This window comes from Platalea leucorodia (assembly GCF_965183815.1).
Source record: "Platalea leucorodia genome assembly, chromosome: 1".
In the NCBI taxonomy this organism is placed as follows: domain Eukaryota; kingdom Metazoa; phylum Chordata; class Aves; order Pelecaniformes; family Threskiornithidae; genus Platalea; species Platalea leucorodia.
This window is the reverse complement of record NC_138823.1, coordinates 119,592,969-119,727,536: the sequence shown is the minus strand read 5'-3', so window position 1 is coordinate 119,727,536 and position 134,568 is coordinate 119,592,969. Positions and strand designations below refer to the sequence as shown.

The 134,568-nt window shown below is 43.3% G+C and overlaps 4 protein-coding genes across 5 annotated transcripts; 1 reads left to right on the top strand and 3 right to left on the bottom strand.

Annotated features, from left to right (window-relative positions):
• Positions 1-756: 756 nt before the first annotated feature.
• TGM4 (transglutaminase 4) lies at positions 757-16,014 on the bottom strand (the record flags this gene model as incomplete). Its single annotated transcript, XM_082304250.1, is given in 15 exon segments — positions 757-898; positions 1,430-1,566; positions 2,070-2,239; positions 3,588-3,675; positions 3,679-3,923; positions 5,003-5,254; positions 6,094-6,197; positions 6,453-6,591; positions 7,112-7,286; positions 7,834-7,941; positions 9,383-9,501; positions 10,152-10,281; positions 10,580-10,686; positions 10,830-11,009; positions 15,947-16,014. Coding segments are annotated over 15 exon segments (2,112 nt in total). The 5' UTR covers positions 15,963-16,014.
• A 6,932-nt stretch (positions 16,015-22,946) lies between these two features.
• Positions 22,947-34,377, bottom strand: TMEM42 (transmembrane protein 42; the record flags this gene model as incomplete). Its single annotated transcript, XM_082313469.1, has 3 exons — positions 22,947-28,526; positions 29,378-29,524; positions 34,267-34,377. 3 exons carry the CDS (start codon positions 34,375-34,377, stop codon positions 28,383-28,385), a joined length of 402 nt encoding a protein of 133 aa, XP_082169595.1. The 3' UTR covers positions 22,947-28,382.
• Positions 34,378-36,024: 1,647 nt separating this feature from the next.
• Positions 36,025-72,259, bottom strand: KIF15 (kinesin family member 15; the record flags this gene model as incomplete). Its single annotated transcript, XM_082326643.1, has 35 exons — positions 36,025-36,108; positions 36,410-36,541; positions 36,957-37,122; positions 38,776-38,813; positions 39,404-39,476; positions 42,094-42,200; positions 42,637-42,801; positions 43,091-43,195; positions 44,168-44,314; positions 45,838-45,960; positions 46,804-46,908; positions 47,858-47,944; positions 48,210-48,285; positions 48,721-48,806; positions 49,822-49,972; positions 51,356-51,521; positions 52,089-52,194; positions 52,976-53,083; positions 53,989-54,186; positions 54,525-54,666; positions 57,062-57,203; positions 57,633-57,810; positions 58,907-59,116; positions 59,851-59,942; positions 61,681-61,804; positions 62,532-62,654; positions 64,062-64,187; positions 64,289-64,498; positions 65,192-65,371; positions 65,762-65,859; positions 66,806-66,843; positions 67,977-68,053; positions 69,125-69,308; positions 70,547-70,589; positions 72,241-72,259. The coding sequence occupies 35 exons, from the start codon at positions 72,257-72,259 to the stop codon at positions 36,025-36,027; spliced, it is 4,209 nt and encodes a 1,402-aa protein (XP_082182769.1).
• Positions 72,260-72,485: 226 nt separating this feature from the next.
• On the top strand, positions 72,486-132,153 carry KIAA1143. 2 transcript variants are annotated; one of them, XR_014229169.1, is made up of 5 exons: positions 72,486-72,710; positions 74,102-74,261; positions 105,060-105,174; positions 118,253-118,398; positions 132,106-132,153. XR_014229169.1 is itself a non-coding variant. In XM_082321464.1 (3 exons), exons 1-3 carry the CDS (start codon positions 72,603-72,605, stop codon positions 81,506-81,508), a joined length of 480 nt encoding a protein of 159 aa, XP_082177590.1. In that variant the 5' UTR covers positions 72,486-72,602; the 3' UTR covers positions 81,509-83,263. The 2 variants fall into 2 exon arrangements, 1 of the variants encoding a protein (XP_082177590.1); XM_082321464.1 differs by lacking the exons at positions 105,060-105,174; positions 118,253-118,398; positions 132,106-132,153 and adding an exon at positions 81,297-83,263.
• Positions 132,154-134,568: the final 2,415 nt, after the last annotated feature.

The window sequence follows — 134,568 nt, the reverse complement described above, 5'->3', positions numbered from 1 at the left end:
TGAAGTGCATCACATCAAGGTCCAACGTGTAATCCAGCAGCATTCAGGGTGGAAGGGGAAGGATAGAGGTTATACATTTCCAGGGAAGCACTGGTAATGTGCTGGAGATGGTCCTTCCTTCAAAAATGCCTGAAAAAACCCAAAAGAAGTTGGGTGGGAGGAAAGGAAGATGTATGAAAAATGGTGTTGGGGGAGACTGTGCCAGGTTTGCTCTTTTTGTTGTCTACAGACAAAAAAAGGTGTATGCCAGTACGTTCCCCAGCTGGCTAGCTCGCAGGGAGAGGGAATCACCCAGCAGGGATTTGTTTAAAATGTTTCTTGAGCTGTGCAGCAGCCTGTGGTGCAATGAAGTCCCTGGGTGGCCTCCCATGTAGGACCACAGCCTGGGCAGCCAAGCAACTGCAAAACACCCCCTGGGCTCACACCCACCGCCGGCCGAAGGCAGCACCTTCGTGAGCTCCAGTCCCTGGCCTGAGGTGGGAACGTCCCCCCCACGGCCTCAGAGCCATCCCAACCCGGCATTACCATACAACCCAATCACACAGTTGATTTTAACAACCTTTATTGAATCACAATTAGCTGCAATCAACACAACTGAGCCCTTTAAGTTAGTTTAATTCCCTTAGCTTAATGGGATTTTTGCTCTTTACTTTGAGATTACTATCCAGCAATCAAGGAGGCAAGAAGTGCCCGAGACACACAGCGGTGCTACGTGTTTAGCAAGGCCACCATTTACACCCTGCTGAGGCACCGATCCTACTCGATGATGGTGATGGCCTTCTCCGCAGAGATTGCTTTGATCAGGGTCGAGGTCAGCTTGGCTACCATTTTCTTCTCTCCTACTCTCGTCGGAGTGCATATTACTTGAGACTTAATGATCCTACCAGGCTCTACATCCCTAAGGAGAAAGAAAAAAACAAATAGTCCCAGCATGAGTTATGGTTCTTATTTGTTGCTTTTAAATTGTTTAGCTTAAAGAAATAGCCGCTGTGTGTTTTTAGGGTGGGTGTTTCCCTTCTTCCCTTCTCCTGTGACCAACGTGCAGCAAGTGGGGCTCGGCACAGTGGTGCTGGCTGGTGGTCCTGGCAATCCTGGGGACCTTTCCCAGACTTCCCCATCCTGCTGAAACACTAAATTCAGCTCTGAAGGAAGCCAGCTGTGTTCACACTGGCTGGGCAGCACCTGGCATCACAGCAGGAGCGTGGGGAGAGCCCCTGTTGTGCCTGAATGCCCTGAACACGCCAACCTCTGCGTGGGTCTTTCTGCTGCGCGGACTGTGCCCAAATGTGGCGCGGTTTCGAACATAGCTTGCAAAGGGCCCTGTTACTCCAAATCCCCTAACCGCTTCTTCAAGAGAAATTAAAAAAAAAAAAAAAGAAAAAAAGCAGAGTCCTGCCACGCTCATTTCATACTGGGCTCATCTCCTTACCCCTCATCAAACTCCGTCATCTTAAATATGCCCAAGCCCTCCACCAGCAGCTTGCAGTTGTTGAGGGGCACGTTCAGCTTGTTCTGGAAGATGAAGGCACAGGAGAACTCCTTGTTCAGTTTGGCGGTTTCTGGCATCTGGTAGAGGAGGAAAGAGAGAAACAAACCCAAATACCGGGGATCAGAGGGGTAATAAAGATGCCGGACCCGCTGCAGGTTTGCTCCTCACCACCAGCATGGTGGGGGATAACTCCCTCATATCCTTTCCACCCTCCCATGGCACCGTGCGCTCTGCCCTGCCAGCTGTTTTCCAGCTCTTCTCTCTGGTTTCTCAACAGGTTTTTCCTTCAGGAGGCAGAGCTGCAGGGTCAGAGATGGGCCCCGTACAAACTGTCCTCTTCCATCCCCTTCCCTCCAGCAGCCCCTGCCTGCCCATTTTAGATAGGGCAATAAAATCTTCATTTCATGGCTGCTTTCAACCTTCAAATAAAGGCTGAAAAGCCAAATAAAATGCCGAGGACTGAGCATCCCAGGAGGCAGCTGTTTGGGAGACCCCCTGGCAATGCGAACACCACCTTGGTGTTAGAGTGAGCAGGGCTTTAACCCTCGTCCCCGAGGAGCTGGGCTGGCGGCTGCCTCACCTGGAGGGTGATGGGGGGGTACTCAAAGTTCATCGTCATCTCGTTGGTGAGTCTGTCATCTGTCCCCTGGACCTCAGCAATGGCGGTGACATGGATGAGCACTTCGTCTTCCACTGAAGCCAGCGTCTTCATGTACTCATCTGCTGCAATTTTCAGAGGGACCTGTGTCTCTGCAGGAGAGAAAGCACAACTCAGTGCTTCATCAGATGCCCCGGAATCGGGTGACAAAGTCGGCTCTGGTGGCCAGTGCCCCAGTGCGTGGGATGAGGCATATTTGCTGAGACCATCCAGCTTTGGGCCCGACCCAGGGGCCCCTCAGGGGAAAGCGCCGGCTGGAAGAGTGGTACCCAGCACACACAGCCCATGGGATGGGTGGCTGAGCCCACACCATCTCCCTGCCAAGCCGAGCGCTGACTCGGGCTCACATCCAGCGTCTTGGCAGCCCTTGTCCCCGGCTGCCCCGGCACTCAGGAGGAAGCAGAGGAGCGTGAGGTTGGGTACGTTTAAGCCCATGTGCCCTGGGGTTTCTCCGAGGCACTGCTTGCTATAAAATTAGCGGCTTTTGTTTCACTTCAGATTTTATCTTTAATTGCCTGGACAAACCTCCAGTGGTTCAGAAAGGCCCTGGAGTCAGCAGCACTGGAGCCTGAACATTGCTTTAGCCGTGAGGCTTCCTGGCTTCTGGGAATAAAAAAAAAGAAATGCCTATCCTTATCTCTAAATGTATGTAGCTACATTTGTGTCCTACCCTGCTGCATTTTGACAGCCACAGTATATGCGTGAAAATGCTCAGTAATCACCAGCAGCAAAGATTTTTTTTTTTTTGTGAGAGTGACTCATGCTTGGAATGAGCAAGTGCTGTTAATTATTCATCACTCGTTAGTCTCTTGTTTAGCAAATTTCAGTCACATTTGCTGGGGATCAGAAATACAAGCCAGGTTGCTCAAAGATATGCAATGAACAGCAAACAGCTCTTGGGATCAGCCAGGCAGGCAGCCATGAGGTCGAAATTTGCTTGGGCAAAGAATTCAGAAAATAACACTCACCAGCATCACCACCAGCTGGTCAACATTAGAGTGGCAAGCACAAGAACAAAAAAAGGCTGAGATTTTCAGCCATCTAAATCCTGTGAGGGATCTCACCCATATGGATGCACCCCAAGCCTGTGGTGGCATCTTTGATGATGCTTACACAGTGAGGACAGGAGGGAGATGCTCCAGCACACCTCGCTCGCACCGTAAAAATGTCTGTCTGCCCACACTGATGTATTTCTAACCATCTTGGTGAAGCTGCAGCAGGGACAGGGCCTTCACATTTTGGTCCCTGCTACGGTGGGATCCCAGTCTGTAACTGAGACTCCCAAATGCAGTAACAAGAGAGGTAGGTAGCAGGCAGGCAATTTCTGCTCTTTGTGCTGTACAGAGGCATGCACTAACCTATAGTGGAGCTATTATGAACCAGCTCGAGTGAAACCCCAAACTGCCACTGTAAATAGCCCATAGAACAGAGTGAGCCTACCAGATTTGCCTTCAAGCTTGACAGTCTCCTTGACATATCCAATGGTGGCCTTGACTTTCCCAGTATAGAGCTGTAGCTGGCAGGAGCCTCAAAGATTGATGGTCCAGCTTCCAGGAGTAGAGGTCTTCACTGTGATGGCCATTTCAAGGGGATTTCCAGGATACAAAGCTCCTTTATTGGTTATCTCAAGCTGCAGCCCAGTCTTGGAGACCGTCTCAGGCTTGGAGTGCTTGTCATCCATGGGCACAATCGATGCGAAGCGTGCACGAGGTATTATTCCTGAAGGCTGTAAGAAGGAGCAAGCTCTCTGCATGGACTCCCTTTCCTCTCTGGAGCCTGGATGAAGAAAAAAGATGGGTGATAGCTGTATCTCAGTCTCCTCACCGAGAGCCACCTTCCCTTTATTTATGCTTCTGCTGCTGAGCAGAGAGGATGTCAGGGCACCTCCAGCCTCTGCTCAGGAGACCCTCTTGGCTTACACTACCACCAGATCTAACTGACAGCAAGTCTTATGAGGAGCGGCTGAAGAAACTAGGGTTGTTTAGCCTGCAGAAAAGGATACTCAGGGGAGACCTTATTGCTCTCTACAACTACCTGAAAGGAGGCTGTAGTGAGGTGGGGGTCGGTCTCTTCTCCCAAGAAACAAGCAATAGAGCAAGAGGAAATGGCCTCAGGTTGCACCTGGGGAGGTTTAGGTTGGATATTAGGAAAAATTTCTTCACCAAAAGGGTAGTCAGGCCCTGGAACAGGCTGCCCAGGCAAGTGGTTGAGCCTCCATCCCTGGAGGTATTTAAAAGATGGGTAGATGTGGTGCTTAGGGACATGGTTTAGTGGTGGGCTTGGCAGTGTTAGGTTAATGGTTAGACTCAATGATCTTAAAGGTCTTTACCAACCTGAACGCTTCTAAGATTCTAACTGTAGCATTTTGGACTGGAAGAATTTCCTGAAGGAGACACTTTTAGAGGATGGATGCTCTTAAATTTTTCAGCCTAAGATTTTCCTGCTCCTCACTGGGAAGGGTTTAACAGTCTAGCACAACATGGATGGATCTGAGAACTGTGGGGAGTGAATATCGGGTTTTTTTTCTTTCCAATATGGTCTGGGGAATGGAAAGACAAAAAGAAGAATGAAGAAATGAAGCAACAGTGAGTCCGACCACTAGGTTGGTCACTCAGCCCATTTCCTTCACTGCCTGCAAGCTTGCTCACACCCACCCTAAAGAGCCGCCTATAGGTGTCACTGCGGGCATGAAGATGCCCAGGAGCAGGCTGCCTCCCCAAGGTCTTCAGGCCTTACACAGGGTTTGCCACTGCAGCTGCCCCTGCGGTTTTCTCCTGGAGAAAACACGTTGTGGGGCGACCTACGCGGCCAGGGGTCTCCTCTTTGGCACTACTTTAGAGCACGGGAGCAGTCACCTTCAGGGAACTTGTACTCCGCGGTGATGTCTTCCCGCTTGTCCTGCCCCACGGCTTTTGTGCTTATGTTCACACCGATGCCTTTGGTGTCCGTGCTAATCCTGGTGTACTTATCCACGCCGTTCACCTTCTTGACGACCCAGTAGACTTCATCAGCATTCACTTCCGTGTACACAAACTTGCCATCGAAGGGCAAATACACATCCCCTTCTCGGATAGCCTTCAGCAGGCATGGACCACACTGGAAAATACCTAGAAAGCACATTCAACACCATTTGCTTTTCCAAATATGAGCAGAGCCTCCAATTTTTGTTCCACCCCCAGACCCACCCAAGCAGGAATATGTGGCCATGGTAGTTGACTCTTTCACCAACTTAGTGATGAATTCAAAAAACCCCCATTTATCCCATAGCTCTTTGGGCTTTTTTACAGATGACCAAGGTCTGGTAAGAGCTTTTATGTGTTTCCCCTCACTTCTTAAATAATTTTAAGGTTTGAAAGTCGTGACTTGGTGATGGAGTCAACCGAGCCCAGCCACCTGTGTTTGATCTCCTGGCAATACTCCATATTCTGCACAGCCTTGAGGGCTAATGTTTTCTTTCCCGCCTCCAAACTCCCTGCATCTGTGCAGGGAGGGTAGTCACCGATTTTGGCAGTCACTTCTCTCAGTTACCAATGAACGGACTCATGACTTCCTCAGGAAAGCTCTACAGAAAGCATCTTTCCTGGGGAAAGCTGTGGCACCTATTACTACAGAGTGCTTTGAGTCCTCAACTCCATGAAAGAAATCAGAGGACACTGGAAAAGGAAATTAACTCTGATTTCCAGCTATGCGCTCTAACCTCTGAAATGACATTCAAGTCCCCACAGCATCCTGCAAGGTTGGTTTTCTGCCTGCCGAGAAACACTGTTCCTCCTGTCCCAGGCTGAGATGGCAGGCGTGAGACCTCCGGCTTTAGGATGTCACTGCCCAAGTGTGTGAAGGTATGCATGGGGAATAGATGCTTTGTTGACCAGGTACCATGGTTTTCATATGAAATGTCCCTGCCTCCCTTGGGAGTTGCAGAAGAGCCTTTCTAGGCAAACCCTACCTTGACTTTGCTCTTGAGGGGTTGAATCGATTGCCTGCCAGCCATCAAACCCTGCTGGCAGGTCCCTCCGCTTCATCCAGACGTCATTCCACACGTGGAAGTTCCTGCGTGCATTTGGATTGGAAAGAAAAAGAGTGAGCTGTTACAGCCAGAAGAGTCACGATCTCCTCTCTTAAATAAGGGCAGGTTTAATGGGGTTTTGCATGTAATCCTGTGAGCCCCCAGGCTTTCTCCCTCTCCCAGGCAGCAAACATGAAGCAGTAGGGAGATTCTCAAAGGAAAGGCTGTTGGGCTTGGGAAAGGTGATGCTGTGGGGCAGTGCGGGGAGGTAGGAGGCATTAGCCCCTCCTTGGCAGTACCAGATGGAGTCAAGGGACATCCCGTTCAGCTTTTCTCCAGATGTATTCAGGTAAACGTTAACTCTCAGGTTCTCCTCCGTATCGTGTGCTGAGTTGAAGTTACTCACACAGCGGCATGGGATCCCCAAGCAGCGCATGACTGCAGCACAGACAGATAAAACACAGGGTCACAAAATCACTCAGGTCGGCGGGTGCCTGTGGGGATTGTCTTGTCTGACCCCTCTGCCCACCCAGGGCCCTCTAGAGCAGGTGCCCAAGACTGTGTCCAGACAGCTTTTGACTATCTCCAAGCATGGAGACTCCACAACCTCTCTGGGCAACCTGTGCCAGTGCTCCATCACCCTCACAGTGAAAAAAGCTTTTTTCCCATGTTCAGACAGAACCTCCCATGTTTCAGATTGTGCCCATCAGCTCTGGTCCTGTCACTGGGCACCACCAAGAAGATCCTCGCTCTGTTTGTCCCACTCCCTCCAGTCAGGTATTTATACACATGGATAAGACCCCCTTGAGCCTTCTCTTCTCCAGGCTGAGCAGTGCTGGCTCCCTCAGCCTCTCCTTACATGACAGGCTCTGCCACCTCTGGCACTCAGAGGCACAGTAGTTTGGCTTAGTAGCACAGTAATTAGGATATCAGAGAAGGGAGACGGTTCACTGTTTACCTGTAGTGAGGACTCCTGAGAAGACCCAACATTGACCATAACAGACTGGCTTCTTCGTGTTGTAATACTTCTGCAAAATTGAGACGCTCCCAACCCAATCCATAGGGGAGGTCCCGCTGCTGTAATTCCCTGACCAGTTCCACATCAGGACACCGCTGTCATCGTTGGCATTAACCTGTGGCCACAGACACATGCAAAGGAGAAAAATACAGGGATGAGGCTGAATGAGGCTTAAACACTGGGGGCTCTGCCCACCCTGTGGCTCCCCAGGTGCTCCACAGCCCTGTGGAACCCAGCAAGGCTGCTGGTGCTGGCTGGGGGCTCCTCTGGTTGGAAACTCTCCACCTGGCTATCTAGAGGGAGGTGGCATGGGGCAGCCAAAATGCACTCTGCATCTTGTATCTTAAACCCCAGGGCTCCAAGAAGGGTCCCACCACAGAGAACAGTTGCCCCCTGAAACACAACCCTTGTGTTGACCCTGCCAATGCAGCTGCTGAGGAAGGACAACCACTGGGGCAGCTGCAAGCTTTGGAGATGGGGAGATGCTGTGTTTCACTCGCCTCTTGCCTCCACCCAAAATGCCTCTGTCTCTTTCCTTGTGGTTTCTCAAAGGAACCCATTTCAGATGCATCCTGAAATGGTGTTCAAGGCCCTGGGGAAAGAAGAGCAAGAAGGAGGAGGGAAAGCTGGAGAGGCAAAGGACTTCTCTGAGAGAGGCGTACCAAAGCAGACATGGCTCTCGACACCAACACAGGATCCCCTGTACTGATTATCTTGAGATTACTTTTGTCCAGCAGATACATGCAGGCATCCAAGATGAATTCCTCAAACTGTTTTGGAGAGAAAGTGGAGACATTTTTATATGCCGCTGTAAAACAGAACTTGCTCAGTCACTATGAAGTCTATCTAAGTACTTGGAGGAAACTATCATCTGACTGGTCCTAACTTCTAAACTTCCTTATGATATTGAATTCTCAAGCCTATGGGGCTTCCCAAAGCTGTTCTCTCCAACGAAGGGCTTAAATGAAAACCCACCTTGGAAGACATAAGCCTGTCTCACGTGTCTTGCAAACACAGTTGAAACCTGACCCAGCAATCTTTACTCTTGTGAGTAGTCCTAAGACAGCCACGTCATCTCCCTGCAGCCCTGCAAATTGCTCACAAGAGTAATGAAAATTTAAGAGTGCTACAGATACTCAGTCTATTGACACAGGTACAAAATGAACTCTGGGGATAAAAAAAAAAGTACGTAAATGCAGATTATTACAGCCAAAGTTTCCTAATTAGCAATTGCTGATAAAGCTCCTTGAGGTCCAATTCACAGAGATGCCAAACATCCAATCCAAAAAAGCTTGGCAGGATATCAATATCAATTCTCATTGCTTAATGGGAGAGTAAATATTAGGATAGGAACAACCCTGTGGACAGTGCCCTTTGGCCCCTTCATGGAAAAGGCTTCAGCAAGAGCACTTTTGCTGGGCTATCTACATCTTGCATCTTGAAACTGCAGACTTATAAAACAAACTAAAACCAAAAAAGAAAACAACAACAACAACAAAAAACCCCAGATTCAAACATATTTTCGTGGGGAAGTCTATCTGGACAGGGTGGAGGATGCTCCGTTTGGGTGCCTGTGTGCTTTCTACAGGGTGCAAATAAACCTGCTCTGGCATCCACCTTTTATCTCTAGCCTGAGCAAGTTTGTCTTTCCACTCCACTGGAGTCATCTCAGAGGCAGCGTGGAGCAACACCCTTCCTGAGAGGGCAGGCTGATTGCGTCCTGCACCCAGCAGTTCTCTTTGCAGTCGATGAAGGCATCGCTTGAACAACGACAACCTCTGCCAGTGCTTTTCCCCTGTTTTTCCCCGATCATGATTCAATAGGTACATAACCAGATGTTTTTTTCCCCCCATCAGCCCTCTCTGAGGCTCACGAGCTTGTTACCAACCAGAGAGCAGGGAGGACTCCGTATGGGAATCTTTCCAATCAGAAACGCTCCATCCCCAATTCCCAAGTCCTTTGCCAGGGGTCTCGTGATCTGATTATAAACGTGCCGTTAAGCCCTGTTCTAAAGCTGTGGCTGGAGAAAACACTTAAGTACACAGATTGCTCTAAGCACGTGAGCCGTCCCAGTGAAGCTGGCAGGATTAGTCAAGCGCTTTGAGCTACTCACAGGCTTAAACTGTTTTTAGGTCTGATTCACTGAAACGACTGCCTAAGGGAGTAAGAGGAAATAAGGGTAATAACACCAAGAAGACAGCTGTGTTTTACCTGCCCGAAATTCCAGGGTCTACCGTATATGTTGTATGCAGACCCAACATAGATGTAGCCTGTATCGTTGAGCACGTACTCCTTTCTCTTAGCCTCATCATCCAGGAAGACGGCATCAGCTGGAACAAAAAAAACCGTCAGATGTTAGGTGGTTTGCACGCACACTATACAAAGTTTTCCTTGGAAAGCTAAACTAGGGGAGCTGGTGGTCTGTAACATTCACACCAAATGATGACCATGCAGCGCTCATGCTTCTTTTTCCTATTGTGGAAGAATTTCCTATAAGACTAAGCTTTATTTTACTCCTGTAGGTCTATTGCTATATGACCACTGTTCTATTTTAGTGAAATGCTTCTTTCTGAACAAACACTGTAGTAGACTAGGTAGACAGCAGAGAGAACTGGGGGACTGATGCCAAACAACACCACATGTTTTTTTGTCTGGTTATTTTTTTTTATCTGGATTTTAAGCTAACCCAGTCATCTCAGTTAACCTTCGCCGTGGCCCAGGGAAACAGCAAGGGGTGACACAGAGGTGCAAACAGAGACGACAGAGAGATACACCTTAAGCTGGCACTGGGGCCTCCCCAGCCAGGAGCTGGCTCATTGCAATTGCCCGGCACTGGCTCCATGAGGATGCTGCTTGTGATGTTTTAGGGACAAAAAAGCAATGTATGTGGGAAAGAGAGGAGGAAAAAAGTGAGGAGAAGCTCCCCCAGGAACAATCCCTTGGAGCAGTAATTATCACCCCCGGTTGCACGACCGCTCACCTTCACACCAAGGATTGAACAAAAGGTAGACAGCATCGTTTTCAGACTTGTAAATGTTAGTCCCCGTCTTGATGTTCAGGGTGTATTTTCCCACCATGGCCCTGGGTGAGCTGGTGACAGACAGCAGGCACTGGGGAGGCGACAAGGAGAGAGGGCATGATGGACCCTCCACCGTGGCCAGAGGCACAGCACAAGCACCAAATATGGTGGCCACAGGGATGTGGGGGGCAGAAGAGGGATGGGGCGCATCCTGCACGCGCAGTGTGGGAGCAAGGAATTAAACAGGGCAAGGCTGCTGCCTGCCTAAAATTTCAGGGCTAAGAGAAAGCAGGGCGGGGGTAGGAGAATTTGCTCTATCGCTCCCAATGGGCTCGGTGTTGCTGCCCTCCACCATTGCACCGTGTGGGAGCACGGCCCGTGGGTTCTACCTGGTTGCCGCTGTTCTTGACAATGGATATTTGCCACCCGCTGAGGTCCTGCTCCTGCCTCGTGCTCAGTGACATCAGGGTCCCCCTGGTTTTCATTGGCCTTTTGCCTGGAAACAAACCCAACAGGAGATGCGGGAGGGTTGCACGGGTCTACAACGACCGCGCAGTGCCAGGCGGCAGCAACAGGCAGCCGGAGGCTGCTGGGGCTCTCCCGCTTTGCCTGATGGCCGCGAAGGGGGGATCCGCTTACCGATGCCGAAACGCAGCGCCAGCTTGTCGCTAGCCTTCAGCTCCCTGCTGAAGCTGAGCTGGAGCTGAAAGGCCTGCCCGCGCCGCACCACCAGGTTCTTGATGTTGTACGCATCTGTGTGGTGCAGGCGAGTGTTCTGGCTCTTGAGATAGTCAATCCCAGTGACCTTCAGATCAGTCCCTGGAAAGCCATTAGCAGAGAGGGAGAAAGAAAAAAGAAAAGGGGGTCGACGGTAAATTGCTCAGTAAAGACAGTTTTCTTCTTCTTAATGGAGCCCAGTAGGTCATCAAAACATGTAAGCGTCCAGTGGTCTAGCACAAGGAATCACACCAAGGATCGCCAAAGCTAATAGATGATATAACAGTTTTTATATATATATATATATATGTAAAAAATATAGTATAGCATAATATAATATAATGAAATATAATATAATGTAATATAATATAATGTAATGTAATGTAATGTAATATAAAAATATATTATTAATATAACATAACACATCATAACATAACATAATAATATAAGTACTTAGTATATGTATATAGAGGTATATAGACAGTCTTGTTGCTGGGATGGGTTATGGAGGCTGGTGGTGGTGAGCGTGCTGCAGCAATCCACCCGGAGCAAGGATGAGTGCCGGCCTCGCCCTCCAACTCTTCGGCCCCCAGTTGCTGCGGCATGCCTCTGCCTCCCTCCCTCGCCACCCAGGAAGTCTGAGGGATGTTTGACCTCTGAGGTGGCCGCGGGCGAGTGAGGAATGAGTAGCTTGAGGGAGGTAGCAGCAGTAGGAGACATAGCGTGAGGATTTCTGCCCCTGCCGGCAACCAGCACCTCTGCGCCTGGGCAGCTGCCCACCGTGTGCCCTTGGGGCTGCCTCCTCAGCAGCCAAAAGGCTGTGAATGGGATCTCACTGGTTTGGAAATCCACGTCTGCTGGCCCACTTGCCTGCCCTTGCATGCTGCCAGCTGGCTGGGGTCCAGCAGCCACAAGCCAGCTCTGCAGCCCGCTGTGGGCCAGGAAGATGGCATGACTGCAAGTTTTGTTGCAGTACTGAAAGACTTGGTTCTGCAAAAGTCTTGCTTCCCCCTCGAAAGTGGAATGGGGACAGCACATCTGCATCCCATCACCACAGCTGCTGCAGGGCAGCTCCGCTCCCCCGAGCACCTCTCATGGGAGCTCACCAAAGGTCGAGACCACCGCAGCATCCCTGTGGGCAGTGCCCATGGTCCTGCCACATCTCTGAGCCCTCTCCTCCTTGCCCCCATCTGCTCAGCTGCTTTTCTGGTGGCACCTTGTCAAAGCCAAGGCTGTGACAGCAACTCCTGTTTGCTGCATGCCTGTGCCTTGCCGAGTGCATGGTGCATCAGCTCCTTGAGTATTACAAATGTTTCTTTGTTATTGCAGCTATTGTAGTAGTAGTAATACGGACAGGTGAAGAAAGTGCTGCTTGGCAAGGCACATTCAGAGGTGGTGCTCCCAGGCGGTCCCCAGCTAGCACAGGGCAGCTTAAAAATTCAACCTCACTGTCGGGATTTTATCTCAGGATATTTCTCTCTGGTCAAAGACCAGACTTCTATTAGCATTGAACACATCCTTCATGTTATCAAATAATAATTAACAGCAGCTTTAATTGCTCCTTACAAAACGTAGCATACACAGTCAAGCTGGAAGTGAACCGAATGTGCTGAAATTCGGCTCCCCTGAATTGCTGAGATCCCCAGTGTCTCTGGGATGCCATGAGCCTGGGAAATGGGACTCTTCAGGACTCTGAAGCTGATTCTTTATACTTTTCCCCTCAAAAATTAGTCCCAACTAATATCACAAGTGCCATTAATCAACCTCTTATGGAAATCTGAATATGTGAATCTTTGCAAGTGGTTTTTTTTTCCCCAAGGACTTGGTTTCTCCTACAACCCAAGTACCAAAGGAAGGTCTGGGGCCAGGAGCCAGCTGTGCTGCAGAGGTGTTGCCCATCTGGGGGGATGCTAAATGTGGGGGGCAGCGCTCTGCTGCCAACTTCATGCCAACTGGTGCTTTTGCCGTTGGACTCCAGCACAGCTTTGGACTCCAGGGAGAGTCCCTGCCCCGCTCCCATTCATTCCCAACACAGCAGTTCATTTCATAGGACACAGCATTTAAAATCACCATCTCCCGGGCTGCTCAGCCCTCCTGCCACTCCGGATGGGAGCAGGGCTGGGAAAAGGTCTCGGGGCTGCAGTGCAGGAGCAGGGCTCCAACAGGCACAACCCAGTGCTATGCTTGAGTAAAGAGTGAAGCCTTTGAGCAAAGCCTGAGCAAAGCCTGAGCAAAGAGAAAGCCCTCAGCTTTCAATAAAACTGGGGATTTGGGGATCACTGCATCAGGCTTTGGCAGGCTGCCCAGATGTGATCGGGAAAGCCAGAGCATGCCAGAACATGGCCCAGCTATATTTCTTTGCAAGTGTCTAACCTGTCTTGTACCTGCCCATTAAATATTCTTAAAGGATAAACCCTGTGTAAACAGTAGGGAGTAACAATACCTCAAAAGCGCTTGGCTCATGAGTGATTCAGATGAAGATATGGGAGAGTCAGGAACTTTAAAACCACTTATAGTAACTTCGAAATTAGCTAATCAAAGGCCGAAGGGTTGAAGGGATTATTTCACAAAATGTTTTGACAGATTCGCATGGTACCAGGCAACTGTGCTAACTTATGTATCGACAAGAGCCATTCCTAACATCGAAGAGGCTGAAATCTGCTGGTAGCTGCTGTGGCCTGAGAGATGCCACAGGCAGGGCTGGATCCAGGGCAGGCTGAAATCAGTGGCACGCTTCCCACTGCGACCTGTGCTGGGCAGTGGCTGCAGCCTTGAGTAAACTGAAAGGAGTGCCCATGGCTCCCCACAAGATTACTACCTCCATGTATTTCTTCTTAGCAACTATATAAACCATATTTATCTTAATTACATAACAGTTATTGGCAAATAGAATTAAAATTGACCATCACCTTTTATTAACTGATTTCATTTTTGAGTGCTTTTTGTTTGCTTGCTGCCTGCCAGATGCCAACCTCGGGCTGATGTTTTGCGCAACGGGTGTTCCGTGTGCGTATGTCAAAAAATTTCAGCTGGAATTGCTTAACCCTCTCAAAAAGGACAAAGGGGAAGTGAGTCTTCCTCAGCATTAACAAATCTCCAGCCATCAAAGCTGCTTGACCTTGTTCCTTACAGAAACACTGGTGCTGAGCTGAGAAGCTACCAGAAAACAGCCCTGGTGATGGCAGAAGGCTTTGGAGGGATGTGGGAGCTGAATGCATAGGATGGCTGTGGGAAAAGGCCTTGGGGAATCCATCCTTCCAGCATTTCCTAACTTAGGGACGGCATTTTCATCCCCTGTTTCTGGACATCACCGATGTTGAGGATGCACAGAGAAAAACCGCAGAGAACAGCTGCCTTGGAATATGCCCTGACAGTGCAGAGCACAGTGCCAAAGACCTCTCCCTGCAAGCGCTGCCCGTCACTCGCGCTGCGCTTACTCCTCTGCAAATACACTCGCGATACCTTATGATGCAGCTGGTGCGGTGTCCACCAAGAAATGCCGCGGAGCGAGCCAGCGGCGCACCCATTGCCGTGTCTGAGGGGGCTTGGCCGCAACCCGCCCTCCTTGGGCAACCCCCAGGGGCCACTTTCAGCTTCCCGCTTTGCCTCCTGCCCGGGGCAGGGCGCCCGCAGGCCCTGTGCCCCACTGCCTGCAGGCGCCGTGCTTTGCCAACACAGGAACTAGTGATTTGTAGCAGAGCTGGGCCTGCCAAGAACGCGCCTGCTCATGGGACAGAGGCTTGAGCTGCAAGAAGCAGCCCTGGCTGTGCTTGCTCCTGGGGCAGGCCAGAAGCAAACCCAAATCCTACTTAGAAGAAATTTCAATACAGTATTTTTATTTTTATCTCCTAGTTCCATGATTTATCCCTTCTAGAGCTCCTTCCTACACTTACCTGCTGGCCCCATCATATGCTACCTTCTTGGGAACATGTTCAGAGCCTTGAGAGCACAGTGGTCACCCAGAACAAAAGTGGGGACATGAGGGCTTTGCACTGGTAAGGATCTGGGGCCTTTTTTCCATGGGGATGAGGTGATGGGGTTTAAAAAATATATTAATAGGGAGCAGAGCATTTATAGCATGCTGGGCTTCAGTGAGAATAAGGGCTGCTCGGACGGACAGGCGGGAAGTGGGATGGGAACAGTAGTTTTTCAAGAGAAAGCAAAGTTTGGACGCCTGCATTTACTCCTCATCCTTGCCCAACCTCCAGCAAACACTCTCTCATGTCCCAGAGACATGAGATCACATCCCAAAGATGCTGCTGTCCGAGACTTCCTGGAAAATTTCAGCTCATCCACACCCAGAGCATGGAGGTGTGAAATGGAAGGGCTTGGAGCGGTGTCAGGACACCCTTCCCCTCGTGATGGCTGTGGACCCCGGCTCTGCTGCAGGCACCACCCAGCCCACACCCACAGCTGCTCGGCTATGCCCCAAACCCTAGGGGTTTTGGGCATCCTGGGGTTGGGCTGGCCCCAGGAGTGCAGCCAGCGGTGGTGATTCGGCAGCTGCTACAGGAGTGACTCAGGCACCTTTCTAGGTAGGTGCAGGGTCTTCTGACAAGAGGGCAGGCAGGATGGCCACGGGACGGAGCTCAAATCCAAATAAATCCCCTTTTCAGTTACTTTGAAACTTCTGTCAGATGGTATCAGTGATCACTAAAGAGCAATAATCTACACAACTGAGTAGCCTGAAGGAAAGAAATTCCTTTCACCTTGACACAGAACAAGTTTAGAAAAGCTGTGTTTCTTTCTTATTACCACCAATAGAGCTAGATGTCTGCAGGTTGATGAAAAGTGATGAAAACTGGGTTGCATTTTTCAGCTGGCTTACCGATCCATCAAAACCAGAATTTGCACAGCCAGAGCAAACCTATCCCCCGTGAGCAGCGGCGTCACCGAAACACCTTTCCCCAAGCTGTCACCCACAGCAGCTGGAGGGGTGAGAAACCCTCCACCTCCACCGGAGCTGGCATCCTCCCCACAGGAGACCTGCCAAACTGCGCATCTAACATAGGCTATGGTATTGAGCGTTAAAAACTCACCAGCGTTATTGCTCATGGTTCTTGTCGGCGTTTCGACCCGAGGTGCCTGTAATGCCAGTAGCTTCCAAGCTCCTGAGTAGCCTCTGCCACCTGCTTCTGAGCATGGAGAAGGAAGACGGGCTGCCCTTTTTATCAGCGTCTCGCTCTGAGGTGTCAGCAGGTCCACTGCCAAGGGGTGGTGTTTGGAGAAAGGAAGTTCCCATGAAAAAAAATGACTACAACTCCCTCTGCACATAGTCAGACCCTGAAAACCAGCGAAACTTAAATCTTGATTTACATGGAAGGTGGATTTGCGTAATCAGATGACAAGTGGACAGACCCTTCACTGACAAACACTGACAAACATGGGCTAGATGAGTAACAAGAATGCACGTATGTCCTAACATCCAGGTTATAGGGACTGCAACTCGAGGGCTAGCTTTACCAAGGCAGCCCACAAACTTTTAATCCTTAGGAAAATAGAGTTCCCTATTAGGACCAGCGTGACTTTATTTGAAGTTAATGAGATTTTTATTATCATGTTAGGGAGAGAAACACTTGAAGCTGTAGGCTAAAATCCAGTCTTTACATGCATGGGTTGGAAAGTCCAAGGTACCTGGTGCTGGCCCCTCCTTGTGAGGTCAGGCAGATGCTAGGTGAGATAGCCCAGCAGGAGCACTGAGTGGGAAAGAGGAGAAACAGGCCATGTCCAGGAGGAGCAAGAAATGTGGAGGATCAGGAGCTGTTTGCTGGCTGCTCTTTGCTGACAGCTGTACCAAAGATCTCTGCCCAGGAGGTGGCTGGACCCCACGTGCCCCACTGCCACCCTGGTCCTCAGGGTGATCAAAGATGGAGAGATGAGTCTACCCCACTGACGGGAGAGCTGGTGGCACAGGCCAACAGTGACATGGGCACAGTGGCCAGAAAGAGATACAAACGTCCCCAAATACCCAAAAGTGAAGAGGCGGCTCAGCCACAGGAGCAGCCTCAGCGCCCCGATGCCTCCCTTCATGGCAGCAGCCCAGGGTCCAGCAATGTAGGATTCAGTCTGCAAGGCTGGTGCATCTAGATGTAGGATCTCCCTAAACAAGATCTCCCTGTGGAAGCCTTCAAAAACACCAACTTTTCTACATCAATTCAGGTAGCTAGGTATTTTCTTTAGGAGAACTGTTTCATTTGGTGCTGAAATGTCGGTGCAAGCGAGGTGCTGAGTTAGCAGATCCCACCCTTTGGGCATGTCACTGCTTGCTGGCAGATGTATGTTGGGTGTCCTTACTTGAGAGCATGACTAGTGCATTCCAGGGTACCGAGGGTTCGGTACCCATCTATAATCTTGCAGGACATCTGTATGAACATCTGAACCGCCAACGTTCTTAGTAGACAGAGCATCACTCACCATTCAGCACCAGACAATGTGCTGGCAAGTACATATTTCACTATTGAAAAAAACACTACAACCCCAACTTACCTTTCAGCGTTGCTTTTACTCTGCATTTCTTTCCTCCTGGGAGGTGAAAGACATTTTTGTTTAGAACCAGCATGGGAGGAAGTAAAGTATATGTGGAATGTTGGTACAATAACATCATAACCAATAATACAAGTAATCTGAACATTTATGATGTATATTACTGGTTTCCACTTAATTGCAGCAACAAAGTAATCCACTTCATCTGAAGGCACTGAGAGTAGCTTTCTAATCCAGTCTCAACCTGTTATATATATATATCATTCCATGCCTGGTTGGAGGCAGCTTAAATTTTTTTGGCACAGTAGTCCTACAGCAAAAACTACAGATTTTTGCAAACAGGAACAAGTTGGTGTTGGTAACACTTTGCTCCTGAGAAAAATGTACGTAGGCGCATGCTGGAGGGTCAGTGGTGGAGGCAGGGCATGTATTCACCAGGAACAGTCACATTTCCAGTCCTATAGGGTTTTGCAAAAGGCTGATTTCAACAGCATGCATGTTCTGACCCTCACTTTGAACCTCAGAGTTCAAGGAAAGAGTGATGAAGTTAGATGGGTGTGGGTTCTGCCCTGCCATGAAGCTACTTCATCTTGGAAGGTGGTTGACCTTTTCACAGGAATTTTTTGTTTATGCCAGTAGACAGCAACTAGCCTTCAGTTCTGCTTTCACTGTGTGCAGCTGCTGGTCTTGCCTGCTTCCACGATCTTTTTCTATGCACTGGTAGTGTCTCAATTCGAAGGCACTAAACTTGGCATGTGGTTCAGCACTCCTACATGAGCTTCCTCCCCTGGCTCGCACAAGCTTGCCGTGCCAGGAAAGGCCATTGAACTGTAATGCCCACTGAGACAGTTGTTGGCAAGGTCTGAGAAAAGGGATTTCAACTTAAACTGCGGGAAGGTTTTTCAAAGACATGGTTTCCGCTTGCTTCGTGTTGTCAGCAGGTGATCTTTGTCCTTCCTACAGGTAAATCGCCTTTTGTCTTTGCTCGCCAGAGTGGCCAGAGTGGCTGGCTGTGGTTCAGCAGCATGGCTTTTTTTCCTCCTCCTTGGTGAAGCTGTGAAAAACACCTGCCCTTTTGATTTTTTTTTTCCCCCAAACAACAGTTAATTGCTTCAATTCGTCTCATAAAAGTATAATCTTCTAATTAAAAAAAGCAGGAGATGGCTATCTTTTTCACTGGAAATCTCCAGCCTATTACCAATGACTTCAGCCACTAACTTCCCAGCTTACAAAATCAGACACCAGAGGCTATCGGCCTTATCTGCATTTATCTGCTACAAGGTAAGTCACCTTATTAGCTGGCATAAGAAGGTAATAAAATGCAAATAAACACAATCAGAATTCCCCAGTGGCTGCTTCCCTATTTACAAGCTTGCCCTCTGTCTCAGGTTTTGTTTACTTTGTGTATCAAAAATGACAACAATAAATAAAACTTTCAGAGCATGACCACAGATATCAACGCCAAGTAGGAAGGGCATGAAGTGCTACCCAGTCCTTAGCTTTGCAGTTTTATTCACTTGTGATCCTGTGTCTAGTTATGGACAAGTTGCCTTTTATAATAGTAATGTACCGAGCTACATTTTTTATGACCACCTAAGGCTTCACGTTGCTTCTGTTTTGTCTTTTTTTTTTAATATGTCCAGTCAGAGTAACACTGAAAATAAAACACAGATCAAAAGCACCGCAGGTTTCCTTTTTGACACTATGGAAAGGTGAAGTAATCCTTCCAGTTGCACTGCAAAGTTGCTCCAAGATGCCAAGGGGTGAGCGGTGCACCCGCCAAGGTACACACACATACAGCCCATGTCTGGGTCCTGAGGGGCACCACGGCGAGAAGGTGCCTTCCACTGACCACAGCAGGACTGCTCCCATGTGTACCATCTAGTACGTGTTGAGTCCTTCCTGAGTTACAGCCTAGGGAATGATAAGTAATGAGAAGTCTTGGGTGGATAAAAAGAAAAAAACCCACACTGACGAAGAACAGCCGAGGGTCTTGTCCATCTCTGTTGAGCTGGACCTCATTCGAGGTCCTACGTTGGTCCTCCCCTCACCATTTCATTACGCTCGTATCTTGGTCATTAAGAATTTCCTAGTAGTGAGACGCATCTCAGCCACGTAATGACCCTGACATGTTGTGCTGCTGTTGCTCTGAAAGGAGCGTTGATCTGATCACTTCTCACTCACCTACGCCAACCATGGGTCATGACAGTGGCCTGTCAGCTACACCCCGAGGGCATCTCCTGTTCCCAGCAGACAGATTCTCTTCTAATCTTACATGAGCCAACTCGTGGCAGGCAATTGGATGTCAGGGGTTGTTGCAAGATGGCCAAGCCCAGGTCTTAACTGATTCCAAGTCGCCTGGCCCCAGCTACCTGGTAATGAGTTTGTCACAGGCAAATACCAGAGAAGTGATTGATGCCAATAAAATTATTACAGAAATTCCATTGTTTCCTTCTCACTAACCTTGAAAGAGGGGGTTTGGACCTAAAGTTAAGGATGTAGGTGACTAGCTTTGGGCATTTACCTCCAGAAGGAATGAAAACCATGTTGCTTGGTGCCCAACCCAGCACCACCCAGGGAGTCTGCTCCTGAAGAAGGCAAAACCAAAGATAAAACAGAGACTACAACTACACACATACCAAATGTAGGCTTATGGCCTTGTGATCCCTACTCAGGCAAAATGCTCTTGTGTAGCACTTTCCCTGCCCTGAAAGAAAAGTCCTGTGGCTATCACAGGAAATTCAGGTCTGAGGCCAGGCCACCTTGAAAAATACAGAGCTGCTTTAACAGCAAGCCGAAATGCTATAATGTTAAAATATCTTTTCTGGTTATTTTTTCAAGATCTCTTTCTCCTTCCAGGGCTGAGATGCAAAAGGCAAAATTGCAAAAACCAGTCTAGACATAGGAAGCAACTATGTGTGAAGGTTGAACTTGGGATTTCAGTACTATGACTGTTCAACCTTCAACTCTGGTACAACTGTTGCACCAGAAACACCGAAAAAAGCATGCCCCAGTGCTGAGAAGATTACGTTATGTATTGGACTAAAATGACTCAGGATAAGGTACTTCTGCTTCTCAGCAAAATACTTCTTTAGAATTTTGTGCAAGAAATAACAAAAAAAATCCCCATCGTTTCACTGCTTCCAGACAGCAGCTTTTTTTTAAATAAAATTGCTTCCTTTTTGAACCTGAGGAACCTGCCAGCATCTGCTGCGTCCCACGGGCAGGAGTTCCTCCGCTGAATGACACGCTGTAGGAGAAGGATGCTCCTCTGTCTTTGAAGCTGCTGCTTGCTAGCTTCCCTTGCAGCCCCCATCCTCGTGGTAGAGGAGACGGTCAACAGCTATGCCGGCTTACTTTCTCCATGCAACTCACTGTCTTCTCAACCCCCATTACAAACCACCACCGTCTCTTTTCCACGCCGAACGGTCCTAGCCTGCTAACTCCTTCCTCACACCTTCGTCCCACCCCATCAAGAGACCCACGGTGGGGAGAAGGACACCCCCCCCCCCCCCGCCCCCCGCCGTGCAGTCCTGCAGCCTGCAGTGTGTGCTTGGAAAGGGTCCAACGGGGTGGGTGCAGTTACTCCAGGGCCGTATCCACCCTGCTGCCACTGACCCATGAACTAACTTCGAGTGTGCATGTATGACCACACTGACTGATTGCTGTGTGGACACATAGCCACAGACTACACCTAAAGAAAACAATATGAAGAGGTATGAGGAAAAATAAGCAAAAGAGGGCTGCTAAAAACAAACAGTAAGGGCAAGGAAATCAATAGTGCAAATATTGAATCAGGGATAAAATAATTTATCCATATATTAAAAACAGCTTCAGAGAACATGGAAAATACTGACAGAATACCTTCCCACCTACAGGGTATGTGTTTGGTTGCACAGGTCTAAGTGAGAAAACAGAAACTTGCAGGCCAGTGTCTTCAAGTAACATTTCTTTCTGCAGGAGTGGTGCGACAGCTTCTCCCATCTGTCTGTGTGGGGGTGTGTGTCTGTATACATACAGATGCACACAGTCTCCGGACTACAGGTCAGATTATGCCATGCCGCGTTCCCACCAGCCAGCAGCGCGACTGAAATCGCTACGTGGTGGGAAGGGGGGACCTTCCTAGACCCGTCGGATTTGCAGGAAGGAGATGGTCCTGCCCAGTGCTGGAGACCCAGCTCATGCACCACTCAGAAGCAGACCCAAAGCATGGTGGCTGCAAAGGTTTTGGCACACCCCTGGACATGTGCATGTGCGGTAGCCTCCTCAGTATGGTGAGATTGACTGAGGGCAGGGATCTGTGGTTATTTGTCCTGAAAAGCAACCAAGCCAGCGTTCTCCTGCTCACCCCTCTTCGCAGCACCCAGGACACTGCCCTTCACAGTAGCACGAGATGCTCTCACCTTGGCGGGCAACTGGAGTAGCTCCATGCCCACCAGTGTGAGAAGCCGCTGCCTGAGCATTCACACACCATTCAGGGAGTTGTACAGACGCCACTCGAGACTTTAACCGCTAGGACCGGAGTCCCTTCACAGCAGGCAGCTCCACTGAGCTGACGGGTGCCCCTTTCGGACTCCTTGCTCACACACGCACTCACCCTCGAGTGCTTTCTCCCCCCTTCAGGCTCGACCCTAGGTTTCCCTGAAGCAGAGTCTCTGATACGATGTACGCCAGACAAATTTATTGAGAGGTACAGCAGTATAAAACAGCTTGAGCTGGGTGCCTCTGGAGAGGGACCCCAAACAAAGAAACCCCTGGGCAGTTATACCCTTACAATTTAAGTTTCCCTCCCCTTATGTGACAGTTTGGTCCAACAGCAATATTTGGGTCTGGGGTCTTCTTGTTCCTCGTTGGATCCTTTCTCTGTCTCCAGGTGGGCTGTTACTTTTCTTATCTCCACCAACAGATGCAGCCTCTGCTGACGGTCGTAGCTACCTTATTTTTCTGGTTTGCACTGATTTCGGGGCTTTCTTTCATGTATGTAAGTAAAAGTTCAGTATAGGGTCAGCAGGAAAGTTCACAGCTTGCAGCCTCAGGCTTTAGCAAGCCTTGCTACTAACACTATGTATTGGATTCCATTTGAGCTAGAACATGATTTCTACAACACGAGGGTTTCTTAGGAAGCATTTTTGTGCAAGGCTGGTTCCTGGCAGAGCCACGTCTGTGAGCTGCCTAACTCAAGAGTGTCCTGAAGGGAACGCATCATTCAAAACATCTCCTCTCTGGATGAGGCAACAGTGGTTGGCAGCAGGAAACGTGGTATTTGTAATGCCTCATCCTTCCCTGGGGCACCGCTCCTTTCTCCCTAAGTGTTGCCTTAACTTACTGAAAGCAATTAGGTTCGAAGCCCTGCCTGATGTTCAGACCGTGCACGTGCACCGAGAGCAGGTCACGGTGCCAAGCAGAGTTGTTTGACTCTTATCTCTTGCTGCAAAAACAAAGAGGCTCCACTTTTGTCAGGGGAGGAGGCGAGCTGCTCGCGTGGCCGAGCCCCAGCCCCAACTCCTACAGGCAGGATGAAACCCCAGCCCGTAGCGGCCTCTGAGCCAAGCGATATTGAGCAACGGGTTCAAAATGTACGTGCCTCCAAAAAGCAGTGGTACCATCTGCCACACCCTGCTTACTATCACTCTTTCCAGTCCTCCCCTCCCACCTATTTCCATTGTCGCAGTGGAGCCTCTGCCGTGCAAGACCCGTGCAGGGGTGAGTGAGGTGTGCCTCATCTCCCCCCAGCAAAACGTGAGTGGGAGGCCCAACCCAGGAGCTCCCCGGGCATTAACTCAGCACCAGCAATCCCTCGGGACTCCAAGGGCGTGCAGTAGCCCCGGGAGCTGCTTAAGAAGTCTTGGCAATGAGTACAGCCATTCACAGCCACTTTTCCTTAAACCCCGAAGAAAAATTGAAACAACTAAAAGAGGGTTATTAAACAGTCAGAAACCAAAAAGTTTCCTTGGAGCATGAACAGAGTGGGTGGCTGGTTGCTCAGCAGGGCAAAAAGTGTTCTGTGTACGTCCAGTGCTGCTACTGGACACGGGTTACTGCAGTGCTGCACGCAGCTACGGGATGGAGCACTGCACGGTCCGGGCTTCCCGGTGCTTTGGTCACCCCACGCTGGGCTGCTGCAGCTGGTCAGCGTTGCCCTGCCCTGGGAGCCACCGCTAGCTTTGCACACCGCAGGCTGTCTCCTCAACCAGCAAAGGTTCAAGTGCACAAAGCACTTCGTTATCAGCAGCTGAGTATGGTGGGGTCCTTCTCCTTTGATAACAGTGCATTTGTTTTCAGGCTATGAATGCATACGCAAGTGTCTGTTATGGTTTCCGTGGTTAGCCAACAAGCCTCTGGTGGCCTAGGTCTGTACGGCGTCTCAAGGAGGAACCTCCTTTCTGTGGCACAGTAGCATTTAATGGGAGCTGCCAAACTTGGAGGCAAAAGGGCGAATCAGGTTTAGTTATAGATGGTGTTGCCCATGAAATCCATCCATAGGTCACAGAAAGTCCAACCTCCTGCCCAGATGTGATGGTCACCAACACCAGATCGGGTCAGTTGAGGTCTTGTCTAGCTGAGCCTCAAAAACCTCCACAGGTGGACACTCTGCCACCTCTCTGGGCAGCTAACCTCCTGGTGACATTTTTTTCACTGATGGCCAGCTTGAAACTCTGAAGACACAACCTGTGCCTGTTGCCTCTTCTTGTTCTGGCCATTTCCATGGAGCGGAGCTTGGCTCCGTTGCCTCTCTAACTCCTCTCCAAGCATGTGCCAGCTGCTATCAGGTCGGCCTGAGCTTCCCTATCATCTCCAACAAGCCCACATCCCTCAGCCTCTCCTCGTAGGCCTCTGCTGTTTTGGTATCCTTCTGCCAGACCCGTTTCCCAACACACCTCTTGAACTGGGGGGGTCCAGCGCTGGAAATAACACCCCAGGTGCAGCCATTGACTACGTCAGGGTGCTGAGGGCACCACCGGGAATGACTGCCCCTGCCTGACTCCCGGGTCCTCCCATCCCACCCTGCCCGTGGCCCAGGACCCCATTTCAGATTTTACAGGCGAGTTGCTGACCTTTTTTTGGGTGTTAAAGTATCTAGAAACAGACTTGCCTTAGAAAGGGCACTGCAACACCTAGCCCAACAACCATGTTCCACCTGAAGCTAGAAGGTGTTGCTTTACAGTCTAAAATACTTTGTTTCTTCCTCAGGGCCACATTTTCAGAAATCTTGTCTCCTTGCAATCCTTTCCTTTAAGAAGTGATGTGGCGCAACACCCCCCACACTTGATTTTTAGAGGCAAACTCCTGTCTCTCCTGGGAAGGCTTTTACCACTGACTTGAGCTCACCCCAGATTTTTCTCGGAGACCAAGCCACCTGCAGGCGCTGCGCGGTTTGCTGCGGACAAGTGCCCACCCTGCGCGACTCCCCTCCGCAGCTCTCGAACCCCCAAAATGAAGGCTTGCTGCTGCTCTTCTGCAGAAGGCGAGCAGAGCGCCTGGCACCACGAACATGTCAGGATTAGTACACGTTTATTCATAACTTCATGGTTTTTCTGTGACAGCCGAGGACAGAGCCATAGCACCGCTCTTCTGGCACACTGAGTCACCATGACTTCTTTCTTCGAAAACACCCCACTGCTTGCAGTATGTTGGTGGAATTAAGTGTGTGCGTGACACCCTTGCAATGTGATCAATATTTAAGGTCTCTGGAGGGTCAACACAGGGCACTGAATCAAATTCCTTGGAAATTTTAAGTATACCAAACTCAACAGAACAATCTACTGATCTTATTTATCGCATCTACCTCTACTACTTACCACCCGGGCAAACATACTGTCCTTCAAGTTATTTTAACATATGCTGTGACCGAGATGTTGTACAAACCTTCCCAATTTCAGTGGCTCCTTGGGAGCCACAGGGACATTTCTCAGGTTTTATGTATAGTTCCTCATCTAATCAATCAAACTACGCTTTCAGGTTCAACTGCAGCTATAACTTTATTTGACTTTGTTCCCTGTAAAGGTATACAAGGTATTGTTTACCTTAGAATAAAATACCCTTGGACCTTGTTTATACAACAGATTTTTCAAAACGCTTCCCACCATTAATTCAAGAATACTTACTTCAATCTTCATGAGTAACATTGTGAGTCTTGCTATTAATCATGCACCCGCTTCTTCTACTGTTTAAAGCATTTCCTGCTTGAGGAAAATCTGATGAACAAGATGCTGAAAAATTAGGGCTGTGTTTGAGAATGAGGGGAAGGTGCCGGAAAGGCTCGTTACAGCCAGCGCCTGGGAGACGTGCAAACAAAAGTGTATTTCACTGCAATTTGAGCAGAAATGTGTATCCAAGACTCTTCTCTAGAAACACCTTGGCTCATGTGTGCAAAAACTCCACGCAAGCGCACTACTGTAGTTCCCTGATGTGGTTTAACCCCAGCTGGCAACAGCACATTCCCGCATAAGGATAACCCACCTTCTGTCCTGGTAAACCAAGGTCTTACGGTTGGCCATGATCTTCAGCCACCTTACAAAGTCTACCGCATTTGAACCGCTCACTCTTCAAACACAGCTCGTTCGTTAGTCTCACATCACTTTTTTTTGTGTGTGTGGTCTAAAATATCCGTAAATATTAAATTTCAGACACTGAGCTTTGGACAGTGTTTTAATTTGGAAATGCCGGCACCCCTTTTTGAGATCACTTCCAGCCGCATTTTGGGTGACCACGAATGAACCGTTTACCAGAAGAGCACTGCTTTGCCGTACGGCGATTGCAGCCTTCCTTGCAGCCCTGGCCCCACGCTGACAAGCAACACCGGCAGACGTGGGCCAAACCCTGTGTACACAGAGGAGAGGGATTCTGCTGAAAAATGCACCCTGCTCAGTAATCTTTTCCTCCTGCAGGAACTGGAGGAAAACTTGTTTCTGTTCCCACCTTCAAATATTTACAATAGCGAATTTACAGCCGTAGTTTATGTTCTTGCACCTTAAAAGTGAGCATCATCAAGTAAAATGCGGCCCACACTTTCTGCAGCTGTACAAACATCTCTTAGACCTTGACCTCCAACAATAACTGTAATAAAGAAATGCCAGTTTTGAGACAGTCCATGTTAAAAAACTTTCCAAAAGGTTTCTTGGGGGGGGCAACAGCCAAATTAACCAGAGAGGAGAGAGTCTGGTCCTTCTGCTGTTTGCGCCAAGGCGGCGATGGCTTGCAGCTGGCTGAGACTTAATAACAAGGGCAAACAAATCAGGCTTGCAGCCTTCATTGTTTCTCCATCACGTACGAAGGTCTAAGGAGACTTATGTATTTAGAAATACATAGTTCCTGGTTGTCATCTCCACAGGCCTATGAGGGATGCTGGGTCGCCGCGTCAAGCCCCAGCTTCCCAGGTGGCCGGACGTGTCTCACTCTTTCTATCCGTGCTGCTACCCAAAGCGCTCCCCAGGTGCAAAGACCCATGTCAGTAAGGAGCAAAGGCACTCGGAGCGCTCTGCCCTCTTCCCCACCTCTCTCTGGAGGGGAAGACTTATGAACCCGCTGAGGGTAAAGGCCTTGTCCCTCTTGGGACACAGCTGCCTGATGTGATGAGTTAAGACTCTTTTGAAGCAGGGGACTTGAAGCAAACAGCTCCTGGCCTCTTCTGGGGGACACTGACTTTTCGTCTTTCCGATATGAAGAAGGAAAAGGCACAAACCCCACTCCAGCGGCATTTCCACCCGCAAGTCTATTTTTACGCTCCTGCCAGACATGGCACAGATCTGCCAGTCATGACAAACCTGACAGGTTCTGATATGGAGGTTTGCAGAAATGTGTTATTAGGTTTGCTGCACATGCCACAACTGTGACTCACTTTCTGTGGTAACAAGGAGACGGAGACAACCTGGCAAGCCCAGAGCAAACAAGTGATATCACCAGCATGACGCATACACTTATAGGCATCATTACGTTTCTTGATTAGGACTGCAACTAAAACATTTCCAAGTAAAACAAGATGTGTGGGCACGGGAAAGAAGTCAATACCTTAGAAATTATGTTTTCTGACACAGGCACCGTGTCAACAGGCATCTCATCCTGAGCACTAAGTAATCACTGACCCAAAATTTAGCTCATGTGTGGGTACCAGCGATCTGGTTGATTACATCACACGAATGGAAATCAGCATCATCCTGAGGTGTTGCAACAAAAAATGCTGCTTGAGAAACTCCATTTTACCAAATGTTAAAGCAATTGCCAACTTAAGCGGAAGGATGGGGATGTGTTGAATATGGACACTCTCAGTGAAAGCGGCTGCCTGTTCACGCACAGCCTGTTGTATTCTCCCCAAATTACAGTTTGACCCACACACAGCAGAAATGGTGATCAAAAACCCATCCTGCTTAAGAGTTTAAAGGAAAGAGTAGCAATCTTACAGCGAGTAACATGTCAGGAATGGGTAAGTGGGAATTATAGGCGTCAGATACAAATGGCAAGTTAAAAGGTGTATGTGACTGATAGGGGAAGCTGAAGGAATTAATTAAATTAATTAAAGGCTCCACAGACTTACAGCTTAGGGCAGGCATGGGGCCATTTCAAGAGGCAGAGAGGAAAGTCAAGAACAGCAGAGCAGAAATATCAGCTGCCTTCAGCGTCTACTTATGATTGCTTTTCTATTTTGGGACAGGTCCTCTCATGGAAAAGTACTGATGCACAGGCACCTTCCACAGCCACCATGTTTACTTTCAGCTTTCCCCGAACTGGGAAAGCTCCGCAGCCACAGGGTGTGAAGAGGAGGAGAGGCTGATAAGCCTCTGGCCCTGATTCCCAAAATACTGACTCAAAGCAGACTAGCTCCCTCCGAGGCTGTCACTGCCACCACACCGCCGCCAACCTGCCAAGAAAGATGTGACCAGCATGACTTTGCAAGTTGGCAGATCAGCAGGCGAGCAGGGGTTAGCAGGTCTGTGGCCGGAGGCAGGCCAGCAAGGGGTGAGGGGTGGCAAGGTGCCACACCCCCTTCGGCAGCCATCATGCCTCTTTCTTCTCCGCTGGGAGCCACACCGTCCGGGGAGCAGCTGTGTGCAGCAGCATGAGGCCGCAGAGCGTCACGGCGAGGCCGACCCACCACAGAGGCGTCCATGTCTCCCCAAAGAGAAGCTTGCCCAGGATGGCCTGAAGAAAAAGACAGAGACAAAGCTTTGCTGGGCCAAGCTGCTCCAAAGCCTCCCGTGCTGCCAGGGCTGCGGGGACTTCTGCTGGGAGAGCCGGTCCTGCAAAAAAACTGCTTGAGGAAACTCCTATTGAGACCAACAAGAGAAATGGCTGCTGCGGGTGATGCTGGTGACGACCTACGCTACCATCCAGCCTGGAAGCACAGCCAGATTGCGGTCCCAAAACAGGATTTTGGCAGATGCACGTGTACTTTGCTGCCTTCCCAGCACCTCTTGGGAGCCAAATGTCCAGTTGACTGGGCGACTCCAGTCGACAAAAGAAGGGGCCCCACTGACTTGGGTTTTGGACACCACCATGAGCTGGCTGCGAGCTGTTGGAGCAGAGAAACAAGGTGGGCAGCTGCTGAGAAAAGCGAGCAGAAAAAAACACGCCCGTCAAAAATGCTCTTTTGGTCACTAGAGGCAGTGCGTCTTCACACCCAGCTAGGGCGGCTTTGGCTTGTCACAGGTGAGGGGTTGCAAAGGAAAAGCAAAACAAAGCAAAGCTCCCAGCTCCAGCTCTCACTGGCAATTAGAAAAGTTCAGTAAACTGTACAGCTGCTGCAAGGCACTGCACTGGGCACTGGGCAGCAGCGCCCTTCCTCCTCTGCCACCCAGAGAAACCCTACAGCCCAACACGCAGAACAGCTGAGGCCCGATACAATCATTTCATGTCTGCCTGTAACTCTCCCTTTGCAGCCAGCGATGCCAGTTGTGCTGGGAGGTGAGCTATGACCAGTCACATCCAGTGTGACCGTTTGCACATCGCTATGCTCTTCCACGCTTCAGCGCCTGGGGAAGGCATCTACTCACCGAAGAGATGAAGTTGGAGGCTGTCGTCGTCACAGAGGCAGAGGCCGAGGAGGAGGAGAGTCGCAGGGCTTTTGCAAAGACCGTCCACATCACCGCATTGCACGCCAACACCAAGCCAACACAGCCGATGCGAAGCAGCACAGTCAGCTGTAGGACAAAAGGGAAACCCCCATGTTTTCTCACTGACCGCTCATTCACCCTCACTATTGGTATTACATGAAGATGAACATATTAAATTGCAGAAGGAAACAGAAATGAGGAAACAGCCCTGGATGGAACGTGACCCTGGCACATCCTGCTGTGAGTCCAGGCTCAGGTCACAAGCTGGTAAGTACCAGGACAGCGTACAGCAGCTGCCATGCCAGAAGCCAAACTCCAGAAAGCTCTCAAGCTCTTGATGTGGTGCACATGCAATCCAGTGAAATGCCCTTCACGCATCGCTAGACGTATGGAAAAAAGGTAGAATTCAGCCCTGCCAGAGAGGAACACTGAAACTGTACGTGCTGGCGCTGTGTGTGGCCCAGGACCTGTTGGTTGTGAATTCGGGCTGAGACCAGTGTGGTCCCAAACCACTGGTCCTCAGCACCTCCCATGACCTGGCCTGCCTTACTGCTGCCGTGAGGGCAGAGCAGGGTCCTCTGGGAAGAAAGCGAGAGGTGAGGGGCTTCGTGCCTTATTTCGCATGCTCGCTGGAGAGCATGTTTACTGAGAGCTCTCTGCTCCAGCGTTTAGTGGCAACAAAACCACCTCTGAATTCAAGGGCCTTCAAGGACAATTAGGTTCTCAAGAAAGATCTCCCTCCTTAGACAACCTGACAAGATATGTAACAGCCTCAGTCTGAAAAAAGGGCAGAGTTTTGCCTAAAAAGCCTTCACCGTTCAGTCTGCCCCCACACCCATAGTTTTAGCTGCTGCAGCCATCTCCCTAGCCCCTGGGTGTCGTGTACTTGACATGATGACACCAAGGGAGGAAATCACAGGCAGAACGACTCTCACAAACACTCAGGGAATGCACAAGGGCAAGGGAAAGCAAGGCTTTTTCTAAGCTGATAGTGATCATGCCTTCATGGCCCATCACCTCTCTCAGTCCACGGTGGGCTCCATCTTGAAGGAGACAGAAACGTAGGTACGAAGCCGCCAACAAACACAGCCAAGAGGTGGCACCTGCCCCGCGGGAACAGCTGCGCTGCAGCCCCCTGCCAGTCGCCCAGATCAATGGGGATCACCGACCGTGCTCTGCTCCCACTCGGAAGAAGAAATTATTAACTGCAAGCTAGGGGAGGCCACAGGGATTTCTGAGGCAAGTGATGTAGCAAGTACAAAGCTAAAAGGGAAGGGCCGTAAACCAAATCCCTGGTTGGCGGCTGGCGCAAGCTCTCCACGGCTAACCCCATCCCAAAGAGGGACGGTTCAGGTGTTCAGCCTCGTTTTGCCCCGCTTGTGGCAAAGGTCTCCAACTTTATCAGGGCTACGGTAAATGATCCAAAACAATTCCCACCAGTGAAGCACTTTGCTTTCCCACCACTGCCACAGCAAACTCTGCAGAGAGGGATAAGAGGGACAACCATACCCAGCTGCTACTGGCCTTCTAAAGAAGAAACCTCCTGCCGTGTTACAGCTCACTGTGGGATGAGGTTTACCTCCCGGCTTCACCCTCTGCCTGTGTGACCCGGCAATTTTACCTTGCTCAGGGCAGTTATGTTACATCCACATCCACATCTAGTGGGCTGGCAGACTTGGGAGTAAAGACACGAGAGGGGAAAACAATTCTCTACGTTTCATCTAAATTCAGTATATTACTTCTGGACCAGAAAGAGCCTACTGAGGTACGCTGCTAAGAAGAAGGGCCTTAAGAAAAAGAGATCTTGTTACTGTCTTTAACGACCTGCCTGAGGTGTAGAGAGGATGGAGCCTAGGCTCTTCTCCAAGGTGTGTTGGGATATGACAAGAGGCAGCAAGTAAAGATTAGAACAAGTGAAGTGTTGATCTGATACAAGTAAAAACAAAGGTGATCAAACACTGGAACAGAAGTCACAGGCTCTCCAACCTTGAAGATATTAAAAACTTGACTGGAAAAGGTCATGAGCAACCTGTTGCAGAGCAGGGGTTGGACTACAGATCTTCGGTGGTCCTGCCTGACTTGAATTAGTCTGTGAGTCTATCCGTGGTGGAGCAAAGCTGGTTCCCACCATCACAGCAGCTATGCTATCTTCAAAAGCGACCCTGAACCCATGGGTTCATCTTCTGATCTTCTTCTATTGCAAAGCCAGGGAAATCAGCTGCAATGTGCTCTGGAGGCGGCATATGTCCAGCAGGAAGGTTTTCCAGGGAGATATGGAGTCCCTCTGTGTCCTGGGCAGAGGAGTGGGTGTTGCAACGGCACGCAGGCAGAGAGACAGGAACATCCCCAGGTGTTCCCCACAAGGAAGGAGGGAGGTATAAATTCCTTCCTTGCCAAGGGCTCAGCTGAGCCAGCCCAGTGAGTCAAGGATTACTGTTCTGATTGCTTTTCTAAGAGGAGATTAATTTCAGTGTACATTTCAGATAATCCAGAATCACCCCTGAAGTGGCACAAGTAATTTTACATGAAGTTTGGCAGGGGAGAGGGGAAAGTAAAGGGAAACTTTTGTTCCAAGTGAAACAACCCCTCCTGGTCAGGCCGCTCTCAGGCTGGGCCATCACAACACATCCGTCTGGCCGGGAAATCCATCTTTGTGCGGCCATCGCGTATCCTGCTACCCTATGTCATAACCTCCTAGAAGCGTCAATGCACTTTTAGCATTTGCGGCTGCTTTCCACACTGCACAAGTGATGGCTGCTCTCTTATTTTCAGATTTCTGTAGTTCTTCCTCAAACACAAAACTCCTTGAATTTCTGTCACCTTCTGGCTGCTCTGCAGAAACGCTTTTGTAGCAAGCATGCAGGATTCAAACAGTGAGCTCTCTGAAACACTTAGGTGTCTATGGTCCTGCGCAATGTAAGCTACTAGGAAGATTATGGCATTTACTTAAAACTCACTTAGTTTTACAGCTAAACTGATTAATTTAGTTCACAATTATCACCTAGAATGGACCTGAAAGAAGTAACTGAAGGAACCAATTTGTCTAGAAAAAAGAAACACAATCACAGCATGGTTGAGGTTGGAAATGACCTCTGGAGATCACCTGGTCCAACCAGTGGTTTGCCCAGGACCATGTCTAGACGGTTTCTGAGTACCTCCAGGGATGGAGACTCCACCACCTTTCTGGGCAACCTGTGCCAGTGCTCGGCCACCCTCACAGTGAAAAAGTGTTTCCTGATGTTCAGAGGGAACCTCCCGTGTTTCAGTTTGTGCCCATCGCCTCTGGTCCTGTCACTGGGCACCACTGGAAAGAGCCTGGCTCCGTCCTCTTTGCACTCTCCCTTCAGGTATTTACACACATTGATGAGATCCCCCCGAGGCTGAACTGTCCCAGCTCTCTCAGCCTCCCCTCATAGGAGAGATGCTCTGGTCCCTTCATGGCCTTCGTGACCCTTTGCTGGACTCTGCCCAGTAACTCCACCTCCTTTTCGTACTGGGGTGCCCAGCACTGGACATGGTGCTCCTGGTGTGGCCTCACCAGTGCTGAGTAGAGGAGAAGGATCACCTCCCTTGACACTTCACCTCAATGACACAACACTTTGTCATAGCACCTTAAAAAAAAACAACAAACAAATAGGCAATATTTCTATAAATTTCAAAGGAGAAAAATACTCAGAAAAGATGCTGCCAACATTTTCAGTAATTCCACGCTCTGCTTTTCTGTCAGTGCACAGCACAACATTTTGGGGGGGGATCAAGAACAGTATCAGGATTTAAAATTTTTGATTCTCCTTCCTGCCCTCCTTTCTGATATATTGGAAAGGGCGAACAGGATTACTGAGTATGGAGTTTTTTCTTTTTTAACTATCTCTAATAATCACACAAACATTGATTTTCTTTTGTCCTGAGGCAAGGCTAGGGTTTTTTGAGATCTAGCTTCTCTTGTGGGTTCTCCTTTGGATTTCAAGTCCATATGCACATTTGCCATACAAATAACAACCCCTGCTCTTGGCCTAAATGGGTCTCCCCCGCGTGTTTTTATGCTACGCGTATGCTGTCTACCTCAGCATCTCCCCATTCACGCTGCCTGTTCACCTCTGCAGGTAAGGACACCGCGTGCTGGAGGCGAAAGGCCAGCAGTCCCACGTAACCTTAAGCACAAGGAGGTTTGAGAAACACAACCGAGATAAAGATCGTCCCTAACAAACGCCCAAGGAGAGCTCACCGGGTGAGCCCATCGGCTGAGCAGCCCCGTGGAAATCAACTGCTCCACCTCTCCGCTCTTTGCATGAGCGAACAGAAGTAGAAGAGAGGGAGAAGGGCAACGTTATTCGCGAAGCGGAGGGCTGAGAACAAGCGTGTGATACTCAAGCGCACTAACATCCTGCTTTGAAAGCAAAACTGATGTAAAAGCACAACAAATGGGTTTTCAGAGGTGGGTCTGGTTTGGTTTCAGGCGTTCCCATACCACGCTTGGTTTCTTCTCTGTTACATACCAGTAGACTTGCTCCAGTCTGCTTGCCGTGTTTACACTACCACACCGCCTTAGTCACCCCTCCAGCAGCTACAAGGCCAGGCTCCCTCAGGAGTGAGTCACGGCCCGGCTCTCCGAGCCCTCCCCAGTTTCCCAGCAGATCCCTCTGAAGGAAAGCGCAGGGCACCCCCGGGACGGGCATGAGGAAGACCCAGCGCCCTTCCTCCCCGCGACAGGCGCAGTACGCAGCGAAGCCCTAACGCCCGAATAACGCCCGCCGCGGGGCCGCAGGCAGCGCGCGCGCGCGCTACCTCACGGAAGCCGCGTCCCCGCCCAAGGCTCCCTCCTTGCTTACCCAGCCTCCGGCCGCCTCCCCGCCCGGCCCCAGCGCCAGCTTCGCCGCGGCGGCCGCCGCCGCCCCCAGCAGCCCCGCGGCCACGGCCGCCGCCCCGCCGCCCGCCGGCATGCCGGGCCCCGCCGCCCCTCCGAGCCCGCCGCCTTCCGGGCCGCGCCCCGCCCCTGCGCAGGGCCGGGCGGGCAGGAGAGGGGCGGCCGCGCTGGGGCTGGGGCGCCGGGGAGCTGCCGCGGCTGCTGAAAGGGGGAGAAGGGGAAAGAAAATTGCATGTGTGCAATATTCGGTGATATACAAAGGTTTTATTTAAAACAAAACAAAACCAAACCCCAAAACGACAACGTAGACATGCGGCACAGAGAAAGGCTGAGGAGAAAGCGGCGTGCAGGGATGAGCAGAAACCCCTGCCTGCACGGAGCGGTCCGCCAACAGTCACACCCGACAGACGGGTGCTGAGGAACATTTGTAAGCCTACAACACGGCAATAACAAATAAAGCCCGCAGGAGACTACAGCTTTGTGGTCCAAGACAAACCCCTCTAGGCTGCTAGTAAGGGGCGTTAGTTGCTTCTGATCGCTATTATTATTTGTCTACAGAAAAAAAACCCTCCCCAGTTTAAGGTCAGGTTTTTACTTCTATACGCTACATCACAGTTCAAGTGGAAACAAATCTGCAGGATTGGGCAACTTGGAAATTCATAGGTAAGCTGGGGGAAATTCTTCCTCCCCTCAGCCAAATACTGCAGAAACTCGCTAGGTACCCTGCCCTTTACTTGAGACACATCTTTCCCTGCGTTCCCTTTTGCCCCATCGCTTGTGGGCAAAGGTAGTATGGTACAAAGTAGCCGAAAATAGAATGATGGTATTACTGACAGTAAAAAAAAAAGCTAAACACACAAGTGTTTAATATTGGTATACAAATCAACATCTTATGTTCCACTAATAAAAAGTTTCAGTTATTTGCAATAAATCTTAAGTGCGATTAAATGAACTTATGCTGTACTCCTAAAAGGTTCTGCATATTTTCAGATCTTGTTTCTTATAATTTCTAATTTTTGTTTGATAAGAAAATGGTTGCAAAATACTTCAAAAGGATTTCCTACAATGCTAATATAGAAGTCTGCTGTATGTTTATACTGGGGAAAATGTTTAAAAAGCATTTTAATTTCAAATAGAAAAGAATACAAAGCCAAAAGATATTTATAATACTATTTACAAGTCTATTACTAAATTCACATTTGTGCTTTATTGAACAAACTTCTATGAAAATTACTTTTAAGCAACCCATAAGTATTAATAGTTAATAAATTTGACAAATTAATTTTGACCCAGTAAAAACACCCTATGTTTAGCTAAAAAAAAAAAAAAATCACAAAGAAACTGCTTTTTAAAATGCGGCTCTGGTGGGAAATGTAGCATTTCAGAAGAGGGAGGAGCCTGAATAAAAGCACAAAAGGCAAGAAAAATCCAGGTGTGTTCCCAGTGAGAAAGCTTTTCCCTGGCAAGGTACAAAAATTTCAAGGAAGTATCTTCCAGCACCTATACGAAACCAGTTTTTGAAAAATTATAGGGAGATGTTAATATGTCATTGAAAGCTGCCCACTTAGCTGGAGTAAAATTCTTCACGAAAAGTTACTACCAGCAAAAAAATCCATGAACTAAAATACTCAATTATTCCAGGACCACAGCAAAAGTCAAGTTTGACAACTGGCTTTTGCTTATTCTGTACACTTTAAAAATATGGCTCTGCAATTTTGTGTCATTATAGCTGATCATGATGTCTACATATGTCACATTTTTTTGATTCTTTCAAAAAAGCATTTTCAACTCGTAGTTTTTCAGTCTCCTGTAAAACAGAAAACACGTGGGTACATTAAGGAAATTATACTCACTTCTTTCATATTTCTAGATAAGCAGTATCTACACTTGAAATGTTTTATACGCTGTGTACCTGAGGAAGTAAAATGGGATGATTCTTGCCTGGGGCCTGTGAGGAGACAGGCCAGCCATGACCTACACAACTGTATAAAATCAGAGGTATCTATTACTCTCCAACAGAAGAGCAAGAATTTTAGTTTTCACTCTCAAAGCTTAGCTCTCTTCCATGTCAGGCCATTACTTCATCTGTCTTCTACTCTGCAACTTACCTCAGTAAGTTTAGTGTAATCTTTCTTGAGTTTCACAAGATACTGAATCTTCTGGTTTAGGTTTTGATGACCAAGTAATTTCCCGTTCTCCTCAGCAAGAGAGTCAACTTGCTTCCTCAGCAAGTCCATTTCCTGTAATTAATAAATACATTGTGTACCTCTTAACTGTAACCCCTCCTTCTTTTTTCAGAAGAAATAGCTTCTTTAAAACTATTAACATACTAACATTTAAGTTTGTTGTAACATGTGATGCAAGAGTTGGTTCATTCAGGAAATACGTATTTGTCTTACTTAGGTACTACATTGGATCCCTCTAAAGGGCAAAAGCACCATTTGATCTGTATTACGAATTGCAAGTTATTTCTGTACCCAGAGTTCCACTAGTGCAGGAAACAGCGTTACAAATGTAACTAAACTGTAAGACAAAATATTTTCAGAGCAGTCTTTGATTGCTAATTAATTCAGAATATTGTCCAATTAGCAACAGCTTTACCTCTGCTGAACAAGATTCTACGTAAAGACAGCAAAAAAATTATACACATAGAACCTTTTCAATTCTGTCTCTCTCTTCGTACGTTTCCTCCAGTTTTGATCTAATTTCTTCTTTTTCATGAAATGCTTTCAGCTCCAAAGCTCTTGTTCGTTCCATCTCCAGAGTCATTTCAAGACAAGTATTCTCTTTGATTTTGAGGGTATTTTTGGTGTCTTCTAATCTGCCAATATAAAACCACCATATAATATTAACAAACAACATAAATGGCGTACAACTGAATTAGTAAGTCATCCTTGGACATGTAGGCAGACTATTCTAAAAACATCCTTTTAAGACAATTTATTTTCCCTAGAACTCAGTGCTAACAGAAGGAAAAATTACATTCTGCTTCACAGCTCTCGAGTTTGATACAATCTCTTAACTAGTCGGTGCTTTGGAGTTGCTCTTCTTTTTGGGAAGCATGCTGTTTCCATACAAGTCCGCTCATGAAAGAAAACAGAAGCTTTACCTACAAGAACACTAAGAACTCATCTAAGGCCAGATGAACCCTGCTGCTCTTCACGTTTCCGCTAAATCGCTTGTTTGTATGTGGCTTTACCCCAATAGCCTTGTTGCTCAGAAATATCTCTGAACAGCTCAGGGATGGTGGTCTGAACTTGTTTGGCCTGGTAACAGAAGGACCACCACTTTGGACAGATGTCTTGTCTGCTGAAAATGTTTTAATTCTGTCAGGCTCACAGCATATTAAACCATGCCATCAAACTTAGCAGCCTGTCTACTGATTATGTAAACTTTAGTAATTTTGCATGTCTATTCAGCTATTGCATAAATTAAAATATTTTTGTCATCAGTTTTGTTTCACTGAAGCCTGGTGTTTAAGACCTACTCTATGAAAACAGTATTCATTTGCTGCATTTGTCAAGACATTTTCTTGATGCCAAAAGAATCTTTTTCCTCTTTGTACATTATTTGTTTCTATGCGACATTGTAGCACTGTTATGAAGTGTATTTCAGAGACCAGACAGGTATGAAAAACCAATGCATTGAATAGCAAAATAACCCCTAATCAAGACTGAAGTTCCTGGAAAACTTAGTATAAATTACTTTTGAAATGACCGTGTTCATAAAAACTATCTTCATCCTTAAAAGAAGTTACTTACATAGAAAGCATTCCATTACATATAAATAATTCAAATATTAGGAGATTCAGCCACTATGAGTCCCTGAAGCAATACAGATTAGGAAAAGAATAACAGGTGCAATATTTTCAAACTAATATTCACCTACTAATTCGGTATTTTATTTCTTGACTACTATCCTTCCAAGGTGCAACACACTTGAATTTCAAGGACTACTTGCACAATAGTGCAAACACAATCCAGGAATCCTCTAACAATAAACAATTTTCCTTGTTCAAGCTGAAGTGCCAAAAATAAAACAGATAGCATAAAAAAGGCAAAAAATAGATTAAGTTTAAAATTATAAAATATTTATGATATTAATAAAGAAATGAACAGTATTTCAAATTTACTTTGAAAAGGAATGTGCTCAGAATTCACTGCATATAAAAGAATTCAAAACATAGATAATTTTAAACAATTAAGAATGTCCCTTCCGATTTAAGTTTTTCTATGGTTCCACCTATTTCAGAGTATTTTCCTGATATAATGCTACCCTTTTAGAAAATATAGTAATAGGTGCTACTACCACCTACTGATGAGAAAGAGTAAGAACTCAATGTGTCTTGCAGAACTGTAAACAACATTTCCAAACTACAGTTTCAGATCTTGGACTCCTATTGCTTAAATATACCTTTTTGGTATTAATGAGTTTAATACAAGTCTCCAGTTCAATGAACAATATTAAAACTTACTCTGCTTTGATTTTCAGCATCTCCTCCACTGCTTTATTCTGTAAGAGTTCAAAATACTTGTTACATTCATAAATGTTTAATATACCTATATATGCAAAATTATTTGTCACTTAACTGATGCAAAGTATCTCATTCCAGATCGTACCAAAATCATCCTACTGCCCAGTAACTCACATCTCTAACATTCACTATGAGTTAATCTCTCTGCTATGTGCATGTATTTCCAATTTCATGCCAGCACAAATGACCCACAGCAATATCTCTGCCCATTCATGCGCAGCAGAGCTCTGACAGGGGATTCTTCTGTCTGGGAGATCCGTGGCAACCTCTGCTGCGACATGAAATTCCCTTTGGCAGAGCCCTGACACAGCAAGTGACACAATCTTCGCTTTCCAGCTCTGTGGAGCTGAGTCAGATTTAGTGATCTGAATCTGGTTTTGCTTATTGTGCAATCTGACACCCAGTTCAGACCAGGACAGAAACCTTACGAGGTAAGTATCAGGCTCCGTATCTGTTAGAATGCACTAGAAATTAGCGTTTGTTTCACTGCCATGAAATAGGAGAAAACACGTTAATATTTCATAGCAGGGAATCAGCAACTGACTGCTACATGAAAAGGGTAATATACCTTGGCCAGTCGTTCTTCAGCAATCTCCTCCTCTTTCTTTTTGAGGTACTGAACATCAGGATGTTTCTGATCACTAGGAAATCCAAGAATGAGGAAAGTTTCTCACAAACAGAGTAAACCAGTTGTAAAAACACCATCTTATCCAGATTAAACCAGTAAATGTGTGTAGTTGTCTTGGCACGTGTTCATACCCAGCATACTGAACCTCATGAAACAGCTCTGAAAGGTCTTAAAGTTTTACATTCCAAGAACATGACATCTTCCTTTGTTAGAGTATAGAGAAACTAATATTTTAATGAAAACAATTAAAAATGTAGTAACTATGCAACTGTATGTTAGACAGCTTCAGGATTGAGGTAAATGTTTTATTAGTTCATGATGTTCATGTGCATATAGACGGAGAAGGCAACTCCTTCCTACAAGACCTTTGCTCAGTGGTCTTGCCAAAGTTAAGAAGGTAAAAGATTTTTCTATTCAGAAGACTTGGAAAGTTTTTATTTTGTTAGCAAAACTAATTGTTATACAACTAAAATAACCTTCAAACCAACACACCATTGGGACCACTTCATTTTTGTAGTGTGCCGTAAGGGAAGAACTTCATTGATTAACAGTTATTGTAATTTGATGCAATTATAAAAGATCGCTATCTTCAGTAACTTAAAATCTTTATCAACATACCTAGCTAGGGCGATTTATTTTTCATATCTGGTATAAACAGCCTCAGTCAGAGAGTGTGTGTATGTGTGGGTGTTTTTTTGTTAGTGTTAATTAAATGCCAGCTTAAAAAGTCTAACAACTTCTGAGAACTAAAATAAAAATAATTTATTTTCCTTGTTAAATTTTGATACCACCCACTTCCAAAATCCACCCAAATTCATCCAGCTTATAAACGGTTGGACAACTCTAACACTTTGTTTACTTATTCTCAGTAGATACTTACATGAACTTTAAAACCTTCAAGTTTAGAATCATTGATTATGCTTGAGCCTTTCAAATTCCAGTACTGGTCAGCCTGTACCAGCTCCAAAGCAGTGAACTGAGCCTGCTTCAGCTTAGCATTACAGAGGTGAATGCTGACCTTTCCTGTGCAGCTTGCTCTTCCCTGTCCTAACACTAAATACCAAAAGAGAGCAGGCACTTGGTCTCATTTTGTATTCTCAACCATCCTCCAACGCAGTCCAAGATACTCACATCTCATTACTTTGTCACATGTGACACCAATGATCAAATCATCTCGCTCTCTAACACTGGGCCACAAAGATAATGACTACCTGCTGCTGCTATCAGCTGCTCCCATAATGTACGAGGCATGTGTCTGCTGTGAATATCCCCACCTGAGATATCTAAACCTGATTTTCCAGAGAGCATGCAATATACTATTAGCCTTTGGTCTATTCAATTCACAACTCCTATCAACTAACAGCAGCTGGGAATTGTTAATGCTTATCCAAATTATATCCCAAGGTCCCACGTTGGGAATCCAGCAAATGAGGACCATAAAAGCAATGCTTTTCTGTGAAAAACTGGGTCCAAGTAACCTACTCCATAAACTGTGCAAAAAAGAAAGCCACAGAATCCAGTTTTCCATGGCAAGGTAACCCCTTCTTGTTTTTCCGTGATTGCCATTTCAATTCACAACCCGCTTTTCAAATGTCTGTTGCAAACAAAGCAGAAGGCCCTGGAGACAACATCATCATTCAGTACCCCACCTGATCTGTCCACCTAGTAGGCCCTTGTGCACAGAATATTTTCCACAAATGAATCCCTTAATAATTGAAGATTACTGTGTAATACATATCATGCAAGGACAAATTGGAGTTGCACAGACACCTGCAGTTACAGCATCTTCTAATTAGAATACTTAATTTTGCAAGTTTAATAGTGTTCTTTTACATTAAATACTTATCTTGCAAAAAAGCCAGTTCTGTAAACTGACAACAGTGATACTTCATTCAATAGAGATAGAAGTTCTGGAAAATATTTTTGATACATTTAATAGGCAAAAAAAGATTAAACTCCTACCTAGCATTAAGTTACTGTTTACTAAATTGCCCCTTAAAAATGAATTGTCATTAGATAAATACAACAGGATTATTTGCTGCCAGTTAAGATTTCTTTTCACAAGATGTAAACCAGCAGATTATTTAATTCTTTACAAAATTGAAAACAGAGGAAAACCAAAAAAGGTAAGCCACAAACCAAAATATTTTCTGTCCTAAACTAAGCTGTACAGATTACAGTTCGAGCCAAACCTCAGGATATCTCCAATCTGAGGTACACAGCAGCGTACCATCTTTTCAGAGGAAGTTCATTCCTTACCCTCAAAAACATGAGGTGGAGAACTGGTTCTATTTGTGTCAATGTTAAAACTTGTGTTGAATTCATTTGGACGTTTCCTATCTACTGAATCCATAACTGCACGAGTAATATGGCAATATATAATATACAGCAATGGCTATGCACGTAGTTATTTTACATTCTATTTCCATTTCCTTTCTAAAACTTTGCTGTATTTCAGAATTTGTGATTTAAAGGCAATAAAGTTTACAAGCCAGTAAACAATTTTCATAGAAAAGGCTGAGTCAATCTCTAATTATACAAACAATGTGTAAGATTGTATTTCAAATAAAACTGTAAATTTATCTTACTTAATTGCTTCAAGACAGGTTTTTCTTTTTATTTTACTTTACCTGTTCTTGCTTAGTCTCTGAGCTTCTACAAGGCTCTGTAAATTCCTGTTGTTCTCCACCAATATCTGCATTTCCAGACGCAAGTTCTCCAACTCATTTAATTGTTCCTAAGCAAGTGAAATTGGAAACATTTTATTTGAAGACCAAGTTGCAATTCTTGTTTTCATTTCCAGTTGAACATGTTTTTGAGTAAAATAGAAGACAAAACTATTTCTCAGGAAACAAGCACAGTTCTCTGGCAAAGATCTACATCACCCTTCCATTTACAGTTTCATTAGAAACTTGTTTTAGAATAAGTCAGAACAGTTTCATCAGCACAAATGCTGTTACCATTTGATATTCATGAACAGGAAACAACTCAGTCCTTGGGAAAATGAGATGTATGGACATCTCAAGCAAGTTGTCACCATTTGTTACCAGCCTAGGTAAAGAGAAGACCAAGAACTGCCTTCCTGCTTTAATAGACAGACATTAAAAATCTGAACTCTGTATTCTGTCTTTTTTTAACCTTACAAGTTGCCTGTAGAGATTAATTTACAGTACCTTCAGCCTTAGAATTTCATCATTTTTAGCTCTTCGTTCTTCATTCAGTTCATGTACAAGGTGCTCCAGATTTATTGCAGAAGCCCTCCGATCAGCTATTTCTTGCTCGTGAGTTTCCAATAGCTTTGCCAAATTCACATCAAAATTAGGGGGAGTTTTTGGACACTGGCAAATTAAGAGAAACAAAACCCACAAACTATTAGTAAAGAACTGTTTCCCCTGTGTATTGGTTACATGTTTTAATGCTTAATTGGAGACATATGTTAATAAATTCGTGGCAGACAAATCATCAATAATACATTTAAGTTGCAAACAAGGTGAATGGGATTTGACCAGTCTCGATACATTGTCATTTCTGGTCCCAGCCTGAAGCCATGCTGTAAAGTTTATTGGTCCTTTTCAATGAGTTTTAACAGTCATTAAAATGAAAACGTTTTTCTCACAAATGCCATACCTGGGGAAATGTTACTGAAGATGAGTCCACAAAGCAATCTATTTGCTTCATTTTTAGTTCATATTCATTCTTCCTCTTCTCCAGTTCTTCTGTCATTCTGTCCAACTATTAGAAACCCAATTAGAATTAAATTAGCTCATAATACACACAAAACATTAAAGAAAACAGCAGCCAGATGACTATTTTGAGCAAGCTTAAGTACACAAGTTATTTTAGGATACCTTAGACTTCACTTTCATAACTGTTTTCTATATTACCCAATGTTAATCATTCAATAGTTGCATGTAACAAGCATTTTTTGAAAGCATGTATACACTATATACTGTATACTGTGTAGTTAATCTGAATTTTGTTCTTATTGTTGGTATTTGATTTTTTTGCTAACACAATCTACCTTTCAAAGGGCTTGCTAGCACAGAAAAGCACTTTGTTGGCAAACATTACTGGGCAAAACATGATTTGATACAAAGATTTTACTAGTATAGATTTAATCAGTTTCCTCAAAGAGAATGTGCTAACATGACAAAAGCAGTCTTCATTCTAAAATAACTTATCCTTCTTAAGAGTTTTTGCCAGCACAAATATATTACTTAGCCCTATGACAGTTGTGACAACTAGAGCTAAAATTTGGACAAAGGCTTAACATAGCTATTTAGTCTGCAAAAGCTCCAAATCACTCTCAGACTGCATAATTTATAGAGCTCAACAGTCATCTCCACTACATAATGATATAGTTTGTGGATAAGTGTTAAACAGAGGAAAAGTAGCTCCCTAGGGTTACACTGCTTATAACCTCAGGTTGCTCTGTTAGTATAGGTACTGATAATTTTACTCTGCTTTCAGAGTAAACATTTTCATGATCTCTAAACACCAGTTCCAAAGTATTTAAAAGTTATCTAGCCTTTGTTCAGAAGCTTTTGAACTACTACTTTGCTTTTACAGGAAGAAGCATTGCTCTTCACCAAGAATTCTGCATACAAGATGCTCTAAAATTACAGTAAAACCTTTTCCAGAAGCTACAATTAACCACAGCTCCCTCCCAAGGAGCTAATTATTAGAAGAATTTCCGTGTTTTACCTGTTCCCTGAGTTCCTGGATTACAGCTTCCTTCTTTTTTATGTCTTCCTGCGCACACTGAAGCAGTGAATCATGTTTCTTAGAGGCTTCTGTCAGTCTTATCAGCTGATCAGTGGTATGATGCAAGTCTTCACACAGAAGGTCTCTCTATTTTAAGTCATTGGATGAGTAAAGAAAGAAATGTTAAAGTTATTACTCTAAAGCAGTTGTTTCAAGATGTTTTGTCATTGTTGCTAAGATTGCTGACAGCTACAGGCATCTCCCTTTTCCCTCCACTCCTTCATCATGAATTGTAGCAAGCATTCACCTAGAAATTTCTTATTTTAGCACGTTTTCCGTATCCATTGTCTTGGTTGCAGAACAAAAATGAGAACTTTCCTACAGTATAGTTACAGTTAGATACTTGCAGGAAATATTTGGAATCAACCACTGTTTTAAAGTATAAGGTATACTTAAAAAGAGATACAATTCTTTAAATAAGAATGTATAGATATTAATCCATGCTGAATTAGTGATTACAGCTTTTTTAGTTCACTGCTATTCTGTAGACACCTCTGGATTTATTATGGGATCTAGACTCCCACGCTACCTGATCGGGCATCATACCTATACAAGGTGTGTTAACCTAGAAGGAGAAACAGTACTTAGTATTTTAAATGCCACCTTGGATTAGTTCTTCTTGTCCAGTCAAGAAAGCATGAAGGAAATTAGTAACTGATGTACAAAGTCAAAGAAGGAGAAATACTATGATTTTATCAGGAACAAGTTACACCCAAGGATAACAATGTAATAACAATTGTTGCTTCAGTTAAAAAAAAACAAACCAAAACAAAAACACACAACAACAACAAAAAAAACCACACAAAAACCGCAAAAAAACAAAACCAGAAAGTGATCCGTTTGGCAAGCAACTCAGTTTAGGTACTCCAGAATGTCAAATTTTGATATGATTATTAATGAAGATAGTTTGTTTATTGAATGTAGTGGAAATATATTTAAGGATGGTTCTTGAGAGCAAACACCACTCTGGAAGACTTTATTGGTGCTATGTGATTGGACTGAACATATGTAATATGACAGATGATCTTGTAGAAATTACTTGTAAGGAGAGGCTGGTGGTTTTGAGTGATGGACATGTTCACCAAAATAACAGTGAGAGCAGTAACAGGAAAGACAAAGTTGAAAAAGGAAGATACAGTTTTAAAAAGCAAAACTGCAACTGAATCAACCATACATCCTAGATCTGTTCCCAGCAGGTGGAGCTTTTAGTTAAAATTATGAGTAAAGAAAAGATGTTCCTGAATATAGTAGCAGTGGGGGAAGAGATAATATTAAACATAATATATTCTTCTACCTATTTTAATTTCTCAGCTGCATCATCTGATGCTGCCATTAAATTCAGCTGATGACTCCTTAGTGGCCTTAACAAAATTAAACCAGGCTTTTAGCATAGGTTTTTATGAAGTAGCTTATAAAATATTTATGTCAAGTAATGTGATAATTTAACAGAATTTGTCAGGTATCTCATGAAAAATTCCTTTAAGAACAGCTTAACTAGCTTTAGTTTGAACTAAAATGAGGTTAAGTTTTACACACGTATTTTAAGCAAAACCACATCCAATTAGTCTGTTGAACAAGTAATCATAATATACCAACATTAATGTTTTTACCTCAATGTTATCAGCTATTTGTCTTCTCTCCAAGGCTTCCCTCAGTTCTTCAATCTTCTTTTCCTGATCCTCTATGATTCCTTTGCTTTCTTCTTTTGCAGCCAGAACAAGATTATACTTGCACTACAAAAAGGATTAAATTTTAGAATATTTTAGGAAAATATGTTAACAAAGAAAGTTGGCAAACATAATACAAATAAATGTATACCACAAATTTTACGATGACAGCTACAAATGTTTAAAATCTCAGTGTCAATGACTAAAATCAGAATGATAGATCATACTTGCTAAATTGTACAAACTATGTTATTAGCAATGAGTTGTCAGAACAATGGAAAAAGATTATTAATTTAATATGTATTAGCCACCACAATACATGTTAACCACTAAAACCATTATTAAAAAAAAAGATAACCATATGTAGAAATTTCTCTCATCAACATTTTGTCTGTAGGACCTTTGAATTCATAGTTTGTACATATACAGTATCTAAAGCAGTCTGTGGGTTGCTCTATCAGTTTGCAAACCAGACCTATTTTAATAAAGAGGATGATCATATTTATTCATAGAGATTTAGTTCTTATGTTTTCAGATGTAGAACATAACAACATCAGCAACATAAAAATTCACTCCCTCAAAAATGAATTTACAATTCAGCTTCAATTATTGAGGTCCTAAACTGCCAATTTCTGAGAAAATCTAAACGTGACTGTTAGCTGAGTGTAGTTTACAGGATGTGAACAGGTCCCTTTAGAGACATTGCTCTTTACCCACCACGTGGAAAGAGTTCAGTTTTCAAAACAGCCTTAGGCATAAAATGTTCAGAAGATTTCAACATGTCAGAACAAAGAAGTTTCCTTCTAAAACGCTCCAGCAAGTTATGCTGTTTGAGACCCATGGTAAGACATGTCGTTGCCTTCCATTTCTGAAAAACTATACCATGTCCTTCAAAATGACAGAACATACATTTATATCCTCGAGCTCTCTTGTCAGCCCATCTATGGACTCAGTTTTGTGGTTAATTGAAGACCTCAGCTCCTGGATCTGTCTCATCAAGTCAGTTACAACTTCCTGTAACATAAAAAAAAGTTAATCCTGATACATTGTATATTATATGTATTTTATTACTGGTCTTTCTTTGGTGTACAATTTGTCAATCCCAAATTTTAAACAGCTATTTGAAAATGAGGCCTCAGGAAATTTGTTGTTAAATCATTGGCTTTTGTTCTAAGCACTTACATAAAGAATTAAATAACCTGCTGTGTTCATTAGAAGAGAAGACTAGCCCTCTGATTTAGTCTCAGGCTGTAATGGGTTTCTAATAGGAGAACAGAATTACTATAAGGTTACACTTATTTGTAATGGAAAAATGCACATTGAAGAAACACCACTGCACTGACAATACCAGATTCTTCCGACCTTATAGATGTCAAATTTTTGGTTTTAGCATGGAAAAAGCAAGACTTATGAATGCATCATGCTGGATAGTAAACACACCATGTGATTTCTTATGCTTGTTTTACATACAGCATAAATGCTTGTACTATGGGAACTTTTGCCGTTTAAGCCTTCAGAACACCAGAGCAGTCTTTTCATGTAATCATGCTTTGATTTTCTTAATAAAGATACCCACAGTCACATTCTTACATCACCTTTCTTACCTTTTCTATTAGCCCATTACGACATGACACTGACTGGAAGGCCCTATTAGTCATCAGGAGAATTATGCATCGTTTATGCATTGAATGTTTTGTCCCGTAAACAGCTTTAGCTTGATTTTTTTTTTTTTTTTTGTTTAATCTTCAGTTATCTTGTGTTTTCACTGAATGCATAGCCATGTCCTACTATCCTGCAAACTCCATGCCAGTAAAAGGTAGGATTTATTTTACATAGACACACAGCCAGGATTGTCTAGAATCACAGAATTATAAGTATCATAGAAAGGCTCTGGGCTTTCAACTCTACTACAGAACATAGTTACCCGCAAAACTGAATATCAGTAACAGAAATAAGCCCAAACCTTATCCGCATCATTTGTCTTCTTCAAAGAAACAATAAACTCTTCAGCAGCAGCCAGCTCCTGTTCCAATTTTTGCAGTTTTGCTTCCTAGAAGAAATAATAATTGTGAAGGAGAGAATTACTTTTGAAGTATGTTTTGTAAAACACAAAGCCATGAAAAAAATGAAAGGAACTAAGTTGTTTACCTTACCAGAAAAATCAAGCAGTATCTTAACAAAACAATCTGAAACTTGGGAACTCTACATTTATTTTGCTGGTAATCTACAGAACAGTCAGTTCACCAATAAAATTGCTATTAATGCACAAGGAATCTACGAACACACGATTTCGTCATTCAATTCTGCTGTTGTACCTGCTGCTCAGACTGTGTCACCATTTCAGAGGATGGTTTCTCCACCTGTGCTTTTTCAAGTATTTTCAAGAGCTCCCTGGAGAAGAAAACGTATTTCTAGTGAGAGATATAATCAGAACATAAGAGAGCTTTAACAAGAATCAAGTCATATAAGTTTATTCTTATTTGCACTTAATTTTTTTAAGAGTTCTTTAACTATCACCTTCTCAGTGCTATACAAAAGACTAATAGTTTAGTTACTAGCCATACACTGCTATCGGTAGTGGAACTTTATCTTTGACACAAAGAACTATACTTGTAATGAAGTTACATTTGTCATGTTAATTGAATACATTAAAATGAAGTGTTGTTCTAAGTTGGATAAAATAAAGAAGCCCATTATGTAATTATCTCCACCCAGCTGGGGAAAAACACCTCTACAAATAGGATCCCCATCTGAATACAAAACCTAGCACAGGACAAAACCAATGAAGTCAGATGAAAATAAACCCCACCACTAATTAAAGCTTACTTTGAATTGTTTTCTTTGTCTTCTTGTAATTGTAATGTTAGTTTTTCATTATGTTCTTTTTCTGTTTTCAGGAGTTTCAAAAGGTTCTATAATATCAAAATATATGTGGTTATAACAAGTTATAGTATAAGGTCTTTAGAATAATTTAAACCAAAATAAAAATCTAAACAAACTCCTAAGATGACTAAAAAAGCCCCACAAAACCTTAGATGGAAATGGAAAGATCTTTAGCTTTGTCCTGGACAAGTTTAAAAGTAAACTCTTATTTATATTAAGCAATCAGCTCTCTCCACCGGCCATTGACAGTGATTTCATATAGCTCTAGTGTTTCTCAATATCCAAGGCTTTACAGGGAGAAATTACAATTTTCAACTGTAGATTAATTTGGGGGGGATTTTTTCAAATTCTAACCGGCAGTTCAAGATATTAGAGTATAAGGAATTTAAAATAATAATTTTCAATCTGTCAGTATTCATTTAAACAGCAAAAAGGAAAACTTACAGAAAACTTGCTGAGCAGGCACAGTGTACACTGCAGAAAAGCAGGCAAAATCATTTGCAAAAGCCCTTGAGCAACCTTACTGCTGTTTTGCAGTCACTGCAGTCTCTCATGCTTTCAAGGACAGCATCAACTAAATTGCAGGACAGTGATCCACCACAAAAAGGCATAGATTATTTTAGCAAGATCACATCCACTATGAAAATTTTTAAGAAACTGCTGTGTAAAGATAGAATAAGTAAGCTAGTCTTAGCAAGCACTGAGATGAAAGGTCACCAGCATTTCAATGTCAGGATTCTTTTCCAAACCAGTTTCTTATTCCTTTACTAATTAACCCATCTTCCTCAACATTTCTAGAGCAATTTCTTCAGTCGAAAAACCTACTACTTCATCATGCTATTGGATATTTCTTGTAGCCTGTGATTGCAAAAATCTCGTACTAAGTTCTAAAAAAAGATTCTGGGTATGTCTTTCAAATGACATCACTAGCAAACCTATTAGTACTGTGCAATCTGTTATCGATGATACAGTAACAGGAATTAAACAGTCTGGCTACATAAGTAACTGTATAATAAAGTCCTTTAGAAGCCTTGACTGTCTTACACAAAGCTCAGTTTTCATTGCTTCTGCTTCTTGTTTTCTGTCCTCAAGTTGTTGCTTCAGTTGATCTGTCTCAAACTTCGCTACTTCCTGCAAATTGTCATAGTCATCCTGCAGGCTTGCTTTTTCTTCAAGAATCTTTTCGTGTTCTAGCCTGTATAAAAGAAAAAACCAACAACCCCACCCATAATATTACGATAAGCCTTTGTTTCATTATAAAAATACTCCAATCAATTGTATTTTATAATCTTCAGATAATATACAGAGTACAGTTATTTTAGAAAGAAGTGACTGACCTAAATGGTAACTTTTTTTTTTTTAACTCAGAACCCCCAAATTTATGAAAGGCACAGGAAATTTAAGTGGCATTGGCAGAGAAGGCTGAGTACTCTTTCTGATCCCTAGAAATAATTTACTTCTTACAAAATTCTATGGAAATTTCAGTCACTGTGTCTTGATAATGGTGTTCACCTTTTTTTTTTTTTTTTTTTTTTAAGTCAGTTGTTGGACAAGACTGCTAGAATCATCCTGAGTACCTTCATCTGCTTAGTTGATATCTGGGTTATTTATCCTACATAAAAATCTTTATATATTCTGGGCAAGTCTGGGTTATTTCCCTTTAAATTGTTGCCCTGAAAACTTATTTCATTTGATCTTTCACAAAAGTGAAAAGCAAAGAGGGGTAAAGAGAGCTGCTAGACAAGTGTTATGAATCATGTTATTAATGGAGAGTCTACAGAAAGACTAGCCTCCAAAAAGTCAGTACTTCTGCTAACACAGGAGGCATCAATGAAACCACAACATTTAATTTCAGTTCCAGGTTCCCAGTCTCACAATGCATCACGCAAAAAATTACTTCAGCTAAGACATGACCTGCCATATTTAATGCAATAACATATTTAAGCTTTCCAGGAAAAACAAAAACAAAAAACAAACCACAAAAGCAAAACCCAACAAAACAAAAACCAACAACAAAACCCAACATAGCTAAGTCATGCTAATTACTAAAAATCTCACTGATTTTCATCTCCCAATAATAATGTCAATTATTGCATACAACACAGTGAGCTTTTCAGGCTTCAACAGTCAAGCTTCAGTTTATTTTTATGGTTTCTTTCTGCTTGTATTTTTAGAGCAACATCATTACATCACCTGCCTCATGTGACCAGACTGAGAAGTAATAGTTAATTTTTAAGACTAATTTGGAAAAAAACCAAACAAACTATGCCTCTTCGGCAACATAACTTTTGGAGATCAATAAGCTTATAGGAATATCCTACTTAATGGAAAAATGCTATAGCAAACTGAAATTAAGGAAGCCTCATTTTTTTTTCTTTCTGCCAGTTTCACCATGTTCCCCCTCATGGCTCTGAAAAAGCATGGAAAAAATTGGTAAGAAAAATAAGCAAAGGGCATAAACAGAAAATAACAGCTTTAAATAAGATATGTAAAGTGCAAGTTCACATGCAGAAAAGAACTACATCACTGGATGCATCCAGAAGGGAGGTTAATGCATTTTACCAAACTGCTCACATACCTGACGCTGTCCAGCTGGAACTGTACATCCATATGTCTACCAGAAAGCTGACTCATTTCTTTCTCTTGCTTTTCCCTAAAGGCACTATACTCCAATTTTACGGCAGACAGCTCCTTGTCTGCAGACTGTAGGACAATGCGCAAGTCATAGACTTCACTTTTTAATACTGTCAAAAACCAAACAAGTATTTTACATGTTATTTGGAAAACTGTGCTAGATACAGGACATGTAACACTACAGAACGTTCTGGGAAAGTCTCACAAAACTTTACACATTTTCAGTGGAATTAACCTTGAAGGTCACACACCAAAAGGATTTGTAAATGGAAAAGGCCAATGAAACATTGACTTTAAGAACTAAAGAGTATGGGCAGAATCAAAAACATTCCAGATGATATCACTGCATTTCCATAGACCAATAGAGGATCTTCCCTTTATTTTTAGTTAATGTTTTCTTTATAAAATACTGTATCTTGTACTCCCTTCACATTCAGAGTGAACAGAGAACAACTTTCAATATTGTATACCGTGCAAGACTGGGCAGAGAAAAGCTATTCTGCAAGTATTAGAGATGTTTTTCTTTAAAAGGAAAAAGATTTAAAAAAAAAAAAAATCAAACCAGTATGACTTTAATATCTTAAACCGAAATAGTGACTTAGCATGTGCTATTGTTGATTCAAAACATTAAGGCACCTCAAAACTTCATATGGAATTTCAGTGTTACATAGACTTACTATCAGTCTTGCTTTGACTGTCTTGAAATTGCTTTTCAAGCGATTTTATCTGTTCAAGGAGCTCCTGGCGCTCTTTACTCCAGTCATTCCTTTCGGATGAAAGAAGCTTGAGAAGAAAAGTACAATTTTTAAATGGAAGGAAATGCAGTAGTGGCTAAGTCAGAGCTGTAACAATAGTAATATATTAGAGCATTTCATCAGCTGATTATAAATACAAGATGCATTTTTCTTTAAATTTGATGTTTGGTGAATCTGAAACCCGTAGAAGTCCAAGAAATAAAAAATTCAATATAAGTGAAGACCTTACCTTATCTAAAAACAAGTTCATTTAAAAGCAACCCACAGCTTAGGAGCTGAGATCTACTTCAGAACAGAGCTATCAGAAATGCAACTGATCTGGGAGGAAAGCAGGCCTTATTTCCTTTTCTATGTTAAATAAAACCAAGATTAAGGAAGACTTGCAAATTTTTTTTTTAGTTAATAAGGACGTTTCAGGTCAGTTCCAACTGAGGCTAATAGTATTTTTAGTATTCCAAAGTTTAAAATTTCCTTGTGACTATTGCTGTTTTTCAGAAATTATGAAGTTGGCCAAAACTGAGCACAGACATCTTAAGCGTCTATTTGCTATATTGTCTATCTATATTTAAGATCAAGTAAACTCAGAATCACAACATTTAAAACAACAAAAAGCCCAGACCTGCAGTGTTATGTTAAACTAAGTCCTTCTCTTCCTGTGCAGCCCTGAGCTATGATGCTACGTAAATTTTTCAAAAGTCAAAATGCAAGTAACACTGCAGGCTTCAGCAGACAACACAGTAGTATGAGCGTGATAGATATCACCTTGTCATATACACACACTCACATATAGCCCTGTATTGTTCCCTCACCTCCTGTATTTGTGCAGAATGATGCTCCAGTTTATTAATATGCTGCTGGAGTTTTATATTCTTGCTTTCCTCTTCATCCAGCTTTGTCTGCATTGTGCTCAGTTGCTCCTGTGACACAACAGACACTCAAAATTAGAACACCCATCTTCCAGTTATTCTCACATGCCATATGGCAGTCTGTGCATATTAAATATAAAAATGTCAACTACTTTCTTTTTTTATGGCCTGAACCAACAGAAAACAGAACATTCAAAAATAATCTGGTATCTTAAGTAGCTGATTTTTCCTATTGCTAACTAAACTGCCAGAACACAAGAAAATCCGTCAGGGAATACAAGGACTGAATCTAATAAACATTCAGTTTTCAGACACATGTTTATCTTGGAGAAATAAGGCTTTAAAAAGAAGTTATTCAAAACACACATGAGCTAAAGTCCTTACAGGATCTCTGCACTATGGTAAACATCAAAGAGGGGTTTTGGCTGTTGTGCCAGGGTTTTACATGCACTGAAGTTGGTTTCAGCTTCTAGAGTAGTTCAGATAACTTTGTAGCACTCTTCTATGTGACAAAAGACCTTCCCTGCCCTTTAGGAAAGATACAAGATAATTAGGTATAATGGTGGACAAGCAATATTTGGGAGGTTTCTTCAAATAACGCAGTATTATATATTAAGCTTAGGTATTGTTCCAAATATAGCTGTCACCTGAGACATGACATTTCCTCAGAAACAAGTTATCAGGTTAAAATAATAAAAGTTTAAATGCCCTGTATATGTTAAACTACTTACGATATTCAACTCTCAAATCCCTTTCAATATTTTCATTGTAAATCCTCTTAAGCACAATGTATAATTAACTGTTTAGTGAAGCCTTAAGTATTCATCAAGAGCTTCAGTTTTGCACACAAATTAAAGTATATTTGGGGGGGGTTGGGAAGAGGGAAGTATTTCATGCCAAAACCCACTTTATTCTAAAGTTACACATAGACTTCAGTTTTTATTCAGAACATTCACCTGTGCCACTTTGAGCTCCTCAGCAATGGCCTCATATGCTTGTTCATTCATCTCTGGGGGAACTGGCTCTTTCAAAATGTCATCCATCATCACTTCAGAACACTGGAAATCTTCAGAATGATAATCTAAGATTTCTGGGCTTATTCGCGGCACTAGGCGAGATCTTAGCTGGTAAGCTTTTGTTGGAGTTGTTATGTTCTGTTATAAAGATTACAAAGCAGTCTTTATTTTAACTGTAAAATGAAATTAAGACTTTGTCTGGTATTGTATCTCAGAGTTCTATAAGCAGTATAATGAAATAAAGTGCTCAAAGTGGTTAGTTCTAAACCACTACACTTTTTTCAGACTTGTCATCTGATTACAGTAGTAGTCATTCAGTAAGCATTTCAGAACAAAAAAGCAGCGTATCTGCTTTATCACATATAGATTACATGCCAGAACACTAGTGAGGTTAAGAGATCATACAAATGGAAGTCTATGTTCTCACACAACTCAGGAGTAAGCATGTGTGGTTTTAAATAAACTTATTCTCATACCTTAAGAGTTTCTCTATGTAGCTTATGTAACTGAGAGACTTCTCGGCGCTTGTGTGCTTTGGTCGCCTCCAGAATATTTTCAAGATGTTGGTTTGCTTTCCGAAGGGATTGAAGCTCTGATTCCAGTTCCATATGCTTTTTCCTGTTTAGGAAGTATTTTACTACTGTTAAAACCACACCGTCAGTATGCCCTTCCATCAGTAAGAATAAGCTGCAGTATTGCCAATGAGCAAACTGAAGCTGAACTCTTGCCCAAACATTGAAATACATTATTTTGAGAAGAAAGCCACCACTGCTGTATTAAAAAGCAAAAAAAAAAAACCAAAACCCAAAAAACAACAACAAAAAAAATTAAAAAGCTAAGAAGCTTATTTGTGCTTGCATAATGAAGCAAGCAGATGGATAACTAAACGTGTCAGGAAAAAAATCCATTACACGGTAAGAAATAAGCTGAGCGCTCTGCAATTCCTTTTATGGGAAAGTGATATCACCCATACCAATATGGTTTTAAGCTTTAAAAATGTTATCCAGTTATATGAGAAGTCTGAACTGGTGCTTGCCAGGATTAAAGAAAATCCTTTAAAGATTTTTTTTTTTTTTTTGAAAGTGCTGCTCTGTTAAGATTATTTTGCCCTCTTGAGAGTACTTTAACTGAAATCCAACAGTTGAGCAGAAATTTAGGGATAATTTTCATTAGGTATTTTGCAGAGCTACATGCTGTTACTGTGATAGTTGACCTTGCTGACATAATTGTAGGGTCAAAGTCTACAGACAAAAGGAAATACACTATTTCATCTTTTGGCAGTTTAATGCTGTCACTTTTCCTCTTATTTTTAGCATCTGCAGCAAAACTTAAGGAACAGAATAGAACTTTAGTTCTGACTGCTATGGGACAACAGAAAAATTAGCATACATTGATTTTGTAAAATTGTTAAATTTTACTCTACTTATTCAGTTACAGCCTATAGTTACACTTGCATGTAAAATTAAGCATCCAGTTACTCTGAAACTGGAAACAAGTTTAAAATTTAGTTATATCCATAGGTGAATGCAGAGGCTCAAAAGCACACTTCTGTTTGACTGCACTCCACTAAGAAAGTGTCAGTAATTGATAATAAAAATGCGTACATACTATCAAGAAAGCAAGACATGCACAAAACATGAAATGCATAAAATAGGAATACATTGAATGGGCAGGAAAATAAAGTAATTAATATATGAATATATGAATAAACCATTGTAACTAATGATACAGGCCGATAGATGAATTGATAAACTCAGTAGATTGTAACATTACGATTTATAAAGTTCATAGACTTTGCTACACAGAAATCTAAGAATAAAACCACAGATTTGTACAATTGCCTAAGTGAACAAAAAGGACATTACAAAGCTACTTTGCAAAAGAAAAAAAGTGGGGAGGCAAAAATGGAAATATCTTGTGCCCAATGCTTCTAGAATTATGCTCTAGATTCACTGAAGTCAATAAAAAGCAGTGTTAGGTACAAGCTAAAAATAAATATAATAAAAAAAATCTGGTTCCTTTTGCCTTCCAGGTTAACATTATGTTTGCTGGAAATGCAATTATTTTTCTTGTATCTCCAGTAACAGGACCTTAATTTTTCAGAAATGAGGTTAATCAAGTTAAGCCATGTATTACTCACTTGCATGTGAATATATATATATATACACAAACACACTGAAGGTATTACTTGGGCCTTTCGCATTGTCTTGTGCTGCCCTCAAGGAGAACAATGACAGTAAATTCTTTACTACATTAGTAGGGACAAAGTAGACCCTTATCTCGTGTTTAGATGCCAAAGAAAATGAACATGAATGAACTATTGACACCATGTCTTTGCTCTAATTTGAATTATATCTCAGTTCCAGTAACAAGTCTCAAGATAGTGGTACTATTGCCTTCTTAAGAATCTTTGGAGACAAAAAAATTAACCAACAGGTTGGCCAAAATTTTCTGTGGTGCTTGGATTCTACATTTATGGTGACTCAAACTTGCAGTCTTAAAGAGGTTATGTTAAAAAGTACTGTTGCACCACAAGAAACAAAAACCCCCAAATACCCCCCCCAAAACCCATCAACTCTTAGTTCCTGACACTGCTTCCATCTGTAATGTTTCACTTACTGAAAAATACTTGCTCAGTGTGGAAACTAAGCCAAACTCTCCCTGTCCCGTTAAGCAAGTGACTATCAGAATTCCAGGGTATGTGCATCTCCTGCATGTTGTGAAGCACTGTTTTACATCTTAGCATAAAGAGCAGCTTTCGGAAAGACAAAGAAATCTGCAACAGTGCAGACATGCCTTCAGATTGCATCATGGCTGTTTCCTAGTCTGAGAGTAACTGAGTTCAACAGGAACATATTCTATGTGCGTGCCATTTTTCTTAACCTGGCCCTGTTACATGCAAAGAACATACTTAGACTGTGCATTCAGGATCTGAGACTAACTTTAAATAATTACTTATATTGATTTTTAAAAGACATTTAATTAAAGACATTTCTATACTGTTTTGTCTCACTTGGTTAGCTCTTTAAATTCTTCATATTCTTGTTTTGAACTTGCCAGTTCACTCTGAGTCTGTAGCAGGCGTGCTTTCAGCCTTTCAACAGATGCCAGTGAGTTGCCTTCCACTGATATGGTGGTGGAATATAAATTATGACCTAAAGAACAAACATATATACTCTGAAATCAGAGTAGCTCAAATATCTTAAGTTTTACTAAAATGAAAGCATTTGTAGGCTTTTGACCAGCATAGCAGCAATTGAGATTGAAGAAAATAGGTATTAGCAACAGTCCACAAGAAAACCAGTAGAATAACTAATATTACTGCAGTCTTCATGACAACTAAGGACAACAAAATAAGATTATGGATGGTGTTCACAAAATGCACAAGAATCCAAATTCCGTATTGCTGTATTTGCTTGAAGGCCAAGGTGAATAAAACAAAGCAAACCTGTTTTATCAGTCTTCAGGTATCACTTTGAAGAAAGCAAAAAGTACATCGAGACAGACAGCATTTTTAACACTACGTTGCACACAACAGAAATACGGTAAGCTTATTTAGCTGAAAAACATTAGCATATCTTTACCTCCAGTATTTTTCTCCGTGGCTGAAGCTTCCAAAAAAGCTTTTTCTAGTTCTGCGATGGTCTGAGCATCAATTTCTTGGGCCTTTTTAACTGACTGTAAAGAACGAAGTCTTTTATTCTCCTCTCTGAGGTTATGGTTCTCCATAGCATACTTTGCAATTCGTGGGTGTTGTTCCATCTGTGATAAGCAGTATTTTATTCAACAGTTTTTATTTTCCAGACAACGCTATACATATCTAGCTGTGGCTGTACTGCCTTTAATAAGCATTAAACTGTAATGGAAGAGGAAAAAAAGGTATTCCCTAAAGTGGTTAAAACTGCCCCAATTTTTTTGTTAGTTTTCTTACTCCCTTGGAATCTGCTCTCAAAAAAGGCAGTGGGTTTACATTTTAGGTATTTGTTTTATTGGTAATAAAGCAGTTGAAGCTTTTCTTGCTGCTCTTGACATCCCTTTTCAGTTTCAACTTTGAGCTTTGGCTTTCTTAACACTGTCCCTGCATGCCATAGTAATGTTTCTATAGTCCTTTCATGACTTTCCTGACTTTTGTACTTTTTTTCCCCCCTTCACTTTGGAGCTCAGTTATGAGCTACAGATTTCAAGCTGGTCTTCTAATATATCTATGACTTTTTCCTACTTGTGGTTGGAGGAAATTGTTTTTAAAGATCTGCCTTCTCTCTTGAGCTGCTTTGTTCTTCAAAACTGCCTCACAAATGATACCACACCTATCAAATACCTGAATAACCCAAAGCCTGCTCTCCTGAAGCCTTCGGCATGCACTTTGCTATTTGCCTTCCTCATGCAGCTCCAGGACAGCATCACCCCTGACTGGCCCATCTAGCATCTGTATTATTATCCTTCAGAAACCTGCTGTCTTACTTGCATCCTGCTGTCCTTCCCTTTCAACAGATGTCATCGTGGTTATAAAGTCTCCCATAAGAATGAGGATTTGTGATTTGGAGACTTGCCTGAGTTGCTTAAAGGAGACTCAGTCCTCTGCCTACACATCAGGTGGCCTGTAGCAAGCTCCCACCATGACATCATCCTTACTAGCCTCTCCTCTTCTGCAAATTCACAAGCTCTAAACCCACCCATTGCCCCTTCCATAGGGAAACTCCATGCATTTGAGATGCTTCTATAAAAGAACCCACCACCCATCCTCTTTTTTCCTGCCTGCCTTTCCTAAAAAGCCTGTATCTACCCATCACAGAACTCCATCACATGAGCTATTATCACAAAAGAAAATTCTTCTAGAAAGGAAAGACCAAAGACTTACCTGTTCTCTGAGTGTCTGCAATTCCTCCCTCAATTCACTGAGGAGATCATCTTGCTCTTTTGGCAATAAACTTCCACCAGCCTCTTTATGTAATCTCTCCAAGCGAACAATATGGTCTTCACGGAATTTAACTATCATTTTATTGGACTGAATAAATTTCTCCTTCTTGGCACACAGATCTTCTAGTTGAGCAATTTTTTCTAATAAATTCTTAGGAAGCACATACACAGATTCGTGGAAAAGCGACAGTTACACTAGATGAATTTTTAAAGTGCCCATACCACACACACACACACAAATCATGCAAAACTCAGTTAACAAAAATTTTGTGAGTACACAGACTATCATTCATTTGGAGCAGATCTGTAGAGAGCAACAGCTCATATCAAGAAGACAAATTACACACTATATTGCAAAAACTTTACTTAGAAGCTCCAGTATGATCCTCTAGACTAAGTACTCAGTTAAGCACATCAGATGCACCCCTAGAGCACCTGTTTCAGTTGATTTTCTTCAAGAAAACATCCATTTTTGGATGACTCAGCACTGCATCCTGACATGAACTAAAGCACAATAAAATGGGGATGACAGGGATGTTTGTTTCAAAAAACACAATGTTGATCCAAACACTCAAAGATGCACTCAGAATTAAGCAAAACAGAAGTTTGTTATTCTGTTCAAATTTTTAATTAAAAAAATCCAAATAAACAACCCACCCTTAAAACTAAACATAGCACAAAAGCTATCCTATGGCTTGTCTGAATTTGAAAGATTTTATCTTAAATGTCATTTGACTAGTTCCCTTTTTACCAAACTATCATCTTTGGACAGAGTATTTTTATTCGAAAACACAGAAAAATCATGAAGAGAGTCTGTTTCAATATGCTCACTGGTCTCTCATCAGAGTACACACAATGCACTTAGAAATCTTAGTGTTTTCTTACCTTCTTTTCACCTTCTGATTTCTCCCAGAACAACATTGCTTCAAGAAAGTTGTTCATGTAATTTATGTTGTTCTTCCCTTTTTCCACAGCACCTGTAGGTTAAGTCAAAGAAACAAATGCCATATTTATTAAAATACCAGTTAACCAGGTTTTCCTACACACATAATATGACAGTTGTGTAAAGAAAATTTAAATGAATTCTTTGAACAATATAATTCCTCTAAGATCATGTGCCATACCCAGAGCAAAGAAGTTTAGACTGTAATTCTTAGTCACCTGCAAGTGCTGATAAAGAACAGAGTCAATATAGGTAATTGTATAATTAACAAAGTTGTTCAAGCATTAAACGGCTTTACGATGAACTTTTATTAGAATAAAAGAATCAGTTTGTTCAGCTGAGTATATCTATAAAATGCAAACCCCCTCTGAAATTAATTAGATAACACTAAGCCATTATTGGCATTATTATTACAGTTTGTACATATTAAAAGTGGACTAACTGGTTTATGAGAAGGAAATTCAGGAAAATAAGCATGAATTAAGTGGACAATTAGTGATTTAATCTGTCCACACAAGGGATTAAAAGGGCTTAACTAATCCACTTCAGAAATTAATCCAAAATAGCTTTCCTGAATATCCTCATGCAGGCAAGACTACTTATTTATAGGATACTAATCACCATAGTATCTAGGTGCATAATAACTACCATAGTGTAATTTAATATATTTTAAAACGCCGTCATGTTTTTAAAGTAGCTAGTAAGCAGATTTCGTATTTGTGTGATTGAATATTACAGACGTGATTTAACTGCATAGACCAAACACAGCTCTAATACATTAGGTTCTGCATAAAACCTCTCTTCAGCATTTAAGCATCATCACTTGCTTTCCCTCAGAACTCTATCACAAGTCTGACAACATTTTTGAGCCCTCTGTCAATTTCTGTGTATTCATGGACAGTGATTCAGTGTCCCACATAACCACTGACTTGTTTTTACTGGTTAAATGTGTATGCTCACAGAGAAGTAATTTTTCCTTAGGAAAACTCAACCACAGATGCTTTATATTAGACAGGTCTTTCTAACTTCTGTAGTAACTTCTATTGTTGTATCTTCTGTTTCTTGGCAAGGTCAGGAAAGAGTTCAGTCAGGATCACAGTAAGAGTTAAAGAGTTACAAGACAAAGTTTAGTACCTTGTAATCAAACATTATAAGGTAGCGTATTTCAGTGAGAAGTATACATAGTAGAAAGCTATGCTGGGATCTATGTTGCAGATACAGTGGTCTAGTGAAAAGCTACTGGAAGGAAAAAAAAAATTACATATTGATAAAAACCCCATTACCATCTTACATTGAAATCAATCTTTTATCGAAAGGTAAACATCCTTCTTAGGATCTTCCTGAAAGGGCAAAAGGGGAAGGGCGGGGACAGGAAATCCAGTCCTGAGCTTAAAAAGAATGCGGATTCAATGGGCATTATCAACACCTTAGTGCCTTCCCTCCAACCTAAATGTACAAGCAATCCCATGTAAACTCTTGGTTACTCAAAGGAATAGGCAGCATACCTCTTACAAACTAGAAGAGTATTCTAGGTATGAGAGAAACATAGCCCTGTACACAAACTTATGAGAGGAAGAAAATAAAATCACATTAACATTTTCTGCAAAATATTAGATACAAATACAGGCAATGGGATCCATAAGACATGCAACCTTTGTAGGTCATTCCCTACAAAAACATTAATTGTTCAGAAACTTAATGAATTACATAAGGCTCCAACACTCTACGCTAAAAAAGTAGCAAGTTCTCTCTCCCTCACTCCCAGCTCTCACCTTGTGATACAGAAATATCATGCATAGATGGTACTGAAGTAAGTTGAGCAAGCTGCTCTTTCAACTTCTTGACCTCAGCTTGCAGTTGGCTCACATTTCCCTGTGTGTCTTCATTTACCACAGCCTTTCAGAAATATGTTAAGAGAAAATTAGGAAGAGGTATAAATAAAAAAAAAAAAAAATCTTATATTTTATAGTATAAAAGAAAAGTCAAAGACTGCAAAACAACAAAAATGCTGAGAAGTTTTCCATCTTAGGAAAGGAAGAACTTGGGGGAAAAAGCAATGTTCAATTTACTGAGAAACCAGTAAGCTGCACTTTAGCTAAAATATTGGTTAAAAAATTTAATGCTTTCTGCAGGATTTCCTCTGGAGCTTTTTCACCAACAAAGCTAAGCAGTATACGTCAAAGGCAGTAGTTTCCAGGCAGATGCCAACATACTTTCAAAACACTCTCATGAGAACTTACGTTTTGGGAATTAACATATATAAAAACTAGATGCACTGAAATACTATTGCATCTAATTTTTTTAATGACAATTTTAATTTTTAGTACAGATTTACTTTTTCCAATGAAGGGCTTAGAGAACAAGCAATAAACACACACTATTATCAGTCATTACCTAGTCCCCAGCCATTGTACTCTATTCATAATTAAAAGCAAACAAGTCCTTTTCAAAAATCATGTCATAAACATTTAGGAAAGCAAACTTAGGATTTTAAAATAAGTTATATTCATTTAAATTAGTGAAAGCACAGGAGTATTCCAATGAAGCTATCCTGTTTGCAGATGTGTAGTTTAAATAAGAAATTGTTTGTTGCAATAATAAAGACATTGAGTAACTCTCTTACCTTGTTTTTAATCAACTTTGCTCGCTGAGCAAAATTAAGGGTGGACAGTGTTTCACCAAAACACCTGGATCCTGGATGAACATTTGCGATTATACACGTTTTTGCATTACCACCAAGGGAATCCTATTTATAAACATAGAAGTTAGCTTTATTTGCATGTTTTTGGCTACAGCAGGAAGCTATCCCCTAAGAGCTACTGTGTATCACTTTGAACAAACTGCAGAAGGGATTTAACAAATCTCCATGCTACTTAAGTTTCTGAAATTTTATTTCAAAAGTGGGTATAAAGGATGTGACTGTAAATAAAAACTTTATTTGGGTTTTCAAAATCCTGATTGTATGTTACTAATGAACAATTTGAGATATTTGTTACACCTGAACAGCAGGGAGAGAAAAAAACAGAGAAAAAAAATTAGGGAATAAAGTAGATATTTCACTTTAATCTTGGTCATTAGCAGATTCATATTCGCACTATTTCGAACATCATCTAGCCTGTTGATTGTTTCAACCTATCTTCTGGTGGCAATTGCCAAACAATCACAAAACAGATTCTTGACCAAGGATATAAGAGGAACCTCTCCCTTCTACATGCATGTCTTCAAATACCTCCATGCTGTTAGAGAAGTAGCTCTCAAATCTCTGGAGAAGGCAGCAGTTTTACCTAAGACTCTGAAAGCCTAATACTACAACATAGCCCACAAGCCTCAACAGCATTCTCTCTTTCTAGTAGAAGTGGTCATGTTTGTGGACTTCTTGGTGGTACAACCACCTAAAAAAAAATAACTACTTGAAGTAACCGCTCACACGGTTGCAATTCTCTTCCAATTTCTATGTATTTTGGGTTGCCTTGGAAGAACATAATTCTTCAGAGGTTCATGATTCTAAGATGCACATAGAACAGGGACGGAATGATTGGGAAATTTTGCTGTGATCACAATACTGTGTTGTAACACCAATACTATATTATGTACAAGTACTATATTATAATACAAAAATATATTACAGATATTATTCATTACTGTTCACAGAATTTCAGCAAGTGCATACAACAAATCTTTGACTGCTTCCACCTTTTTTTTTCCTGTTCTTCTTGAGAAGAGCCCATAATCTCTCAGGTAGAAAACTGTAAATTTATCTAATTCTTAACATCATACCAACACTTAGCACACATAGGCTACTTTTGGAAATCCTGTCAAATATTTCAACACATCTCTAAATATTACATTGTGATACACAGTATTTCCCAAATTATAGGGATGAAAACATATGCTTCTTTTCTTTAAAACTTGCAAATATGTAAAAGGAGATTATGAGCATAAATAAATTTCTTGTCTTCAGTTAACAGCAATAAATCGACTATAAGTCTGTTTAGGTAAAAAGATATTTTTCAAGCTTTCTTCCACATGCCCACTATTGAAACAAATTTTTAACGTACCCAAGTTCTGCTTTGTAGAGTAAGAAAACCAACCCAAACAAATATTTTTTTTCTACACCCCAAGTAGCATATAAAATCCAGAGGATATATATTACCCGTAACAGAAAAGTGAGCTTGGAATCCCGGTAACAAATGTGTCTCTGTTTTCCATTACCGACATCAACAAGTGCTGTGATTACTTGGCCCAGGCAACTTAGTGATCGATTTATGTTACCTGCTTCCTAAAAAAAAAGAAAAGAGAACAAAGGTGAACAGATTTGGTGGATAGAACAGGGCAGTGCATCTGAAAGGAGAAAGATGCCACAGATATTACAGAACTAACCTTCAACCTCAGTCCTTCTGTATGGGTGTCTTTCTGTCTCTCAGATCCTGCCAAGTCTACCAGGTTGAGCAGGGAAGACCGAATGTTAACAATGTCATTGTTTTTCTCCATGGATTCCACTGTGATCGTGAAAACTGCATGTGATCTTGAGGATTCTCTGTTCATTGAGGTCGATGCTACACGACGGTTTCTCCAGCCCATAGTTAATACCTAAGCATGAAAAAGACATCAAATAATATCAAGTATCTCAGACGGTATCCAGTATTTACGTACAGGTGACATAAACAGTAGTAAGCATATTTCAGTGTAACAGCTTTCAAAAATCTCAAGGACAAGGACTTTTTTTACTTTTTTCAAACAGAAGTATTTCAGCAGTGAAAAAATATAGCTACGGTCCAGCTTAATAAGAACACTAATTATAACATTCACTTCTTTCCTCCACGAGTGCCATTGCTGTTTGAAAGCATAACATATCCAATACTGGTGTATGTTAGCAGTACACAAGGAAAAAAATATTTAAAGTCATAGTAGTACTATCTGTATGCGTCTCATTCATGGAGAAATAAACCTGACAACTTCTGGAACGCACATGCTGCCTAATTAGCAGAAGATACAGTTTTCTGTTGATATTTCAGACATGTGTATGGCAAGCATTATGGAAAGATTACTGTAATTGCAGTTCATATTTTCTGAACTCCAGAACAATATGATTTCTTACATATGTGGACAGTCAGGAAGCATTGCCTAGAAACAGCTTTTTACACTGTTTTTTGGAGGATGGAGATAGGGGAAGAGGGTGTCACAGACACTGTGCAAAAAAATATGTGCTTTAATCAAAGAGGAATATTTACCAAATAAGCATCAAGATAAATAGTCCAAACATTAAAAAGTGACAAAAAATACCTGGTATGCTTCAGCAGCAGATGACAACACCTGTTCAACAGCACCATCAACAAAGACTCCCTTCTTGATGTGTTCTCTGAGAAAGAGTCCAGCTGAAGCAGAATCTAGCAAGTCAAATATCTGCTCATTGTAGATTTCAATAAATGAGCATTTGCAGAGAAAACTCTTTCCACTGCCAGCCTGAAAAACACAGTGATTTACACTATAAACAGATTGGTTTTATTAAGTCTGGCATTGTATGGCAGCGAGTATCTTTTTATACATATCTAAAGCTACTAGTTTGCATTTATATTCTGCATACTATACATTTCTGATGCCCAAACAATAACTGACACCCAGAAACCTAGATGCATTTTTAGACTCAAAATATAAGCATGCTTGTGTCTGAAGAAAGCATACTATGAATTGGTGGAGTACTAGACACAAGCGTTTCTCGTTAATAAATTTGATGCAAGACAGCAATAATCCTGGAAATTTAACTGCTACACACTGGGCTTACCAAAAAGCCTTAGCTATTTTTAAATGTGAGACGTTACTTTCACTGTAATAATAAGTATAAAATGAATGTACCTTTTCTTTTTCACGTTCAATTAGAAAAAATAAGTATTCAAAGCTCCGTGGAATTACACCTCTCAGACTGTGCGTGAAATTATCAGAATCAGATGGTCCTAAAGAGATTTTTAATTTAAAAAAATTAATTAGTACTACTCAAGAATAATGGTTGATCTTTTCAAGATGTCATTATAGAAGACTTCAGCAACCAGGTTTTAGTCAGTTTAAGGCAAAACCACAGAAGACATGCAATAAAATCAACTTTTGAGATCTAAGATGATATTCCATAATCAGATTTATATGTAGTCTAAACAATGCTTGTGAAAGTTTATTTTACCTGTCCATAGGTTATCTAAGTCTAAAATAGTATAATCTACTTGGACTTCCATAGAAAACATGTACAGATGTGCAGTTATGTCAATACAGCTACCTTAACCCTGATTTCAAGAACCAGAAAGATGGGGTAGATTTGTCCCTATGTTTAGTTAATTTCTATGTAGTCCTTGAAAACATATCAACCAAACTGGTTTTGGTTATTTCAGTAACTTTCTAATGTCAAGTACAACATTAATGCATTTAAAATCACCACTGTATGAAAAACAAGGGGATCCCTTCATACACAGAGAGGCCTTAAATTCCTAGTTGGGTAGGAAGCAGTTATTTTGAAAAGCTCACTATATTTTAATACAGAAGACCCTTGCATACTAGAATATTTTTCTACACATGCAAGGGATATCAGCCAAACAGGGAAACCAGTAGAATACTCATTTTTGAGGAAATTTACTAGAAGTGTTTGATTTAATTGAAAAGCTGCTCTCCTGTTAAAAACAGGCGAAAAAAAAAAAACTCTTCAAAAAGATGGAGGAGAGTACCTATACTTCACTCTTTTGATATAAAGCAAGAACACCTGCACTGAGCACTACACCATTTCTTAAACTTTAAAGTTATATGCAGGAAGACAAAAAACCAAATCATCCCTGGTGTTTAAGCAAGACATTGCAACTCAAAACAAAAAAAAGCATTAAGAAACTGCTAAAAGATTAAACTCTCTCAACCACTTACCCATCATCGTAAAGGTTTTTCCTGATCCAGTCTGGCCGCTAACAAAAAAAAAAAGTCAGATAAAGCTTTATTCTGGCTCTGAATTTTTCATTAATCTCCATCTTTTAAGAAGAACTCACAGCTTAAAATGGAAAAAAAAAAAAAAAACACCTTCTTCTAAACTAAAGATAAAAAGAGACAGAGGTAAGCTGAGAAATCAATCACCTAAAAGGTATAAAAACAGAACAGCAAATTTGGCCATGAAATTCTGTTAGATAAATCACTTTTTCTCTCCCCCACCACCCACCATTTTCTTCCTTCTTTCTGTTGGAAAGGCAAATAGTGGTGCTTAGCATTAAAATGAAAGTTTTCAAATATATACATTAAACTAATTTTTGGGTCAATCTTTTGGGTTTTGTGTCACTTAGTAGTGCACATAAACCCCCAAAAAAGAAAAATACTTTTTAAGTTGAATATAACCTTTTTTTTAACCATAGTCATTAATCATGCTAGAGAAACTTCAAGGCAATTTCACCTCATTTTTCCACATTTGTATATTGTAACAAAGTAGACTTCAGTTTTGCAAATGCTGTGCTAGGCTAAAAAACCCAGTAATGTTTTGATTAGATCAGTCCTTCAAGTTAGCATTTTTGAGCAAAGTGCTTACTCAGTTTTCAAAATGAAAAATATTGAGAGTTAATATAATGATATTCATGCTACTAGTCGTGGATATATTTCTACCTTAAAAACATTTTGAAAGTTAAAATTATCATTCATGAGTTTTCCCACAGGCAGCTAAGACTCACTAAAGAGTTGAACTGGCCAAATATCAAGTTAAAGCAATTTTCATTCCATTTTACTATGGACATACTGAAAACAACTAGCATTCTCTTTAACAGTACAATAAAACTTCTAGTTTTTAGACAAATAGTAAAATTCAAATGAGTTTACAATACACATTATTGACCTTAAGTATTAGAAGCATAACACCTACAAATAGGTTGCTCCAAAAGAGGAATAAGAAGTACTCCTCAATATTGCAGGAACATTCCCTATGTTGTGCTACGCTAAGGAAGCACTTTCACAGTTTACGGAAACATTAGGCAGGCTCTGGCACTTAAAACCACAACTGCTTATTAACACAATCTCCTCAAATGTTGCAATTGCTATGAAATACCATTAAATGACTTACTATGCAAAGATGGTTCCATTGTAGCCATTCATACAAGATTCAACAATATTTTTGGCCACGCTTGAGAACACTGACTCCTGGGGACAAGGGAAAGAGAAGACACTTGACACCAGTTATTTACGTATCTCTTCTATCAGTGTTTTCTATGCCATAACTTTATAGCTGATAAAATTGATGCATTAATTGAAGTTAGACATGTATCATGACCCCTGGAGTTCTCACAGCAAAACAATACATCCTAAGTCTTTGTGACATAAATCACTCCCTCTGAAAAAATTTTATTCCTTGTTGATAACCAAAAGGAAAATAATAAAACTCAGCATCATAATAACAGCTTTCAAATATATATTATATTAATTTTGGTCCAGTGTTTTTGATTACGTTATATGGTTTATTCTATCAGTAGGTCAACATTGAGCCTATGACACTCATCAGATCTAGTTAACTTTCAACATTTGCCACTGCAGAATGGCACATTCAACAAATCTGCACAACTGTTAGCCTCATCTATTTTCACGTATTTCTCTTAGACCTGCAAGAATAGCCTAGCTACAAATAACAGCCTACAGTGGGTGGGGTTCTGTTTGTTTGTTTTTTTGTGGGTTTTTGTTTGTTTGTTTGTTTTTTTAAACAGAAGTTAATGGAATTGAAGTCTTGGAGGAATTAAAATTATGTTCAGAATTTCAAACACAATATTATAAATATTAAATGGAAGGATTTTCCTTCCTGTATTACCTGTCCCAGATGAACAACACATCTGTTTAAAAGACAGATGTATAAGAAGGAAATATAACTAATAGCATATAAACTTGTAAGTTCCTAATACACAAATCACATCTGCTGCTGACTGCCAGCTATTTTTATGTTTGTCTCAACAGGGGCATTTGTTTTCTGTCTATGGTGCTACTCTAACATTTACAACTAGAAGGTTCAATTTTAATACAAACTTTAAAGAAATTAACAATTAAAAAAATGCATTAAAACTATTAGACATCAGAATTTAGTGCAACGTTTCTGTACTATAACTACATATTACCACTGCAAAAGAATAAGGCCTAAGGCATTACATCTTTAGAAAGGTTTACTGTAGCAGTTGCCAAAATGTGGGGGGAAACTGCAATACTATTATGAGATTCCGAAGTTATTACCTGCGTTGTTTCCATATTTGCAACATAATCAAAAGTGAAGATCTTTGGCTCAGGCTTCGAATGCAGACGGATGGTATTTGATGAAAGAACAGATAAACACAAGCCTTGATCTCCATCGGTTAATGCAGTTCCCTCTGAAGGGGGACGTACCCTTACATAAACTTTGATAGCATCACCTTCAACACTAAATGAATATTTATGCATTAGATCACTATTAGATTAAATCACAAAAATCAGATTAAGCACGTGAAGTCATACAAAGGTCTCTCCTAAAAATACACTACTTCTAGCTGTACACATCAATTCATTACAAGTCAAAGATTTATTAAAGGTAACAATGTGGCAGATTTAAAAACAAAGAACATGAAGTTAGTGGAATTTATTGCTGTTGCATCTAACTCCAGCTCTAAAAGAACACATTTCACAGGGAACTTGAGATATATATAACCAGTGTTATAATAAAGGTTTTGATAGTTTCTAAGACTATGGGCTTCAAGCATTCTTCTTACTACTGGAAGTTATAAAAGACTTTACAAATGGAGCAGATGATGCTACATTCCAGCAAGAAAGTTACTAGCATTTTTCTTTGCTGCTCGCAAGAAGGGAAAGAACAATCAATTCTTGATCCATGAGTCCAATAAAGTGTAGCAACGCCTACATCTAAAAGCTCCCTGACCTATTTCATCACATTTATCAGTGGATGCACCAGTAAATTTAGCTTGAATAAGCAACTGTGCATGACTACTATATTAAAGCTTTGAGGAGTTCTGGCATAAATACCAATATATTCTCTCCCAAAAGGCAGTTACAGCATGAGGGTGTTGTAACTATTATTAATTTTTACTTTTGGTAAACAAGAGAAAGGAACAGAATAGTTTTAAAAGTGGGGGAAGGACTTCATGACTGAAATGTGCAGTTGAAGAGTGGCAGAGGAAAGGGCTAAAAAAGAAGAGGAAGCAGCTGAGAAAGGGAAGACGTTATATTATATTTAAGACACACCACACTAACTTGTCAAATATTTTTTCATTAGATAATATTATTCTGAGTTGTGGCAGATACTGTTTATATTTGGAGGAGGGCTTTTTGTTTTAGCTTAGGACTTCCTCACAGAATTGAGGTTCCTCGTGGAATATCTCTTCAGAGAAATTCTAGAGTCCAGCTGCAGTTCGTGGACAAAAAAGAATTTACTGCATGGCAGCATTCCAAGAGGAATCTGATGCCTCAGAACAACACTTTTATTAAGAGAACTTTTTTTTTTTTTTTAAACCTGTAAGGAAGTTAGGAGAGAAAGGCAACAATCTTGTGCAGGAAAACATTGAAAGAAAAAACTTTAAATTATTTTACAAAGTTATACTAGGTTTTGTTTGCACTTTTTATACAATGTGATTATTCATACACAGGAACTGGCCAATACTACTTTACCTAGGTGAGTTCAACAAAGGAAGTGTAGAGTCACGTAAATCTCCTACAAAATAAAAGTGAAACACACAGAGAAATTAAACAAGATAAAATTATTGCTCAAAAAAATCCATTTAAATAGAAAATACTGTAAGCAGTACTGAGGGAGACAAATGGAGAGCCTTATAAATATCCATTTCATCCATAAATCAGAACTGCACAAAAATATTTAGTAACTATCTTCCTTTGACAGGAAGTTTGCAGTTTCTTGCAAAGGTAGAGAAAGCTCCAGTCCTGCAATGCAAGCATACACATACTTGTATATGTATGCGCAATGAGTAGTCTCTTAATGTATATAAGGTTTTGCAAATGATTTTGGGAATTAGAAACATGAATGTTAATAGTATTATGTATTTCCATTATATTTTAAAAATTGCTAACTCACTGCAGATAAAACAACAGTACAGCATGAAATAGTTTTACTGATGTGACCGCAAAAACTCAATTTCCTAAACCTGCACAACTGAGTAGCTACATTACTTTCACTTTTATGAAGTAATATTGAGCACTCTATAATACATAAAGCTCTCCTATACATATGAGCATCATTTTGCACAGCTTCACATTTCAAGGAGATGGCACATGTTACCCCATAGGTAGATATGGTGACTTATTTTTTACTTAAGGGTGAATCTGACATGAAATTATTTCACATAGGTTAGTCAAAATGTTAACTAAATAACAGAATCAAATTTAAAAAAATAAGTAAAACAATAACGAAGGATGATTTACCAAAATATTCCAATAATAAAGACCTTATAAAGTCTCTAAAAAGTGCACAGGTTCTACTGTAGGAGGATCCCTTTAAAAGTAGGATTAATAATGATGTGCAAAGGAACTAACCTCATTAACATTCATGCTATATAAACATCCTGCTGCTGCTATACGAGCCTACCTGCTTTGATTCACACAATAACATTTGAAAGATGTGCTAACTTCTAATTCAGTTATTTATTCTTCAGGTGCACAAGGTATCAAAACGAGCTGGGACAACAAAAGCAGTGCATTTTAAAAGTGAAATCAGACCGATAGATACTTGCACAACCTCCGCCTTGGGAAATGACCACCTCTCAGCTAACCGTTCTTAGCTCGCATTTTAAAGTGCTGCTCTCACTTGAACGTTTGTAAGCGACGAGTTACAACCATCACAGTTAATTAAAACTCGATATAATTACAGAAGACGAACTGATAAACGCGGGACGGCTGAGAGCAGCAAGGTCTGTAAAGCCTTCCCGCCTGGGAGGACTGCTTACACTCATCAACCACGAGAAGCCCTTGGGGACACCGGTGCCAGAAGCGCTTCTGGAAGCGCCGGGGGCCACCCCTCTCCACCCTTCCCCGACACCACCGGGGGCAGCGCGGCTGCCCTGCGGCCGCGCCGGGACCGCAGCCCCAGGGCTCCAGCCCCTCCGTGGTGCACCGAGCACAGCCGACGCGGCCATACCCCTACCCGACCCCGTTTGTTCTTACACCTGGGCGATACTCGCCCCGCAGGCGGCCGGCCCCAGAGGGCAGAGCCGTCCCCTCAGCTGGCCGGGGGCACGGCCTGCAGCGCGGCCTCCCCCACCGAGCCGCCCCGGTCCCGGCCTGCTCCCCGCACAGCGGGGAAACATCCCTCAGCCCCTGCGCGGCCCCGCGGCCACCCCGTCCCCCCTCACCTCTCACGCCGGGAGCCATGATCCTCGCCGGCCCTGCCGAGCCCAGCGCCTCCCCGCCCACCGGCCACCGCTCCAAAATGGCGGAACGTTTGAATTTGGCGCTAAGAGCCGCAAGCGGCGTGGCCCCGCCCCCTCCTCGAAGCCAGAATGGGCGCGGCCATTTCGCTCTAACTCCTCCTTCCCCGCTCCGGCTTCTCTCCTGCCATTGGCTGACAGTGCCTTCGCCTCCTTCACGTGACGGGGAGAGCTACGGGAGGGAGGCGGCGTGTATTGTGTCCCACTAGGGCCGCCGTCCGCCACCGCCCCTGGGCCGGAAGCGTGCGGTGGGAGGCGGCAGCGCGGCTGGGTGGCGGGCAGCGGCCATGAGCAAAAGGAACCAGGTCTCCTACGTGCGGCCGGCCGAGCCCGCCTTTCTCAGCCGCTTCAAGCGGCAGGTCGGGTATCGGGAGGGGCCCACGGTGGAAACCAAGGTAACGGCCCGGCCCCGCGCTCGGGCAGCGCGGCCCTCCCCGCCCTGGGCTGCCGCCGGCCCCCTTCCCGTGGGCTTGTGTCGGGGCCCTGCTTCCCTTCCCGCCGCCGCCCCCGGGCCCTCGCCGGGGGTGGGAAGGGGCAGCGCCCGCTCCACGGGGGCTCCCCCGCCACGATGCCCCCCCGGGGCCTAGAATGAAGGCGCGGAAGCAGCAGTTCCAGGCTTTGCCCCTGTAGGGCAAGGGGTAACAGTAGTTACCCGCTTAAAATTAACCGAAGCTGGCTTTGCAACTTGTTTTTGCTTCTGTGTTGGAGATTCAAAATAACAACAACAAAAATCCAGTGCCCCTCCCCATTGCTGTTTTTAATAATTGCAGTCGTAGTGATTGTGGTGCCCTTCGCAGAGCAGCCAGTGCAGACCTGTCAGCACCCAAGTGGTCTGTGGGGGTAACGGGGGGAACAGGAATAATAAAAACAAGAGTGTTTTAAGAGTATAGTAAAACAAATATATTGGAAAGGGGTTAACATCATCTAAACATCAAGTCAGCAGACGCAAACTCCAGTGTGATGGCCAGGAAGGCAGGGCAGGGGCAGTAGGGTTTGAGCCAGCTTGTGAAAAGGCAGCCTTTTCTGAGGGTGTTCTTTTTTTCTATGTTTACAGTCTGCTTTTGCATGTACTTCCTAACTGTAAGGTTTTACAGGATGCCTTAAGAAAGAGGCCCATCGTTATTTGTGAGGAGATGGAATTTGAGATAAAAGTATGCCTTTAGTAAATTAGTATCAGCTGTTTCACTTCCTGAGGAAAATTGCATTTTGTCTATCTCTTGGTAACTTCAGTAGATTATGGTAATGCTATCTATACTTTTCCTTATAAGATGAAGTTTTCAGTTCCTATAATATTGCCTAACTATGCTGTTGCACTGAGGTTTCCATGGCAGCAAGTTTATTTATATAAAGTTTTATTCCAAATGATTCTTCTGTCTAAGGCCACAAGTTTGAGAGAGTGGAAACAATAGTCTTAGTGGGACATAGTCTTCCTTGTGTCAGTAATGCTTACGATGATTTGGTTAGGCAGCTTTAATAACAAAGCCACCATGCACTTCCTTTCCCTTTGCACTGTTTTGAGTACAGCATAGAAGATTCAAATTTGGACCTATGCATTTAACATTTTCTTCATGTTGCATGGCAGGCAGTGCTTGTATAGTAAAAATAACGAACAAAAGGAATAAATTTCTTTGGAGTGCCATTTGGACAAAGCATGTTGGGAGGGCCAGGTCTCCTCACTAACCTTACTGCAAAAGTGAAGCCAAAGAGTACTAGCCCAACCTTAGCTGTTGTGATTTAATATGGTGATCAGAATTGCTTTTATTGCTTTTATTTCTCTCCTGTCTAGAGAGAGCAGCTTCCACTTGCAGATGATGATAGTGAGAACGGCAGTGACAACGAAGATGAGCAGCCTCAAGTGGTAACACTGAAAAAAGGAGACTTGACCGCTGAAGAAGCAATGAAAATTAAACAGCAAATCAAAGAGGCCTTAAAGTCAAATGAATCAGGTGAATTTCAAGCTACTAATTTCTTGCTTTGTATAGCCAAAGAGAGAGAACCCATAACAGGGAGCTTGATATTTGCTCAGTTATCTACCGTTTAATACTACCTTTGATTAGTTGTTTTGAATTTTTCAGCTAAATAATTCGGACTTGTGATTCCTAATGTGAAGTCGTTGAGTACGTAGCCAAGCTGTCTGGCTTTTTATAGTGTTGCAGTTCTGTGCTTCTTGATTGTGCATTATCCTACTTCCAAATACCACCTTAAGTCTTTTTCTTTCTTTTCTTTTTTTCTTTTTTTGTTTTGTTTTGTTATGATGTGTCATTGTCCTAGTACATGGTCTTTTGACATCACCTGTGATAATTTTTGAACTTATTAATTAGTTCAGCCAAATTTGATGGTGGAGTGGATGTCTTAAAGGTAATGGTATGAGTTCATGAAAGAGAGTGTCTGGGCGGAAGGAGGAAACTCAGGTTAGTGCTTCAGTAGAAAGAATGGCAGGTGTGTAAGCTCAGTAACGTGTTCACTTAACTGGTCCATGTTATTACTTGCTTAAAATCATCCCTAGTATGTGTTGTGACTTGCAAATATATTCAGCAAAACTAAATGGATTAATTGAAAACAACAGATGATACAATAGTGCCAACAAACAGTAAGGTATAGAAAAAAACGTTTCTTTGCTACAAAGAATTAGAAAGATTTATTTAAGTTATTTAACAGGCTTTTCAAGACTGGACAGATGGGAGTGGTGTATGCAGCAACCTCTCCTACAAAGGTTGCTGCAGTTAGACAATAAAGACATGAAACTATAGCTGATGAATACAGTTATGTGAAGAATTTCTGTCAGTATTCATCATTCTGATATGGTTGACATAAATGCTTTGAGAGTCCAAAAACTTCCATCATCACACAGGGTGTGATGAAATATAGCTTTATTTTTAGTTTTTGCTGACAGAAGACGTGACAGATTAAAGGTAGATAGTACTGTCTCTAGTGGAAATGTCTTGACAATTAAGAATATGGAACTGGATCCTCACAAGTATAAAACAGAAAAGTGATTCATAGAAGCTGCAGACCTTTTCCTCGATTAGCCATTGTAGCTATTTACAAAGGCTGTAAATTGAGTTTAGAGCAGATTGAGAGGCTAGCACATGGCTATCAATATGACATCCTTAGCTTCTGTCTTTTTCTGCCATTTGGATTAAAAAATTCAGGTTTGTTGGTATAAATGGAGAAGTCAAATAAGAGTAGTGGGAGAAAATACATCAAGAATCTTACATTTTTGAAAAGCAGATTGATGAAAAAGTCTTAATTTTTATAATATAGGTTAGTTTGAAACCAATAAAACTACGTCTGACTTGTTTCTGCAGGTAGATATGTATATGTAAGGTGTAACCAGGTAGTGGACCGAGGGCTGTGTTTATATTACTTGAACTCCTCTGAGAAAATGTTTTCAGCGTGTGGCTTACTTCCTCGTCTCTTATTGAACCTGCATGTGCTTGGTGTTGCAGTTTGTAAAGTTGTCACATGATTTCTTTTCAAAAGTGGGATCACCCTCCTAGTATTGGGAGAAATTTCAGCCTGTTGGAAAGAAATGGCATGATTCTTTCTAAGCATTGGTTTCCTGTTCATATAAGCCACTTGAATTTTGAATGATCACAGTAGGAGGAAAAATGATTTTGTAAGGCTGGGCAAAAACAAGTAGTTGTCCATGAGAATCTATTGAGGTGGAGTCCCTGCTGTGAAAAAAGTCCAAAAGAGCTACCAAGTGAAATACACAGTATGAAATGGAAGTGTATTTGAATAGAGTAACTGAACTTCTTTGGTGGAAAAAGACATTCTTAAGACATAATTGTATGTAGTGAGGTTGGTCATATTGAGTCCCTGTAGGACTTTGGCACCTCTGCTTATTACCCCTTCAGCCCTTCAGTAATAACTTGCATTTGGAGGAAAAAAACCCTGCAATAGTAGGTAGCAGAAGTGTTGAATCACTATGCTCTGGGGACTGCTGCCCTCTGTCCTACCTTATTGTGTTATTATTCGTTCATCTGCCTTTGCTGTTAATATGAGGTCTTGGCTGCCTCTTCCTTTTTTTGGCTTGTGGGAATAAACAGGGTAAGTGCTACTATGTTCCTCTGCTATGGAGAGGACCTGGTGTGAAATTTTTAATGAAGGTGTGGATGACTGCTACAGCTTGCTGAAGGCTTTTTTGAGTCTTTGTCCATCTTTGCATTGTCAGTCTGATGTATAGATTTAAATTCTGATTTCTAGTCAGAGGCAGGTATTTAGACAGCCGGTTACTTCCAGGTTAAGAGAGTTTTGAATAACTTGTTAATTTTTTTTCTTTTTTTTTTGGATAATTGTCAATTCTGAAAATGGGAAGTCTAAAGAAAGTTCGATGCTGCATGATTTGATCACGTTTCTTGTTGCTTTGATTTTTATCCCAGAGTTGAAAGTGAAATTAATTTAATGGGTACTAGACCATAATATATAGCCCCAAATCAGATCATTAGAGAAATTAAATGAAGCTGAAAAGGTAGCAGAGAAGTAAATTTTCCAACTGATAATCTTCCTTTCCACCATGCATCAATGCTGAGGCACTTTGATAGATCATAAGTAATGTGCTGCTAACTATCTGTTGTGAATAGAAACTGTTAGTTTTTCAAAACATGCAAAGTACTCAGTTCTGAGGTTCTGCCTTCTCCTCTTTTATATCTGTAGTGATTGTCTTCATTTGAAGGTCCTTGTCTTCAGGCTTTGGTTTTGGATATTATTCTAGGATTTTCCATATCTCATTTACATCCTTTCTCCTTCATTTTCTTCTGTAATCAGTTTGACATGGCTACACTTTTTTTTATTTCAGGCACCAACAGTTCCTGTGACTTGCATTTTCTTTTACAGATGAGTAACATTTTTGCATTAAAAACAGCTGATTAATGTCCTAGCTGCACTTGGTTGACTCCTAAGGCAGAACAAAATTTAGTGAAGCTTGTAAGTTGGCTTTCTCAAGTATAGTCACAGGGAACTTTTTTATTTAGGACTGAACCTTTCCTATATGAAAAAACACCATTCCATATTGAAATATTTTTCTCTATGTAAGACTGACTTAGAGGCTTTTTAAAAAGAAGTCATTTGTTTATCAACAGTCATTTTACTTAATATTTTTACACGGCGTTTTATAAATCGTTACCATTGGTTCAGAGACAAAGAAAAATGGTCTTATGAGAAATTAAATTTGCACAAAAGAAAAGATGCCAGTTACTGCAAGATACTTTATCCCAGCATTCATTATAGTCTATGGAATTGATTTTTCTACTGCTTTTCTAGTTCATCTGGCCTCTGGCACACTCTGATACACATAGATGACCAAATTTGGCAGAAGGTGTCCTTACTCATTCAAAGTCTTTTAATATTACTCTTGTCTCATTCTATATGCTGGAGTTGGCAGAGGACAAGAGAGGGGAGAGGCAAGGAGAATACAGTCCATGCTGTCTTGGGTATCGGAGCTCTTTGCTTAAACATATCACAGAGTTCATGCTGCTCTTCATCATGTGAACAGCAGGAATCTAAACCAAAACTAATTTTACAGTATTTAAGTAACAAAAACTTTCCCAAGTGTCCTCATAAATGATTGAGACTGAATATCTGAGCAGGACTGGCCTTTTTATCTTCATGATACCAGTGTGCGGAATTCCTATAGTAAATGCTTCCCAAGGCATGCCTAGAGATGGGTGGCCCGAAAGCACTGGCAGGATCATCTGAAACTGCTGACCTGAACTTCTAACCTTAGAAACCATTAAGCAATTTGCCAGGTTATCATAAATTTTTTCCAGCCTTTATCATTGAATAGACATATATCTTGAAATATTGTTTGCGCTGCTCCTCCTGTTCTTCCTGCCAGTTTAATGGCGTTTGCGTTTCCTGTTGTTGCCTCATTGACCCATGCGGACAGAAACTGCTGAAAAATGGTGCTGCTAACTACACAGATAACTACTAAATAAAAAATACAGTAAACTGAAGAGCAATGTTTCTTTTTCAGACCCTCATTTCTGCTTCTCTTGTAGTACATAACTTGCAATTAAAAGAGAAGAAAAAAATTTCTGCATTTGTGGCTTCTTAAATTGATGTCACTGGTGGAGTGAGTTTTCAGCTCAATGTCTGATTGTGCCGCTCTTAGGCGACCAGTGTAAAGGTTTGTGATCCAGGTAAAAGCAGCATTGACTAAGAACAGTCAGAATTTGAACTGCTAGTGTAGTTTTTTGACTCTCTTATCAGAAGTGGATTTTATTATTTCTCCTGTAATGCTTTTATGTTGGTTGTATTTTACTTTGTGTGTTTCAGTGTGTTTATCAGAAATCCTGCTTTCCGTAATTTGTAATACTGATACAGTCTTTTATCAGGCCTCTATTTTAAAAGCTACCAACACTGAGTTTGTTTTTTGTTCTCTTCTTTCCATTGCTTAATACAACTCAGTTTTTGGAGGTCATCGATAAAAACAAAAAAGACAGCTGACACAGCTTTACCTGCTGGAAAAGACAGTCTTAACAAATCAACACAAATTTCTTGAGCTGCTACATCAAATTCTTTCAAAAAGCAGAGTCGGTCTGTTCTGCCTCTTTCCACAAGTTGCTTAGGTAAGACTAGGCCTGCTGTGTTTCTTCATCTGCTTCATTCTTTGTCAAGCACTGCCAACACATCATAGCTCTCTGAAGTTGGCCTGGGCGTCCTGCTGAAAGGAATGTTCTGGAGCATATAATGAAATTTTGACAGTGTTTAACCAGGCCAAGAGCTAAAATCTTTTCCTTTGATGCAGAATGATGTGCAAATAGTATTGAGGCCCTGGAGGTCAGAGCTAAGCTAGTTGCCATTTTGGTGGAGTTTTTGAGCTTTGCTCTATTTATGCGCTTTGCTTACTAAGAGTTTAAATTCATATTGCAAAGATACCTATCAGTTTCTTCATCTAGTAGACAAGATGAAATGATTTTGTGCAGTTCACAACGTGGGCAGCAGGAGACTTGGGGGTAAATTTGAAATGTCTGACTTCCAATTTTACATGAAGTTTGAGTACATAGTTGTTTATCTGATTTATTTTGTGGATCTGCTTTCGTTAGGTTTTTAGGGGTTTGGTTTTTCAATTTACCATTCTAAGAAAATGTAGTAATTGCTCTTTAAAAGAATGTCCAGTGAGATTTTTTGATGCTCCTCATGCTTATGCAGTAGTTGGTTGCTTTGAAGTCCTGTTTCCACAGCTGTACTGGTACTGTATACAGTCTGTGTGCTGACTGGCTTAAGTATATAGACAGTTGGGTCTGCTTATATGTGAAATTTTTCTTATAGATGCATTTCTTTTTTTATTTGCAGAATTTGGCTTCTATCATGTGCCTTGGATCTTGTTTAAGTTAGAAGATATGGGTTTCCAAATAAACATTCTAGTTAACCAACAATTAGTAAGGGGAATTATTTTATATTTAACTTCAGAGCCCAAAAATGGAGGCAGTTATGTGGAAAAATATTTTTCATTTTGAATTTTTAATCCAACCTCTGAGAAGAATGGTACATAGTGCATTTCGATTGGTTGGGTGTGATATGTTTTCAGAAATAGTTATTTTTCTCTGCCAGAATAGGCACTTCCTAAACTTCTGTATCCCACGTACAGCATCTAAACATCTAAGCTTTCCATGCAGAATTCACAACGGATCCATTGACAAGTATGCTTATCATATCTACAGTTTATTATTGCTGGTAATTCCTTGTAACTGTAATGCTTTTCTAATGCACCAGTACTGAAATATTTTCCCAAAACCATGCATTCTGTAGAAGTCATTGACAGAATGGGTGCTTAGTTTTTTAAGCTACGTTTCCTCTTAAAAAGGGTCTGTGAAACTTAAGGAATTATAAGTGAAGTTTCCTAATGAGGTTTATGGTCTTAATTTGTACCACACAACCCTTAAGACACCGGATTTAATAGTTGTATTGTTTAGAGTATGCACTGAAGAGTGTTTCAGCCAGTGCTGTGCATGATAACACTGAAATGTTAAGTCTTCTGCCATAACGCTTATGAACTGAGGAAAGAATTCATGCTAAAGACAAAAGATAGTTATTGGTTATAATTAAACAGCACATAATCTTGTCAAACACATGCATATTGTTAGGAAATTTCTGTTGAATAATGAATTTCACAAAAGCGCTTTAGGAAAAATATCTTGCACAGAACCTATGGTTCTTTAACATCCTGTCACATATACATTCTAAAAATTGCAAAGTACTGCAGCATGAGCCTTTGTGTCTGATTCATGACTTTACAGTTACACTTTTTTTCCCCAGAAATATTGCCTTGATGCTGTTACTTGTGCAGTAGCTTTCTTCCTCTGCCTGATAATCCTGGAAGGGACTTCTCTTGTTTTTAAAATTTTATTTGCTCTAGTACATGCAGAGGAGCAGAATTAGTCAGTTGGAATAGTTTGGTGATTTTGCAGGTACAAAGAAACCCTAAAACTTTCATCCTATATGATAATACAAAGCAGATTTGTGACCAGGTAATCTTTTTAGCTGTCTCAGCAGGACAGGGTATATTAGAAGAAAAAGAAGAGCTTTGTCCTATATATGTGCCGTTTTGTTCTTTAAAAGAGATAGCATAATTTGGAAATAAGTGCATTTGTTGTCACGGATTTTACAAATAGTGAAATGGAATTAGAGGATCCTATAAAGTTGTCCTCTCCATTTTGATAAGTGGATGCGGCTGGATTGTATGGGAAAAGCTCTACTGCTCACAGTCTCTTCTAAGTTAAAGCTCTGGTCAGTGAGAACCCATTTCTAAGAGGAACTGCAGGAGAACTGTCTTCAAGGGCTCGATGGAGCAGATGTGTGTGCATGAAAGACATTCGTTGATACAGACTTTGTGGCCAAAAAATACATTTTCATGTATTCTATCAGAGATCTCGCCGATCTTGGTCCTCGGGGAAAAAGACGACGATAATAGCGAAGGTCTGTATGCGTGTGTGAACATGTGCAGATGAGTTCTGCTTTTACTTTCTTTGTTATAGATGGTGAACCAGAACCTGCTGATGGAAAAATTATGTTCAGGAAACCAGCCAAACGTTCATCAGAGAAGTTTTTGGACTTCAATGTAAGTTCAAGTAAGAAGATGAAAGAGGCAAAGAAAACTAAGAGAGAAGCAACTACTCCTCAGAGTACATCTAAGCAAATAAAAAACAGCAGTCTTCTCTCATTTGATGATGAGGAAAATGATGATTAGGAGTTGTATTTTTTTATATTTTACTTACCCTTCTAGGGATCTGAGTAAGATTGAGTGTTTTCCTAGAAATTGAAGCATGGTATCTGAGTATTCTCTTACTTCGTTATAGTCCAACTAGAGAAACATCGTATAAAACTAGCCAGAGCTAAGTCTTTGCAGTTCAGATGGAACTGTATGAACAGTATGTCTTGTCTTTATTTTAAAAGAGAATTTAACCATGTATGTAAAAGCTATTTGAGGTCACAAATGAGTAGCAAAATATGCCTGTACATATCCAGCTTATATAAATTTTCAATCAATACATTTTAAAATGTACTCCGTTACTAAAAATTCATTTCCTCTGTATTTACTGGCCTTAGTTGACAGTTGTGTGGTTTTTACCTGTTATTGGTGACTTGGCATTCAAACGAGAGAGACTTCATTGCCGTGGAACAGACACCGAAGCTTTCAGTCTCACACCTTAACAGGAGTTTGCACTAACTTTTGCATGTGTGGTTTGGCAGATTAGCTCTTTGCAGAGCCCTTGCAGTAAGTGAGCCTGCAGTTGCTAAAATCCTGTAGTCTTAATCCTGTCTTTGGTGAATGCAGTCTAAGCAGCATCAAATTCATTTGAATTGATTGTGCTAGCAAGATAGAAAAATTTTGATTGTAGTTGATGGTACCAGCTAATGCAAAAGAAAGATGCCTCGACCCTTAGAGATTGTGCACTTTGGTTATCACACTGATGGGCTCAGTGGTTTGGTGGTGAGTTTTTTTTTGAAGTATATTTGGGTACATTGCAGTTGGGTATATATGTGCTCATAATTATTTGGGATCTCAAACAGCTTATTTTAAAAAATGTATTTCATCTTTAAGCTGTGGAAAAGTATTATTTTGGTTTTCTTCAAGTAGGAAACAGTAAACATGAAATTTAAGTTGAGAAATGTTATAACTGTGATATGAAGTTTTAAAATTTTTCAGTTGCCTGTGTACAGTACACTGAAAGTGACCATTTCTGTACCATTTATGTAACAAGATGTGCTGAAATTCAAAATAACACTGAGAGCTGATGAAATTTGGGAGAACAAGGTGGTGGAAATGGGACTAGTGACTTTGAAATTATTTGGAAGTATGATGTGTTCTGTATCCATATTTAAGCAAGACCTGAGACTTCTGCAGAATTACAGGGTACAAGGCAATGAAACCAGTTCTGCTGCTGCGTGACAGGACATTCACAATTATTTGGGCTGTCAAGCTTCATTGAGGAGCAAATTTGAAGTTGCTGTGTGAAACAGCTGGTTTTAGTTTGTTAATCTGGTATTAAACAATAAATTATGTTTTCTATAAGTGGTCCAAAGATATTTTAATGAAAATTTCAGTGCATAAAATGGGATTTTTTTTTTGTCACCTGATAATGAAGCCTCTTATGACTGCTACCTGTACATACCAGCTTCCTGCAGCATAACATCAGATGCAAGTCTGCATACTGTTTCACACTAATTGTCTGAGTGCATGTTACCCTGATTTTGAAAATGAATAGATCTGTTGTCCTTTCAGAAAATTAAAACCTGACCTAGAAATGGATATTAAAGTCATGTTGTAGCACTGGTCTGATATTAGAACTGCCAGAGAGGTGCAGTGTGACAACCTGATTATTCCCATGAGGACATGTTACATTTGTAAATACCTAATTTGTCTGTATTCTGCATATATAAAAAAAAAATCAAATGTAGGAAGAAGAAATACAGAATCAAAGGTTCCCAGGGATTAATCTTTCCATTTATTTTGTATACTTAAAATTTGTTTGAATCCATTAAAAATATATATATACACCCATGAGAAATCTTGTAGCATTACAGTATACTGAAAGAATATTTGGGCATATTTGAACAACTGAGTAAATTCTCTGACTTGCTGAGGCTCATCTGAAAGGATGAATTAACCATTGACTGCTTACTTAAACTTTTCTGATTCTGTTCGTCAGCACAAAAATATACTTGCTTACATTTTTCTTGCACAGCCTGAAAGCTCTTCACTTTAGCTGTAAGGCAGTTTAGGAGACATGGCTATCAAGAAATAAATGCTTGCCAAGGATCAGAGGGAATTTGGATATACCTTAAAATTAGAGAGGGCTTCCCAAATATGCAGCTGATTTGGCATGTTCAAAATAAGATTGAGATCTTGTTTGAATCTGGTTAGTAATTGGATTTTAACAGAAATTACTATTTCTAGTGAAAGACTTGTGAGATTGAAGTCCAGTAAAAAGAGGGTTACCTCGAAATATTGGGTGCAGTACTTTTGCTTAATCATGGTCCTTGCCCTACAACTTCATGACAGATGTCTGGAATGCAAATAAATTTATTGGGTTTACTTGGAAATAATACAATGAAAGGCATGTTGTTCTTCAGGCAGCACAACGGGGGAAAGAAAGGTGGATACGGAAACCCAGTTTCTTTCCTTTATTCTGACTGTGATTTGTACTGCTCTGACCAGGAGGAGACCTTTGCATTCATTGTATTTCACTCCCAGTTCACCTAACAGTAACTAATTGGATATATTTATTAAGAGGTGTGAGTGATGCACAAAAGCATTTTAGTCAAGTAGTCATGTGAAAATTCAGTGTTCTTAATGTGACACACCAGGAAAATTACACACGCCATCAACTCCCCATGAAACCTGTGACTAAAGAGAAAAATTACTTGTTCATTTGGGAAAGAAATGTGAAACTGTCTTAAGCAATCACCTGCCTTAAGCAATGGGTCATGGAAAAATAATAATCGCAAGAACTTTCTAATAAAGGGGAAGCCAAAGCGAGCACATGAAACATGGGACTAGGACTCAAATAGACAATTTTCCTGGCTTTTTCTTTCTCTCTCTCTCTTCCCTGCCCCCAACCCCAGTCCTTTTCCCCACCTGTAGTGGGGAATGTATATGTATTTTTTTTTTCTTGTGGAGCTTGCCTAGCTAAGTGTGAGAGAAGCGCTGTGGAGGAGCAAGGTGAAAGTAGCTGTGGCCTGTTACCTAATATGGGAATATTGTACAGTTTTTGTTAATACAATCTTTGAAATTTCCCAGCTCATTAAGACTCCAAAACATTTATTGATGGTGATGTTAGTTCTCGCTCTTCTTAGCTGAGCAGTAAGCTGGAACAAGCCTGGTGAACTGTAGTAGCATTGCAGCAATGGATGATTACAGTGGAGGCTTTTGATGTTGCAGAGGTGCTTGGATGTCGTCAGGAAAGGTGAGATGCTTTGTCACCTTTCTTTTGAAGAAACAAGATCTTTCTCTAAATAATAGGAATCAAGGTGAATCATCAAGAATGCTGCGTTATTGAGATAGAAATTGCAAAGATGTGGGACAGAATGAGCAAGAAAATGCCTGTGTGGGCAGATGGTCCAGGAGTTCCTATCCTTGGTTATATTTCTAGCCTGTCTGATAAGGTTAATTTTTATCAAATCAAACCAGATCTGTTAGACTGCAAATGGTCATTTCATTGGCCTAAACAGGAAGGGATGAGTCAGAATTCTATTCTGATAGTTTTTGTGTCCGGCACTTCTCCAGGAAATATCATTTGGAGGATCAAAGGCTGTCTTTTGCAGACACTGAACACAAGAAGCCTGTATCTAGCTGTTTTAATTACACATTTTTTTAAGTTTCATCACAGGACTTAATGTCTTTTTTTTTTACAGTGCTTCAGTATATAATCCTGTTAGGAAGCTGCAGATTTATAATGAAGCAGGAAGTAGCAATGTCATCGTTTCAGCTGACTGTTTCCCTTGTGCTGTAGTGTATTAACTAAGTAATGCTTCACTTGGCTGTGGAGAGCCAATTGCATTCTCAAGGACATCAGGCATTCCTGAAGACGAGTCGTTACCTTCGGTACAGCACAAGAGGTATGATATGCAGTCTCAGCAAGCGTTTGTCCACTGAAGTTGGTTAATAACCTATAGCCTTCTCCTGTGGGAAGATGCCATAAATCAATCCTTTGTGCATTCAGCAAACAGAAAGGCTGGTGTATCAACTGCCTCTTCAGTATCATCTCTTTCTTCCCATTCCTAGAGCGAGGTGTTAATCTGCAAAGAGATTTTTCATGTCGTAGACCTCCCCTCCCGCCCCACTTCCTTGAGAGCATTCCAGAGGCAGCAGTCACAAGGGTAGCCATTAAAACCAGGGGAGAAACGCCACAGGGTTTTACGTGAGTGACTGCAGCCTCCTGTAGACTTCCTCAAGATTTTGAGAACCTACAAAATCTCAGAGCCAGCCCCTGGGAAGTAACTTCCTCCTGGGGAAAATGGATGGGACCAGTCAGGAAAATGACGCAAGACTGAATTCTACAGTGTTTACCCTGCTATCACTTCTTATTTTTTGTTGGAGGTAAAGCAACAGCTGGCAAAAGCCGTTTTTCCTCTGTCAGGAGATGTAAAGTGGCTTTGGTGCCATTCCAATCCATATGGCAAAGGATTCCTTTTCCTTGACTCCCGTGGCAGTCCTCAGCACAATGCCTGATTAATTAAGGCCATGGGCAAGAGGGAGCTACCTTGTAATAGGCAGAAGTTATTAGAGGAAGGTGTTGTCAAGCCTCCGTGGGGTAACGGTGATCACTGCACACTTTTAGTTTTGATATCATAAAAGAGTTGTTCCCTTAGGGACAACATAGTAACAACAAACTTTAAAAGGGCAGATTATAAAACTATGAGGAAAATGGTTAACAGCAGGCTGAAGGGCAAAGAAGTACTTAAAAACCACAGAGATCTGCCTGGAGGCTATTTAAGAACATTGTATTAGAGGCACAGATGGTTTGTACACCTCTGAGCAAAAACATAGCATATGAGGAAGAATGAAACTCACAGGGTTATGTGGGAGAAAAGCCTGAGTATAGAGAGGTTGAAAATGCATCCCTTAAAAATGACGACTGTCTGAATGACAGACTAGGAAATGTTATCAGGAGAGTAGAAAGAGCGGGAAAGTGTCAGTGCTAAGAAAAAGACTACAGCAGCTGCTGACTTTGGATCCCCAGGATGAAACACCGAAAAGAGTGATTCTAATACTGTTCCGAGCCCTTTGCTTTTGAAAACTGGGCTGCTCCAGATGAGACTTCACCAGAAAAACAAGGATGCTCTTAATCTGAGTTAGCTAGCACAACCCAAAATCTCAATAAAGCCAAAGCAATCTGCAGTTTTAATATGTGACTAGGCCAAATTTAAGAGTAAAGCAGCTTATTCAAACATAGTTTCTCTATACTAGGACTTTAATTTCACCTTTTGTTAGATTCAGTGCCAAAAATGATGTTTTTAATCTTTGCTGAAGAAGGTAGAGATGAAAAAAAATCAAACACTCCTAAAAACTAATTTTAGTAAAAGCAAAAAGCCTGCATTTGTTCTAGTACAGCTTTGGGCTGAGAGGGATACTCTTGATAAGGATGTAGTGAGGTTTGCAGAGCTTTTTTGCACCAATGTGTAATTGGGCAGATGCAGCGTTTTGTTGTCGTGTATCTGAGAACAGGAACACACTGATTATAAATTAGAAGGGGAACATCTCAAGTATCACAAATCTGATGATGTGTTCAAAAAAAGTGTCCTTGTGAAATCAATGAAAGTTATTTTCTGGTTTAAAACCAAGGAAAGGCAGGGGAAGGTTAGAACAACTATTTTGGCAATAAAAATTTGATGCACGCAGTCTCAGTGGGACTAGAGCCCTGGCATCTAGGCTGTTTTATTCTGCCCTGTTAAATCGAAACAAACAATTCAGCTGCCTGAGTCTCTTCTTTTCTCCTCTGACGTGCCAACTATCTCGAGAGAAGAGATTAAGCATTGTTCTGATCAGTGCCACAGCAGCGGCAGCAGTTTTATAATTTAAGGGCTGCATAAAATTTATGGAGCACTGAGAAGAGCTTAAATCAAGTTTATGATTTTCATAAATTATTGCAGGCACATGATGTTTGTGTAGAAAGCCAGTGGTGTTTGAACTGTTTATCCAATGGACAACAACATTCAAAATAGGGATTTTCAAAGGCACCTGTGGGAATTACGTGTTAAGAGTTTGATGGGAGTTAGAAGGTTTGTTCCTTTGAGCTACTTAGTATCCCACTATTAATTTTTAATCATGCCAAATTGTTTCAAATACTTTTGGTAAAAATCAAAATTAGAGGAAGGTCAAATTCACAGCAATTTTTAAACTTCATTGCTATTATGCTTAATGTGCTTATAAACAGTGGGGGGCTAACTTGTAATTCTATTTCAGGTGAAAAACCACTTTGGCACTTGAAGAGTTAACCCTTTTCTTACCACAGGGTAGTTTTGGGTTGTTGTTTAGGCTTCATTACTGTGAGGAACCTTGTTCTGTCTCTGCTTAAGGGTGTTCCTGCAAACTACTCCAGCTGCTACAGAGAAGGATCTGCCTGTAGACCAGAAAGAGAAACAATACCTGGTTCCTCGTCACACATTTCAAGATTATATACTACAAATATAATTCCATACATTACAGATACGATTAACAGAGATTGAACTTTCCTTCCGGACAACTAGTCAAGGTGGAGCTGATAAGATACGGTTCCCATTTCATCCTACTTTGGGTATAATTGGTGCTTGAAAGAGCCCTCCCCTCACTGGGCAGTATGTCCATCAGGATGCAGAGAGGTTGGAGACCTTTCATCATATCGGGATGCCTCTGAGCTATAATATTCAGTGCTTAATTTTTTCTGTTTTAAACTTCCCCAACTCCTCTAAAAAGAAACCATTGTGTTTCAGATTATTGCAGACTGAATATGCTAAACATGATATTAATGGGAAGAACCATTGCTGAATTCCTCTGTGTTGGATGGGCAGCTTGGGCTAAGTTATTTTCTGATGTTACTCCATTGCTCTCAATAAAATGATACTGATAGATACATGAGCTCCTTACTAAACCTGAACAAGGCAGTCTGAGGTGAACAGGTTTAAGTTCAAGGAAGTGAAGCGCTGGACACGCCAGGATCTTGCCACTGAATTCCTATAGCCAACAACATACATAAATGATGGGAGCGACTGACTCAGTGGTCATTCTGCAGGAAGGCATCTGTGACTGCCATGAATTAAAAATTGAACACAGGCCACGGTGTGAGGAAAGCTAATGCAATTTCAGCTCTATAAATAATGTGTCATGGAGAAGAAATGTGAAGTAATCCTACCTTACTTATTCTCTGCTTCAGACCTTAGCTGGAGTAATGCATCTACTTTTGTGCACTATACTTCAAAAAAGAAAAATGTAGACCAATTGGAAAGTCCAGCAGAAAGTAGTGCTATTGATCAGAAGTCTAGAAAACATGACCTGTGAGGACAGATTGAAAGAAGTGGGTTTATGCATCTAGAGAAAGGAGATGCAGGGGAGGGAATAAGATTGTGATACGCGTCTTCAGATATGTAAAGCTTGCTGCAAAGAGGAAAGTAATAAATTGTTCTCTGTGTCCGCTGGGAACACAAAAAGAACTAATGGATTTAAATTGCAGCAAAGGAGATTTAAGGCAGACATTAGGACAGGCTTTCTAGCTGTAACAGTAGTGAAGTACTGAAACAGATTGCCTGGGGAGGTTGTGGAATCTTCATTGCCAGACGTTTTTAAGAACAGGTTAGACAAACATCTGTCAGGAATGATTTGGGTATAATTGATCCTGCCTTAGGGCAGAGGGCTGGACTAGATGACCTCGCAAGGTCCCTTCCAGCCCTATTTTCTGTGGTTCTCTCATTAGGAAGGCTGATGTGATATTCCTAGGACCTCATCATTCCTTTTAAAAGCAAACACATGCTACAGCGATGCCAAGAGTTAGATTTAAACTGACAATATCTGGGAAAATCCAAAGCTTAAGGTTGATATCCCACCCTTAATTATTAACACTTGAATGCATGTAACACTTATTCAAAGGCTAAATACTTGGAGATTACACAACTGAGTCTTTTATGACCAGACTGTGATCTTTGCAATAGCATAAGAATCTGTTTCTTCTAACGTGTATTAATCTTGCATATTGCACCTTCCATTTCGTCATTTGAGTAAGCAGCAGGCATTGGTCTTTAGCATCTAACATATTGCAGGTGGGGTCACTCTCATTCCGCATGCCATCACACGTTCGACCACATGCTATGCTTCCACTCACTCACTCCAGAGCTCATTCTTCCACTCCCAATTTATCATGACGCTAGCGCTCAGCTTCATTGCGTGGCTGTGTTTAAATCACCAATACCGCTGTTAGTGCGGTTGGTACACTTCTTTCCATTCTCAGACACTGGATATTCCTCCTGCTGCTTTCTGCTCACATGTTCTTTTATTCCTGTTGATAAATTTCATTTTCATCTGTCTTTTGCTGCTTTCCCTTCAAGCTGTGCTTGCGTTACAAACCGGTTCAGCAGTTTAGCGATTGGATTGCATCCAAATATTACCAAATGCCACATCTTTTAATATCAAGCAGAGCAGCTTGAATTTTCTTCCTCAGAGTGCTGTAAAAGACACACTGGCATGTTTTCTGTGCAAATGCCAAAAAAAAAAATAGTTTTAACAAAAGATGGGGGTGTGAAGCAAGCTGAAATGTCTGTATTCCCAGAATTTTGTATTTTCCCTGATTTCAGGTTTTAGTTCATGACCCAGCTGCTGATTGATGTAACTCGGAACTATGCCAGTTCCGAGCAGCCAGGAATTTGGCACTGTCACTTTGGTGACTGGTGGTACCTTAGTGTTCAGCGACGTGACCCCGTATGTTTTTCTCCCCAAAGGCCATGCCTGGCCATTGATGATCACAGTATTGCCAAGTCCTCAGGTTCTAAAAAATCCTGTCAAGCCATGAAGTGGGGTTATCATATACAAATATACACACACACGTGTGTGTGTGTATATATATGTGTATGTATGTATATATTATATACTTGATTTGAGTTCAGCATTCATGGCTTTTGAGCTTTTCTCTACGGCTACATGGAGAATAGAAGCTAAAGTAAAGATAAAAACAGAATAAAACTGGGCTTTTCACATAATCACAGAATGCTTCCAGAAGCTGAGACCTGAAAAAATTCAACAATGAAAGCTGGTGACATTATGACTGGATATTTGGCCATTAAATTGTTTTACTGCATCCAGCAGAGAGAAGGATACTATCAGTTGTTTTTCATAATGATGAAATGCTTGTTGGGGTGCTCTTAAGACACCCTTTCCTCTATGTATTTTCGATATTTGCTTGTTACAGACTGACCATATTCACTGAAGCTGTGGGTACTGCATGAGGTTTGCCGTAGAGGAGGACTTCCCTTGATTGCTGTGGGCTTTGGATCAGAGTCAACAGTAGCCTTTGCCATGGTTGCCCATCTGTTTCACTCGAGACTTGCTCTTCACATGTTTTGGAGATAGATGGACAAACAATGCAGATATCCTGGTGCATCCAGATCATGGCTACCTTCCTTGTCTTTTTTGTGCATTCTTTGTGCGTATTCCCCAGCTTCTGCTGTGGTTGTGTAGGTGGGGATTAAAGTGCAGCTCTGGGTCGGTGCTCCAGAACCCGTGTGCCCTCTAAGTTTCAACTTGAGATGCGTTGGCTCAGCACAGGCCTTTGTCTGAGGGCAGATTTCCCCCACGTCACTTGTTTCTACTTTGGGCTTTGCATTGCTCAAAACACTCATTTGCTCTCCCCTGTGGGTGCAGTCCATGGCAAAGCATCACTTGACCTTGAAACGCAGTTTCATTCATTTTGCCCATTGGTTAACACTGAGATTAAGATGAAGATAAACCTTATTATTTGGACACTGCAACAGGGATCATTTTCTGCTCCTGTCACACGTTTTCTGGGTAATACTGGTTCTTAATGTCTTGTTTTCCCACCATATACCATAGCATGAGGAGAATAATACTTTTTTCCCACTGCTTTTGTGTCTAACTGGCCTATTTACATACGGTGGCAATTTTTTTGGATTGCGAGTGCCCCAATGCATTTTTCCTTGTACCTCTTGGGCCATTTGCTCTTTAGTTCTTCCTCCCCCCCATAGCCTCAGAACTGAGGCTAACGTGTCACCCAGCAAACCTTCCCCGCGGGGAGGGAAGGGGCCTGTTCACTGCACCTCCCGAGCAGAAACAGAGCGAGCATTTGCCCTGCAAGCCTGTTTCTCAAATTCAGTGAGGTAAGGTGTTTGCATCCTATCGCACTTCTGCAAACCTCCTGTGTTGTCCTCTTTGCCCTCAGCTTTGGGTTGGCACAGGCAGAGGCTGAAAGCGCCTGTGAATGCTGCTCCACCATTCCCCCACCTCTTCTGAACCTCTAAGGAGCTCAGAGTCCATGGTGGCTGCAACACCAGCTGGATTTGGGTTTTCAGTGAGTTAGAGACTTTTATGTGTGGATGCTAGCTTTTTTAAGGCACCTTTCAGTGCTTGATAGCCTGTGTAGGCTCTAATAAATAAATGCTTTTATCTCGGGTGTTGGCTTTAGTGCAGTCATTCAATACCACACGCACAAATACATACCCGTGGATCTTGTTGAGCTGTGTGGTTTAAAAAGCCAGTTCCTGGGTGATAGTTTGAAGGACAACACTCCTGCATTATGAGTTTACACAGCACCTACCCAGAGGAGCCCTAATCTGTGCTACAGACTCTGGAGTGCTACTTTAGTACAAAAAATAATAGTAATTTGTAAATGAATCAGGGAGATTTTAAAATCAATTTTCTTCAGCAAACAACAATTATTGAAATGGTTGCAGTTATCGCTGAGGACTGAGCGTATAAAACGCTTCAAGATACGGAATTGGATTCTATAAACATATAATTCTTTTATCAATAATTCTTATAAGCAGGCTGCTTTCTACACTCTCCCTTTTGCCAAAACTCTCCCCTCTATTATATACCGAGCTCATTTCCCTCTTGGATAGCTGCGGATTTGTTGGTATACAAATTAATTTTGTTATTGACTAGAGCAAACATTTGGAGGATAAGAATGCCATTGCTATTCATACCTAAAGGTAATCAATACAGGTACAGAGGAATAAATATTTTCTAACCGAGTAAGCATCCTCTCTAGCCTTATTTTCTTTTTCTAAAACGGACAGGACTGTATCCTGGCTGCTGTACGTGTCAACAAAGCAGCGAGAGGCAATAGCATTTACATCTTGTTACCAAAGAAGGATCACGAGAGAGAGAGAGAAACTTCTCTGCTGGTCTTGCCTCTGACCATGTTCCAGCTCAGCAGTTACTGACTCATAACCTATGCCCACTCTTTGATTTCAGTGGCAATAATTATTTGTCCGTCATCAATTCGTTACCCCAAAACCAGTGGAGAAGAAATAAATCCCTACGTGAAGTGGCCTGACATCTGCTTGGGAACGGCAGACAGCAGTCTGAGGCTACAGCGTTTGAGAGAGAGGATGGGAGGGGATATTACGATGAAGCGGTGTGATTTACATCAGCCTGGGACCTGTCTGCAAAACGAGTCTTTTTAGCACATAAAAAGCAAAGGAAAGGGGAAAGAATAGCAAGAAGTGGTGCCGTTTGCCCTGTTTTGGCCTATTCCACTGGCCAGCTCCAGCTACTCCCCACCGATCGTTGGTGCCGTTTGCGGTGTTTCAGGCTTTTCTTGCTCAGAGGCACCCGGGAGATTTGCACTCGCTTGTAGCCAGATTCTGCCTTAATTTACGCCTGAAATCAGCCGGGGGCTGAGCGAACGTCAGAGCTGAATTTTGCTTTGCTTCAGCCGACCGGTCCTTTCACGGAGCGGGAGGGAGGAGGCCGCCGGGTGCCCCGCCAGCCTCACGCAGCACCCTCCACAGCGCCGAAGCGATTTGGGGGGCCCTGTGTGGGCCTCGTCCCCTCGGCTCTGTCGGCTGAGCGAGGGCCGATGCCAGGGGCGGCGGAAAGGCAGCGGTGGCCGCGGCCGTCCAGCTGCTCCGGCGAGCCCGGCTGCCCTTCGCAGAAAGGCTTCCTCCAACGCATTCCCTTCAGCTAACAACCCGGCCGAGGCCGCTGCGCCGGCCGCCCTTTCCCGCCGGGGCGTCGCGGTCCGGGCGGCGGCGGCCGGTTGCAGCGCGGCGGCGGGACGGCAGGTGGCGGCCGCGCCTCAGGCAGCGGGGCGGGGAGGCCGCCCCGGCGGCGGGGCGGGGCGGGCCGGGCCGGGCCGGGCCGGCGGGGCCGGGCCTGTCTTCCCGGGGGTTGTCTCCGGTTCTGCCGTTACGCGCAGCCCCCGGCATCTGGCGCTCGAAGAGCGCGGCTCGGCGGCGCTGCCGGCCCGCCGCCCTTCCCCGCCCGCCCTTTCATCGCGGCGGGGGGCCTGGCTGGGAGGCAGCGCGGGTTTCCTTAGGGCTGTCAGCAGAAGAGTTGCGTGGCGGAAGGCTGGGGTTTTAGGTTTTTTTTCTTTATTTTTTCCTTATGTCCCCTCATGTCTTCCCTTTTTTCTCTTTCCCTCCCTCCTCTCCTACATATCTAGGGTAACACCTGCTGCTCGGGTTTGTATTTAATTTGGGATGAGCGAGGAACAAAGTGCTCCGAGGGGCAAAATACAGCGATGCCGGCCTCTGGTGACAGCTGCGTGTCTTGGGTTGCCGGTGCTGGCCGCCCGTTGGGGGCTGCACCGTGGGGCAGCCGTCGCGGCCCCGGTGCCCGCTGGTCCCCATAGGGTGCTCCCGGCCGCCGCGCTGGCTCCTGCCATGCGCTGCGCCGCCGTGGGCGAGCGGGAGCCGGGGCCCGGGGCGCCTCGCTGAGGGCGTCGGGGCCTCGGGGCTGGCTGGCCCCGGGGTGAGGATGGGGACTGGGACGAGGCACGCCAGGGCTCGCACGCTGCTCTGGCCGCTGGCCTCCGCGACCCAGGATTAGTGGCCTAATTGATGGGCAGCGTTGGTCGGGGCGGATGGGCGATTAACTGCAGGGAGGATGGGGGCCTGCTGTGGAGCACCCAAAAAAAAGACCAAAAATAGGGCTTAGCGAGAGAGCCTTAAAATTCAATGAAGAAAAAACATAGTGGAAAAGATTCCCCCTTGTGACACAGGGTACTGGTTATGGGCTGTATCTTGGAGTTGTTACACACTGAGGTGGAAGCTTAGTCATGTGGAAAGTCTCCACTGGCTTCAGTGGCAGCCTCTGTAATCAGCCCCACAGGGTGTGAGGGAGGTGTAGCCCAATTCTGTGTGCCGCTGTCGAAACTTTAGTATCATCAATGTCTAAATCTTTCAAGTTCTCTTTGATTTGGCTAGCTCTATTTGCAGCACCTGCCATCTATTCACGTTATTTATGTCTTTTCTCCCAGCACAGATGTGCCCAGAACTTTATTAAGCAAAACAAGCCAGAGTTGAATGCTTAGGCTGAAGTGCAATCTGTAATGCAAAAGGAGAGGCCCTAGTAAGGTGTGATTTCTAATATGTCATGAAGTGCAGAAGAGTTCAGGTCAAGTAATCAATATTTGTGGAATTGCAGAGTAAAATTTCCAACTACTGAATGTTTGATACAGGGGTATTTAATCATTAGACCTTGTATACTTACATTGAGCCTGTATGCGTAGGTGATGTCTTAGAAAGGCACTGCGTGCTGGAGACATAAAAGCAATTCTGGAGGTGAGCTAGGTTTTCTGGTATCTCTGAATCTGACCTGTTATGGGAATAGGATCCATGCACACATCAGGTAATGAAACGAGCACAATACGATATGGGAGAGGAGCTGATTTAAATGGATCTGCCATTTGGTGGCTGCCTGACTACTCACAGCTTCTCCTCTGAGTGCCAGTCCCTTCCTTTCTGAAATGAGGACAGTAAGATAGCTGTCCTTTTAAAAACATTATGAAACCTCTGGTGAGCATTTTCACATGCTGTTTTCTCTTTGTTTTGTAATTGTATTTTTAAATAGAAGTGGGCAGCAACAGATTTTGAGCCAAACATTTATGTTAGACATAGGTCAAAAGCCAGTCCTATGTGCACAAGGTCCACCTTTCTTCTTAAGCTACTAATTCCGTAACCTTGAATGCTTTTCAGAGACCTCTGTAGACTTAACTGAATAAAACCAAGGGATGAACAAGTAATTTTATTTCTCAAGCAAATACATATGTCTATATTATTTACCACGAATGTCTGAAGTTAAGCATCAAAATTCTTGTTTGGCATCTGAATATCTATTCTCTGTACTCTCATCTTTTTTTAGGTGGTAGCTTTTTAGTTTTCTGAAGCAGAGGCCAGTCCTTTCTCCATAACAACTTCCAATTTCTCAGCAGTGTGCGCAGTGCAGGGTGCAAGGAAGGTAAAGGAGACCATCTCATCTGCACTGGGGTTGCTTTGCTGCAGCAGAGCAATTTCTTTAAGCACTGTCTCCCTTGAGCTTTTTGAGGCATTGAGCAAAGGTTCCCCAGCCCCACAGTTGGCTGCTGTGGTCCTGCTGATGGGGTTACACCAAGACAACATTGAGACTCATGCCAGAGAGCAGGGAGAGGGGAGGAAGAAACATGGTCTCTCTCTAGACACTTTTATTCTACCCTGCCTTCATATCCCTGCCCCTGGGAAGCATAATTTCTATGTAGGCTGTCTGTCTTCACCCGTGAGGGAGGGTGACAGCGGTAAGCCAGATGCCAAGGCAGCAGAGCCATCACTGCTCGTTATTCCTCGAGAAGGATAGGGCCTGTGGGAATAGCTATGCTGTTGCCACTGAACCAGCGCAGGCCAGCGATGATGCCAAGGCCACTGCAGTGAGGTCTCACTTAAAGCTGCCGTTTTACCTTCTCTCCTTTCTCTGCCAGCGTGGGCGACCGCTTACCTTGCTTGTGCCTCCAGTTGGCCCTCTTTATACCCCCAGTGATGACAAGGGACTCCCAAGTGAAAATTATTACAAATAAACGGGTATAAATATCTGTTAAGACTTACAGAAAGTAATGCTACTGGTAATTAAATTGGCAACCCCATCTGCAGTGCAGCTGGCCAGCGTTAGCTTCACTTTACTTCGGCAGCTGTGTCCACACTGTTGCGAGGTGAAACTTAAGTTCCCCTTTGCCTGTGAGGCGGGCACTGAGCCTGTAAGCGTAACTCTTTGAAGCCAGGCCTCTTTACGTGGCTAAGCACGTCTAACATGCTCCAGTGCCACCAGGCACAGACGGGGAGCTGGGCCACAAACTAGCTGTGGGGGCAGCGGAGCTCGCTGTAACTACAGTCACTCCAGAAGCTGCTCTTTCAGAGAGGTCCAGATGAAACCAGAGAGGCTGTTTGCTCCATGCAAAATAAAGGTTTAAAAGCTCAGGTGTCCTTTCTAATGTATAGCACGCGCGCGTGTGTGTGTGTGTGGTGTTTCTGATGGTTGTATCGTGGATATTGCTCTATTTCAGGAAGTCTGAATGTGGGGCAGTTGTGTCCCCCCTCCCAGTGGGGGATCACAAACAGGTGCCAGGGTTTTATGACCATCCGGGCCTTCTCAGGTTGCTAAACGGGTGGGGGAATCCCTTCCAGATCCTGCCCAGCTGGGAAGGGGATTCCTGCTGTGGAAAAGGCTGACAACCCAGCTCTGCTCTAATTATAGCATCAGAAGGAGGCAATGTTAGAGGTAGAGATGATGGAGGGTATTTACTGCCCCCCTCCTTTCTCCGGGAAGCACTTTCTGTTCTTTGCACCCAGGTTTAGCAGCTCAGGAGTACTGAAAGCTCAAGAGCTCCTGGTGCTTAAACCAAAAATGAAACAAAGAAAGAGTGAGAGAAGGTTGATTCAGTTTCTTGTATAACAATCTCCACCCTTCAAACTCCGGGATAAGCGTTCGCAGAATGAGACCCTTCAGTGAAACGCAGGCTTTGAATTTCAGGCCCAAACTTCTCCCACCATATGCAAAGACTTTGTCATCACACTGAGCCTTGTCATCACATCTGCTTGATCAAAGCGTTCCTGAACAGAAAGTGGGGGTTGCGATTACCAAGCAGGAAAAAAAAAAAAATAGTAGCTGTATGCCTTATCCAAGCCCGTGGTTGCTCTTATGGCCGCACTCACAATAGGTGCCGCCTTTGCCTGCAGAGCCAGTATTTAACACCTTTGTTTACAAAAGCTCCAGATAACCTCCTCTGCAGGAGGTGCTACAGAAAAGCAAGAGTCTCTCCTAGCTTATTCAAACAGAGCCCCGGGATTTCTGAAGAATGTACAGGAAGCCCTGTCCAGGAATTAATATTCCCACCGTCCCTTACCTATTTGTCAAAACTTAATTTTGTTTAATGGGGTTTTTAAATCCGTGCAGTCTTTTCCACAGCCCTTCTCCTCCACCCTGTGGTAGTTCGTTCCTGGACTATAAGCATTTGCACTGGCCAAACGTATCAGTGGATTTAAAAAAATGAAACAGGTACTTTACATGTAATTAATTTAGTGATTTGCTCAGCTGCTGATTCACGTGCATAACCTCAATTAACATTAATGGGAGTTATGTAGGCATGTCAAGGGCAGAATAGACCCCTAATAATCTAACATGGAATGTTATTACATTACTGCTGTAATTATATCCTGCACACACATCATTTCTACTTTGCTTCATGAACTGCTCTTCAAATGCGGTCGCTACTCATCTGTTATGCTGTATGCATTAATGCCGAGGTTACGCGAAGCGTTATCCTTCCTGCTTCATTGTTCTGCTGCCTCTCCACAGCAGATACGTGTAGCTAAATAAGTAACCAGGCAGTTGGTGTTTTGCAAAGCTACAAGTTTTGTTTTTTCAAGGTGATATTGGAAGCCAGGAACAATCATGAAAACAACAAACCTCAGCAGAACAGCATGTCATCTCTCCTTCAGCATTTTATTTTTATTTATTTTTAATTGGAATCTGAGCAAGTGTGGCTGAGACACCTTTAGGCTCACGGTCAAAGAAAGTCAGGCGTCCATGAATCATACCTCTCAAGGAGGCGTTGAAACAATTCTGCTGTTCCAGAGGTTTTTTGGTCTTTGTTAAATGCTTCCTCTTTCAGGGGGGATTGAGAGAGGGGGAGTGGTCCTCTCCTGGTGCACCAGTTGGATGTTACTGGAAACTAAAGAAATTGCGAGAAATGAACATTATCCAACTGGTACAAATAGCAGTTTTCAGGTGGTCTAGCTTAACACAGCTGGCTCAGTCTGTTCTGCCTCTTGTTCTGCCCAGTGAAGTGCACCCGCTTTCCAGTTTCGGCTGTGGGATATATTCTGCCTCTGCGTTTGTACCACCGCTCTCTGAACTGTCACATGCATTTCAGTATTTTTGTCTCGAGGCTCTCTCCTGCACTTCTGCAGAAGATAAGGCCTAATACATTCCCGAGTATGTGGGTTACTGTTCAAACCTGCGTATTTGTAGCAGCACAGTCTATCCCTGCAACTAATCGTCAGTGCCCTGTGGCCATCTTGCCGTGACAGTCGTGCCCACTGCCTGGGGTATGATACTGCCGTGGAATCAGAGGTAGGCACAGTACGCCTGCACCTTTACAGGATCACACAGCTAAGCCAAGTAGTTCAGATTAGCTTGGCAATTAAGGGATAGTGAAAAGCAGTGAATCCTTAATGCTGACGGACAACATGGCACTACTTACTTGATGAAAAGGGAAAAAAGAAGCACTTGCAAAAACTTGAACAGTGTGAAACAGCCAAAGCCCCTAAGTTAACGCACTTTTAATACGATCACCATCAGGCAGGCAGCGTGTTCCTGGCTGAAGGTACTGGCTGATACCCACATCCACCAATCGCTTATCGAGGAATTTGGTTTTACTACTTCTGTTTGTGTAGGCCCTAATGTTTGTTAAAGTGTTTCCTAAAACGGAGCTCTGTTTCCAAGGTAACAGCTACCTAACTTTATTACTAAAACTGCACTAATTCAAACAGGGATCTGAACAAACAGATTCATGTTAATTTCAAGCTCCATTAAAAACACAAGGAAAAAAAAATCAATGTTTGCCAAATGGAAAAAGAAAAGAAATCAATAAAGAATTTTTATTTTCAGCCTTTTAAGTGGGGTTTTGTAAACAACAGAGGTTAAAAAAGTAAAACTACACGAGAGCGGTACACAGCATTGTTGTAAGCTGTACTGTAAACAGGAGAACAAAAAGATTCAATGATAATTTAGGAATAATTATTAGGGCTGTAAAACCTTGAGAAATAGAGGCACAAAAGTGGAATGACCTGTCTCAAGCCATGTGCAGTCAGGTCTCCTAACATCTTGTCCAGTGCCCCTGGGCTGCGACTCAAGAGCGATGACCAAAAGCCTCAGAGAAGAGCAAAGGTGTGATTGTATCACGTCCTATATTACTCTAAATAGTGTGGGCGACAGCAGCTGTGCCACTGTTATTGCCGGGGCTCTAACATTTGCTAGCAACCAACATACAAACACTCCAGGGATCTTGGTTATGTGGTTTGATTCCTGACATATGCCAAAGGCCCTGCTGCCCCCGTTTTCCCTGCCGTCGTTACCCTTGCCGGGAGAAAGGCAGGTACGCTGGCACGTGCTACGGGCACGCTTGCAGTCTGCTGCGTGGGTGCAGCCAGCGGCATGCTGGCACGGTGGCAGCTGGGACGGTCGGGTGACACGTGCTGCTCAAAGGGGTCTTGGGGGATGGGGAATCGCTTACGGTCGAGACACCGGCGAAGCACTTGGGAGACCTGCATCCCTCTCCTCCCTCCTCTGAGCCTCTGTGCTACAGCCCCCCCCCCCCCCCCCGCCGCCCCGTAAAATGGGGGTCAGAGGTCTCGGTTTCCTGATGTAATTTTGAGGCTAAATCCATTATTATGGGCAGCTATGTGGAAGGCAGCAAGGCTTGGAGGACACCAAGTGAGCTGTTTTTGAAATCAGGCCTTTGCACGGTAGCTCAGCCATTGGCTCTTCATGCTTTACACGACATTTATCTGACACCAGAAGCCCCCATTCCTTTCCTTTCAAATGAAGACTGTCTTGGCAGGTCCATGAGTTTTGAAGCTGTTAGAAAAAGATTTTCACAAGGAGTAACAATGACTTTTCCCCTTCACTGGGGCATATCTTTTCCAGTTTTCCACTGTTAATAAATATTCTCATCTCCAAAATGTAGATGGAGGAGAGAGAGGTATAGAGAGATATTTTTTCTGAATTCTCCACACTAGTGTGTTCCCTAGACAAAATATTGTTTTGTTGTTTAAAAGATTGAAAATAAGTGACCCTAACCTTCAAGTGCCTTAAGTGCAGGTACTGAGAGTTCCTGATGGAAGTTCAAGGTCCAAGTTATTTCATTATTTTCAAGAACAGGATGTTTCATTCCTTTCTCTAAAGCATTAACTACTGACCGCTGTCAGTCTCCTTGTCAAGTGAAATTTTAGATAGGTGTGTGATAGTAGATTTTACCTTCCCGACTAGAAAACAGTGAAGGTAACGTCACATGTGTGGGGAGAGCTCTACTGTGTGAATAGCACATGATCTAACTCAATGGGGCTCTCCAAAAAAAGGAGGTAGGGCACAGAGTATGTAGCCAGTGCTTAGACCCCAAGCATCTAGTTTTTAGTCTTTACCTTCTTGGTACCTGTAAAGAAAAAATCTGAGATTGAGAAGATGAAAGGCAAAATCTGTTGGGCGTGCACCAATAAGGTCTATCTGGTAAAGAAACAGTGCAAATGGGACAAAACCAATCTATGGCACAATGCAGTAGTTTATTTGTAGTTATACTCCTAAGGATTGCAGTGCCTTTCAGAACACAGTAAAAGACATCGCCAAGTAAAACCTGAGTGCAGCAATCCTTTGAAAGAAGGGACTGATGACCACAGAAGTCTCTGGCAACGTTGGAGATGATTTTTGTCAGGACAGCTGGTTTCTCCTCTCATTAGTCTTTTGGAGAGGCACCCTCTATTAAAACGGCACGATACCCCTTTTCCTCCCTTCCTCTCCCCCTTCTCTAGCCACCTCACTAGTATTACATTGTTTGCCCTGTATTCTAAATGGCATTTACTTTAAATCTTCTTTGATTCAGTTACTTCACCTTGGCATCCCATCAGCTGGCAAACACAAGTAATGAAGTGAAGGGAACATAGTTAAGTTGATATCTTAAATGCACACAAATCCCACATGCTGTGGCAACAACAAGATGAATAACAAACACACTGCATGAAAATCCTCTTAAGTTCCTTTTTTTCAATTCCAGCCTTGCATACAACAGGAGGAACATCTTAAAAAATAATCCCGTAATATTCCCGAACTAACAGCCTTGGCATGAGGCACAGGATGGTCGTCTTATGCTTCTCTGCATATCTCAGACAATCACAGCTGCTGCTAGTAAATTAATGGTGGCAAGGGGGTTGGGAGAGGGAGAACGAGGAGAAAAAAAGGAAGTGGAAAGCCTCGTAGGTGGCCTTGTCTCCACCAAAACTAAATATTTTCATTGGAGCTTTTTCCATTCAACAATTGGCAGCTTTATCCAGAGGCCTTAAACAGACAGAAAAATTCTTACTGTTGTAAGAATGACTGCTAATGGGATGCAGCACTACCTGCTAAAGTATGTGAATGAATATCTATTTAATAATAGAATTGTTTTCTCCTAAGGTGCCTTTCTTCTTTCTTTTCTTTTAAATTCTTGCCTGCTGGGTCTGCCCGCTTCCCTTTGCCCTAGAAATTAAACCTTGGTACTTCCTTTTTGCAAGATTTATGCTAGAAATGTTGGCTGATATTTCATTGTCAGTCAGGGTGTGATTCTGCTGTGACATTTCCAGCTAGATTTTTATGGCAGCTGCAGTTAAACCAACATCAAGCATAAAAACAAGCATTTTTTTTTCCCTGGCAGAGTTCATTTACATCAGTGAACCAGACTAAAAGGTGCACTACCCAAAGCACTTTTGGCTGGTATTATTTACATCTGCCCTAGAGGGCTTTGCTAGGATGGATGTAGCCGGACTGCCAGTAGCTGAAATGGTGTGTGGGTGTGTGGGTGTGTGTGTCTGTGCATGTGTGCATGGTGGGTAGTTGAAGTGCAGAGTGAATGGTGAAAGAAAAAAAAGAGTTCTAATATGCAATCTGTTGTTCTGGTGCTTGGGTAAAAAAAAAAAAACAAACAAACCAAAGTGCTGAAGTTTGAAGAGAAATTATCAGGGCATCCTGACACGTTGAAGACCGGCTGACTCACACTGTCTGTTGGATTCAGTGGAGGTGGCTGAAGAGGTTGCTGACTTCTGCCTGCCCACCTCACTTCAGCCAGAGCTTATTGCTGTCAGAAGCAGGCCATGATAGAACAACTGACCTGGTTGTTCCTCAGCTGTGCCAGGTAACAACCTACCATATTAATTTGATTGAAAGCAATTGTTCCCAACAAAGGTTTTATTTGTAACAAACAGTCCTGTAAAAGAACTGATTTTCATTGTCAAACTTCCAGCCTGCTCTGGACTTTTCCAAATGGATTAGAAGGGTGGACAGAGCATGCAGGAAGAGTACTATTAAGCTAGAAAGTGATTTGATAGCCACAGTCAGTACTTTAATCAGCGAGGACAGTTATCCTTGGGGCTGAAATCCATAGTGCTAATAATCAATGGCCAATGGCTCTTTTCTTCACCTCCCTCCCGCCTTAATGAAAACAGAGCCCACAAAATCAGTGGTGAAGGGACATATATAGGAGGAAAGGAGAAAAAAACATAAGGACATGCCAGGCAGGTCCTGTGGTGGTGGGAGGGAGGGATCCTGGCCAAGCAGGGGGAGAACAGTGGGAATGGAGGCATGCAGGGCCCCAGCATGCAGGAGGCTAGGAAGACCCTGAGCAAGGAGGGTATGGGAACCTGCAATCAGTGGGCTCCCATAGTTACGAACCCGTAATCTCAGCCTGTGGAGTAGAGTGGAAGTCCCTCATTTACTCACTTCTTAAACTTATATTTCCCCCTTCTCAGAAGGGGTCAGAAGTGGTGCTAGCAGTTCAGGACCATCCAGCTGCAATGCCTTTTCCACTGGAAACTTCTCCCAGTTTCTTGGGAACGTCCTCTGTCTCTCTTTTCCCTCTCTGGGACATAGTCTTTGCATTGTTAAATATTGATGCATTCTCATTCTGCAAGGTTCTCTGCCACTTGAATTTCTTTGGCCTTATATGTTGTTCTCTCTTCAGTGCTTGCTTTCAACCTCTTCGGACCCAGGGGGAGAGCGGCAGTAGGGGGAGACTGATGTAAATTAACCATCTAGTGTAAATCAGTATAACTCCACTGACTACAGTGAAGCTGCACTGAATTACTGTAGCTGGGAACCTGCTTTGTCGTGTCTCCCTCTTCTGTGTGTTTTATATTGCCTGTTTTGAAAAAAAAAAAAAACAACAACACAACAGAAAAACACCCTGCCAAAACTCCAGTTCTTTCTGTTTTGCTCTCCTAAGAGGTGCAGCTGTATGCTAATAGTCTGCTTCTCTAGCGGGAAATAGAAAGGGCTATAGCATGCTTTGATAAGCCAGGAAGCAGACTCTGACGCTAGTGTGCAAGGAGAGAAACATACGGAGCTTTTTTCCTCCTCTTCTCTCCCTTGCATCAATTTCACACTCTTTTAGTTCTGTTGACCTCCATGGAGTCCCTTCTAATTTACGGCGCCATAAACAAAATTGGAACGATGCCCTCTGAAATGTGCAGAATTGTTTTCAGCTCACACCGAAGAACACGGCGTGTTCCAGGGATTTGCAAAGGCATCTCTCTACTTGGTGAGTTTCTTGCATTACACACCTTCTCCCGTGCTTCTGCTGCTCTTACTGGTGTGTTTTATTTGGATGCATAAGAGAGATGCAGACAGCAATGCAATCACATGGCCTGCTGCTTTGGAAGAATCTGAAGGACTTGGTTTCTGCTGTATTTTCTTCTAGACAAACAGTTGGAAGTTGCATGGTCGTGGCTGGAGCAACAGTCAAGCCCTCGACTATGCCAATACCCTGAGGGTGGGTTTGGAGTTACCGTTCTGCTGATTAATTTCATGCCATGGGTGGACTGGAAGCACTTTACTTTGCCCTGTGCCTCCCTGTGCCTCAGTACATGTCCAAGGTGTGCCGTTAATCAGCCTGACTATATGGGCTGTTCCATCTTATTGCTTAATTAAGACTCATCAGTAATTTACTTGAGATTAATACCTATTTAGATGGAGCTGAAGTTTCATCTGTTTGGGGGATGAGTTATTGAACTGCATTATGTGAAGTAAATCAATAAAATATTACTGGAAATGAGAATGACTCTCCCTTGCACTTCAGTGGTTTCACCAAGCTCACAGACAAAACTCACTTAAGGGAGGCGTTCACGTTTACAGTCAGCTTCCCATCTTCCAGCTAGATGTGATGTCTATTAATATCTCCGATCACCTTGCTCTCATTACCTGAATCATATTGTAAAGTCAAGACCTGAAGGAGTGCTGCTAAGAATAAGACGTGCTTTTAATCAGTTACAGGGTAGTGGCACTGTTACAATATGACCCAGAGCCCAGTCTTTCCAGGGGTTACTACAAAACCAACACCCTCAAACTGGTCTCAAGCTGCTGTTAAAGGAGTGCTTTGTATCACCCACCATATATACGCATTATGCATCATGAGCAACAGCAGAGAGGTCATCAGTAGGTGATGTCAGAACATGTAGCATAATTGCAGGGTTTTGTTAAGCTTATACAACTTGTTTACCAAATGCAAATAGCTTTCACTTAATATCATGTCTTAATTCTGTTCCAGTGCTGAGGAAGATTTTCCCCTGGCCACATCGCCTGCCTGTGGTGACTTCCCTTGAATGGGGCTCTCTGAGCAGGACACCTTTCTCACCAGGGGCACCCTGCCAGGAAAATTCCAGGTAGTCTTGAAAAACAGAGCTAGCCTTTCTGCCTTTTCTTCCTCTCCTAAGCTTGACCTTCTGGGACGGATCTGACATATGCCCTCTCTCTACAAAGATGTATAGTTTTACCTTGGCGGATGGCTGGTTACTTTCCACCCTTAGTTTTCCTGCTCTTCACCCAGCCCCATCCCAAATTAGAAGTGGAGAGTCTTTGTCCTTTTGTCCATTTCTGTGAAAAAATATTTACTTCTGATACCATTTGATTAACAACCTGCCACAGAAGAGGGCTTCCAAGAAACTGGAACCTTATTTTCTTTGTAATAATTGTTCCTGTCTTTGTAATAATCTTTTCTAACACGTGACCAGAGTCAGGCTGCAGAGACTTAAAAGAGTCTGACATTCACTGACTCAAGTGGCTGCTGTAGCAACTGCTAGGAGAGGGGGAAATGCTAATGTTGAGTGAGGGATGGACTTCAGTTCAGAGGTGTTTGCTGAGATGGCAAAGTTCATCTCTACCCTGGAGCTTCTGTTGGTTTGAAAAAAACCCATCCCCTTCTAAAGTTTTGGCGAAAGAAGAGGGCTTTTCTCTTACTTGTGCGTAATTCAGAAGAGGCTTTTGCCTGACCTTAAAGCAAGGGACAACCTTCACCTCTTACCAGCTTCTCCCCCTGTCCCTCTTTTTCTTCATTGCTTCTTTTAGCTTCACTGCCGTTGTCACTGATAAGCCTCCTGGATGCTTGTACTGCAAGGAAGAGTTCATGCAGCTAAGAAATGAGGTGCTCTCTCAGCAGCAGGTGCTGTTTAAAGCAGGGGTTAATGTGCTCTTCTGGCCTCAGACGAACCCAGTTTCAGAGCACCCCCATGCCCCAGCTGTCCTTTTCCACCCTGCTAAACATTATCCCTGCTTTGTATCTGCCAGCATAACTGCAGGTTGGAGGTGCTCCCTAACCCAATTCTGTCACAGTAATCTGGGTCAGCCTCAACACTTCCAGTACTACGTTTATTTTTGTAGCTCTCATCACTTCAACAGTTGGGTTAGAGAGCCCTTTCATGTGCAATTATGCTTACAAAATTGAGGGGGAAGTGAGCTCCAGAGGGGGCTGAGCAGAGCAGCACAGGGGTGCCGGTGGCCAGGACAGCAGACTGACCATTCCCCGAAGCACACAATAAACAAACCCGGGGAGGGACAGCCCACATGATTTTTTTTGGCATCTTGAGACTTTTTTCCTCTTCTGGTAACGAGAGTAGGTGGGAAGTTTACAGATCCAGAATTTCATTCCCAAGTTCATGATGTGCTTGCATGTTAACAAAGGGTAGGTTCCTTAGCTAAACTCTTTCCACCTTGGCATGGCTCTTCTTCTCTAGCTGAAGTTACTGATTTGGGACTCGGCCTTGCAATGAGCCTCGTAGGTTGCAGGTATCAAGCTACAAAAGATTTCCTGAAAAAAAGGGGCCTCATGTTTTCTCAGGTATGCCTTCAGGTTGGCAGAAAACATGCATGGGCATCACAACAGTGCAAAAGCTGATGAGCTCAACCTCCATGGAGACAGCACAGTAGCAGATGGATTTCCTGAAGAATGTAATCATTGGCAAATGCTAGGATTTTTTATCTAATATCAAACAGGAGAAAGCTACAAAGTATGGAGCTGAACTTCCCTGAAGTTTAGTAGAGGAGCAGGGAGGAACTGTTCCTATCACAGGTTTTGGTCCGTCTCCTCTTTCGGTATTTAACTGTTGGCAAAAGGCACCAGTGAAGGAAAGAAAAGAAATCATCTGGGCACTTTGTTTTATTATTAGCTAAGTTTGATATTTTGCTAGCTGCTCTTCTTCTAACCTTTCCTGCCTCTGTTTCCATCCTTCATTTCACTGAGATTATTCTATATGCGAGAGCTGTTTCTCTACACAAAAAGCCAACTACAAAATCTTTAGACATTTGCCCCTGGAAAAGAAGTACACTGTAAATAATAAACAGGAGTAAGAGCCTCATGAGGATCTGAGTCCAAGCAGATGTCACTAACTTGGAACCGAATATAATACCTCTAATACCTCTGAAAACAAACCAGCCCTGCCAGTCCCAGCCCCTGTCACCTCTTCAGTAATATCTGATCATTGGAGCAGGCTTGGCAATTCAGGGAAAGCTGTCCTTTGCCCTATGAGAAACCGGCATACAGGAGAGTATGCGCTGCCAACTCAGTGTCGAACAGTTATGACACCGGAGTCGCTAACCATTTTACACACAGTTGGAAGCAGCTTTTACATGACTTCCACCTCCTCAGGCTTTTCGACCTCTCTCTTCAGCCTCTCCCTTTATTGAACATAATGAAAATGTCAAGACTGTTCTTAGACCCACTTGCCTGGGCATGTTCACCTCCTGAGTGAAAATGGGTTTGTGGCTGTGGGTGCAATATACGTTTATTGAACTATCTCCATAGATACCAGTGGTCGCTTTTTCAATTCAGCCTTAACTAACTCCACGTAGCGGTGGAAATGAAGCAGCCAGTGTAAATAAATAGATGTTTTGTGCCTGCGGTTTAGATCACTTAAGCTGTCTTTTACAGCTGAGGTAGAGAGTTAGGAACTGACTGCGGCAGAAAGCCTTACCAGCTGCTTGCACCACAGTACACGGCCAGCTCCAGAGTAAGGATAGCCACAGAGGACAGTGCCCAAGTCGTTATGTGAGTTTAGATTCACACTTCGGTTTATAGCAGTGTAATTTTGCTGTAGAGCCAAGCTTTTAAATATTAAAGTGAATTTATTCCCAGATTTATATCTGTATTTAATATGCACGCATTCATGTATTTATACCCTATGAGGTGATCATATACCCATGTGGTAAGCTGCCAAAGCAGGTGCTAAATTGTACTTAATCTAACTTTCACCTTTGATCACCTCAGCCTTTGGTCTTGGTTGCTTAAGACGACTTTTCCTTAAGAATAACGTCTTGGTTGCGAATTCCCCTGGGATTACGTAGCTGGAAATCTCTACTCCAATTAGAACAAATTTATCTATTTGTAAATGAGAAAGTATATCTGAGATTTTGTACCTCAGCCAATTTACTTTAGGCATCTCCACATTGACCAACAGCAAAAATTTCCTTTTCAAATACAAAATCCTGCTACCACTCAAAAATCAACCGACCAATCAATCAATTAGTTTGCTGGCTGTTTTTTGTACACTATTCAGTTCCTCAAACAGTGGCAGTTGTAAGAAACAAGTATCTATATATATCATTATGAGTGCTTGAAAGGAAGGCTTTCTGCTACTGGATAGCTGAGAAATCCTTCTTTCCAGAGGAATACAGCATGTGTTTCCAACCATGGCAGATTGGAAATACAAGATTTTAAAATCATGACACTGACTGACAGGACTGCTGTTTTAGGGAGTTGCTTAGGCATTTTAAAATGCACTATTTATATTTATTTTCCCTTCTAGGTCTCTGCTAAGGCAAATTAGCAGTATAGGTAGAGGGATTAAGAAAGCAGACATTAATAAAAGTCTCGGAGTTAGGATTTGTGTCTGTAAATCCTTTGGCATAAACAAGAGGCAGTGAGTGGTGTGGCACAGTAAAAATCCAAGCGTCAGTCATGCCAGGGTGACTAATATAACTCACTTGTGGCCTCATTAATCATGAGTGGAGCAGGCATCCCAAATTCATGTCAATAACAGCTTTATGCCACCCCAGCAAATAAGGAATCCTCTATAGATATCCTCAGGTAGAGTGAGAAACCCTGGTCCTTCGCTGGTGTAAACCACCTGAGCTCTGCTGAAGAGTGACGAGCGATGCCCATTTTTCTTAGCTGAGCATCTGACCCACATTTACTATTCATTATTACCGTGTTATTTTTTGGGAGTCAGCAGAGTTCTTGCAGCTCTGAAAAAAGTGTTTGCCTTGTAATCTCACCAGGCTGGGAATGTCTTCAAATACTCTTTGGGAACTTTATAAAAAATGCAGCCTCTGCCCCAGTGATAGAAAATAAATTGAAGATTTTTTTTTTTCCCCGGGTGAAACTGATACCATCTTTGGACACTGGTGATCCCTGAGTAAGGGGCTCACACAAGTAATCCTAAGAAGCACGTTTGGTTAGATTGCGAAAGTGTGGTAATTAAAAAAGAAAATTAGGTAAATATTCTTCTAGACTACTTTAAAAGGTCTTTGCTTCCCCTTCTTCCAAGTTGTGCATATGAAAGATTTTGCTGCCCTCTCCCTGCCTCTGCACCTCTATAGTAATACTCATTTGGGATAAGGAAGAAGCGTTGCTGTCAAACTGCTCACTCTAACCTCATTTCCCAGCCTGTGGGGTTTTCCTTTGTGAGAGTGACATCGAGAGTGCTGCTGATGTGATGGTATACTTCGCTCTGATAGCTGAGAAGCGGGCTGCAAGCACTTTCGCAGCCAGTTGGAAGCAGCGTAAGAGTGGCTGTGCAGTCTGCCTGAGGAGAGGGCTGATCTGGTTGAAAAGCCATCGCTGTTTTTTTGGTAGGGGTAGAGTCCAGGTGGATCAGCTCCTTCTTCCAGGTGACCTCGCTGCCACACGTGCTAGCGGAAGGGAGGCAACACAGACACTGGGCTAAGGGCAGGACCCTCCACCTCTTTTGGTGGCTGTCTGCATGTAGGCCAGCTTAGTCTAAGAGCCAAAACACACTGCGAGGAGAAAGCTGTCATAAAGATTCGACAAAATTTGGTCAATGCTTTGACTAAAGGCTGAAGAACGTGACAGCATGGTGCTTCTTAGACCTCTGAAAGTCCTGCTGGCATAGCAGTGGGTTGGACCATCCTACATGTGGGTAAAAAAAAAAAACTCAACCCACAAGCAGAGGAAAGGCTCTTTCATGTCTCATTATCCTGCAGCAAAAATGGGCAAGAAAATCCATTTATGTCCTGCATCTCCTGTAAGTATATCTCTATATATTTGCTTCAAAATTCAAATTTTCATAAAAAAGCTCATCATCGGGGGGTGTTGGTCAGGAGTCCTCCTGCTTGCTGCCCAAGACCTCCATGTTGCGCTTGAAGAGCAGTCTGCCTTTCCAACTCATCCGTGCTCAGCCCGCTCCCCAGCCCCAGACGTGAGCCGCAGTTCAGGTCTGCCGGGCTGGAGCCGGGCGGGATGCCTGCGGGCTCGCGTCAGCCTCCCGGGGCTGTGTCCACCATGCCTGCGGCAGCAGCCGCAGCGTTGCATCTGGATGAAACATGAGTTTCAGATTTCGTGGGGCGTTCTTGGGCCCAAGATAAAATGGCATGGCTGACGTTTTCTTTCAACACGGACTGCCGCGCAGGGTGACGAAAGCGCAGCTGATGGGCCACGTGTGGCTCCCGAGCACGTCTGGTGCCGCTCCATGCTGTGCTCGGTGAAAACCTCCAGTGAGGCTGAAGCGCGGCAGCCAGATGTGCCCTCGCCTCCTCCCCTCTGCTCCGCACTGCACCACGGGGCAGGAGGGAGGGCCGAAAGCAGCAGAGGAGACAGCGCCAAGCACCCCGATTCTCCTCCCTGCTGGAAAAAAGGAGCTTCCTAAAGGTAGCAAACTGGTGTTTCAATATTCCTCCCAAATCCCAGCACATTTAAGGTGCTCTCAGGATGGTTAAGTATCCAGTTGATGATATTTGAATGCCTGTGGTTGGAAAGGTCAGATGTTTTCAGCTGAAGCTGATAGGCTGATCATACGGATGAGTGGAGACTGAGCAAAGAAAGACCTGGACCGAAAGAGCGTTCTAGGTGTTTAGTGAGGAGGTAAAGGTCGTTCCCTCTCCCTAGGGCAGAGGAGATCATGGATGTGATTACCAGTGGTGGATGCGTGGCAGCGTGTACGCCCAGTTTGGGCAGGCTGGCACGCTGCAAAGTTGAAGAGGGTAAGTCTGCTAGAGAGCCTGCTGGTTGCATCCGAGGATGTGCAAGCGGCCAGCAAGGTGCCTGCTGGAGCAGTCACCCATGCACCTACATGACGTGGAAGAGGTATCACTTTGCTTTGTGTGTGCACACCTCCATCTGAAAGTAAAAGCCAAGAGAAAAAAAAATAGAAAGAAAAAAAGGAAACCAGAAAGTGTTATGAAGTTTCTGGTTAGTGTGGCCCTGTGCTGAATTTAAAACCATGGTGAAATATTCATTATTTGTGGGCAGTAATAGTTATATCATGCATTAACAGGGAACAGAGGAAAAAAGGTAATCTTGAACACCATCGAAAACAGACTGACATCCCTACTGGTGTTGTCTGTGGGTCCTGCTCTTGGTCCACGGAGGCTGCAATGATTCCCATGGAGCTGTACCGAGTCCTTTGGAGCCAGGCCAATTCATACCAAGTTTTTCATACCGCTCATCTAACTTGCAGATCTAAGGCTTCATTTGTAATGAACCCACCTCATCAATGGCAGCGTATCAATGGTGGTGGTTGTTCTTTTGGCTCCGATGGCAAAGACTGCTTTGCTACCGGGGAACCTCACGGGGAGTTGCTCACACTCGCTTGCACACCCTGGGCTGACCCAGGGCAGACCCACTTCACACCTCTGAAGTTACAGCAGATGCTCCTTGCTCTGGAGTTCATTCATGCTTTGCAAAATGGCCATATCCAGGCTCTAGACTTTTGGTGCAATTATTGCAATTCCAAAGTATAACTCCATCTTGGTGGTTGATGTGGTTCTTCCCCATGCCTCATAGGTGGGGAGACGGGGAGAAAGAGGAGAAACACATGACAGGCTCTTCTGTTTTGGGCCGTATCATGAATTAACATCGAGGCAGGTTCCTGGTGATGGACCCCCAGCCATCGAGGGCTGAGCTAAATGACTGCCCCTCCACTCTACATCAGCCCTCTGCCCCGACAGTGGGCTGAACATCCTCAATTAAGGAGCACTGACACAGTGGTAACTGGCAGATCTCATCAGGCTGGTGAAAAGAGAGCTCTCCTTGGCAGCAATTATCACCTGGGGTGGGGAGGAAGGGAAAAAAAAAACCAAACCAAACCTGGAGGCAGGGAATTAGAGTAAGCGCTGATGAGTTGGCAGATGCTGCCGGATCAATGGCCGTATCGTGGCAGGGAAAGCAGCGACAGCCCTCTCAGAGCCATCAGTCACTGTTGTTTTGGGTAAATGCCAGCAAACGGAGTGAGAGGAGAGATGGGGGGAGGGAGGCACCAACCTGCTGGGCCACTTTTAATTACTTCAGGTCACATCAGACAGAGAACTGCCCACCGTGACAGATCAGTCCCGCTCAGAGGGCTTGCACGCAACCCAGGGTAGCAATCAGGACTTATGTTCATGCAGCCCCTTTTATCCAGAAAAAAAAACCCCACAACTCAAAGCGCCGCCACAGCCAAGCGACAGGCAGAAGCATATTGTGCACATCTATGCATCCCCGTGCCACGCGGGGCTCCCCTGGGCTGGAGCGGCGAGGGGCATCTGTCTAACAGCGCGCGCAGCGGCACTACACAACTTTCCGGGCAAGAGGGAAGGTAGGGGAGGCTCAGCGGTGCGATGGCTTCCCTGGACGGGAGCCAGAGCATTAGCACATCTGAGGTAGGGCTCATGTGTCTCCACATGGCTTGAGCTGTTTGCCACAGCCTCTGGAAAGGGATCTCACCATTGCCTCACTACTTTTCTCTTTAGCTATTGCCCTCTTCGAAGTCTTCAGTGGGGCTTGTGGCAGCAAGTTCCTCTCCCACAAGTGCTCTGCAAAGCTTAATTTTATGTGGTTTTTTTGCACCAGCAGCAAGGTGCTGTCAGAGGAATGGTCACAGCCTTTCTGTACTTTGCTGCCACAACAAATTCCTTAGAAGTTCTCTAAAAAAAAAAAAAAAAGGAAAGAAACATCGCCACCGTATAAACGTTTTTATGGCTGAATTCATCACTGCCATATATGAAGCTCATATATGAGCCTAGCTTTCGTCACACACAGCAATCTCCTATTGACTTCACCGGGAGCTGCATTTGCATTCAGGTTGCAAGGTCAGGTTGTTAATTATGCAAACTCACCTCGTCCTCCTGAGCTCAGCACAAATTCAAATGGACATGCCCTGATGAAAATACGTCCTGCATTGCCCTGCTATAGATTTCAAAATACTAGTTTCCCCAGTGGAAACAGCATTTGGTGTTTCTAGAAGACTCTGATGGTGTGTGCCTCCTCTTACTTTCTTCTCAGCGACGGTCCTGGTGTAAGGGTTCCTGTCCCTGCCTCTGTGCTTCTCCCTCAGCAGAGCCGATCTGATTGCTTGTGGCGCTGGGATTTTGACTCTATCAATGAGCCGATTCAGGTTTAAATAATAAATCAGGCAGGGTTGGTTTTACAGTGCAAACAATTTTACCCAGAGATGAAGCAGGGATGCAAAACAGCAGAGAGAAGAGGCGTAAAAATGATTTAAACTGAAATTTGCCATCATAGTGTTAAATTGCAGTGGGAGTCAAAATTAAACTGCTCATCAGCCAAGCCAACGCAGACTAGGAGAATTAGGCGTTGTTTCTGTTTCAAATCAAATGCGTGTGTAGTCCAGGGGTGCCACTTTAGCTTATATAAAGGAGAAGCCTTCATTATAAATCTGAGAGGCCACTTTAATGAGCTGGTTAATCTGACGTAGTGCAACTGATTGTCGTGAATTTGGCACAGGCGCTGCCGTGCTGCCTGGGGGACCAGATCCGGCAGCGTGCTGTACCCCGCCACGGCACCCACACGCCCCTGGGTGCCGGCGTCTTGTGTGGGTGCCTGCCCCACAGTTGCTGCAAGGATGCCTGGATGGGGGGGGCGGGTCTCACTTGCCCCGTGTTTTTCTCTGCTCTCTCCATTCTCCACATTTTCTCCAGCTGGCTGACTCCGGCTAACAGCTTTGGATAGAGGGGTTTCAGGAGTGGGCAGCTTATTCCTGAAACACAGCAGCTCTAAATTACTAGCAACGAGATGTTCTTTCACCTGAGTCATGGGTTTTTCCTCGTATGATATTCATGACAGTGTCTTCTTATGCTACCCTGTCATTTAGGAGGACAGTCTTTTTGCTATAAACACACTGCTTCCCTCTTCCCCCAAACACCTTTTAACTCCAACAAGGTTAAAGCACAGCATTCATATTCTTAGTCTGTCAGGCTGGTGCAAACAGAGCGATATAAAAAAAAGAAATTTTAGTGCCACCCTAGACTTTCCATGTAATTTCAGGAAGGTTATTGTAACAGTAGAGCTGATCAAATACTTTCTACTAAAGGTTGTTTTCAAATATTCGTTGCTATTCCAAATGATGACTCTACTCAACAAAAACTCATACTTTGTTTACTTATTTGTTTGCTATTTGAACGTCAACCTAAAGGGATTTCTCTTGCACAAATGTTAGAGGAATGGCTGTTTTTTGTACTAATGGTCCTGTTCACCTGCAAGCAAAAGTGTTTGAGGAGAGGCAAGAAACACATGTTCCTCATTGTTTGCTAACTGCTCTTCTTCATCTGTTATTGCTATTACTGCTATCGCTACGGAGTCAGAAGGTTTTGGATAGGGTATGGTCACTGCACGTGTGACCTGGGTCAGAGCCATTCTGACCTGCCGAGTTAGGTGATGCTCTGAATCGGGACCTATAAGACCTTATACAACCGTACGGGAGAATGGTCCGCTGTGAAGATCTCCCAGGTGAGAACTCACCTGCTTTTACAAGTTCCAGCATCAGACCAGGGAAGAGACTCGATATCATTTGGTGGGAAGAATACTCATTAGGGGAAGAAGAGCATGTACAAACAATCACAGATACAAAGGTTAAAATCAAATTGATAAGTCGCAATCAGGAAAAAAATCCCTTATAAATCAGCAATTAGTATAAGCAGCGCTGGGGGTAAAAGAGGCTTGGAGGAGAAGGGGAGATGGTATATTGAGGGAGAAGGTTGGTGGATGGGAGAACACTCAGAAGGGGATTGGAGACTTTCCAGTGGAATACAAATATTTTTCACTTGTGGGCTGAAGATTCACATAGGTACTGAAATCTGCAGGGTGGTCATTGGTTGTTGTCCCGGTTTCTGGTGGTAAATTTATGCCACCAAAAACCCCAAAACATTTGTCCTCCTCCTTTCACACAGTCTCTGCCACATTCAGATAAGGAGGCAGGACAGACTTCATATTTTTCTCCTCTGTCGTCTCTTCTGTTCACTCCAAGTGTCTGCCCAGGTTGGGGCAAAGCTGGATTTCCAAGAAGGATGTGCATCTTGCTCCCTGCCGGGCGTGAGACAGGCATTTCTAGTCTCTGTGCTCTGGGCTGCCAGAGCAGTAATAGTTTTTCCAGGAGTGCTAAATTCTTTCCAAAACTATTTAAAACAAACAAGCAAACAATTTCTTTTTGCTAAGGACTTACTGTATTACACAGGCTCAGTGGCAACTTTTTAATGACAAATATTTCCTAAGGTTTCTGTTCATGCTTGGACACAGTGATTGTATACAGAAGCTGCATTATGCATACATTGGACCAAGCATAACAGCACCTGCTGCTGCTCCTGCTGCTACTAAAGAGAGAGCAACTAATCTCTTTAATTATTGGAGAAGAATTAAGGCTTTGATTTGTCTTATTGCAGAAACATAGGTATTTCCCCCCTGCAGGTTGGGGAGGAGATGCTCTTTGCCTTCCTGTTCTGCTGCAAGAGGGGCTTAAGCCGTTGGGTTGGTGGCCACCGCCGGCAGCACCTGAAGGAAGAGCAGGGCTGTATGCATACCCACCCTTCCATTATCCATACGGGAGTTGGCACACGTGGGTTTTATCTCACACTGGCAGCACTACATGCAAGGCAGAGGGGCCGGTTTGCTCCCTGGAGCTGTCGTAGAAGTGATTCCCTCAGGTCCCATGCGTGGCAGAGAGGGGCAGGCTGAGGGCAGGGTTAGGCTCTCCCTGGGAGCAAGGCGAATGCAAATGGCAGCGGGATTGTCTGGGCGCTGCTGGAGCCCGCTTGCCTGCAGGCGTGCTGCACGTTCTGGGCGCGCCGGGGAACCGCAGGACCGCCGGCGCATCGGCTGTCTCCAGCGAAGAGATGGGCTTGTCATCAAGCCAGCACATCTGCTTCTTTTGCCTGGGAGAAAGAGGTGGTGAATCGGGAGTAGAAAATAATCACGGGGTAATTGTCTTCTTGATGAGGATTTTGTAGCATGTTATTAGGAGGCCCTTGCTGGCCACATGCTGCAAAAGGCAAAGGGAGTCGCAGGAGCTCTTGCAGGACAAGGAAGGGTCTGTTGCCAGTCCCCCTCAGTTAAAGCTGGACCGGGCTGGGCTGTAGTGGTCTTCTGTCAAACACTACCGACATTTGGTGAGCCTCCTTTTCTAAACTCCCCTCCCAGTCCCCTTTTTATCCCCCTTCCAGACCCTTGCCTCCTTGTCAATGTTAAAGCAAGAGGAGTGCTGCCATGGAAAAGAGCAAAAAAGATCCTTTCCATCCTTTCAGCTCCCTGCTGCCCTCCCCTCTCTCCCTCCCTCCCTCCCCACAAAGGCGCCGTAAGTATTCCTCTGTACCACAAAAAGGACCTGCCAAAGGGTCTAGGACAGAAAGGGTTAAACTCAGACGAGCAGTAGCTCCAACACAGTTAATCCATATAAAGCTCATGGATTTCTCTGCAGTGATCTTTGTGGTTGTCATTTGCATTTTTTTCCTTTTGTGAAATCTTTTCTTCTTTCCTTTTACACTCGTATGCATGCAGAAATTAGCATATTGTACCGAGAGTGGGAGATGTAAGAAGCCGACCCCCTGCTGTTCAGCGGATTGTGCAATCTGCAGGCGGCATCAATTTTTCAGCAGTTTTCTCATTTCTCATTACAGTCAGGGCACTGCACAGCTCCTGATTCAACACAATCCCTAGTGGTCCTACAGACAAGCATATGGGCTGTCGAATATCCGTACTGCTACTTTCATAGCATTAATATCCTTGTTTATGCTTCCACTGTAATTAATCCTGGTATTAATATAGTTTGGGTTTAGCTTTACTAATTATGTATGGGCTAGCAGGGTAATTATGTCAGCAGACTCTGGCGCTGATACTTGACAGCAGTTTACTAACCTTAGGAGCGGCACATAAACACTTTGGCCGATCCTGCCTTGGAAACAAGGAAGGCGAAGAGACGAGGAGGAGGGTGGATATGGCGTATCGATGTCTGATAACTATAAATAGTGTTTGTAAAATAAGGAAATTTCACAAGCACAATAAAGTTGTCCTCGGGTATCAAACTCTGTGGTTGTCATAGTGATGTGTGCATTATTAAGAGGGTGTTGTTCACTCTGGCATCTAATCTTATAATGAGGACGGCTCATTATCGGCCCGACGAGACTCCCTTTCCCCACTGACCATATTGCAGATTGGCGGGTGCTTGGGGCTGAGGGGAACTTTTCCCTGTGCTCCTTCCCTGCCCTCCATCCCACCCCACCCTGAATACCCTCGGCAAGCCCTTGGTGTGGCGTACCGCGGCGCAGGGCTAATGGACGACCAGCGCTAGACAAGCCATTTCCCAATTTTCCTCTGGTTTTGAGCATGCCTGTGACTTTAATGGGTACAAAAAATTATGCTCTGGTCACTTTAGTCTCTTTGGCTGTCCCTGGCCCTCGTGTTCATTAACATTGCAGATTGGGGAGTTTAAAACGAGCTGTTGGTTTGCTTTTATTTCTGCACCTGTTTCTGCCGCCTGACCGTTCCCAGCAAATATCCTTCGTGGGGTCAATGATGCCCCTTCACGCCAGGCGCATGGCTTAATGGAACTTCCTTTGCTTATCATTAGCCACTTTGCATTTTTATAGAGCGCTATTAACCGGGATGCAGGCTCGCTTTTAATTCCCTTCTGAGGTTTGTACACAGCGGTCGTATCCCTCCCCCACTCCCCAAACAATCCAATTATCACAGTTTGTCACACAGGCGCGGGTGACCCACACGCCACCTGCTCCGCTGGCGGGCCCGATCCTTCGGGATGGCAGCCAGGCACGGGAGTTCGAGTTTTGCCTCAGCAGGACCCTTTAAATGGCTTTAAAAAACATATATCTGCTTTTGTCGGCAAAACCAAAACCAGAAACCGAAATCGGCTGTGAAATTGCATTGTTTGAAGATCTGGGATTTGAAAATGGCTTAAAAGAATTTCATTCTTCCCTCTCCCCCTCTTTTTTTTTCCATTTTTTTTTTTTCAGAAATAGATTTCTGTCTAGACAGGCAACCTGTGTATTGTTCCAGCCGAGTCAGGATTAAAATGACCCTGGCGACATAAGGATCTGATCAGTCGGAAAGTCTGAAAAGTGGAAGTTAATGGGAGTGCTGCTGTCATCCTCCTATACAGGTACGCCTGTAAGCGTGAGGTCAGAATTGAGGATGTGATTAAATGTCATCATCTTCAATTGGATTTATCATGTGCTGATGCATTTTCCTGAAATGCCTCCCAAATCTTACCCAAAGACATGGGTGGAAATGTTCCCTCTTTGAGCTGTGCCATTGAACCCCCCCAGGTCAGACTTTCCTCAGCTCAGCCCTCCCTGCATGATTTCAGCCCCTTCCCAGCAGCTTCTGGCTCTTGGCCGATGGCAGTCCTGGGGTGCCTGGCTCCTCCTCACCAGTGGCTGGGCCACCATCGTAGAGCACAGCACCATGGGTCCTGCTCCTTTTTTAAGTTAAAGGGTCACTTCTTAAAACACAGAACCAGTCCTAACACCAGGAACTTCATCCTAGGTCTCCTTCCTTCCGGCATGACAGAGCCGTGCGTTCTCTTTGGCTCTGAACACTGAAGTTTTCTCTGCCCAGCAGCAAGGTTTTGGGAAGGGTAAGGGCCAGTCTGAGTGGCAAGCGTGCAGCCTCACATCTGGCACGGCACTGGGCTCAGGTACCCTAAGAGATGCTGAATCCATGCCTTGGGTGATCCACCTACAGATTGCCAAGGGTGAACTGTGATTTTCCCAAAGAAGAGATAGTCTCTCTAAGTTCTCCCCTAAGCATTAATGAGAGGTCTCTTCTTATAGAGGTTTCTGTATGTTTACAATATGCACCAGGGTTTCTCCACAACTTCCTTCCAGTTTTACTTTCTTTTTTCTTTTGGCCATTGTATTTCAACTGAAAGTAGTGGGGTCCCTCCAGTAAGGGTTTCATGCTGTATGTTCTCTTTGTCACACAATCAAAGGGAATTTTGCACGTGACTAAAACAAGAGGCTAGAAGAGGCCCTCAGGGTATAGCTAGAAGGTCCTGGATTCCTCCACCAGTCCACAGGAGAAATCCTCCTGCCCCGAAGCAGTCATCTCCAAGGAAAATCTATGTGTTTGTGTTTTTAGACTCCAGAGGGAAGCTGGATACACTGTGGAACTGTATGAACCTTTCACCTTTCCACCAAATTCCAAATTTCCAAATCTTGAGATCCAGATTGTCTGAAAGTTAAGTTGTCTTTTAATGCTGGACATTCCTCTCAGTTCTGTATCATTTGAAGGCTGAGAGTCGGTAGCAGGGAGCAAAATAAGAGAAATGTTTTAAATATGTGTGACTAGTAAACGGATTGACATTTTGTCTTCTATTTCAAAAGGCTTTTCCTACTGGGAAATTAGTCTCTACTCATAGCGTTGTGATAATCCGCTTATAGTCCAGTTCATCAATATCTTAAGTACCCACATGCTTTTCCTCTACAACAAAGTAACTTTGTCATTTATGTGCTGGTTGTCAACCATCTCAAGAAAATTGCCTAGCAGAATATGGGTGAGTTTTAGCCAGCTGTGTATACTTTAATAGCATAGACTAAATAGTCCTATCAGTAATTATATTTTCCAGTTACCAGGAGCTTGTTAGACCCCTCAGAGTACAACTACATTGCTCTCTACCCTCAGGACCTTGCAAGCTGACACCAGATGCTGTAGGGACAGGGAAGGTCATGGAGGAACATGGGCATCAGCATGAGAACATGGCTGCTTGGCAAAGGTCCATTGGCAGAATAGAGAGGTAACAAATCGACAGGTAACAAATCGACAGGATGAGTAAAAAGCATCTTTTTTTGGCTCATTCTTGATCAGCTACATCAGTCCGTAAACTTGGTCCTTTTGGATTCCCTGAAATGGCAGAACAAGTCCTCAGTTTTGCATGCTGGTAACTCACTGACAACAGAAAGAGCTCACGGAGCTACAGCCACAGATTGCTGTGGCAGCCCTAAGTGTAAAGGGTTTTAGCAAAGTTTTGGGTAGAATTGGTGAGGACGGATCTACTGGTAACTAAAATACAACCTGAGACCCAGAGAATGCCTAAACTTCTGGCAGGCAGAAGCTGAGAGGGCATATCAGGGAAAGATCTTTGTATACAAACCCTATTTCTGTTCTTTCTAAAGATCTGCTTCTGACCACTGTGAGAGAGAGGCTACTGGGCCAGACAAACCCTTGTTTTGATGCAATGTGGCCTTTCTTAATCCATTTTAGGGTGTACTGTTGCCTACCCGGTGCTTCTGGCTTTGCAGCATTCCCTCTGCTGCAGGTAGCACTGCAGACACCTGGGCAGAGATCAAGGCCCTTGCTCTCCGTCTCTGTGAGTCAAGACAATGAAAATGCATTTCATCCCCGGTAGGGGCAGAATTACTAATGCAGAATGCTACTAAGAGCTTGCCCTGTTCCTCTGGGGTCTTGAAAAGGGAATCCTAGCAAACTGCGGTGGGTGTTAGCTTGTTTTCCATCACTGCCCTGGGTTCCTACAAGGGAGACACAGGGGAGCAGAAACAGAAGTGGAGCATGGGATTTTTTATTAGTGCATGAGCACTGAAAATATTACTCATGGTGTATAGTTTGACTCAATGCAGTTTTAGGTTATCTGCTGCACATACATTCACCATACATAAACATCTGACAGAAATTACACTTAGGGGTGCAGTTGGAAATCAGAATCATATCTCCACCCTGAGTTTCTAAAAGGACCTTTTCAACTTTAAGACTCCAAATTAGCAAACCAATTATTCATATGTGTTATTTTAAGCATGTTCTTTAATCCAGGCCCACTCGTCTAAGTGCACCTCAACCTGAGCAAGTAGGGGAGTGCTTTGCTCAACCAGACCTGGGTGAATTTTCCAAGCGCTGTTAGAAATTAAACAGCTGGAGTTATTTTAATATTTCCAAGACTGTCATGTCTTTGTAAGGAATCCAGACTCTGATAAAGTGCTGATTAATGAAGTCAGTTGGAGGAGGATAATTCCAATTTTGGAGCAGCTTCTGAGTTTTGCCATTTGTTTTCACTCTTCCCATCCAACACGGTGATGGCAGTGGATGAGGAGGTGCCCAGCTGGGGCACAGAAGGACAGCCGCGTTATTGGGTTGTTGACTCCTGTCCAGAGCTGTGGATGACCTTCCTTCCCAGGGGCATAGCTGAAGGCAAGCAGTGCTGCTCCACAAGCGATTTAGCCAATATAGAATTTTCCCTCTTTTGATGTACACTGAATAGGTGAGCTCACCTACTTTTTTAATTCACTGCTACTCGACGATCTTTGTTGCACACTACAAATATAAGAGCTCAGGACAGAAGGAGCAGGTCTCTGATGAATTGCATGCTAAAGGAGTTCCATATTCTGCCAGTTGTGTGATTACACACTGGGACATGTTTTTTAATGCAGATGGAAAACAGACATTTTGACAGGACCAAGTTTTGCTCAGGGCTATCTGTGTGCTGCTCCCACTGAAGCTTCTTGGCCAAATTTGTCCCTTGTTAGAGAAGACACAGCTCTACTGAGGCGTGGTGGAGCTGAGTTTGATACTGAGGTGCAGCTGAAGAAAAATATTCCACGCTGTCTCCTGTCAGGGCAGCATGAGGAGCCCTGGGAGAACCTAGTTATGAAATCCTACTGCTGCCCTGTTCTTGTTTGGCTGGCAAATATGCAGATTTAAAGAACAATGTTTTGATTTTCCAATTGATCTTTAATTCCATCTGTCTTCTTCTAAGCTTGTCTTGTTGAACGCACTCCCTGTGAAAAGACTGTTATTGGGGCTTTACCTGTTCTGAGCATCAGAAAATCTCAAAGATGTCTATCTTTCATGGGCATGGAGTATCACTGGAATATAAATAAATAAATAAACAGAGAAAGAGAGGAAAAAATACTGAAAGGCGTAATCTGTAATAGCATTGCAGCTCCTGCAATACAAGAAGAGAAAAACTTTACAAAGTCCTTGGATGTGGATCTTGCCAGAAGGGATCACGTCAGTGCAAGGTGACGTTTTCTTCCCTTTGGTGATGGCACTAGTGGGGCTTTGGAAAGCACTGGCACTCTAAGTACTGCAGCATTATCGTTATATAGTTATGGGTGAAATTTCTTTCCCCTTTTTCAGAGGTAATTTTGTTTGAAATGTCCATGCTGGTGTTGAATCGTCTCTCTGGAAGCCTTCAGGTCTCAAGGCTAAGACTGTGTTGAAAGGGGCAGTGTAGTCAGATGCAGGTGAGCTTGGATGAACTGCAGGAGGGCAAATATCTCACCTGTATTAGCCCTTGGCCCATATTAGATGGAAAGTCAGGTTAGGTGATTTGATAATCAATCAAACCTAAACGGGCAACTACTGTATCAATAGGCGATAGTAGGCTTGTAAATTAATGCCAAAATGTCAACAATGACGTCTTCCTCAGAAGACCTCAAGAAATACTGGAAGGAGGTTTTAGTTCAGCAAACTAGACTTCACATACTGTATGCACATGAGGCAGTCCCACTGATGTTGTAGGATTTATTCTTGTCTTTTGGCCCAGACATGTTTAGCTACCTTGCTGGACTGTAAGCTTAACATTATCATGAAGTGGGTTTTTTCATGCTGTTTCAAGGAATAAAAAATAGGCAAGTCCCTTGTGACATGGGGGAAGGGAAAGGGAATGGTTTGGAAATATGATTGAGCTCTTCCCCATGCAAGGGCTACTGTATAATGGTGCGAGCGATGATGGCTCTTGACAGCTCCTTGTGGTGGTCATGGTACTCTATAGGTAGTCCCACCTAACTGTTTCATTTAACTGACCTGTGCTAAAGGAGCCTGCAGTAACAGTACTGGAGAATAACGTCCTTCGTTTATCCATTAAACTCACCGAACGTTGCCAGCTTCACCTTGCCCAGCATGGCTTTGGTACCCTGTAGAGCTGTACAGGAAGCTCATATTTCAAATCACAGCTCATATGAGCTCATATCAAGTTCATTTGAGCTGTCCTCTGAGAGGTTCAAAAGGCCACCAGGCAGTGGCTAATAGTTAGCTGCCAGCTGGGTTCGTTAAAGCTAACTGAAGTCAGTCTGTCTCTTGTAACAAAACTGAGTCTACCACCTAATCCCCTCCATCACTGAGCAGCCAACCACTGAAAATTAATTTAAGCCTTGCTTGTCTCTGCATGGCCCAAAGTGAAGCTGTAGAAGACAAAGCTCTCCTCTATCATTGCATGTAGCACCCTGTTTCCTCCTTGTTTGTGAAAGAGTGTTTCTTTGAGGTTTTTTTAGGAACAGTCAAATATGACAACAGGGTACGAAAAACAAAATGAAATCAAGCTGCCTGCAATGAACAGGGAAGTAATTCTGAGAAACATGGCAATTTAGATATTAAAATCTTCTTTCTTCATGAGAAAAAAACCCATTCGTTAAAACAGTCATAAAGCCCTTTAAATCAGGCTCAGGTACCTTTTTGGAAGATGATTGCCAGTTCAGGATCTGTTCAATGTGGAGAAGTACAAATGCACTGGTTTTAATCATGATAAATAACTTCTCTTTTATCAAATCATCTCTGCTGGAAATAGTTTCACTCCGTGCAGTAACGATAATTTGCGCACTTATCATTCGGTACATTCCCAAGACAAGCAGCTAGCCGTGGGATGTAATTTAACAACTTATCAACCACAGGTTCATCCAGCCCTTTCCACCCAAAAGGGCATTTCACATTATTTAAGAGACTTCACCATATATTGCCATCAATTTAAGATTTCACCAGCCCCTAGTCATTAAAATTTTCCACTCAGCACTTCACTTTATAACCTGGGGACGTGGCTGCTGAACGGCGCCGGCAGACCCACTGAATTATCTGCTCTGTGCAGGTGATGGGATAATTACCAAAAGGATGCAAATTGCTAACTGACTATCAAAGGCAGCTATCATGATTAGCTGTACATGTCACACACAGAGGTTGGAAAGGCATGGTGAGGAAAAAAAAAAGGGGTCTCTGTCGCATGCTTATCCCCCTCCTTGTGTGTTTTCAGCTGGAGGTGTCTCCGGGGTTATGTCTATTGAGCACTCAGAGGGTCTGGCGTTTGACTCAGTGTGGTGCACGCCATCTCCGTTGAGTCAGCAGCGGAGAGGCAGGGAAGGTCGGCAAGGTCCCATGGTTCACTCCCCTGCAAAATTGTGTGGCAGGTCCAGGCCTGGAAGGGCCCTGGCTTCAAGGTCAGAGCGTGTTTTCATGACCACTGCAAAGGCACGTTCTGTGTTATCAAAGCCGGACCCGCAGGAGTTGTGTTCAGGAGCGGCCAGTTGTTTTGGTACTAGTGCATGAGACCATTAGTGCACCAGCTTTCCTTCATCTTGTGCATCTCCCAGAATCTCTCCAGGGCCTGCAGCAGACCAGGAACTGGCTCAGCAGCTCCTTTGCTGCTTTCTCTGGTTGTCCCCTGCCAGAGGCACCTGGAGACCTTGTCTGCTGCTTGGCAAGGAGAGGGGAAAAGACCGCGTGGAACGGCAGACTCTTCCCAGCTAAAGAAATCCATCCTGCCAAGTAACACGGGATGGTGTCTCGTGGCAAAGGCAGGTGGCTGTCGGTGAGGGAGGATGACAGATGAAGTCTTGGGGATGACAGTAGGAGTGAGGTCTGGTGGATCTGTTGATGGATGTTAAGATCTGCTTGTGCTGTGCAGGAGCCATAGACAGAGGCAGTTCAGAAAAAGCCTGCAGGGGATTTACCGCCACAGGGGAGAAGCAGGAGAAGAGAGGTGGCAGTTCTGCCACAGTGCAGCTCACAGTGCAGGGGATGCCTGGGCAGCGAAACGGGCTCTTACCTTTACTCCATGGTTGAAGGTGTGAAACAGGATGACTGCAGAAATCCTTTTAAAAAGTGAAGTTTTTAATAGGATTTTTTTTTTCTTTGAGGTATTCTTCATTATTTGCAGCCTCTGCAAATTAGGTCTCTGGGGGTGCGGTGCTACTGGCTAGACACACTGCTGCACGGCTCGGCACGGCTGGCAGGCGGCTAGCGTGTGGCTGGGAACTCCCTTGGTAGAGAGTGTTGTTTGGTCCCTCCCTTGCCCTTATGATTGCAGCCCGGTTGTGTGCTCGCTCTCCCGCTCTCACACCTTCTCCCTGGCTGAAGGATGGGGAATTAGATGGTGCTGTAGAGAGGGTTTGCAAAAGGACTGCTGGGCACAGGAAAGCGCTTCTCTGTTTAGGGTACAGTGCTTTGAGCGAGTTGACCTGGGCTTTGGGATCCTCTCTCTGCTGAAAATACCTGCTCGTGGGAGTGTAATTTCTTTTTGGATAGCAGGCTTAGGCAAAAAGAGGTTAGGGGGATTACTGGATGGGACTTATCCACCTGAAGAAGGATTTTCCCATCCCAGATTTCTGCAGCAGTGACCCTAGGCTTCCATTACAGTCAGCATACACATAACTAACATAGTCTTGGGTCTTCCCCTTCTTGTTCTAGACTAGGTCATGGCACCCTAAAACTGTGTTGTTCTTCCCCTTTTTCTATAGTGATGGAGTGACCAGCTTAGTGGCAGACTCCTGTGTTGCAATATAAATAGTGAGACAAGTCCTACTTGTTCCCATTGAGATGGATTTTATGAGACTGGGGACTATCTCTAGCCTTTGCAGCAGCTTTCTTATGACAGCCCTACCAGCTCTTACTGGCCCTGTTGTTGTTATCCTAAAAAAAAGCACCAGTGCAGTGCTTTCTGACCTCCTGACAGACACAATTGGGCCCAGTGCTCTCCAGCTGGCTATTGGAGCTGTAGCCAATTCCCCAAAAGCCTGCTAGAGTCTCACTGCAGCATCCTCAGGTTCCTAACTGTGCCTCCTACCCCTCCCAGGAGTCATGCTGCTCATGGCTGCTTCCTTCCTCTTCCTCCCCGCTCACATCCCTGCTTGGATGGGGAGGCTGGAGGAGCAGTGACAGCATTCATAGTTATCAGCATGGTGGATGACCTAACACGAAGCTTTTCTTCTCTGCTGGCTGCCTCAAAGCTCACAGGAATCTGAGGTGTCTGCCTGTTCGGCAAACCTGGCTGAGTCGGACCAGCCAGCCCGAAAGATGTCTGGGAAATAGGTCTGCAAGTCTCATTTCCTTGGGAAACCATCATTTATTATAAAGCTTTGCTTTATTTAAATAGAAGAAATCTTTCCCCTCCTTTGGCTACTTCTTGCTTTTAAAAGGTCCTTTGGACTGGAAGAAAAAGCATATAATCCCTTCCATAAATGGTTCAACATCCATTTTAAAACCCCAAAAAATTTGAAGAGGTCATCTGCCTCTACTCCACCTGCTGCTACCACTTGAGGGTTTGAACATAAAACCTACAGCACAGGAACCAGAAGTCAGAGACCTGGACCAGCCTTTTACAAGGCTGCACTGAAATAAAAGGAGAGAGGAGGGATAGGAAAAAATGGGGGAAGTAAAATAGGATGGAGAGAAAAATATGCACATGAAAATGAATTCTGGATGTATTTTTTCCAATCATTTTTAACGTTGAGGTGACTTTTGAGCAGATCGTTGTGCATGGTATTTCAGCCAGACCTGTTACAGCAAAATCTCACAGTGCAGCACAATTTAATTAAAAAAACCTTGCAGGATTCCCAAGCACTCATTAAGCCTCCCACCACCGCTGCGGTGCGGGAAGGCGTGCGGAACCGGGGGCTGAACTGCCTGGTGTCACACAGCACCCGCGTCCCTGGAGTTCCTGGCGCCTATTTTAGTCATCGCATCATTTTTTTCCTCTGTGCACCTCACGTCTCTTAAGTCTTTGCTGCCTCAAACGTAGGCAGTGCCTGGTGTTTTCACAGTTGGGTACAAGCTGTAGCAATCAAGGAGAGGGTGAGTAAGAGGGCTGGCCGTGCTCCAGCTGTTTGCCACTGGCAGCGCACTGACGTGCTGATTCGGGAACCGTCTGACCATTCCGTGCTGTTACCCTCTGTGGTGACATTTAGTGCTGGATGCTGGAAGATGTGCGGGCCAAAGCACAATCTCACAGAGTTCAGTGAGTAGCTTTTATTTTTTTGCTAGCTAACAAAGTGACCCTGCCATCGATTTGCTAAAATGCCACTCTACTGCTCAAGAAAGGAGGAAAATCCCCGCTACCAGCTGTAATGAATGTATTCCTGGGTTTACACCTGTGCAAACACGAGGAGAATGAGACCAGGCTTGGGAGAAGAGTTACAGCTGAGAGAAGACTTTAAAAAGATGTTGTTGAGAATAGTGCTCTGCCTCTGCCTTTGCAGCCAGGATCATTATCTCTCATTGCCATAACTTTGCGGTAGGCTGCTTGTGTCTGTGTAGCCGTTCATCTTCCAGATGGCTTACAGGTGCTGTATGGGATCAGCTTTAAAGTCTGCTTGCATAAGGTATTAGGGAGGAAGCATTTACTTGAAAAAAAATCATACAACTTCTCAAAATACAGGACAAATCTCCTACACCACATTATTAAAACACAGAGGTCAATCAGCAGATTTTTTGAGCAAGAATCCAGATTTTTAAACGCTCTTTGCTTGAGAAGGGGGCCAAGCTTTGAGGAGATGTCCCTTCTCACTTGGGTAGGTAACCACAAGGCAGGGTCTTCACCAACACCAGGCACTTCGCATCAGGCGGGGAGCTGCTCACGGCAAGAGTTTCTGTTTTACAGAAGATGATGGGTATTTTTGAAGTCTGATCTCAATTGTTTCTCTTCTGAAAATACATCTGGGTTGTTCTTTAGCAAGGTACGGAGACCTGGGGATGTCACTGGAGAGCCTGGGGGAAGGCTCTCCCCTGAGCACAGCTGACCCTCTCCGGGCTGCAAGCTCAGAGACTCTCCCTGTGCTTTTTCTCCACCCATTTGAGTGATGATATTGTTGCACAAGGTCTCACTCCTGGGCTGTATTTTGGATTTGTGGAGGGGATTCCTGCTGACTACTCTGCAGTGTTTGTGTTCAGTGTTAAAGACTTCACTAGGGTGTGTGTATTTTTTTCCAGAAGTCCTTCAGGAAACCTAACGAGTGTATTTTCTTGTAGCTGTCATCCTCCTGGGAGCTGTGTTAGGGTGCACGTACCTGCTTGGCTCCTGAGCGAGCACGGCGCAGGACGCTGCCTCCCGCCTGCTCTGTGTTTAGTGTCCACTGAACACCTTCGTACGTTCAGTCAATGCGAGACCCCCCTGTGCAGCCGGCAGCACCCATCCGCACAGCCTGGGGTAACTCAGCAGAGCAAATTAACGCTTCCCCCTCCTTCATGAGACCCAGGGCTGTACCAGCACGCCACCTTTTGTGGGTGGCAGCTGCCTAAGGAAAGTCTACAACAACAGGGCACGTAGAGATATCTTCATTCAATAAAACCTAGCAGTTGCTGGCAATCAGTGAATTAGGGAACTTCACAAGCCAGAGGCTGCAGCCAGATCCTCATGTTTAATAGCTGCCAGTGGGCCCAGTCTCCATGAATTTGTCTAATCCCTTTTTTAACCCATTTGTAATTCCAGCCTTTGCAACATCCTGTGGTGATGATTGGGTCTTTATTTGTTTTAAACCTGATGTCTGGGCATATCGTTGGATGGCCGTTTCCCTTCCTGCCAAAGCCACTTGGCTTCACCTCGTTTCTTCAAAGAGGGCTCTGATGCAGCACCATAAATCATTATGGCCAGAAAATATCCTTTTGAATCCCACAGTATCATTTCAAAGCTCTGGACTGTGTGTGGTCTTTTAAATACAAAATGTATGCTTAAAAAATTGAAGGGTATTCCCCCCCCCAAGTGGTCTGGAAAGGAGCAGATTGTCCTTGGACTGTTTGCAGAAACCGGATTTCAGCAGCTGTCGTTCGTTTGGCTTCTCCCCACCTCCAGGACTGCTGATATCCTGGAAGGCAGGAGGGGGATGGCGTTTGGAAAGGGGGAGCAGGGTTTTGAAATTGCTACTAGTGACGTTCCCACATTCAAAAGATCTCTGTTCTCCCATATCTTAAATTTATTGTGCTCATTTGTTATTTCCTTTGACCAGAGGCCAACAAACAGCAAGCGATATATATATATATTTTGCAGAACAGAACTAAAGAGTGGTTTCCAGTACAGGGCAGACACAGTCTTAGAGCATTGTTAAAGCATCTAGATTCACCCTGCACGATAGAAGGGGAAGAATCAATGCTGCAATCAGCAATTCAGAAACAATCCCTTTCCAAAGCTAAAAAAAAAAAAAAAAAGAAAAGCAGAACTTCCACCCTTTAAAAAAGAAAGTGAAAAGGAATCTGAGCAAGTTTAAATTTGGTGAGCATTTTTTGAGATCTGAAATAAAGTGCTACAGGGAGCTCAGGATGGAGAAAACCATGGTTCACTGGCCAGAGATTTCAGCAGAAGAGTGAAATTCACTGAACTCTCCGTTCCTGAATGTATTGAAGGATTAAGAGCCTGATCCTACGCTACGTGGAGGTAGTGGGACTTTTGACTTGGTCAAACAAGGGTCAGCTCTAAATAAAGGGCTTAGGTCCCCCAAAAAGCAGATGTGCTGTCCTGTAGGGTATGGGCAAAACACCTCTGTCTATTCAAGCAGATCCTGTTGTCCTAACAAGAAGTCAGAGCTCATTTCTGCAAGGAATACCTCTTTTCTTGCTTCAGGAGAGCAGTTTCCCAGGAGCTGCAGCTGTGCAGAATATTGCTTTGCAGCAGGTGTGAAAAGCTTATGCTCTTGCAGTGTCACAGAGGAGCTCTGTATCTACTACAGCCATCCTAGTACAGAGAATCTGCATTTTATTTCTGCCTAACTCATCTGCTGCACACCCTTTTAAACCAATGAAAGGGGCCACAAAATTTGCCCTTGCATGGATAGAGTACAGCACAGAGAGCAGCTCAGAGAAGCCAGGCAGGGAACGCCATAGCTGTCTGCCTTTTCCAAAAAGGAGCAAATTCTGATATGTCATGCCAGATCCTGATGGTACCGGGCTATTAATAGCAGCAGGTCACTCTAGGAGAATGCATGAGGAGGGTGAAGCACATAGCATATGGTTTTGCACGTTGAGGGACGCAGCAGTTAGTTAGCCAGAAGCTGGCTTCATCTGGGTCTCTCTGATCTCACAAGCTTTGTCCTCATAAATATGTGTGCCTGGAACAGTCTGTACCAGTGGTTTCGGTCACTTTGGGACTTCAACCTCAAGTTGTGCAAAACCTCAGACATGTACAATGCTAAACTGCCTTTAGTGATTCGTTAAACCAAGAAAGAAAAAAGAAAGAAACGTCACCATCCTGACATCTAGCCTGGTGTGTGAGTTTGTCCTGAAGACAGCTATACGTACACTTGCCTCTAAATCAGAGAATCTAAGTTAATTTAGTTGTTGAGCTATTTCTTATGCCAAGAATAGCACACCAAAGGGCTTCCCACCCAGCACTGATTTTGTATAGTGGTGTCATGACCGTGGACTGAGTTTATAGAGCCAGATCTTTGTTGTGTTTATCCCTTCTCTGGTAACATCTAGATTAACATTTGAGGTGACAGGCCATATAATACATGAAAGGCAAATTAAACAGCATCATAGTCTCACCCAAATGGACTCCTCTGTATAATGGTAGAGTAGCATAGACGGGCATTAAAAGTGAACATGGCTCTCTGATAGTTAAAAACCAAAGCCCCCTTCACTCCCTTTTTAATAGCTGTGGCTCTGAAAATGACATTAGTTTTACTGCTGTTCTTAAGGCTAAAAGGAGAGGCACATGTGACTCTTTGGTCTTTCAATTAAAATGAACTTTATTGCAAAACGTTTGTTCTTTTGTTGTCTTGCCAGCTGGGTGGCTTCAGGAGCTTGAATAATACATGTGCGGCATTGTACAGTAATTGTTCCCCATCCTCAAAAATTCACAGATTATGAATTCATAGATTGTTTGTGCAGCTGACGGTGGCTTTGAGCTTCTCCATAGTTAGAAAAGGACTGAACCCAGTGCAGACTGCATGTATACAGCTTTAGTGAATCCAGATTTAATATTTATCCTTAGCCTGAGTTGGCAAAACAATAAATCAACCCCAAGCCTACTGCAAAGGGTACATCAGGCTGGCAGGGTATGAAGCCCAGATTCATCCTGGCTGCCCTGAGATAAAGGGAAATCTAACTGAGGTGCCTGATTCAAGAGCATCACCTAAGCATATAACCTAAGCGAGTGCAAGTGAGACTGCTCTAGAAGGCAATGAGAATGGGATGAATCACCCTGCAGGACCTCTTTATCTGTCTTGGGAGAAGAAATATAGACCTCTTAGGGTGACCAGTCAGTAATGCAAAGTTCAGGTAATGCGTTGAGTTGACATGCACCCAGGCCTGCGTGCCTGAAAGTGTTCAGGTCCTGCCAGAGAGAACTATAGAGCTAGTGAAGTGTCAGAGTAGCTGCTGTTGTATTGCTAGGACTGCTCCGACCTGGGAGGAAGAGTGGCCTCGCAGCTAGAGGTGGGAAGGAAAGAGAGAAAACAGCAAGGTAAAGGCAGAGGAGCAATTGGGAATAATGAAGATGAGGAAAGGAAGGAGAAAACACAAGAGAAGCTGGAACAAAGAAGCTGAAAAGGACATAACACTGCAGTAAGAGCACTTTATAATGGTGTACATATCTGCAAACAATCTGCGTTTGTTCCTCTCAGCAGAATGCATTGGTGCTCCAGTTCCTCACCACTGAGCAGCTCTAATAAGGACTCCTCTGTAGTCTCCTAAACACCTCCCATGGCTTATGCAGGGTGTGCTAACATATTTGTAAAGGTTTGCTTAGCAATGAATAGATCTGCCCTAACTTCAAAATACATCAGTGGCATGTAGCCTCAGGACCCCCTGTATCTTAAATGTATCCCTGGTGGCAAGCCAGATTTAACTGTACACAAAAGCCATGCTGTTTTCTTTTTTTTAGGGCACAGCCTTTACATTCAGCTCCAGGAGTTGCAGCCATCTACAGCACATTGCCCTGATGTGAGCAAAGGAACAAAGGCGTTTTCTTCACAGGTGTGTTTGTCCCTGCGCATCGTGGGTGCAGGCGTCAGCTTCAGCGCTGAAAAGCATTTATATTTGATTACTCTTCTTTTGAAAGAATGTCACTCTCAGAGAGAATTTCAGTGCCTCGGGGCACAAGGAAAGGATTGTTTTGGTTGTTTTGAATTGAGTGTTGGCTCTTTGCGTGGCAGGGTACTCCACTTCAGTCTCCCATTTGTGGGGTCTTTGCCCTCGTGCTGGTGTCTTTCAGCAGACCTCACTGGTAGTGTAATAGTGGAGTGGATTAGTGCCATCTTTCAGAGAGTTTGAAACTTGACAGAGTATTACTCTAAAACAATGAAGTTATGTCTGCAGTGAGGTCCTGAAGACCTGGCAGGTATTCATGGTACAAAAATTGGACATCGAAGTCTCAAACCTAAATCTCATTCTGGCTGTATGAACACGAATGCTCCATGAAGGATGGAGTGCTCCTCCTTTAGGATGGACACTGCACCCGAAGGAGTAAATTTTGCATGGAGAGATGGATCCCTGCTGCCTCTGAGCACAAGGGATGAGTGAGGCGTGAGAGGGAATGGCACTGGAGGACCCGCCGCCCATCTGCCCTTGGCTCCTTGACAGCCCTCAAGGGTTACTGCAGCTGGACCGTGGTTTGGAGCAACCCCAGGTCCCATCTCGAGCAAGGGGCTACGGGAATCTCCTCTGCAGTTCCCTCACTTTTCTGGTGCTCAGATCTGAATCCCAGAGGTCTGAGGCTTTGAAGAAACCATCGCCCATGTCCAACCACATAAATCCACAAGGTTACTGAACTTACGAAAGCTGCTGATGAGTATCTGTGATGGGAGGTGGTTGCTTCAGAGTGAGGTTTTGCTTATGCAGCATCGCTGAGCAAAACTTAATCTGAATTAACTGAATGTGTGAATTGAAAGTGGATTAGCAATGCCACGTAAATGGATGGATTCCTTAGATTCTTCTTGTCAGAATTAAAATGGTCCTAATTTTTTTCAGCGTAATTATGAGAGAGAATATCATACAGGCCTTTAATGAGATATAACTTACTGACTGTAAAAGTTAGTTTGAGTTAATTTTTTTGAGTCTCCCAGCAGGGGTGTAACTGGAATACAGTCCTGAAATTTTTTTAGTAGGAAACTTGTATTGTCTTTACTGGGGATTTTAGTAACTGATTCTGATAATGTTGTAATCTGTTTTGATTATGATTATACTATTTTTAATCTTAGGATATAAAAGCTCTGAATAAGCAATTAATTAATCCTCACCATGTCCCTGTGAGATTGGTAAAGGCCTTGTAACAATCACTTCATTTGTTGCTGTGCTATGTCTGCTTTTAGTCTGGAATACAGCAAGGCAAAGCAGTGCTACAAGATATGGGAGGGAAGATGAATATCAAATCTTATTGAATGCATGGAAGGAATTAAGGAAGAAAAAAAAATTTTACTACCCAGCTTAGAATTTGGTCAAGCCACCATGATGCACTCGCGAGAAAATGTCAGGGGAGCTTTAGCGATCAGGGCATCTGCTTTATGTCTAACCAAATCCACAGCTCACATAACGGTACCACACACACTACACCGTCCTGGGGAACAGCTTAATAGCAGGGTGTAAATATTAAGGATTAAAAATAATTTACCTGATTTCCTTTTATTTGGAAATAGGATTTATCTATTTAAATTACATTTCTTAAAAAAAAAAAAAAAGTAAAGAAAAGAGAAAACCAAACCCTCTGAGATCATGACTGCTCTCTGAAGGCTGACTCTCCATTTTCATAGCCTGCTCCATTGGCGTTGCAGTGCAAAGTGGTACTCCTCACAGTCTCTTCTCTGTACGGGCAGCTTCTTTCTTTTCCTCAGCAGACAGTTTTATTTTCTACTCAATGCTAAGTCTCATGTTTCTCTTACTTCTTTAAATGAGAGCAAGCACTGTGCTTTTGTTCTGCTCCTTTTCCAGTGCCTTTTTGCTGATCTTCTCTGCATGTTTCTGAAAGGTCAGGAAAACAAATCAATACGGAAAAGGACCTCCTGCCCCTTTTAACCTAACCTGTAGGAAGGAGGGAAGGGAAATTGCCAATTACATGAAAGGGAATTTTAAATATGCTTGAAAAAAGCACAGTGGGAGTGAAGGTTTGGAGAGACAGGTGTCGACAAGACCAGTCTCTGCAGTTCACAGGGTGCCTTTATGAACTCGCGGTCTTCTCCTTCATGACAGCATATGTGGGCAGATCCATAGAGCTGAAAGGCATCCCATGAAAGAGGCAGTGTAACAGGGAATGGCCCTCTCATTTCAGCATCACTGACCATGAACATCTCTGCAAGGGAGACCTTGGTGCACTGGGAGCTGGACTGAGACGCGCCACATGATTTGAGGGCTA

Coding starts and splice junctions, on each gene's coding strand:
- KIAA1143 (XM_082321464.1), top strand. CDS start 72,603: ATGAGCAAAAGGAACCAGGTCTCCTACGTGCGGCCGGCCGAGCCCGCC. Junction 72,711..74,101: donor GGCCCACGGTGGAAACCAAG/GTAACGGCCCGG, acceptor TCTCCTGTCTAG/AGAGAGCAGCTTCCACTTGC. Junction 74,262..81,296: donor CTTAAAGTCAAATGAATCAG/GTGAATTTCAAG, acceptor TCTTTGTTATAG/ATGGTGAACCAGAACCTGCT.